Below are 144,179 nucleotides of genomic sequence, written 5' to 3' on the forward strand. Positions count from 1 at the left end.
AAAACAAAAAACGTCTTCAAAGACCTCGTCTCCTTGAACGCCACAGAACTGCTCGTTTGGACTTTGCAAGAGAGCACCAAACATGGGACATTCAAAGGTGAAAGAAAGTTTTATTCTCTGATAAGAAAAAATTTAACCTTGATGGTCCTGATAGTTTCCAACGTTACAATGACAAGCAGATCCCACCTGAGATGTTTTCTACGTGCCACAGTGGAGGGGGCGCCATAATGGTCTGGGGTGCTTTTTCCTTCAGTGGAACAATAGAGCTTCAGGAAGTGTGGGGGCGTCAAACGGCCGCTGTCTATGTCCAGATGTTACAGAGAGCATTCCTCATGACTGAGGGCCCTCGCCTGTGTGGTAACGACTGGGTTGTTCAACAGGACAACGCTACAGTACACAATGCCCGCAGGACAAGGGACTTATTCCAGGAGAATAACATCACTCTTTTGGCCCATCCTGCGTGTTCCCCTGATCTAAATCTAATTGAGAACCTTTGGGGATGGATGGCAAGGGAAGTTTACAAAAAATGGACAACAGTTCCAGACAGTAGATGGCCTACGTGCGGCCGTCTTTACCACTTGGAGAAATGCTCCTACTCACCTCATGGAAAAGCTTGCATCAAGCATGGCGAAACTAATTTTTTAAGTGATAAACAATAACGACGGAGCCACTCATTACTGAGTTCATGTTTGGAAGTTGGATTTCTGTTTTGGGGGGTTTTAGTTTTTTTTTTTGGAGGTGTGGTCCTAAACTTTTGATCAGCTGAAAAACAGCCTGTTTCAGTTTATTCGTTGTTTTCATTAAATTGAATGCTCAAAAAATGTTTTGTCTCACTTGTCTTTCTACTTGTTGCATGTTGAAGCTCTATTTGGAACCTTGTTAAGATCCAGCTATGCAAAAAAAGATTTTTTGCCATTTTTCAAGTGGTCTTAAACTTTTGATCAGGACTGTATGTATACTTTTTTTTATTTATGTTGCTTTTACACAATTATTTCATTTTTGAAATATTTGAGAGCCATAATTTTTTCAGTTTTTGGGCGATTATCTTAGGTAGGGTCTAATTTTTTGCGGGATGAGGTGACGTTTGATTGGTACTATTTTGGCATACATACGACTTTTTTTATCACTTTTATTACCTTTTTGGGGAAGTAAGGTGGGCAAAATTTCAATTTCATCATAGTTTTTTTTTTTTTTTTTATGGCGTTCACCGAGCAGGTAAAGTAACATGACCGTTTTATAGATCAGGTCATTACGAACACGGTGATAACAAACATATGTAGGGAATTTTATATTTTTTCATTTTTAATCATTGATAAATATGTTTTTTTATTTTTACTTTTTTTTCACTTTTTTGATTTTTTTTTTTACCTAGACCCACTTGGTTCTTGAAGATCCAGTGGGTCTGATGTCTGTATAATACAGTACAGTACACAATATAGTGTACTGTATTTTAACTTTACAAAGTCTGATTAGACTTCTGCTCTTAGCAGAAGTCTAATCAGCACCATGGACAGCCTCTGATCAGTACCATGGACAGCCAGACGCCTGTGAAGGCGTCCGGTTGCCATGGTAACCATCACTCACTGCCACAGCAGAGCAGTGGGTGATGGGGAGGGAGGGGGAAAAGGCACAGCAGCCCCCGATGGGAGAGGGTCCTTACTGACCGCAGCATGAAAGGGGTTAAACGCCTGACATCTGTGCCAGCACAGATGTCAGGCGTTTTAAGCAGAGTGTCAGCAATGTGCTGACACTCTGCAAACCGCTCGGCTATCCTGAGAAAGGGGGCGGGAGGATGATTGCATGCCTGCCCGTACCCCAAGCACCGCCCACACTGCCCGCCCCGCCCACCCTCCCTGCCGCACTCCCTGCACCCGGGGGGTTAAACATTCAAATAAAGGTTATTTGAAGTTTCTGATCCCCGCGGTCACAGACATTAGGCGGTCACTGGATAACAATTTTACTGTAGGCCACAAAAATTAGGCATTCACTTGACAGAAAAGGCATTTAGTGCTGCCTTATATACATAAGACAAGGACCAGTCTTTGTTTTGGGTGGTGGCGGATATGTGTGGACTGGCATGAGGCAATTCAATTACATGTGGTCGTCACAGGTGTTGAATTCCTCCAAGATCCATGCCTAATTCATTTTTAAAATTGTTAGGTAGTCCACACTGTCGTGAGCTAGGTGAGTGCACTTATCAGTCACGATCCCCCCCCTGCTGCGCTGAATGTCCTTTCGGACAAAACACTCGATGAGGGGCAAGCCAAGAGTTCCGTGGCAAATTGTGCCAGCTCTGGCCAAAGGTCCAGCCTGCACACCCAGTAGTCTAGGGGTTCCTCGCTTCTCAGTGCGTCCACATCGGCCGTTAACCTGATGTAGTCAGGCACCTGTCAGTGTAGGCGTTCCCTGAGGCTGGATCCGGAGGGCGGCTGTAGATGGGTTGGCTGCAAGAATGATCTCATATCCGAAGTGACCAACACATCTTCCAACCGCCCTCTTCTTGCAGGCACGGTAGGATTGGTACCTGCACCTGTGTCGCTGTGGGTTGAAATTTCTCTGCCAGTCCCCGGAACAGCAGAATGCTGCATTCTGCCAGTCCTCTGTGATGCCCACCATTTTGTGTTTGTACTGGGGGTCTAAGTACGTTGCCACCCAGTACTGGTCCTTGCCCTTTATGCTTTTTATACGGGGGTCCTTCTTCAAACACTGGTGCATGAAGGCACCCATTTGCACTAAAATCCTGCTCATAGCCCAAGAGAAATGTCATCCTCGGTCTCCTCCACCCAGCCACGAACAACCCAAGGGATCCCCGAAAAGTTTAAAGTCCCCCTCAAAGCCTGCTCTTCTTGCTCCTCTTCTAACTCCTCCCCCAGCCACCATCCTCCTCTGACTCTTCAGACTTCTGCTGACTTGTCTCAGATGGAGAAGCCCCCCCCCCCTGGGAATTCATTCAGCATTGTGACTTCCTCATCTTCCAGTTCCTGCTCCTCGATGGCTTGATCAATGACACAAAGCAATGTACACTCCAGAAAGAAGGTGTAAAGCATGACGTCACTGATGGCGCCTTGGCAGCGACTGACCAGTTTGGTGATCTCATCAAATGGCCGCAAAAGTCTGCATGTGTCCCGCATGAGCAGCCACTGGCACGGTGAAAAGAAGCTCCCCAGAACCTGTCCTGCTGCAGAGTTCATACAGGTAGTCGTTATCGGCACGTGTCACCGCCAGCTCTGTGAGAAGATCTGGCAGATGTTCTTCTCTACCTGTTGTATGATGTTCTTTGTTTTGGTTTCACTTTCTCATCTCCTTTCCTTCTCCCAGCTGTCACCTATTTGCACTGATTGTCTCCCTTTATATTCCCTCCCATACTGCCTCACTTTGCGGTTTATACTTCCTGGATTGTGTTCACTGCTGGAGGCTGCTTCTCCTGATTCCTCAAATAAGTCTGTTTCCTTTATTTGTGTTTCCTTGCTGGCTTGATTGTAGGTGACCCTGACTCCGTCCGTATTAAGTGCAGGGAGCCAGTGGTCATGTCCCCCCACTATTATAGGGTTTTCAGGTATCACATAGTATAAGGTACGAGGGCATGCAATCGTCTACCATAAAGACCTTTGCATGGGCATAGCAGTCAGGGAGAGCTCTAGGGATTTTATAGGGCTCACCCATATGCTCCTTAGTTTGGGATCAAGCCAGTCGGATGTTTATTTATAAGTTCCAGCTTTCTGCAACACCATCCATGACATAACCGTCTTAAGCATGGATCCGGTTTCAGCCTTGATTGACCGCATGCAAGGTCTTTCACTGGAGGTAGCAGATCTCCGTAAAACTGTGTCTCAGTTTCAGGTGACCGGTTCTGCTTGCGTTCATGGATTTTGTTCCGAGCCTAAGATCTCGCTTCCGGATACGTTCTCAGGGGGTAGTGATAATTTTGTTCACTTTAGAGAGGCTTGCAATCTCAATTTTCACCTACTTCCCCATTCCTCTGGTGATGAGGAGCAGAGGGTGGGGATCATCATCTTGCTGCCCAGTCTTGGGCCTTATCGCTGCCGTTCGGGGCACGGCCCCTCCGATCGGTGGATAAATTTTTTGTAGCCCTGGGACTGATATATGATGAATCAGATCATATTGCTCTGGCTGAATCTAAACTGCGTCTTTTATGCCAGGGTAACCAGTCCGCAGAGATATATTGTTCAGAATTTCGGAGATGGGCAGCTGATACTGGTTGGAATGATGCTGCACTCCGAAGTCAATTTTGCCATGGTCTTTCGGAAAGATTGAAATATGCATTTGCTTTTCATGAGAGACCAGCCTCGTTAGAATCTGCCATGTCTCTAGCTGTTCGTATTGACAGGCGTCTTAGAGAGAGAGAGAGAGGAGACTACTCCTTCCTGTCATATTCAGTACAAGGACAGTGGGGCTGTCTCATTCAGTGCACAGGGGTCTCAGTCTCTCTCAATCCCCTCTGAGGAGGAGGCCATGCAGCTGGGTTTGCTTGCCTCTGATAGTAGAGGATTCAGCTCTCAGAGGAGGGTTTGTTTCTGTTGTGGGGGTATAAATCATTTGGCTAATGTTTGCCCCTCTAGGAGGTTCATGGAGTTTTCTGAGGGTAATAAAAGAAAAATAAAAATAAAAAAACCCTCTAAAAACTTTCCATTTGCTACTATTAGCAAGGTTGATGCGGAAATTGAAGGTTTGCCATTTACTTGTAGTTCCCGTTTTCTCCTACCTGCCAGGGTGGCGCTAGACAGCGAGAACAATGTTTGTGAGATTTTTGTAGATAGTGGAGCAGCTGTCAATCTCATTGATAATCAATTTGCAATAACGCATGGTTTCCAGGTATGCACTTTGGAAAAGGATATACCTGTTTTTGCTATCGATTCTGCATTACTTTCTCAAAGATCGTTAAAGGGCATAGTTCACAATATCAGTCTGACTGTGGGTGTCGCTCACATTGAGAATATGTCATGTTTCGTCTTAAATGGATTACCTACTCCTCTAGTGTTGGGGCTACTCTGGCTCACTAAACATAACCCCACCATTGATTGGCAAGCAAGGCAAATAAATGGTTGGAGTGAGTTTTGCAGAGAGAATTGCCTCACGACGTCTCTTTCAGAGATTTCTACCAAGACTGTGCCATCTTTTCTCTCTGAATTTTCGGATGTGTTTTCCGAGAGTGGTGTCCAGGAGTTGCCCCCGCACCGGGAGTATGACTTCCCTATTAATCTCATCCCAGGCGCTAAACTGCCAAAATCACGTTTATACAATCTCTCCCAACCTGAAAGAGTCGCTATGCATATCTCTGAGAGCCTGAGAAAGGGACACATCCGACCCTCGAAGTCACCTGTTGCCGCTGGTTTTTTTTTTGCTAAGAAAAAAGATGGTTCTTTAAGACCTCGTCTGGACTTCAGGGAGCTGAACCGTATCACGGTTCGAGACTCATATCCGCTTCCTCTGATCCCGGACCTGTTTAACCAGATTATTGGGGCTAAAGTTTTTTCTAAGTTTGATTTAAGAGTGGCATACAACCTAGTCAGGGTTAGGGAAGTGGACGAATGGAAGACGGCCTTCAGTACCCCTGAGGGTCATTTCGAGAATTTGGTTATGCCCTTTGGTTTGATGAATGCTCCGGCCGTCTTCCAACATTTTGTGAACAGCATTTTTCATCATTTAATGGGGAAATTTGTACTGGTGTATCTGGATGACATTTTGATTTTTTCTCCTGATTTCAAGACTCATCGGGACCACCTACGTCAGGTCTTGCTGATTCTGCAGGATAATAAATTGTACATTAAACTGGAAAAATGTGTGTTTGCGGCTCTGGAGATTCAATTTCTTGGTTTTCTTCTCTCCACTTCTGGTTTTCGCATGGACCCTGAGAAGGTCCGCGCTGTGCTTGATTGGGAGCTTCCTGAGAATCAGAAGGCGCTGATGCGGTTTTTGGGTTTTGCCAATTATTGCAGAAAGTTAATTTTGAATTATTCCTCTGTTGTTAAGCCACTCACTGATATGATTAAAAAGGGGGTAGATTTTTCCTTGTGGTCGGTAGATGCACTTAAAGCCTTTTCTAGTATCAAAGAGAGTTTTGCTTCCGCTCCCATTTTGGTACAACCTGATGTCTCTCTACCTTTTATTGTTGAGGTGGACGCTTCTGAGGTGGGTGTGGGTGCGGTGATTATCTCGGGGTCCCTGTCCTGCCAAATGGCGACCGTGTGTCTTTTTATCAAGAAAACTCTCCTCTGCAGAAAGAAATTACAATGTGGGAGATAGGAAGTTGCTGGCCATCAAATTAGCTTTTGAGGAATGGCTTGGCATTGGTTAGAGGGAGCCAGACACCCTATTACCGTATTTACCGTATTTACAGACCATAAGAATCTGACCTACTTGGAATCGGCCAAGCGTCTGAACCCGAGACAGGCCAGATGGTCTTTGTTCTTTTCTAGGTTTAATTTTGTTGTTACGTTCCGCCCTGGGTTTAAAAATGTGAAGAGAGATGCCCTGTCACGTTGTTTTCCAGGAGGGGGGAACTTTGAAGACCCGGGTCCCATTTTGTCTGAAGGGGTGGTCGTCTCTGCTCTTTATCCTGATTTGGAGGCAGAGGTTCAGCAAACCAGGCAGAGGCTCCTGATCTTTGTCCCCCTGGGAGGTTGTTTGTGCCTCTCGCTTTACGACACAAGGTTTTTAAGGAGCACCATGATACTGTCCTTGCTGGGCACCCGGGGAGCAGAGCCACAGTGGATCTCCTTGCTCGGAAATTCTGGTGGCCGGCTCTTCGTAAGACGGTTGAGGGTTTTGTGGCAGCCTGCAAGACCTGTGCTTGTGCCAAGTTCCCTCATTCACGGCCATCGGGTTCTCTCCTCCCGTTACCCATTCCTTCCCGTCCTTGGACGCATCTGTCCATGGACTTCATTACGGACCTGCCTCGTCCCTCGGGGAAGACTGTGATTCTGGTAGTAGTGGACCGTTTTAGCAAAATGGCGCATTTCATTCCCTTTCCTGGGTTACCCAATGCTAAGACACTGGCGCAAGTGCTTATTGATCACATTGTTAAATTGCATGGCATTCCTTCAGACATCGTTTCTGATAGGGGCACACAATTTGTTTCCAGATTCTGGAAGGCCTTCTGTTCTCGCTTGTGGGTTCGGTTGTCGTTCTCTTCTGCTTTTCACCCGCAGTCGAATGGTCAGACCGAACGTGTCAATCAGAATCTGGAGACATATCTGCGCTGTTTTGTGGCGGAAAATCAGGAGGATTGGTGTTCTTTTTTGTCCCTTGCTGAGTTTGCGTTAAATAACCGTTGTCAGGAGTCCTCTGATAAGTCACCATTTTTTGGTGCATATGGGTTTCATCAGCAGTTTGGGACATTCTCTGGAGAGGGGTCTTCTGGTTTACCTGATGAGGAGAGATATTCCTCGTCTTTGTCATTTATTTGGCAAAAGATTCAGGGTAATCTGAAGAGGATGAGTGAGAGCTATAAGTGTGTGGCGGATAAGAGACGTGTGCCTGGTCCGGACCTGAATGTGGGGGATCTGGTGTGGTTGTCCACAAAGAATATCAAACTGAAGGTTCCCTCCTGGAAGTTGGGTCCTAGGTTTATTGGGCCTTACAAGATCTTTTCCGTCATCAATCCCGTTGCCTTCCGTCTTGATCTTCCTCAGACATGGAAGATCCATAATGTTTTTCACAGGTCCCTATTAAAACCTTATGTCCAACCCACTGTACCCTCCTCTTTGCCTCCTCCTCCGATTGTTGTTCGGTTCTCTCCAGTACTTCGTTCATTGGGAGGGTTATGGTCCTGAGGAGAGGATGTGGGTCCCAGTGGTGGACATTAAGGCCACTCGTCTCATCAGGGCTTTCCATAGGTCTCATCCTGAGAAGGTGGGCTCTAAGTGTCCGGAGTCCACCCGTAGAGGGAGGGGTACTGTCATTGCCAGCTCTGTGAGAAGATCTGGCAGACTTTCTTCTCTACCTGTTGTATGATGTTCTTTGTTTTGGTTTCACTTTCTCATCTTCTGTCTTTCTCCCAGCTGTCACCTATTTGCACTGATTGTCTCCCTTTATATTCCCTCCCATACTGCCTCACTTTGTGGTTTATACTTCTTCCTGGATTGTGTTCACTGCTGGAGGCTTCTTCTCCTGATTCCTCAAATAAGTCTGTTTCCTTTATTTGTGTTTCCTTGCTGGCTTGATTGTAGGTGACCCGGACTCCGTCCGTATTAAGTGCAGGGAGCCGGTGGTCATGTCCCCTCACTATTATAGGGTTTTCAGGTGTCACATAGTATAAGGTACGAGGGCATGCAATCGTCTACCATAAAGACCTTTGCATGGGCATAGCAGTCAGGGAGAGCTCTTAGTTTGGGATCAAGCCAGTCGGAAGTTTATTTATAAGTTCCAGCTTTCTGCAACACCATCCGTGACAGCACATTGCTGCTGGAGCAGCCTATCAAGCATATACATGGTGGTGTTTCAGCACGTCGGGTAGTTACAAATCAGACATCTGACGGGCAGGTGGTGTCGCCGCTGAACGTCAGCAATGCGAGCAATGGCCATGTAAGAACTTCTAAAATGGCCAGAGATTTTCCTGGCCTGCCGCAAGATCTCCTGGACCCCGGGGTATTTGGCAACGAATCACTGCACGACTAAGTTCAGGACGTGTGCCATGCACGGCACGTGTGTTATTTTGCCCTGTTTCAGCATGCTCAGCAGATTGGCACCGTTGTCGCACACCACTTTACCAACTGTCAAATTGACCGGGGTTAGCCGATGATCGGCCTGTGAACGCAGAGCTGAAAGCAGTGCAGGATCGGTGTGGCTCTTGGCTTCGAGCCACAGCACAGCATGGCAACGTCTCACCTGGCACGTCCAATAGGTTCTGAGGAGCTTGGGGGGTGCAGCGGAAGAGACGGTAGCAGTGGAAAAGCAGGAGTCAGCCGAGAAGGAGATGGAGGATGGAGTAGTAGGAGGAGAAGAAGAGGCAGGCCTGCATGCAATCCGTGGTGGTAACACCAAATCCACACGGGTGCCACGGGTTACATGCTTGATGGCCATCAGAAGGTTCACCCAGTGGGCAGTAAAAGTTATGTACCTTCCCTGCCCGTGTTTGCTAGACCACGTGTGTCACGGCTGAGGATGGGGAAAACCCTCAGCCGTGCGATGCCCGATGATGTTAGGCTGCTCGGCCAGGAAGACAGGATTAGGGAGCAGGTCACCTCCTAACGCGTCTCTAACCTGACCCTAACTCCTAGCTGCAAGGGCCGACCTTTAAGGTAGGAGGACCCATGCTCAGGAACCTCGGAGCCCTAACTCACCCTCCGACCGGTCCCTGGACTAGGAGTCAGGGTAAGACAACCTGTTCCTTCTGGATACGGAGGAACAGGAGTCTCACTGGCCAAGCTGCAAGGAAGGGAGCACAAATACAACCTATGGCAATGGCAGGTACTTGCCACAAGCAAAACACTCACCATAGGTGCAATAAACAAACATAAAACCAAACACATCTTCTAGACACCAAACGAGATTATATATTTGCTATGACCAGAAGGATTGCCCCCACTGGCAGTTGGTAAGTAACCAGGAGGATGTCTCCAGCAAGCAAGGCTGAAGCACCCTCTCTGGCTACTGCCTACAACTGAGGCTTTATAGGGCCAAGAGGCCACACCCAACAATCAGACACACCCCGTGACTCACACCCACAGAAAGGGAGTTAACCCTTCCAAAACCACAGAAGGGAAAAGACAACTTAAAAGGAGAAGTGTCAAACTCAGGAACACACTGTGGCTGTTGCCGCAGGCAACGACATGGGTGGCAACCATGTCCTGGGAGTCAGCCCGAAGGCCGGGACACTGCCACCACATGTACAACTACAACCAAACGTTGCCACGGGCAACCACAGTGTAGGAAAGATGTCAGTGCACACCACACATAACACAGAGTGCACCCCAGACATACAACAGTGCATCCAAACACGCACACAACTCCAAGGGGACCGCACACATAGCTGTTGTCCGCGGCAACCACACTTGAGGCAAACAGCAAAATGCCTCCAGCTGCGGTTGACACAACAACCCAAAGCCGCAGGCAACTGTATGCGGCTCCCAAGGAGTCATGGCCATAAACATGGTCGTGACAACGTGTCTGTGGTCAGATGTATCTTGGCACCGACACTGTGTGCCAGAGATATATTCACTTGCCGCTGAACGTGGCCAAATAGCTCTGGGATGCCCTTCTGGGAGAAATATTTTCTTCCGGGAACTTTCCATTGTGGTGTGCCAATGGCCACAAATTTTCGAAAGGCCTCCGATTCCACCAGTTTATATGGCAGTATTTGACAGGCTAGCAGTTCTGACAAGCCAGCGGTCAGCCGTTGGGCAAGAGGGTTATCCGGCGTTAGGGATCGACCGATATTGATTTTTTAGATCAGATACCAATAATCTGTGAACTTTCAGGCCGATAGCCGATTACTTAGGCTACTTTCACACTTGTGGCAGAGTGATCCGGCAAGCAGTTCCATTGCCGGAACTGCCTGCCGGATCCGGCAAAACGTATGCCAACTGATTACATTTGTAAGGCTACTTTCACACTTGTCGCAGTGTGATCCGGTGGGCAGTTCCATCGTCAGAACTGCCCAGCCAGATCCGCAGATTTGGATGTGACTGAAAGCATTTGTGAGACGGATCCGGATGCGGATCCGTCTCACAAATGCATTGCAAGAACGAATCCGTCTCTCCGCGTGTCATGCGGACAGACGGATCCGTCTTGTATTTTTTTTTCACATTTTTACCGTTCTGCGCATGTGTAGGCCGGAAGGACGGATCTGGCATTCCGGTATTTTTAACGGCACTAATACATTCCTATGGGGAACAATGCCGGATCAGGCATTCAGGCAAGTCTTCAGTTTTTTTGGCCGGAGATAAAACTGTAGCATGCTGCAGTTTTATCTTTTGCCTGATCAGTCAAAACAACTGAACTGAAGACATCCTGATGCATCCTGAACGGATTACTCTCCATTCAGAATGCATGGGGATAAAACTGATCAGTTCTTTTCCGGTATAGAGCCCCTAGGATGGAACTCTATGCCGGAAAAGAAAAACCCAAATGTGAAAGTACCCTTATACCGATATTCTGTGCATTTTCATTTTAGAAAAAATAATAATATCCTACACAAATCTGCTGTTAATTGAAGAGATGCCATTATATATATTAGATATTGTGAGGATTTGCTCTGGTAGGCAGGGTAAGCGGACGCAGTACGGAGGCAAAACAAGTTTGTAAATCAAAATGTCAGTGTTTATTTCACACAAAAGGCAAAAGAAAAACGACTTAATACAGTCTTGGTGTTAAATTCACACAATGCAAAGTCCATAGAACAGTCAGAATGGGCACAAACCAGCGGGTCTGGGGTGGAGAGTTACGGAATTTGACTACCCCCCTCCTTAGTCATGTGGCTCTGAGCTCCCACAAAGTCACCATATTGATGCTGAGCATAGCACAGACACCCGATCCACATAGCTCAGAATGGATCAGAACTCCCAAACTCAAATGATTGAACAGCCTAAGGCTCTCATGGTTGCTAGGATTACAGTCATGTGCCACCTTCTCGTACATCGCCAGGTAGGTTTCGACGTCATCTGATGGTGTCATCTTGGGGAATCGCCGCACGGACCGCTTTCCGGACATCATGGACACTCTGGGACGCTCCTGCCGTCTGTAAAGCCATCACTTGTTGCAACAGCAGCTGGTTTGTTTCTTGCTGGTGTTGGTTAGCCTCCATAAGAGCTTTCACTACAGCCTCCATTTTAACACGTGACACAGGTTTCACTTTAGCTGGTTTAATCCAGGACATCCAGCCATACCCGAAAACATATTTAGGCGTTTACGCCAGCCTCGCGGCTTGTTTCCAGCTCCAAGCCACCAATTGTGAGGATGTGCTCTGGTAGGCAGGGTAAACAGACGCAGTACAGAGGCAAAACAAGTTCGTAAATCAAAATGTCAGTGTTTATTTCACACAAAAGGCAAAATAATACAGTCTTGGTGTTAAATTTACACAATGCAAAGTCCATAGAACAGTCACATCACCTTTCTATCCACAGCAGGCTTTAGGGGGCATGTTTCCCAACTTGCAGCCCTCATGCGGCTCTCAACCTTCCAGCACAGCACAGCACCATGCTTTAGTTCCCAAAAAAGAGACTCAGCTACTGAGCCCAACTGCCTATTTAAAGGACAGCCAGGTGCTGCCAAAACCCGGACCGGCACTTAAACTCTGATCTGTGTAGGAGAGTACCTGGGGTGGTAGTAGACGGCAGGTACGTGCCACCGGGGGTCCTGGCACCGGTGGAGTAAGAGCCAGAAAAGTGCATATTGCAGCGGTTATGCTGTTAACACAGCGGATCCGGGCCGGCTCTTATTGGGAGCAGGCAGATATGCGGGCGGGTGCCTGTCTCCCCACAGTCCAGGCCAGGTTTTGCAGGGAAGGGTTAAAACCTGACCAGCAACAAGGGTGTGTGCGCAATGTGAAGCTTCTGCGTTCTCTGGCTGTGAGAGTGAGAACTGGAGGTGAGCTGGGCTGTGTGCTGAGGCCTGTGGAGGACTGTGCAGGACTGTGCAGGATCCTGCAGCTGAAACCAGGAGGGATCCGTGTCCTGTGGCTAGAAGCAAGACCCATGGACTTACTTCACCAAGGAGAAAAAGGTGACATTACTCCTGGCTTTAAATAGACTTTGCTTTATGTGACTGAAACAGGCCTCAAGTAGCCTGCAGCAGGGACTTGCTGTGTTTGAACTAATATTTTGCTGTTGTGTGTGACCACCCTCCCTATGAACTGCACCGTCTTTCACAAATATGCACCGTGTGAATAAACAAAGCATCGTGTTTTACACCAAGACCATTCTGTGTTGCCTCTATACTGCACTCGCTACCACTGCCTACCAGAGCAGATCCCCACAATTGGTGGCTTCAGCGGGCAAACGGCAGTGAGGCCGGAAATTGTGTTGTTTGGACTGTATGTCATATATTAAGCCGGCAAGTTTTGTGGCTCCAGATAAGATGGAGGAGGCCATTAGACACTTGGTGCAAAGTAATGAGGAGGCTACTCGGAGACATGAGGAAGCCCTGAGAGACCAGCGGCAGTTGAATAGTCTAGTGGCCCAGCAACTGGCGACTATGCAGGAGTCCATGCGTGTGTTACAACAACAAGCTGTCCCGGGGTGGACCGCAGTCCTACCTGCTGCCCGGGATAAGGTGCGCTCAGCATTAAGAAAGATGGGCCCCGAAGAGGATATTGAGGCGTTCCTGATGGTCTTCGAACGCACTGCGGAACAGGAAAGGTTACCGGCAGAACAGTGGGCCGAAGTAGTGGCGCCATTTTTAGTGGGAGACGCACAAAAGGCCTACTTCGACCTCAGTCAGGAGGAAGCCAAAAGCTATAAGAGGCTGAAGGGGGAGGTGTTGGCTCGTCTTGGGGTTAATACCTATGTGCGTGCACATCGAGTCTACCGGTGGGCCTTCTCCGAGTCCCGGCCTGCTCGGTCCCAGGCCTATGACCTGTTACACCTGGTAAGAAAATGGCTGCAGCCTGAGACATTGAGCCCCTCGCAGATGGTGGAACAGGTGGTGGTTGATCGTTTGGTGCGCACACTGCCAAGGGCCATACAGCGCTGGGTTGGTCAGGGAGACCCCGGCAACCTGGATCAGTTAGTAAGCCTTGTCGAGAGGTATGTGGCAACCCAGGACTTGGTGCGGGACTCAACGCAGGCGCAGGAATCCCGTCGGGCTCCCTCTCAGGCTAGGGATCCGGAAAAAGGGACCCAACCACAAAGGGGGGGGGGGGGGAAGGCTAGTCCTACTCCAGGGAAGAGAGACCGGGGAGGGACCACGGGGATTCAATGTTGGCACTACCACGGCCTGGGACATAGGGCAGCGAACTGTCCTCAAACACCTGAACCCATGGACTGCGGGTTCGCTCGCCGATCCTCTTTCTTTGCCCAGCCTGTATGTACCACGGATGCCAGGCCGACCACCGATATGCCACCTCTGTGCCAAGTCTTGGTCAATGGGCATCCGATTAATGCTTTGCTGGACTCTGGGAGCCTGGTGACCCTAGTGCATGAGTCCTTAGTGTCTGAGACACTCCCAGAGAAGCAAACCCTGTCCATTGTCTGTATCCATGGGGACCGCCGGGAGTACCCCACTGCCAGGGTTACCATGTCCGTGTTGGGCAAAGAGGTGCAGCATGTCGTCGGAGTGGGACGCCAAATCCCTTATGCCGCCATACTGGGAAGGGATTTTCCTTTGTTCTGGACTCTATGGAAGAGCAATATGCCTTCCCTTAGGGACAGACGACAATCGGGCCCAGTGCCTGAGGATCCCGATGCAGGGATACCAGCTGTAGGGGTCACCACATCACCCGTAGAGTGTCATCCCGATAGGTGTTTCCCCTAGAGGTGTTGGCAGGCGAATCCGTGGAAACCCCGTCCATCCCGGACCTGGAGGTATCCCGTGACACGTTCGGGACCGCCCAGCTCCAGGATCCGACATTATTACGGGCGAGGGAAGGGGTGACAGTGGTAAATGGGGTGGCTCAGCACCCAGGGGCCGACTCGGTGTTTCCCCATCTGGCTTTTAACCAGGACCTGCTGTATAGGGTGGACAAAGTGCAGCGGAGGTAGTGGAGCAGCTGGTGGTACCCCAGCCATACCGCCATGTGGTACTGGACTTGGCCCACTCCCACGTGCTGGGAGGACATTTGGGCGTAAAAAAAACCCAAGAGCGGATTCTGCAAAGGTTCTATTGGCCCAGGGTTTATGAGGAGGTCAAAAGGTTTTGCCAATCCTGTCCAGTGTGTCAGATGACGAGCCCCCAGCCCCACTATCTCAGTCCCCTAGTACCCATGCCCATCATCGAGGTCCCCTTCGAAAGAATAGGGATGGATCTGGTAGGCCCCATAAACAAGTCAGCCAGAGGGCACCAGCATATCTTGGTGGTCTTAGACTATGCCACCAGATATCCTGAAGCGATCCCACTACGTCATACTTCTGCTAAGCTCATAGCTAAAGAACTCATGGGTATGTTCGCAAGGGTGGGGATTCCAAAAGAGACCGACCAGGGGACGCCCTTCATGTCTAAGGTGACGAGAGAGCTCTGCAAGCTTTTAGGGGTTAAACGGTTGCACACGTCCGTATACCATCCTCAGACCGACGGACTAGTGGAACGCTTTAACAAAACCCTAAAAACTATATTTAAAAGAACCGTAGCCAAAGACGGAAAGGATTGGGACCTGTTGCTGCCGTACGTATTGTTCGCAGTGCGAGAAGTGCCCCAGGCATCTACGGGATTCTCGCCCTTCGAGCTATTATACGGTCGACGGCCAAGAGGGTTGCTGGACATCGCTAAAGAGGCGTGGGAGCAACAGCCCACCCCCCACAAGAGTATTATAGAGCATATAGAAAAGATGCAGGACCGTATAGAGACAGTCCTACCAATCGTCCGGGAACACATGGAAGCCGCCCAACTGGCACAGAGCCGGGTATACAACCGGAGTGCCCAGGTCCGGACATTTAACCCGGGTGACCGGGTACTGGTGCTAGTCCCCACCATTGACAGTAAGTTTTTGGCACGGTGGCAAGGTCCCTACGAGGTGAAAGAGAAGGTAGGGTCAGTGAATTACAAGATATCCCAGCCAGGCCGGCAGAAGCCAGAACAGGTATATCATGTAAATTTACTGAAATCGTGGAGAGATAGGGAGTGTCTCATTGGGGACAGCCCAAGCACTGTCTTGTCTGCGGGGAAGATCCCAGCTCCACCCGAGGTCCCGGAGGGCACCTCCGCGGTAAAGATAGCGGGTGGTCTGTCGACTAAACAAGCTCAGGAAGCCAAAGAGTTGGTGAGTCGAAATAGGGATGTATTCTCTGAGCTTCCTGGTCGAACTTCGGTAGTCCGACATGACATCGTCACCGAGCCCCACGTCAGGGTACGGTTAAAGCCGTATCGTGTACCGGAGGCCCGGCGACAGGCCATTTCAGAAGAAGTAAGGTCCATGTTGAGGTTAGGGGTGATTGAAGAGTCAAGGAGCGAGTGGGCCAGCCCCATAGTCCTCATCCCAAAACCTGACGGTACTCTGCGCTTCTGCAATGACTTTAGAAAGCTCAACGAAGTGTCGAAATTCGATGCCTACCCCATGCCCCGGGTAGACAAGCTCATAGAACGGCTAGGGAAAGCTCGCTATTTCTCGGTCCTCGACCTCACAAAAGGATATTGGCAGGTGCCTCTCACGGAGGCGGCAAAGGAGGAGACTGCCTTTGTCACCCCCGAGGGGTTATTTCAGTACCAAGTTTTGCCCTTTGGCCTACATGGCGCTCCAGCCACCTTCCAGCGATTGATGGACGTCATCCTACGGCCCCATCGTCCATATGCTTCGGCATATCTGGACGACATCATCGTGTTTAGCCAGGACTGGGAGAGTCACCTGCCCAAGGTACAGGCCGTAGTCGATTCACTTAGAAAAGCTGGACTGACGGCCAACCCAAAAAAGTGTTCGCTCGGGTTCGAAGAGGTCCGGTACCTGGGATACGTGATTGGGCGGGGAGTTGTCAAACCCCAGGTAGACAAGGTTGAGGCGATCAAGAGCTGGCCCAGACCTCTTACCACCAAGCAAGTACGTTCGTTCCTAGGGATGATAGGATATTACATGCGCTTTATCCCCAACTTTGCCACAGTAGCGGCCCCATTGACAAGACTTTTAAAGGGGAGGAAGACGGTGATGGTCCGCTGGGATGAGCAGGCGGAGGAGGCATTCTCCCGTTTGAAGTCGGCTCTGTGTGGGTCCCCGGTTTTGGTGACACCCGACTTCACACGGGAATTTGTTGTTCAGACGGACGCCTCTGGAGTGGGCCTAGGGGCAGTACTCTCTCAGGAAATCAGTGGGGAGGAACACCCTGTTGTCTTCCTGAGTCGCAAACTCACCCCAGCGGAAACCAGGTACAGTGTGGTAGAGAGAGAATGCCTGGCCATTAAGTGGGCCCTCGAGTCCCTTAGGTACTATCTGTTAGGGAGAAGTTTCCATCTGGTGACCGACCATTCCCCTCTCCAGTGGATGAGCCGGGCCAAGGAGGGGAGTGCCCGGGTCACCAGATGGTTCTTGTCCCTCCAGAATTTTAAGTTCAGTGTCGAACACAGGGCAGGCCGCTTACAGGGGAATGCCGATGCCCTGTCCCGGGTACACTGTTGTACATGTGTCCAACCCCTCAGGATTGAACAGGGTGTGCAACCCTTCAGGGTTGAACAAAGAGGGGGGATATGTAGGAGAGTACCTGGGGTGGTAGTAGACGGCAGGTACGTGCCACCGGGGGTCCTGGCACCGATGGAGTAAGAGCCAGAAAAGTGCATATTGCAGCGGTTATGCTGTTAACACAGCGGATCCGGGCCGGCTCTTATTGGGAGCAGGCAGATATGCGGGCGGGTGCCTGTCTCCCCACAGTCCAGGCCAGGTTTTGCAGGGAAGGGTTAAAACCTGACCAGCAACAAGGGTGTGTGCGCAATGTGAAGCTTCTGTGTTCTCTGGCTGTGAGAGTGAGAACTGGAGGTGAGCTGGGCTGTGTACTGAGGCCTGTGGAGGACTGTGCAGGATCCTGCAGCTGAAACCAGGAGGGATCCGTGTCCTGTGGCTAGAAGCAAGACCCATGGACTTACTTCACCAAGGAGAAAAAGGTGACATTACTCCTGGCTTTAAATAGACTCTGCTTTATGTGACTGAAACAGGCCTCAAGTAGCCTGCAGCAGGGACTTGCTGTGTTTGAACTATTATTTTGCTGTTGTGTGTGACCACCCTCCCTATGAACTGCACCGTCTTTCACAAATATGCACCGTGTGAATAAACAAAGCATCGTGTTTTACACCAAGACCATTCTGTGTTGCCTCTATACTGCACTCGCTACCACTGCCTACCAGAGCGGATCCCCACATCTGGTATTTGATCTCACCTGGCTGGAAATCAGCCCAGCCGCCCATGTTGGGAGGAAAATACCAGCCTTCCCAAACAAAACCCCTTGCTATGTCACAGTATATAGATTAGATTAAATATTTATATTTAATACTTTGGTGTTTTTATTTATTTAATAACTATTCCCCCTTAGGGACTAGAACCTGGGATCTTTTAATCCCTTGTCCTATTCACCCTAATAAAGCTCTATTAGGGTGAATAGGACTTCACACTCTCCCTGCTGCCCTGTGCATAGTACACTCAGCAGCAGAGAGCTCACCATGGTAGCCAGGGCTTCAGTAGCATCCTGGCTGTAACCAATCGGAGCCCTGCCACCAATGAGGAGGAGCGGAAGGGACCCTGTGGCCACTGCCATCAATGATTTTATTACTTAGGGAATCGGGGGGGAGCATTGCGCCATCAATATTTTTAATACTGGGGGGGGGCGCACTGCGCCACCAATGTTTTTAATACTAGGGTTGGTTGGGGGGGCGCACTGCACCACCAATGAAGATAACTCGCCCAATAATTCAAATACAGGAGCTGAAGCTCAACAGAAGATGGGTGTTGCAACAGGACAACGACCCAAAGCATAGAAGTAAATCAACAACAGAATGGCTTAAACAGAAGAAAATACGCCTTCTGGAGTGGCCCAGTCAGAGTACTGACCTCAACCCGATTGAAATGCTGTGGCATGACCTCAAGAAAGCAATTCACACCAGACATCCCAAGAATATTGCTGAACTGAAACAGTTCTGTAAAGAGGAGTGGTAAAGAATTACTCCTGACCGTTGTGCACGTCTAATCTGCAACTACAGGAAACGTTTGGTTGAAGTTATTGCTGCCAAATGAGGTTCAACCAGTTATTAAATCCAAGGGTTCACATACTTTTTCCACCTGCACTGTGAATGTTTACATGGTGTGTTCAATAAAAACATGGTAACATTTAATTCTTTGTGTGTTATTCGTTTAAGCAGACTGTGATCGTCTATTGTTGTGATCAGATCACATTTTATGACCAATTTGTGCAGAAATCCATATCATTCCAAAGGGTTCACATACTTTTTCTTGCAACTGTATATTCGTATTCGCGAATAGCGTTGATCGCAAATATTTTAATTGTGAATTTATTGTGAATATCGACACTTAGAAACATCCCTAGCAACCAATAGGAAAGTTGCCTACCCCTTAGTGTTGATATATTCAAATCGCAAATTTTTATTGCGAATATATTACATTTCCGATTTTTGCAATCAAGTAATTAATGATTGGAGGTCACGAATTCGCAAATTTGCAATTTTTTTTGAATATTTGCGATATATCTTGAATTCGAATATTGCCTATGCCACTCATCACTAATATAGAACCCCTTAATCAATATTTGGTGGAAGCAGGTATATCGCACCCCTCAATCAGTATTTTGTGGAAGAAGTTATATCGCACTCCTCAATCAGTATTTTGTGGAAGCAGGTATATTCCACCCCTCAATCAGTTTTTTTCTGGGGGCAACAGGTGTTTCACACCCATCGCAAATAGTTGTTCAATAGCGCTTGTCCCTCTATATACCTGCGATATCTCAGAAGAACCACACACAACTGCTGCGCAATACAAATGCACTATATACTTTCTATGTTAGAAAGTATTTTATAGGTATATCACACCCCTGATTCAGTTTTTTGGGGGCAACAGGTATATCACACCAGTTGCAATTAGTTATTCCAATAGCGTTTGTCCCTCCATATAGCTGCATTATCGCAGCAGAACCGCACACAACTGCTGCACAATACAAATACACTATAATATAATTTCTATGTTAGAAAGTATATTATAAGTATATCACACCCCTTAGTATATCACACCTATCGAGAACACACCTATGCCAGTCCTTAAAAGGACTTTTGTCGTCCTATTAACTAGTGTTTGGTGTCCCTAACAGTCTGTTCCTGCTCCACAAAGCATCCTCTCCCTACACTAGCAAAACAAAGAATGTAAAATGAATGGTGGGAAGACAGATCAGAAAAACAGTGGCACTGCCCCTTTAAGGATATCACTCACGTCTCCTCGAACTCCGGAACTCCTAGACCCACGGCTGCACAAGCGGACACAGACAGTGTGGTGCTCAGCGTGACGAAGATAAGAGCTTGGCATGGAAAGTAGGTGAAAGAAACGCAGCACTCACCAGGGTCGAATCTTCCCAAATTTTTTTTTGCTTACTAGCAGGTAAGCATCAGCTGCACAGGCTGGGGAGCGGGACGGCCCAGGTGTGGAAAGGCGGTGACAGCCTCTTCGCGCTGGATCGCGCTTCCTCGGACTGCTACTAACGTGCAGGCGCACAAGCGTGCATTTAAGGGCAACCATGGGTCATCACCATAACGACCATAGACGCTCCCCAGGTGCGCACTGTGAAAGAAACAGAAAGGGAACATTGCGATGTTACAATACATGCTGCAAATCGCTACAGCAAACATAAAGCTACACTTTATCAGCTAATGGAGGGGACAAGTTACAATGACGTACAGGGAGATGCTGAAAAACAAAGAAAGATACAATGAAGATGATATATATAAATGCTGTTTCCCTAAAGCTATATGGGGCTGACGGTATAGCCCCCCTCAGAAGGTAGGGGCACACAAAAGGAAATTCCCTTGATGCCCTACTGCATTAGGGAAGTGAAGCATTGGGAGGAGCGTAGGAGGCAATCACCAAGGGCAGCAGATGAGGATATTATGGCATGGACAAAGAGGGCTGGCTAAACCCTGGGTATACTGGCATGGGAGAGTGAAAGGGCCTCAAAGAAAGACGGCCATGTCATTTTTGTTGTTAAGGCCATGTGGTCCCATGGCACCTGTTCTGATGATCCATCGAGCCTCCCGCTGCAACAAAAGGCGGTGGCGGTCGCCACCCCGTGGGATGGGTCCCACCGCCTCAATCCCAGCAAAAGAGAGGCTGGATGGATCCCCATTGTGGGTCGAACGAACATGGTCCCGTCCTTATTAAACCAAGGTGCTCCCGTATTCGCTCAAACAGGGGCCTGATGGTTTTGCCAATGTAGAACCTGCTACAGGTGCATGATACGACATAGACTACATAGGAGGTGCGACACGTAATGAAATCATTGACCGTATGTATAACACCCCCTAAAGACAAAGACTTCCCCTGCGAGTTGTAGGAACAGAAAGAGCACATCCCACATTTAAAGTTGCCCTGAGGTCTCCTGCTTCGGAGCCAATTTGGCTGCTTAGTCTGCCTTAGCACACTATGAACCAATCTGTCTTTTAGGGTGTGACATTTTCTAAAAGTGACCAAGGGTCGCTGAGAAACCAGCTCCCCCAAAGCTGAATCATCTTTCAAAAGGTCCCAGTTGTTAAGCACTGCTCGTTTTACAATACCTGCGGCTGGACTAAATTTAAAGATGAAAGTGAACCTATCTTTGTTATCATTTTGAACCCTGTACGTCAATGTAACTTGTCCCCTCCATTAGCTGATAAAGTGTTGCTTTATGTTTGCTGTAGCGATTTGCAGCATGTATTGTAACATTGCAATGTTCCCTTTCTGTTTCTTTCACAGTGCGCACCTGGGGAGCGTCTATGGTCATTATGGTGATGACCCATGGTTGCCCTTAAATGCACGCTTGTGCGCCTGCACGTTAGTAGCGGTCCGAGGAAGCATGATCCAGCGCGAAACGGCCGTCACCGCCTTTCCACACCTGGGCCGTCCCGCTCCCCAGCCTGTGCAGCTGATGCTTACCTGCTAGTCAGCAATAAAGTTTTTTTGAAGATTCGACCCTGGTGAGTACCGCGTTTCTTTCACCTACCTTCCATGCCACAGAATTTAAAATGCCAGATTGGGTTCTGATATAGGGTGGGGGTGTGTTCATGTGCTGAAACGTCTCAATTAGCTGTCCTGTCCCACCCGATGTGTATGTCATAGGTCAAAGTTGGGCGCAATTGAAAAGAATATGGCACCGGTGGACAACACATGTTCGCATGTTTGGCAAACACACAAAATTCACTGCAAAATGACTGCTAGGCCATCTCTACTAGTGAAATACCTATGTTTGGTTGGAGATTTCAGGCAAGCACATATACTACAGATCAGCAGTTCCTGAGGGATTGTATGTTGAGTCTGGTTCTAGACACAATGAGGCACATTTATTAAGACCTGCGTTGTAGACATTGGTTTGAATAAGCCCCTAAGCTAGCGGGGGATCAACCGAAGTTATGTAGAGGCACTGGCCTCTAGATAACTTCGGCGGATCCTTCACCAGTGCTAAATGTAATACAGCTCCCTAGCTGCCTTACATTTAGACCTTTTTCTACGCCTGAAACACACCACCCACACCACACCCACTTTTTTAGACCTGGTGTGAGTGGGAAGAACTGTAAATAGGCATACTTCAGCTTAGTAAATTACCCCTAATGTCCAATAAAAGACTATTGTATGTCGAAAATATTGTATCCTGAGAACATCGTAAGATAAGAGACCACTGTATGTTGAAAGGCACCCTCCCAAGGGCAAAGCTATTTTAACATTATGATGGGCCATGTGCTGAGGTTTCATTAGTGGTCCCATTGACCTCCATTTAAACATTATTTTCCACGCTCTACACAGTCACTGAAACATTCTGAACACAATTCTATCTGCAGTGTGAGTCAAAAGTCACAGTACACCCTTTTAATTCAGAAACAAAAGAGAAATGAAATATCTGAATACCCCAGCAAAACACGGGTGAGGAGGGCATATATTTTAGGCTACATCTGCAACATGGCCACCATCTTGAAAGCCGCTATATTGGATAAAGGGCAAATTTTTTCAATGGGAAGTGGGTCATGTAGCATTTTCTCATAAATCAATTGCTGCAATCAGGCTTGCAATATCTCTGGTGGTTTAAAGGTTATCAACACAGAAAGGTACGTTCCCTGTGATGCACAGCTATTTGATGTGTTCAGTTTGTTGTCCCTAGTGCTGAACACAGGACTTTAAACTTGGAAGTGATGAACGTTCCTTTAAAGGGGTTGTTTACTTTGGAAGGAAGAAGGGGAAGTTGTGGCAAACCCCCTTCTTGGGCAGACCTGCAAAAGGAAGCATACTTATCTGCTCCTTCGCTCTCTTACCTTTGCTGCTCTGCTGGGCCACCTGGATCTTAACTTCCCATTTGACTCTGCTGCAGCCGTGACCTGCTCACCTTGTGCCACCTGCACAATCCCTTTAATGATGACTCTTTGAAAACCTCTTCACCAGATCAAAATTAGGACAAGGATATTCCAAATACTTGTCATTTAAAAAAAGCATCCTTCAACAGTGAAGGCCACTTTGCTGGTCTGCTGTGAGGAGTGATCCACTGTGATGTCAGATCCGGTATATGCAACAGGCAATTACAGCATCAATAAATGGTCATCTATTTTACAGGGGACCTGGGCACTGTAACATCCGCATGCACTAATAAGGCATATGCACAGTGTCTTTATGGGATAACTCCTTTAAAGGGTTTTTTCAAAAATGTACATCACTATTTATTTATGGCCCCTAACATGAATGTCCTAATTAGTGATGAGTGAAACATCCGAAGTCGATTCACATAATACTTTGTTTGAATACTGTACGGAGCGAGCGCTCCGTACAGTATTAGAACGTATTGGCTCTTATGAGCTAAAGTTATTACTTTGCGAAGTCTCGCGAGACTTCACATAATAACTTCATAAATCAATTTTCTACTGCATAAAAAACATTTTTCTAACTCAGGTTCGGTTCCAATGTACCACCTGGGACCGAACCCGAGTTCGGGAAATGTTTTTTTTACAGAAGAAATTGATTTATGAAGTTACTATACGAAGTCTAGCGAGACTTCGTGAAGTAATGACTTCGGCTCACAGGAGCTAATACATTCTAATACTGTACAGAGCGCTCGCTCCGTACAGTATTCAAACAAAGTATTATATTATACGAATCAACTTTGCATGTTTCATCCGAAGTTGTTTCGCTCATCCCTAGTCCTAATGAAAGACTAAAACTCACCTGCTCCCTGACACACCAGTCATGTGCCCAGGCTACCCTCATATTCCAGTCCCTGGATTGTTTTCTTTCAAGTAAAATATGCTCATGTTTACATGCACTTCTGCAGCCAATGAATGGCTCCAGCGGTGAGGTGTTTCTAAACTGAACATCACCACTGAAGGACCCCTTTAAGGGTAGGTCCACATGGAATGGATATGCTGCTGATAAACAACTGATCAGTGGGGTCCTGGGTGTCAGACCCAGTCCCAATGATCAGATACTGATGACCTATTCTGAGGATAGATATAAAATAGTAGACATGATGATATAGATTTAGAAGATGATATGACATCACCCAAACTGCCAGCAACAGCTCCCAACAAGACAGCATGTGAGAGGAAGCCTTTACCGCATCCCATCACAATAGACTGTAGGAGGAGCACAGGGAGCCTTCACGGATGTCAGGTAAGAGTGGCTGATGGCTCCTTGTACAGTCTGAGTGAGGAGTAAAAGGATAGACTGACTACTGATGGAAGAGCTGGTCTGGCTCCCTCTTCAGAAGTAAAGGGTAATGTGCCCTGTGCTGCTACATGGCTCCCACAACCCAGCCTTGCTTGGGTCCACCCAGCCATTAGTGATCTGCATTCCCACACAGAACTTACAATGCATTTTCAGTGATGCTCTTGTAGCCTTTTTATTTAAATAAAAAAACACTGCAGCCTGATGTTATAGCAAAATACTGATATACTGTATACTGTACACACTTTTTGCTTACACATCAGAACCGAAACGCATGTACAAAATGTCAAATAATAAAAAATGGCACCAAAAAGCAGGCAAATGCACACTGATCAGATTGTCCTTACATTCAGATTTATGGCACAAAGAAGGATTTAATCCCTTAACACTATATGAAGTTTCTGTACATCATATGCATTAAGCAATTGTAAGGAGCAGGTTCACCTGCTGAACTCGCCCAATACGTTGCAGATGCTGGCTGTATAATACAGCAGACACTCGCTGACAATGACTAGGATCAGAAATGACACGATCTCTGTCGATTAACCCCTCAGATGTCTCTGTCAATAGCAACCGTGGCATCTGTGAGGTTAGACAGAGCAAGGGGCGTTCTCTGTCCTCTGATTGGATCCCCTGCAGCAAACCTGCAGGACTCTGATCAGTTGGTATGGCAGCATGGGGCCTTGTGAAGGTTCCCACCCCTGCCATAGTGAGCTGTCTGGAAAGCTATGCCAGTGGCACTGCCTGACAGGCAGCCTGTAGAGATTTCATAGACTGCAATAGTATACTATTGAAATCTATGGTACAAGTGATCAGAAGATCGCATATTCAAGTCTCCTAAGGGGGCTAAAAAGTACAGTGTGAAAAGGGAAAAGAAAAAAGTTTTTAAATATACAAAAATATTAAATAGTCAAATTACCCCCTTTCCCAATTTCACAAAAAAAATCGAACAATTTAAAAAATAAGCATATTTGGTATCGCCACATCCGATAATATACAAAACGAATAAAATCTAAAAATCATGCGCAGTGAATGCCGTAACGGAAAAATTTTTAACTGCCAATTTGCTGGTTTCTTGGTCCTGTTGACCCCCTCCCAAAAATAAAAATAAGAAGTGATCAAAAAGCTATATGTATTTAAAAATTGTGCCAATAAAAACTGCACATAGCCCTATAGATGGTGAAATAAACAGGTTACGGCTGTCAGAATATGGGGAGGCAAAAACCTTTTTAAAGGTTTAATTTTTTTCAAGTAGTGAAACATAATAGAAACCACATAAATCTGGTATTGCCGTAATAATAGTGACCCACAAAATAAGGTTGACGTGTCATTTTTAGCACATCATGAAGGTGTTAAAACAAAAAAAAAACATAGTAGATTAGCCTTTTTTCCATTTCAAACATTAAAAAAGGCTTTTCTTGTTTTCCAATACAAGCTTTGGTAACGTAAATGGTGCCATTAAAAAATACAACTTGTGCCACAAAAAAGCAAGCTCTCATATGACTATGTAAACTAGAAACTGAAAAAGGTATGGCTCTTGGGCTCTTGGAAGGCGAGGATTAAAAAAAACAAAAAAACAAAAACAGGCAGGGTAACCCTGTGTTGGAAATTGCTATATTAGCTAATATCTGAAATATGAACAGAAACGGTACTTAGTATTTCTAGCATTACATTAGCCTCCTTTATATTTATATAGAGTTAGACACATTTATATATTACTTAGTCATTTTAAAAAGGGTCTTCCGATTTCAAATAAACTGCACAATTTAATACAAATGTTGCTGTTCATACTGTACTTCATGTGCAAAGAAGGCATTTTAGGGTAACTGCACACATTGCAGATTACATGTGTTTATTTTTCATGCAGATTTTCGTGTTGAAAAAAATGCAGCGCAACTGATTATCAGCAAAGTGAATAAGATCTGTCAAATTTCATGTATGCTTTGTATATTTTTTATAAGCGGAAATTGACCTGATGTGCAAATTTTAAAATCCACAGCATTTGAATTGTTAGCGCGATTCCGCACACCTTATATATAGTGGTTTTCCCCACAGACTTCAATAGGGTTGTTTAAACAGAAAATCCGCACCAAAATCCATAACAAAAATAGTATTAAAAAACCCACAAAAAAAATGCCAAAGCCGTATTTTGGTGTTGATTTAATGCGGCATTTCAGCATACATATTTGCAATATGAGCAGACACCCTAAGGGTACGGCCACACTGTCAGGTTTCTGCATGCAATTTTGGAAGCCAAAGCCAGAAATGAATTTAAAAGAGAGGAGACGTCGTATCTGTTCTGTATACTTTCTCTCCTTTTATGAATAAAACCTGATTTTGGATCCAAAACTGCATCAACCTGATGAAACCTGATAGTGTGGCCATACCCGTCCTTTTTTTTTTTAGAAAGTTTTTGGGACCTTTAAAAAATACCATTAAATTCATGCATTTTTACAAGTATTTTAGGGGCCTTTTTTATCACACATTTTTGACATTTTTTTCAGATGTTTTTCCCTTTGATTGATTACGAATTAATTAGTAATGAATCACTATAAATCAGGTATACCCAGGCCACTCTGCCTTAGGGCTCATGCACACGACCATATGTATTTTGCGGTCTACAAAACAAGGATCCGCAAAGAATACAGATGACGTCTGTGTGCATTCCAGATTTTGCAGAACGGAACAACTTGGCCATAATAGAACAGTCCTATCCTTGTCCGTTCTCCGGACAATAATAGAACAATTTCTATTTTTTGGCGGAATGGACATGCGGACATATGGAAACAGAATGCATACTGAGTAACTTCCGTTTTTATCCAGACCCATTGAAATGAAAGGTTCCGCATACGGAACATACACGGAAAGAAAATACATTTGTGTGCGTGCTAATTGGCTGCCCGGTTCTTGTTCACAGCGCGGCTGATCCGTATGGCCGTACCTTTAGGGCTCATGCACACGACTGGTCCGCAAATTTCAGATCCGGCCATGTGCATTCTACGTTTTGCAGAACCTCCGGGCCATAATAGAAAAGTACTATCCTTGTCCGTAATGTGGACAAAAATAGGACATTATCTATATTTTTGCGGATGCCACAGATCAGACATACGGATGCGGACAGCACACGGTGTGCTGTCTGCATTTTTTATGGCCCCACTGAAGTGAATGGGTCTGCATCCGACCCACAAAAAAAGCAGATCGGATGCGGACAAAAAGTATGTTTGTGTGCATGAGCCCTTAGTGGGAAAGAAAACCAACAGGCATTTGCAATAATCGAAGGTTCCATCCAAATCTGCGTAAAATGTTGGTGAACACATACAAAATAGAGTTTATGTACATGGCAGCAGCATAATATAATACACTAAGTGTGAGATAACACTATAGATCCTCTGCAGGAAACATATATACTTGAGCATGTGAAGAATTCTGCTCTCACTGCTAAATGACAGATTGATTTTTGCAGAGAAGAGGGATTTTTCCTCTCAGGTTTCTTAAGGATGAGTCCAGTGTGATTTGTCATCAATCATTCATCATGGTCCTTCACATGGCTCCCAATCTGCTCTGAACCTCATTCGTTCTGCACATCACAGACCTGGGATGCATCTGCTCAGAGGAATGGTGACTAAGACATGGCATGCAGGTAGATATGAAATCCGCTCTAATGCTATACTGTTCAGAGGTAGCAATCAACTCCGCAGAACCTCTTGCCAAGTACAATGGAGCTATATAGGATATATATTTATGTAGAGTATATATGCATTTTCTTCCTAGAAACTAAAGGATAACTGACAGCTCTTTGGTTGTGCCCAGCAATGAATATCTGACCAGTCTTCAGGTGTCCTACAGACAGCACTTAAGAAGATGCTCCAGGATCAGCTTGCCCCATTGATCGACTCAGTAGGTAGGGTAATGCACAGCAGCGCCCTCCCCTGGGAGTCTGCAGGAAACCACCACTCCTGTTGTGGATTTTGGATTCTGTTGAGATTGAAGACATCTGTGTCCAGCTGGGATCCCCCTCCATATGATCTATGGAGTTTCTCCAATCCCCCAGGGGTGGCACTGTGCCCACCACAGTTCTGCTAACAGATCCAACTTGAAGGAGACTTCTTAGGAGACTTCTACCATGAGAGCAGCCTTGCCCTCCTGATCCGGCGTGTGCTGCAGGCTGTGAGCTCACCAGGGTTATAAATATCCCTAGCAGTGCCAGTGCTCAGGTTAGCAGGGAACCATACCTACCTACTCCACACCAGGCTACAGACTGGCACACCGGCAGCTGCTGCAGGAGCCACTAGGGCAGCAAGATGCACTTGGGATATTCCCTATTGAAAGAATGAGATTGCCTTCACTGTGCTCTGTCACATTCTTCTTCCTCTCCACATCCCAGCTCTGGACAGCAGTGCTAGCAGCTCCCAAGCAGAAGAAAGCCAAGGGCCAGCTCCTAAAGGTCTCCAGCAACCACATCACCAGTTCCAGAGCCTCCTCTGCCTCCTTCCCACCCCTCGGAGCAGAGACCAGCGGCTCCCAGTGGAGCACAGCAGGGCGCAGGACTGGCAGTCTGTACTGCAGAGTGGGCATTGGATTCCATCTCCAGATCCACCCGGATGGCAGAGTCAATGGCTCACATGAGGCTAATCATTTAAGTAAGTGCTTTCCAGTCATTATCCTTCATATCAATGCTGCTTTCCTCCAGTAACCTGCGCTGTGCCGTGCTGTGCTTTTCATGCCCTGCTGCTCTGGCACTGCCACACTTCATCCAGGAAATCTTTCTGTACAGTCACTTTATGTATTTGGTACAATACAAATATAGATAGATGATAGATAGATAGATAGATAGTAGAATCAATGTGCGCAGTGTATGTAAAAAGTATGTTCTGTTTCTTTCTGCACTACTACTGCTCAGTAGAATTGGACTAGGCTAATAACGTTCTGCTTATTATTATACTGAATGTATCAGGTGCCATGTCCTTATTTGGTGACAGTGAGTTAAAATATTGAATATTGTAATTATAACAGGAGCACATCAATAATCTATATTTTATGGCTATGTGAGGACTGTACATAGGGCTTGTTGGGACAATCTAATACTATTTTATCTAATCTATATGTACTGTATTTGTATATCATCTACCTATCTACAGAATTTATCATCTGTCTATCTAGGACATTATCTATCTATCTATCTATTTAATATCTATGTATTATCTGTCTATTTATCTCATATATATGTATTTATCCATCTATCTTCTATCTATCTATCTATCTGTCTATCTCATATCTATATATTATCTGTCTATTTATCTCATATATATGTATTTAACTATCTATCTATCTATCTATCTCCTATCTATCTAATATCTATCTATTATCTATCTTCTATCTATCTATTTATCTATCTCATATCTATTTATCTCATATCTATCTATCTATCTATCTATCTATCTATCTATCTGTATATCTATCTAATATCTATCTAATATCTATCTATTATCTATCTCCTATCTATCTATCTATCTATCTCATATCTATCTCATATCTATCTATTTATGTATCTATCTATCTCAGATCTATCTATATATCTCACATATTTAATCTATCTATCTTATATCTATCTATTTCATATTTATCTGTCGATAAATCTATCAATCTAATATCTATATAATATCTCTCATATTATTCTATGTCATATCTATCTATCCATCTATTTAATATCTATCTCATATCTATCTGTCAATCTATATCATCTCTCGCTCTCATATCTATCTATATCATATCTATCTATTTCATATATATCTGGCTAATTTATCTATATATTTGTCTATCTATCTGCCGATCTAATATGACTATCAATCTATATCACCTCTCTCTCTATGTCATATCTATCATCCATCATCTCTCATATCTGTCTGTCTATCTATTCAATATTTATCTATCTATCCATTATCTATCTATCTACAGCACTATTTCATATCTACCTATCTATCTATCTATCTATCTATCTATCTATCTATCTATCTATCAGCTTTCTTTCTATCTATCTATTATCTATCTATCTCTGCCTAGCAATATTTCATATCTATCTATCTATCTATCTATCTCATATCTTTCTATTTATCTATCTATATTTCTATCTATCTACAGCACTATTTGATATCTATCTATCTAATCTATTATTGTTATTCATAACCATAGTTAATCAGGTTAGACCATATATAAATAATAAGAGAAAATATGCAGCATTCCATAAGATCTTTTTATAATCTATAGTAGACATAAAGTTTAAAAGCCTCCTATCAATTATTAAAGCCTGGTTTCCTTACAAACATGATCATCTAACCCAGCAGACAAGGCCCATTATATCCTCCATTGCACTTGTGAGGTCTTTAAGAGACTGACCTAAGCTATCATAATACCTATGTATAGTACAGGATAAACACAGGTTCTCTCCTTCTCCACTTCTCCTCTACATTCTGCTCCTCTTTTTATGTGACTGTGTATGAATTGGGATCTCTCAAGGGTAAACTCCATATATTTAATGCCTCTCGATGTTTACTTTGCACCCTGGACAGGCAAGCTATATATACTGTATATCAATAATGATTTTACAGCAAAACTAGAGCCTTTATCAGAGTCATATAATCTCGCCACACTTCAGTAAGTAGCTCAGCATGATGGATTCCGCCTTGTGAGACTGAAATGAAGGGTTTTTGGAATGGATGATAAGCTTTTGAAACTTATGTTTTATTCAGTCCAAATAAAAAGGAATTATCCAGTTGTCAGGACAATCTAAAATGAGTTTTACGGAAGAACTTAGAGGTAGAAAGTATCAGAGAGTATTCAAAATGCATGAGGCAAAAGCAGATACTGCAATGTATAATTCTATAATCTGTGAAGTGGTAAGGAAATATTCTTCAAATGATTAACCGGTTTATTAAGCACAGGTATGGGAAAATATTGTTTAGTATTTCTATTTATTATATTAAGGGTGAATTCATAGTATTTTGTGGCATTTCAAACACTTTTTTAATGTGTTATTTGCATCTGTCATGTTAGCTTAAATTCTATTCGATATATGAAAAGCAGTACACAAGTTTTTTTTGTCAATGGTATTTTTTTATTTATTTTTTTGCAACTTGGAGGTGTTGGTGGTGCCTCTGGCGTTTTTTGTTTCTTTTTTTAAACACGTTAAAACAATGGTGTTTTTTTTTTTTTCAGATATCATTTCATCTCTCTCTATAGAAAATAAGGTCTGATAAAAATTATATTCCAAAGCCAATAAAAATGCATGTGATATGCAAAAAAAAGTACACTATAGCATTTTTGTAACAGTAAAAAATGGCATAGCAAAGTTGAGTGTGACGGTGTCCACGTGTGTATTTAATATATATATATATTCAATTCCTATGTATAATATATATATATCTATATATATATATATTATACATAGGAATTGAATCACAATATTTCTATGAAGACCTCTTGTATATGTAACATACTAAAAGAGGTTCACAATTAAATGCAAGTTGGATGAGTATGGGTCAAATTTGAATGTAAGATTGCCCTCAAATTTGCTTAAAAAAATTATATATATATATATATATATATATATATATATATATATATACAGTAACTTCATTATTTTACCATGAAGCAGTAGTAGAACTATTAACTGTTGGGTTTATGTTACACTGACATGTTGTCAGATTTATATATCGTCAGAAAGCAGAGCGTGAGGACCTCTCTAACAACCACACACGGGTGATATGTGTCCAGAGCAGTAAAATAGATCAGTCACCCTTCTTGGAGGTTGTCCATACTAGCAGATTTTTGCTGTATATTTTAATAATAATAATAAACTGATCACAATGAATCATTTGACAGATCCTATTCATTTCTATGGTACAAAACACTGTGAAGTTGCAAGGTTATCAAAAGACATTCTGTAAAGTTTGCTAAAAGTTTTAAAAGTAGCATGTGCCCTCCAGTGTCTACCATCTTATGATTACAGAGAAGAAGCAGAAGGGAGCTGGACATGTCCTGCTGCAAAGCTACAAAAAGAAGAGTGTATATAAGATCTAAGTGATATAATAAGATTAACAGTTTGTAATCAGAAGAATATGACATGGAATCAATACACTTAGATTAAGACGTTAGGCTTTGGTTCTATTTATACACATAATGTGGTTTATCCATACAGATCCTTTAAAAAGAAAAGAAACCAAGAAAGAAAAAACTGTGTGAACAGCCAACTACTGCTGACTTTTCAAGATCCCATGAATACTGAATCTTGATTGGGCCCAAACTGAGACAAACGTGTATTTTAGCATCAGTTGTTATCCCCTTAAAGTTAGGGCTCATGCACACGACCATATGTATTTTGCGGTCCGCAAAAACTGATCCGCAAAAGATACGAATAACGTCCGTGTGCATTCCGTATTTTGCGGAATGGAACAGCTGTCCCCTAATAGAACAGTACTATCCTTGTCCATAAGGCCTCTTTCACACTACAGTATGTCCATTTCAGTGTTTTGCGGTCTGTTTTTCACGGATCCGTTGTTCCATTTTTTTGCTTCCGTTGTGGTTCCGTTTCCGTTCCGTTGTTCCGTTTTTCCGTATGGCATATACAGTATACAGTAATTACATAGAAAAATTTTGGCTTGGCATAACATTTTCAATAGATGGTTCAGAAAAAACGGAACGGATACGGAAGACATACGGATGCATTTCCGTATGTGTTCATTTTTTTTGCGGCCAAATATAGGACATGTTCTATCTTTCAACAGAACGGAAAAACGGAAATACGGAAACGGAATGCATACGGAACACATTCCGTTTTTTTTGCGGAACCATTGAAATGAATGGTTCCGTATACGGACCGTATACGGAACGCAAAAAACGGACCGCAAAACGGAAAAAAATACGGTAGTGTGAAAGAGGCCTAATGCGGACAATAATAGGACATGTTTTTGCGCAACGGAAATACCGAAACGGAATGCATGTTTTTTTTGCTGACCTGTTAAAATGAATGGTTCCGTACACGGTCCGTAAAAAAACACGGAACGGACACAGAATGAAAATACGTTCATGTGCAAGAAGCCTTAATAGGATCCATCAAAGAGCAACACAGGTTTTACAAGCAACATAAGGAACGGCGCTGGTGTGACTCCAACATTATAGGAGCAATCTGAAACAACTGCGGTAGTTTATTACTTGTTTAATGAGAGGGTTTGCGCTTTTATATTTAGTGTTACTGTGCTGCCAGTAGGATTTTAACAAAGTACCAACGTGGAGTTTGCATGTTCTACTCAAATATTCATGGCTTAAATCTGAACTGCAAACACTTGCTGGTAGGTTAGGTGGCTCAATTTTAGATATGAAATCTAGTGAACATGCTGCATGTCACAGTAGACACCATCTGAACCTCTGCGGAAGAATGAATTCTATTGATATGCAATTTCTACACATAGATTTGAATATGCTAGTTTAAATTGGCTTCACTTTCAAAAGGAAACCTAGTGCACTTGAAAGCAATTTATTGTTCCCCCGTAAGTAGCCATTTCAAGCTTCTTGTGAGGCTGAGAGGCTTATAGTCTCCTAACCCGTTCAAAAAGGATAATATTGAGAAAAACGACCCACCCGTATTCACCACTTTATCTCACGGAACTCCAAATCTAGAGATATTTGAGATGAGAAGAAGCTTGAGCTCATCCACATACGTTCCATGCATAATGGAAATTATTAAAAGCTGCACGAAGGGCACGGCCGCACCGTCAGGTTTCCTGATGCAGTTTTGGATGTCAAGACCAGGAGTGAATTAAAAAAATGAGGAGAAGTCTTATCTGTTCTTTATACTTTATCTCATTTTATGTTCCATGCCTGATTTTGGCTTCCAAAACTGCATGCAGAAACCTGACCATGTGGCCGTACCCTTAGGTTAATGCTCTTTTCAGACAAGCTATGGTCTTTTTTAACTACCAAACTGAAACTTTCCACAATCAACACTGGTTGTGTATGGAATTATTTGGGATTTCAGCTCTGACTGACTTGTTTGACAGCCCATGGAAACATGGGGACTTGTGTTTATGTCAAAGAAACAATGCTGGGAATTTAGGAGCTCGGCTTAACAGGTGCATTTCACAAAATGCTATTTACTGCCGGGATACAGGGCCACACGGTAAGCTTTGTCTTAGGAGAGAAATGTCTCCTAAAAGGAACACACAAGGAGAGGGGGGTAATCATAATATAACACAAGTGTCCAGCCGTTACAAATGCGAAACCAGGATATTTCCGATTTGCGCTCCTTATTCGTTATCTCATAGGATCAAATTACAATACAATATAAAGTCATAAGAATAGATTCTCCAGAATTGTTATTACATGGGAAATTTAAGTAGTTACTAAAATGAACATATCAGGTGAGGTTACAGGTCCTCTTTATTAGCAGGCCCTCAGCACTATTCTTGGTGTAAAATATACTACAACCTCAATGGAAACTTGACTGCTGTGATATTGTAACAATACCTGGGAAAATGCATGGCCCGTATGCTAATAAAGCCTAAAGTGTCCCCTGGGCATTTATTCTTCAGTGCAAGATGCTGGCTTATCAGCAGCCCCCTCTCCCAAAGCCCCTTGTCTCCTTCTGCACCACCCAACATCCTTCCCAGTAGACGTTAATCAAGATCAGAGGCAGAAGGGTTTGGGAGTAGTTGCTGCCAATAAGCTAGGGCCCTGCACTGAAGAATGAACACTAGGATTTATTACCATACGGTACATAAATAAAACATAAATAATTTTATCATTTTATCATTTAAATAGTGTTGATCCTGTTTATTTTAAAGTAAAGCACTATGGTTTACCTCTCCTAATGTTTATTATGCAGTGCCCCTTCCAATATGACCCTGGAGAGACACCATGTTTCTTGGGGAATAATGTGATAGGGGACCTCAAGTGTGATAACGCTAAAGGCAGTGAATTCTTCATGTAGGCCTAGTGGTCAAAGTAATAAAAGGAGAGTATGCTCAATTGTGACAAGTCTGGTTGTCAGAAAAGAAGACCATTCGGTCTTCAGCTGGTGAAATCTGGCATACAGCTGGTCAAATCTGCTGATAGACTCCGTTTAAAGGTATTATCCCACAAAAAGCATTACTATGCACAATGAATAGGGAATTTCAAATGAACTATTATTGAAATATACATGCAATAAAAATATTGTTTTATGTGCATTACATTTTCCTTTTTGGTAGCGCCCCCTGCTGTTTATTCTTCTGGTCCACCTTCTCCGCATCCAGTGGTAGACTAACATGATCAGAATCATCCCTGCTCCCTTCCCCTGGTCTTTTGATCTCACAGAGAAGCAGGTGAAATGGTCGAGACAGCATTCATTTATTCAATCATTCATTCCTTCTTCTAAATTCATAGTAGTAGATTTTTCTCTCTCTAGACATTCAATATGTAACTCTGGGGTTAAATGTGAGTTTATATGCAGGGGAGAAAGGAGTTAACAGGAGCTTCCTGGGAGATACAGGTGCTTAATTGTCTCATATAAGTTGCTGGCTGCCCATAGAAAGACAAGATAGTCCTCCAGATAGGCCTCTTAGACCTCTGGAGATTGATAGATGAATGATATTAGATAAAGATAGATGAATAACGCACTAAGAAGGAGTTGTTAGAATTGCATGAGTATAAGGATTATATATATATATATATATATATATATAAAAGGATAAGTTTATTGAGCAAAACTGTACAACTGAAAGGACGCTCTAGTGTTGTGGCCCATTAGGTCACTGCTAATGATTGGGTTTTATATGTTACATGTTCTTCACCGTTGTACTGAATCACTGGGTTAATTTCCTTCCCCTGGGCTTGCTTTTTCCTGTAAAGTCAGGCTGAATCACTGGGTTAATTTACTTCCCCTGGGCTTGCTTTTTCCTGTGAAGTGAGTCAGTTAGTGGGAGTTGGTTCAAGTATAAGCAGCTTACCAAAACTTCAGTCCTGTAGCATACATAATCAGAATTTGGGACCTATGGAGGACTCCAGAGAACCCATGAGACTGAGAGTAGAAAAGAACTATTGAGAAGGTTGAGCATTCAGGAGGGTGCATGGAAGTAGTCTGTGAATCTAATGCATGTTTATAACTTACGGACTTCACAGCCCTTGGCTGGTAAAAAAGGCTTCCGTCTCATAGTCATACCATTGGGAAAGTTTGTGTTTCTGTGTAACATCTACACCCCACAATGAGATTTGTAGACATAAATATTTGTAAGGAATTGCTAGTAAGAATCACTAGGCTGGATTGGAATACAGAAAAGTGTTACATGAGCAAGTGCATCTTAAATGGGACCTGCGGACAACCCCCATGATTCCGCCAAGCACCTATTGGAACTGATCTTCAGTAAAGACTTATGTTAACCTGCATCACCTCTATCCTTGACTCGCTTGCTGTCCTTAAATTTCACTCTGACATCTCACCTTCCACCGGGCAGGAAACCATAACCTGGGTGTGCCCTGGATGAGGACTACATCTATCATCATGTGGCCCCCACTCTTTACTGTAACTACCATGGGAGAGAGGGAGAGGGACATAGTCATTGTGTGCATTGGGACTACTACTACCTTAGTTGCCACTACCATCCTCCTCCCTGTAACACTCCTTTCCTGGCATGTTTCACTGGTACCACTTTGGGCCACCTTTAGCTTGGATACACAGTGAGATACTGTTGGGCTTAAAAGTTCTGTATGGTATCCTGACCACAGATGTTCCAGCTGAGTCTGTAGATCCAGCCAAAATTGACTTCCTAGCTGGTCCTGTAAATGCTCAATTGATAATAAATCTGGCAACTTGAAAGGCCAAATAAGTTTTGCAATGTGCAGAAAAAATTCCTTGGGTTGCTGTGTGTGGGAAAGCATTATCCAGTTGGAAGCCTTTGCATAAGAGGCAACACATGGCTGCAGGATGCCCTCTACATATCGCTGAGCTGTCAGGGAACCTCGTATCACTACCAGGGGTGAACAATAGTTGTTTTTGATGGCTCCCCAGATCATTACACCAGCTGTTGGCGCGGTGTGTCCCTCCACAGCAAAGGCAGGATTAAAGCACTCCTCATGAGACCACTGTACTGAAACCTGACCATTGCTGGGTCCCAAATTGAACCTGTCACTATAGTTCCAATCCACAGCAGCCCAGGATTTTTTTTTTTCATGACACCACTGCAAATGAAGGAGACGGTGTCTGTCTTTCAATGGCAGGACATATAATGGGCACTTATAAGACAAAGTAGACTGACTGCACTACATATAGACAGGAAGCATACAGTACCTCATCCAGCCTATGTTCATATAAAAGAAAAAAATGGGTACATTATTTATCAGACTACCTAGTATATTATTATATATGTACAGATAATGCCCGATAGGCATTGTCCTGTACAAATTACACAGGGAAAATAGGGTCTGTTTTTCATGGCCGATCCTGTACTTCTCTCATAATCTTCCAGGAGCTTCAAAAAAGAAACCTCATTCAACTTTACTCCTTTTATTGGCTCCATTAAATTGAGACTATTTATGTGTGTTTTTGTTCAGCTTAAGAATTTAATTCTATAGGATAATACTGTCACCAGCCTAGAATATAATACTCTCTGTGGAAAGACAGTAGGTATGACAATAGGAGTGCAAGTCTTCAATGAAACCTTATATCTTCAAGTCAAAGTCCAAGAAATGTCCACAGCTCCCTTGTTACTAATGGCTGATTTATACCTTTTACTGTATGTACAAAAAGTATGGATCACAGAGAAAATACATTGTGAACGTTGGAATCTTATTTTATACTTAAAATATCTACTGTATCTATCACATTTTCTATCTGTCTTTCTATACATCTATTCTATACCATAAAGCAGAATAACCGAAAACAGATCATGCAAATAAACTTGTGACCTGTAGAGAGTAAATGTAACATGGGCTTCAATGCAGATAGTTGAAGGAGTAGGCTGTTGATTGAGGACTCATACAGTATGTAAGCATATAAAACCATTATCGGTATTTATTTGCCTGTATTTGACAAGACGTGTGGCATAAGGCGATGGGGAGAACATTGCAATTTCTCTTACTCAATGGTATGAGTAAATGAGTAAAGTAATCCAGAGGACATTAGAAGTTTAGGCAAACACTACAGTAATAGATACAAGGTAATAACAAGGTAATAGATTTGGATGGGAAAACATTTGCTACCACTGCAACCAAAAGACTGCTATATTAGTGGGCAATAAAATGAACTGCAGTAACTCGTGTCAAGCAGCTGCTGGAAAGCTGCTTCAAATGACAGGATGCTTTAAATAATAATTTGTATAGATGCATCTGATGGCAACTTAGCTTCACCTCTAAATGACTCACTAGTTAGACCATGTTTTGAACATTGTGTACAGTTTTGGAGAGACACAGGCGAGCTGGAATTTAGAGGTGGGGAACCAAAGTTACTGTATAAATTAAGTAAATCACAGCTAAGGCTACTTTCACACTAGCGTTCGTCGGTCCGCTCGTGAGCTCCGTTTGAAGGAGCTCACGAGCAGACCCGAACGCAGCCGTCCAGCCCTGATGCAGTCTGAATGGAGCGGATCCGCTCAGACTGCATCAGTCTGGCGGCGTTCAGCCTCCGCTCCGCTCGCCTCCGCACGGACAGGCGGACAGCTGAACGCTGCTTGCAGCGTTCGGGTGTCCGCCTGGCCGTGCGGATCCGTGCGGATCCGCCCAGACTTACAATGTAAGTCAATGGGGACGGATCAGTTTGAAGATGCCACAATATGGCTCAATCTTCAGGCGGATCCGTCCCCCATTGACTTTACATTGAAAGTCTGGACGGATCCGTACGAGGCTATTTTCACACTTAGCTGTTATATGCTAAAAATAATGCAGACGGATCCGTTCTGAACGGAGCCTCCGTCTGCATTATTATGATCGGATCCGTTCAGAACGGATCCGATCGAACGCTAGTGTGAAAGTAGCCTAAGACGATATCCCGTCAGAAGGAGTAATATCACAGGAAGTATATATGTATATTTAAAGTAATCACAGGGAACAACCTGTTCTAAAACGTAGCCTTTAATCTAATTTACATAAAATAACGGACTCCCACGAACATACATAAACAAAGAAACAAAAAAGAAAGGAAAGATATAGCCTTGATGGCATGGGATGATACTGTAATGTCCAGATGGCAGGCTCAGTGATGGACAGGGTGGACAGTTGTAAATTCTAATCTGTCCCTATTGAGGGGCTGGCTGATTAGCCTTGCTACCTCTTATTAATGCCAAATAATAGCACTGTACTATAACATGTCCCCTGAGGAACCCGGCAATCTATTAGGGTGAAACGCGTTGGGACTCTGACACCCGACCACACGCCACCAACCTAGGAGGCAGTATTTCTGGTGCTCAGCATATATATCTATATTGATGATACATCGGCAGGTACAAATGTGTACGGCAATTTTGAGATCATTTTTTTGATGACACATAGATCCATAGGCAATAACACCTGTGGTATCTTGCGAATTTGGCATGATATTATCTTTGGGAGCAATTGCTCACCCACAGTACGTAGTTCTTATGATTGTGGGAGATCAATCGCTTAATATACTGTAATTCCTTTTTTTTTTGTTCTATATACCTAGAGTAGGCCCTGACCTAGGTTACAACCTACACTATAGGGTATACGTAGGACTCAGCAGGAGGTTCCAGAACACGGGATCGTCCTTATCAGGGCGGCCATTCCGTTCTTAGGCAGGGGTTTGAGCCTAGGGTTAGGCATAGGGACAGATTAGAATTTACAACTGTCCACCCTGTCCATCACTGAGCCTGCCATCTGGACATTACAGTATCATCCCATGCCATCAAGGCTATACCTTTCCTTTCTTTTTTGCTTCTTTGTTTATGTATGTTCGTGGGAGTCCGTTATTTTATGTAAATTAGATTAAAGGCTACGTTTTAGAACAGGTTGTTCCCTGTATAAATTAAGTAGACTGCAGTCCAGACTAGAACCCAGTGATTGGAAGTGCTCCATAAAAAATATAAAAAATCACTAACCTGTCCACAGGGGCGTTGCTAGGGTATCAAAAGACCCAGGGCCCAAGCCCCAATGAATATGGCGCAGTTCTCTAAATCGATCCTCTCCCCCCACACACCGCATTTTCCTGTATTTGCTATACAGCAACACATTCCTCTCACATCCAGTGTCTCCAGATGACGTCTCCTCCGATGTAGATCTTCTCTGTCATCTTCTCCATTCGGTCCGGACAACTTCTTTCTGCTGCACCTCGTATCTGCAGAGTGTGACACACAGACATCTTAGCTTCCTCACATTTCTATCATCATCTCCCAACCTGGAGTCCCCACAGTGTTATCCTGCTGCTCGTTGTGCTTCCCAATACCGCAAAATACTATCCTAAAAAATACTAAGAAAAATGAATGCCCCCATAGTAATAGTGCTCCTCATAGTCACACCAATAGTAATCCCCTTCTAGAATGCCCTCATTAGTAACACTGCCTACTACAGTGCCCACAACTGTGATAACGCTCTCCAAGAGTGCTCCCATTAGTATGATAGCCCTCCAGTATTAATAATACCCTTACAGAGCCACCAGAAAAAATAAGGCCCCCCTATTGTTACTCCAGTGGTAATTAAGCTCTCTGCATACCCCCATAGTGCTCTTAGTAGAAATAAGGCAGATCTATTAGTTCCTTCTTATAGAGCCCCCAGTGGTAATAAGAACGCTTATAATGTCCCCTGGATTTAAAATACCCCTACAGTGCCCTAGTATTTATACTGCCACCTACTGTTATAATGCTCACCCTGAAGTTCCCCCAGTATTTATAATGCCCCCTGAAGTTGTATTCCTCCCTCCACCATACAGTCCCATGTAAATAACATCACACCATCTCTCCAGCACCCTCCAATATACAGTCCCATGTAAATAACATCCCAACTCAATCTACAGCCCCCTCCAAAATACAGTCCAATGTAAATAACATCACCTCCTCCCCAGCTGCCTTCAATACACTGTCCCATGTAAACATCACCCCTTCAACATTCAGTTCCATGTAAACAACATCACTCCCTCTCCTAGCTGCCTTCAACATACACTCCCATGTAAATAACATTACTCCCTCCCACAGCCACCATCAACATACAGTTCCATGTAAATAACATCACTGCCTCCCCCAGCCCCCTCAGGCATACATTCCCATGTACATAACATCACCCTGTCCCACAGCCGCCTCCAATGTACAGTCACATATAAAAACATCACCCTGCCCCAGATTCCTCCAACATACAGTCCTATGTAAATAACATCACCCCCTCCCACAGCTGCCATCAAGATAGAGTCCCATGTAAATAGCATCACGTCCTCCCCCAGCCAACTCCAACATACAGTCCCATGTAAATAACATCACCCCCTCCAACATACAGTCCCATGTAAATAACATCACTCTCTACCCCTGCCACCTCCAACACACAGTTCCATGTAAATAACACCCCTCCCTTCATCCCTAACATACAGTCCCAGTTAAATGACCACAACTCCCAGCATTGCTCTGCCTCTCTCTTCACTTACCTCTCCTCATGTAGCAGACATCGCCACAGCTTCTTCACCAGGATTTCTCCTCTTCTCTGCTGTCCTCTCCTGCACTGGTCACATGACTATGACATCATCTCAGGTCCTTCTCAACCACTGCATGTGTTACTTGGTCACATGACCTGTGATGTCATCACAGGTCCTTCAGCTCTTCCAATACATTTGATTCAATTGTAGTGCCTTCCTGAGGACAGCAATACAGTTATATCTAGCTGGCAGGCAGTACATTCGGGGCCTGGGACAAAACATCAGGGGCCAATGCCACGAATGTTTTAACCTAGCAATGCCCCTGCCTGTCCAGTCTTTTCATCCAATGCTATTGCCCAGTTCCCTGCTCGTTCTGGTTTCAACTGGAGTGAAAGTGGCTTGTTCCTAGGATGACTAAGGCCAATCACTGACCTTAGTAGTCATAAGTAGTGATGTGCGGCATAGGCTATATTCAAATTTGCGATATTTCTAATTCTTAAATATTTGCCATAAATTAGCAAATTCGAGAATTCGTGATCGCCATTCATCATTTACTTGATTGCGAAAATCGGCAATTTCGTGATTAGAATATTCGCGATCAACATTAAGGGGTAGGCAACTTTCCTATTGGTTGCTAGGGATGTTGCTAAGTGCTGATATTCGTAATAAATTCGTGAAAAATGTGCGATATATTTACAATTAGCATATTTGTGTATACGAATAAATAGCACTATATTCTAAATATTTGCAAATTCTCAAAGTGGCGATATTTGCAAATAAAATTTACGATTCGAATATTTGCTCTCAACACTAGTCATAAGTGGTGCTAGCAGGACTTTTTAATATATTGTACAACCTTCCGACCACTGGTGTTGTCAGTTACTAGACTAAAGATGATCTAGCCATTACACTTTAATATATTCAAAGGTCTGGTATGTCATCATATTAGTATGTGTCTTATATTTTCTTATCCAAAAATGTAATTGTAAAAAAGGCATCCACTACATCTTGAGAAAAGAAAGGTTCACTATCATCATAGATTATTTACTGTAAGAGCAGTGAGACTATAGAAAGGAGGAGTTTCTTAAAAAACAAAATATCACAAGTTAAGGCTACTAGATTACTAGAGATAGTTGGTTGATCCAAAGATATATTTTCATAAAATTGAGTGCTGCTTAATGGAATTTTTTTTTTCTCATGATCATTACTGCAGGATGCCAGGTTGAAAAGCATAAATTTATAGATGTACAGTACAGACCAAAAGTTTGGAAATACCTGCTCATTCAAAGAGTTTTCTTTATTTTCATGACTATGAAGGCATCAAAACTATGAATTAACACATGTGGAATTATATACATAACAAAAAAGTGTGCAACAACTGAAAATATGTCATATTCTAGGTTCTTTAAAGTAGCCACCTTTTGCTTAGATTACTGCTTTGCACACTCTTGGCATTCTCTTGATGAGCTTCAAGAGGTAGTCACCTGAAATGGTCTTTTAACAGTCTTGAAGGAGTTCCCAGAGATGCTTAGCACTTGTTGGCCCTTTTGCCTTTACTCTGAGGTCCAGCTTACCCCAAACCATCTCGATTGGGTTCAGGTCCGGTGACTGTGGAGGCCAGGTCATCTGGCGCAGCACCCCATCACTCTCCTTCATGATCAAATAGCCCTTACTTTCAAAGTTTTCCCAATGTTTCGGACTGACTCACCTTCATTTCTTAAAGTAATGATGGCCACTCGTTTTTCTTTACTTAGCTGATTTTTTGATGCCATAATACAAATTCTAACAGTCTATTCAGTAGGACTATCAGCTGTGTATCCACCTGACTTCTCTTCAATGCAACTGATGGTCCCAACCCCATTTATAAGGCAAGAAATCCCACTTATTAAACCTGACAGGGCACACCTGTGAAGTGAAAACCATTTCAGGTGACTACCTCTTGAAGCTCATCAAGAGAATGCCAAGAGTGTGCAAAGCAGTAATCAAAGCAAAAGGTGGCTACTTTGAAGAACCTAGAATATGACATATTTTCAGTTGTTTCACACTTTTTTGTTATGTATATAATTCCACATGTGTTAATTCATAGTTTTGATGCCTTCAGTGTGAATCTACAATTTTCATAGTCATGAAAATAAAGAAAACTCTTTGAATGAGGTGTGTCCAAACTTTTGGTCTGTACTGTATGCCAAGCCTTACCTTAAAGAGGACCTTTCACCGATCCCGACATTGTGAACTAAGTATACAGACATGGAGAGCGGCACCCGGGGATCTCACTGCACTTACTATTATCCCTGGGCGCCGCTCCGTTCTCCCGCTATGCCCTCCGGTATCTTCGGTCACTAAGTTATGGTAGGCAGAGATTTCAGTCATTAAGTTATGGTAGGTGGAGCGGCGTCCAGGGATAATAGTAAGTGCAGTCAGATCCCCGGGCACCACTCTCCATGTCTGTATACTTAGTTCACAATGTCAGGATCGGTGAAAGGTCCTCTTTAATTTAAATTTCTCAAAATTGCAATATGCTACTACAACCCTTGGCAGGCTGCATCTCCCAAAACAACCACTGGGTGGCAAGAGAGAGAGACATAGCATAGGCATCTTGTGACAGAGTATCACAAAATCATATTTTTTAAATAGCTAGATGTCTCGCGCCGCCCATTTCAGGTTATGTTGAACAAAGAGAATATGTAAGGAAGAACACATCTATATATTATTTGTATCTTTCAAATCTGTTACTATATAATTGATCACAATAGATTTATAGTTACAGACGTGGACAAAATTGTTGGTACCCTTTGGTCAATGAAAGAAAAAGTCACAATGGTCACAGAAATAACTTTAATCTGACAAAAGTAATAATAAATTAAAATTCTATAAATGTTAACCAATGAAAGTCAGACATTGTTTTTCAACCATGCTTCAACAGAATTATGTAAAAAAATAAACTCATGAAACAGGCATGGACAAAAATGATGGTACCCCTAGAAAACACAGAACATAATGTGACCAAAGGGACATGTTAATTCAAGGTGTGTCCACTAATTAGCATCACAGGTGTCTACAACCTTGTAATCAGCCATTGGGCCTATATATATGGCTCCAGGTAATCACTGTGTTGTTTGGTGATATGGTGTGTACCACACTCGACATGGACCAGAGGAAGCAAAGGAAAGAGCTGTCTCAAGAGATCAGAAAGAAAATTATAGACAAGCATGTTAAAGGTAAAGGCTATAAGACCATCTCCAAGCAACTAGATGTTCCTGTGAGTACAGTTGCACATATTATTCATAAGTTTAAGATCCATGGGACTGTAGCCAACCTCCCTGGACGTGGCCGCAGGAGGAAAATTGATGACAAATCTAAGAGACGGATAATCCGAATGGTAACAAAAGAGCCTAGAAAGACTTCTAAAGAGATTCAAGGTGAACTTCATGCTCAAGGAACATCAGTGTCAGATCGCACCATCCGTCGTTGTTTGAGCCAAAGTGGACTACATGGGAGACGACCAAGGAGGACACCATTGTTGAAAACGAATCATAAAAAAGCAAGACTGGAATATGCCAAACTACATGTTGACAAGCCACAAAGCTTCTGGGAGAATGTCCTGTGGACAGATGAGACAAAAATCGAAGTTTTTGCCAAGGCACATCAGCTGTATGTTCACAGACGAAAAAATGAAGCATATCAAGAAAAGAACACTGTCCCTACTGTGAAACATGGAGGAGGCTCTGTTATGTTCTGGGGCTGCTTTGCTGCGTCTGGCACAGGGTGTCTTGAATCTGTGCAGGGTACAATGAAATCTCAAGACTATCAAGGAATTCTAGAGAGAAATGTACTAGCCAGTGTCAGAAAGCTTGGTCTCAGTCGCAGGTCATGGGTCTTGCAACAGGACAATGACCCAAAACACACCGCTAAAAACACCCAAGAATGGCTAAGAGGAAAAAATTGGACTATTCTAAAGTGGCCTTCTATGAGCCCTGACCTCAATCCTATTGAGCATCTTTGGAAGGAGCTGAAACATGCAGTCTGGAAAAGGCACCCTTCAAACCGGACACAACTGGAGCAGTTTGCTCATGAGGAGTGGGCCAAAATACCTGCTGAGAGGTGCAGATGTCTCATTGACAGTTACAGGAAGCGTTTGATTGCAGTGATTGCCTCAAAAGGTTGCGCAACAAAATATTAAGTTAGGGGTACCATCATTTTTGTCCATGCCTGTTTCATGAGTTTATTTTTTTACATAATTCTGTTGAAGCATGGTTGAAAAACAATGTCTGACTTTCATTGGTTAACATTTATAGAATTTTAATTTATTATTACTTTTGTCAGATTAAAGTTATTTCTGTGACCATTGGGACTTTTTCTTTCATTGACCAAAGGGTACCAACAATTTTGTCCACGTCTGTATATAACCAACTAGAGTTCTGCAATGGCTTTCTGTGAATTCAAAACAAGAGGGCAGTAATAAAATGCTAAACATTCCATACAATATTGTTTGTAATAGTGTTTGCATTTTTGGCACATGCAACAACTATATTTACTGATGAATAGTAAAAAAGTGAAATACATTTTGCAATGATGAATATCGCTTAATTGTTGTAAGGGTACAGCCACACAGTCAGGATTCCTGATGCAATTTTGGAAGACAAAATCAGAAGTGGATCATACAAGGAGAGAAAGTATAAAGGACAGATAGGACTTCTCTATCTTGAACTCACTCCTGGTTTTGGCATCAGGAAACCTGACTGTGTGGCTGAACCCTTACTCTTACAACTCACTTAAATTATGGATCTCCCCAAGATCAAGTGTGGTGATACTAAGAACCTACTGTGTGGGAGTGTAGTGTTAAGACACCCAAAATCAATGTATTGGAGATCCCAACACGTTTTCCATTTAGATATTGTGCAGATATTTACTTGGCTTTTGTGGCATGATATCAAGTTATGGTGTACATCTGTGTATTGATCACTTTGAACACATTCAAGTGGGAACACTAAGGGGGAGTTTTATCAAAACCAATGTTAAGGGCAACTGACTTAGCTGCCTATAGAAATCAATCAGATACCAACTTTCATTCCTGAACTATAGCCGGTCAAGATACAGAAACTTGGCAAGGCAGATATGACAAAAACTAGATTTAAGAATCCATTGGCAAGCAGAAGTAGGACAAAATTCAGACCACACACAGAACAGACTCAAGAGCATGGCAAACAGAACTGGGACAGAATTCAGGACATGCATGGAAAAGACTGGTGAGTGTGGCAAACGGAACTGTATAACAGATAAAGTCAGATGACCAACATAGACCAGACGCAATATAGGAAATATGTAGCAGACTTAACAAACTTATTAGTCAAGCACATGCAAACACAAGACGAGGGAAAATTACCTAAACCAATACTGAACTGAAGAGAGCTACATGGCACATTGGCACAAATTCACTCCGACAACTAACTGTGGCCAGGACGCTCAAAACAGTGGCAACATGAACCGCCATTGAACACAATGGCACAAATTCAAACCCACAATAAGCCAGAGTCTGAGTGCACGGTACAATGCCACAAATGATACGCCATAGTAACACCGACAGCTATCTCTGTATACAGACATACACAGACAATGCTATCATTCACTGATAACATCTTTCCTGTGTACAACTAACAGTGACTGACAGCTATGTTTGTATAAACACTTACACAGAGAATACTATCAATCACTGATAACACCTCCCCATTTACAGTTATCAGTGACTGCCAGCTATCTATGAATACACACTTACACAGAGAATGATATCAATCATTGATACCACCACCTCCCTGTGTATAACTATCAGTGACTGCCAGCTATCTCTGTATACACACTTACACAGAGAATGCTATCAATCACTGATAACACCTCCCCTGTGCACAACTATCAGTGACTGCTATCTCTGTATACACACTTTACACAGAGAATGATATCAATCACTGATAACACCTCCCCTGTATACAACTATCAGTGACTGCTATCTATATATACACACTTACACAGAGAATACTATCAATCAATAATAATACCTGTGTACAACTATCAATAACTGACAGATATCTATGTATACACTCTTACACAGAGAATGCTATCAATCACTGAAAACACCTGCCCTATGTACAGCAACAACATCAGCAACTGACAGCTATCTATGTATACACACTTATACAGAAAATGCTATCAATCACTGAATAAACATCCCTTGTGTACAACAATCAGTGACAGCTATCTCAGTATAAACACTTACACAGAGAATACTATCAATCACTGATAACACCTCCCCTGTGTACAACTATCAGTGACTGACAGCTATCTCTGCATACACACATCCACAGAGAATACTGTCCATCGCTGAAAAGACTGCCCCATGTACAAATAACTTCAACAAAAGTAGAGGTTAAAATGTATAAATTGCACGTTTTACTGAATCTTTTCCTATATATCAATCAGTTAAGCGTTTTCTGCTCTGTATTGTAAGATGTGTAATTTTATATATTCTACTCTCTGCTTTTTTCAGAGCCCTATATGGCCCATTCAACTATTACCAGTGATTGATAGCATTTTCTGTGTAAGTGTATATACATTTATAGCTGTCAGTCACTGATAGTTATACACGGGGTGGTGGTATTAATGAGTGATATCATTCTCTGTGTAAGTGTGTATACATAGATAGATAGCTGGCAGTCACTGAGAACTGTAAACGGAGAGGTGTTATCAGTGATTGATAGTATTCTCTGTGTGTGTATACATAGATTGCTGTCAGTCACTGATAGTTGTACATGGGGGAGGTGTTATTACTGATTGATAGCATTGTCTGTGTAAGTATGTATACATATAAAGCTGTCAGTCACTAACAGAGATGGCCTTGCGGTTCGCCCGGCGGTAGTTTCGCAGCAAATATTCTTTTACATTGTGAAGAACTTTGACCCATGACACATCCATCAGGTGGTACAGGACAGCCAATTGAATGGAGCTTAGCCCCGCCCACGCTAGGTGATAGTAGTTGTGACGTCACTGGGCCAGCGGTAAACAGTGAGAATGCCGCGCCGCTGCCTTCTCAAACAGCTGATCGGCGGGGGTCTTGGGTGTCGGACCCCTGCCGATCAGATGCTGATGATCTCTCTAGAGGATAGATCATCAGTTAAAACAAAGTGCAGAACCCCTTTAACTTTAATAATTTAATTTATTTTCATTTTGAAGGATATCTTTCCCATTCACACGTCCGCAAAATGGGTCTGCATCCGTTCCACAATTTTGCGGAACGGGTTCAGACCAATTCATGTTCAATGGGGATGGAATGTGCTGTCTGCATCCGCACATCTGCATCTGTGCCTCCGTTTCCGCAAAAAAATAGAACATGTCCTATTCTTGTCCGCAATTGCAGACAAGATTAGGCATTTTCTATTATAGTGCCGGCAATGTGCGGTCCACAAATTGCGGAATGCACATTGTGCAAAATTATTAAAGGTTAAGTTTTATCTTTATGTATATTCTAATGGATTGCCTTCCGTGAACAATGCTATAATATACTTTCTATGTTAGAAAGTATATTATAGTGCATTTGTATTGTGCGGCAGTTGTGTGCGGTTCTGCTGCGATACTGCAGGTATATAGAGGGACAAGCGTTATTGGAACAAATAATTTCTACTGGTGTGATATACCAGTTGCCCCCCCAAAAAGCTGATTGAAGCGGGGTGCGATATACCAATATACTTTCTTCATAGTGCATTTGGGTACTGTATAGTGCATTTGCGCATACGCAAAAATTATATTGCCGATATTTCGCATTGAAAAAAAATAATAAATGGAGATCGCAAATTCGAATAATACATCTAGTATGTCACTGTCCATGTTGTGGGACTATTTGTGCACTTCTAGTAATTATTTCTTAGCTGCAAATATGAGCTGAAGGTTTTTCAGGTTCGCCTGCCATTAAAATGAATGGGACCGGCCGCAAACTTGCGGTTCGCGAACATTTGATCGCGTTCGCGCGATCGCATTCGCAAACCGTCCCGGCAGATGTTCGTCCATCACTAGTCACTAATAGTTGTACACAGGGGAGGTGTTATTAGTGATGTATAGCATTTTCTGTGTAAGTGTATTCATAGTTGTCAATCACTGATAAGACACCTCCATGTACAACTAAGCTCAGAAAAAACAGCAACTTAAATGTATAAATTGTAAGTCTTGCTGAATCTATTCCTGCAAAACTCTAAAAGTTCTAAAACATTCTGCTAGCAGATCCACAGGATAGAGGATAACTACTAGATTGGTGGGGTCCTACTGCTGGGGCCACCATGGGAATAGGGGATAACTTCAAATTAAAGGCATACTCCTTTAAATCCACTTCTCTACTCGCAGTCAAAGCTACGGGTCACTTGCAACTTGTAATGTCATTATAATGGTCAGTTCAACATTTATGAAGCTGAAGTGAATTGTGATCTACAATACTGAGAAAACAGCAGCATGGATTCCTTGGAGTGTGCCATTTTAGAAGCATTACAGTTTCTGAGATTTGAATTCGGGAAGCTCTAGACATCATCCATTTGGTTTGGGCATTTCAACAAATGGCAGCGGCTTAATCAGCTACAGTTGATGCCTCTGAGAAAACTCCCAGGCATATCCCCAGACATCTAAGCAGTCTTCAGTTTCAAGTGAGCGCTAATAAAATGGGTGATGGATTTACACAGGCTTCATGAAAGATAGATACACACAGCTATTGAACATGAGAGCTGTTATTCTTCTCCCCACCTCTCTTTCCAAGAGCCATGAGCAATGCTTTATTTTGGCATTTCTGTCATTTTAGGTATTTTGGAAATATTTGCTGTGTCTCAAGGGATTGTGGGAATAAGAGGAGTTTTCAGCAACTTATTTCTGGCCATGTCAAAAAAGGGAAAACTTCATGCAACGGTAAGTGACAAATTATTGTTGTTTTAATTGCATAAAATATTGTAATTAGCATAAATCATGTAAATATTAAGGGGGTTGTCTCACTTCAGCAAATGGAATTTATCATTTAGACAAAGTTAATAAAAGGCACTTACTAATGCATTGTGAATGTCTATATTGCCTCCTTTGCTGGCTGGAATAATTTTTCCATCACATTATACACTGCTCATTTTCAGGGGTTGCGACTAGGGATGAGCGAATCGACTTCGGATGAAACAGTCGATTCGCATAATACTTTGCTTGAATAGATGTAGAATGTATTGGCTCCTATGAGCCGAATCTCGCGAGACTTTGCATAATAACTTCAACAATCAATTTCTACTGTAAAAAAGCATTTCCCGAACTCGGGTTCGGTTCCAAGGTACCACTTGAAACCGAAACCGAGTTCGGGAAATGGTTCATTTCGCAAAGTAATAACTTTGGCTCATAGGAGCCAATAAATTCTAACACTGTACAGAGCGCTCTCTCCGTACAGTATTCAAACAAAGTATTATTCGAATCGACTTCGGATGTTTCATCCGAAGTCGATTCGCTCATCTCTAGTTACGACCACCCTGCAATCCAACTGGAGTGCCGTGCTTGCAACAAAAGGCACTGGCCTCTCTGGTGGTCAGAACCATGGGATTGCTTATCGGTTGGTGGTAGTATGCAAGCATGGCCACCGGAGCTTAATTGTAGGGTGGTCATAACCATGGAAACGAGAAAGGTATAATGCAATGGAAAATGAATCTGAGAATCATACAGTATCAGCTAAGAAGAGGAAATTGTGAGGAAATGTAATTTACCTGTTGCGGAAGTTGCAGCAGATTTGCATAAAATATATTTCTAGTGTTGAGAAGAGAAGCATTCGAAGCGGAATTTGGTCCAAAGTTTAGTAAAACTTCGATCCGCAACAAATCCAAATTTTCTCGTGCTTCATGGTAGCGAATCAGGTTTTCCTAAAATGGCGGCTGCAAGTGTTATAAAGCAAAACTAAGTGTAGAGGAGACAAGCCCGGGAACGCAAGATCACCCATAATGCGATGCACCCAGCCAAACCACAAACCCTCATCCCATGCGGTCTCCGCCATTGTTCTGTGAACTGAGCATAGAGAAACACGTGGCAAGTGCTCATGTGCTAGGGACAGGGTTGCTGAAAACAATTAATAAAAAAATAGAAAAATAGAGTGCAGGTAGAATGCCGGGAGAATGCAGGGAGACTGCAGGCAGACCTATTCTGCATCAGTTTTATTTATTTATTCCTACATTTACTTATTACTACATAAGCCATAGACTAAGATATGTAATTCTATACCAATAAGATGGAAGCCTTTATTATTCTACTGTCAGCATGCCAACCAATACTATCCAGTCTGCACCCCTTAGGGGGAGGGGAAAGGTCTTAATGATGGCCATCCTCACATTTCACTGGCTTTACCTCTTCCAAATCATCCTTTACCCCTTAGTGACCACACACATTTTTTTTTTTAAATCGCATTCCAAGAGTTATAGCTTTTTTGTTTTGTCATCAATGTATGAAGTCTTTTTTTTTTTCAGGACAAGTTCTAGTTTTTAATGCACCATTTTGGGTACATGTAATGATTGATTAAAGCCAGCTGTTTAGCTAACACCCCCTATGTGTACATGAATAAAAAGGCGTATTAGTGGTCACTAAGGGGTTAAAAGTCTATCCATAGAAAAGTCAGCAAGATGCAGAGAGAGGAGGAGCTGGATGTTTCTGATGACATATTCTCATCATTATTAGATGATGTGGAAAAGGAGGAAAAGCAGATGGCAGAAAAAGGGCTCCCACCTGTAAGGCAGGAGAGCATTGGGGTTGGAGACGTGGGTACAGCCCCTGTTTTAAGGTATATTAATATGCCACGTGGCCCTTAACAATGAAGACCGACTATACAGTGTGGTTTTCACTATTAAATGAAAGGCAACTGCTAATTGGCCGTTCAGTTCTTCACCGCAGCATTGTTTCAATCCACCTGCTGCACAGTCGTTCCTTGTGTCCGGAGGCCCGGGTACACCTGATTTATATTGATTCATAACTGATCAACTTTCTTGTGGAACTTTGCCGAAGCTGCCAAATAAAAATTCATCTCCATATATTTCTGTGTGCTTGTGACCTGACCTTGCTTTAAAGTGACTGTCTGTTACCAAAACAGGACAACTATCGTGTGCATATGACTCATAAAGTCATTGGTGCCTGGTACAAATAAATACTTACCTATATACCAGGCCTTTTCAACCTGATGTTCTTCTTTGGGCTTATAGCTGCAGAGTAGAGCAGTCAGGTAGGCACTGGAGACTAATATCATCAGCTTGGGTCTCTCCACTCTGTAACAGTGGTTGCTGTGCACCGCTGTTCTCCTGCTTACCGCCGCGGTCCCGGGTGCCGGTGCTTCCCATTCACTGCTGCAGTCCTGGGCTCTGTCTGTGTGGGTGCTGTTGTTCTGGGATCAGCTCCACAGTTTGCTCTCAGCCCTGGCCACAGCATGCTTGCTGTTTGTTTCCTGCAGCACTTCCTTAAGGGCCGACACGCGTCACTTCCTAGGCTTTATGGGTTAGGTTATGTGACCTAGCTGACCTATCCTAGCACTCCTGCGCAGATATAAGTGCCTCAGCACCCCTTCCCAGATGCCTCAGTGTCAAGGTCCTTGTGTCCTGCTAAGGTTCCTGTTTTTTGCTAGTGTTCCTGACTCGCATCTGTATTCCTGGACTCTTCTACCTGTTAGATCCCTATCGGCTTGCCTTGACTGTGCTGTTGCCGACCCGGATTGCCTGACCTGTACCTGTGCCGTCTGCCCTGACCTTTTGACTGTCTGACTACGCCTCTGCCTCATCCTTCAGTCCTGCACCTCTGGTACCTTTCTCAGGTACCTCTTGATCAGCCTGGACCAGCTGCCTCGTGTGGATATCCTCCTGAAGAGGTAGCAACCTGGTGTTCCCCTTGGGAAAGTCTATCCCCACCATCAGGGGTACTATGAAGATCCAGTGGTTTACTTAGACAACGCCCTTAGAGGAGGTAGGAGATGTGGTTGTGCTTAGTGTTGGAACTACTGTGGTCCCCCTCCTGTGGGTTAAGGCTCTCATATCATATAAACATGCCTTTCGAGCCAGTCACTTGCCACTAGGATGTATTTCTTTGAATCAAAGCCTGTTATACTTTATTGATGATATGGAGATTGGGACTCGAGAATAGTTTCCTTTGGTGGACCCAAGGATCCCCAGTCTGACACTCGTTATGCTACCATCTAAGGGCATTTTTACATGGATGCCACTTATTTCCACTGTTCTGCTCCAGTAGATGAGTAGAACAATGAAAATAACAGAAGTTTCGGCACATACCTGACACACATGGAGTTGAACAGATCCCGTTGACTATAATGGAGTCTGTTTGGTTTCCTTTCAGGTGCCTTCTTTTTTGGGGGGAAAAAATAAGTCTTCTTTTTTTCGGAATCTGAAAAGTAAGCCCTGAATGGAACCCAGAGTTGCCAACCATCCAGAAATTTCTGCACTGTCCATAAAAATAGGAAACTTTCCTGTGTTCGTGAAAAATAATAGTTGTGTCCTTAGTTTTTGGGGGGCTGGTAATACTTTGACAGCTCACAGTAAATGCTGGTAATGAGGTTTTATCAGTATGTATATTGAGCTATACACATGTATCACTTATCTTTATCGTGGTTTCCCAATTTGTCCAAAACAATGTTGGCTGTAATTGATTTTGGGATAAGTTGTCCAGAAAAAAGGAAAATTCTGATTGGCAACTCTGTCGGAACCTCCAACACAGATGTAAACAAGCCCTAATAAAGTTAGCAGCATAGTATACAGGCAGTGTCTATCTAGTCCCTTATATTGCAGGATTGCTATAGTTATTGCTGGAATAGAAAAAGCCCTAAACTGTATTTTTCTGGTACATATTGTAAATCACAATACTTTATTCCAGCTGTCCTTGTATTGGCTGTATAAGCACTGCAGAGCTGTTCTTCCTGCTCTATAGAATGCAGAATGGCTGTGCTCATGTGGTCATGTGTGAACATAACCATTTCCTTGCCTATCCTTGGCCACTTCTGCTTCTCTAACAGATTCAGTGCATACACTGATACATACAGCAGTATCTTCTGTAACTGTGCATGTGCTGAATGTGTTTAGTTGCCATTCAGTACCTACAAGGGAGAGGATGCAGCTTCTCTAACTCAACAGATTCAATGCATACACGGATACATACAGCAGTATCTTCTGTACCTGTGCATGTGCTGAATGTGTTTAGTTGCGATTCAGTACCTACAAGGGAGAGGATGCAGCCAGATACATCTTCCATTCTATGGCCATGAAAACTGTGACTCTGCTGTGTTTATATAGCCCATACATAAGCAAACGGGGCCTTCTACTGTAATTTACAGATTTATGTGTTAAAAAAATGGAGGAAATTATTATAATAACATGGTCAATCCCTTCAAATACTAACGTTTGATTGGTCATGCTATTATTCTGTAACTTTTTGGACAATTATCAGGAGAGATATCCAAATATGTGCAATATATAGTCGGTATGCAATATATTTTCCTGGTTCCTGCAAAACATTGATCCCATGAATAATGTACCTCACATGGATCCAGAGAACTCCCTATTATTGCTTCAATTGCCCTGCTTGGCTAAGGCTATTTTCACACTAGCGGCAACCTTCTCCTGCAAGCTGTTCTGGCGGGTGAACAGCCTGCCGGATCTGTGCTGTCGTCTGCTCCGGACCCATTGACATGTCGTAGTTTTATTCCGGCCACCTTTTGGCATGTTTGCTGTGCTGCCGCAGGAACTCCAGCCCGCCCCCATTATAGTCAATAGGGCTGGAGCGGACCTCCAGCGGCACGTGTGCACTAGCGGCAGCACGGATCCGACAAGCTGTTCAACCGCCGAAACAGCCTGCCAGAGAAGACTGACGCTACTGTGAAAGTAGCCTTATTTCAAGCTGACAGCTCATGGTGTGTTTCTGCTGCAGCTCTCTTCAGTGGAAGGACGGAGCTGAGCATGTGCGATCACCTCAGTGAGGTGGACAGTGACATAAGGAAAAGAGCAAACAGCAGGTGGGGCTATACGGATATGTTTTATTGAATAACTCAGTGGCTATAATACATTTTTAATTACATGCAATTACAAAAGTCTTAAGATTTAGATGATGCTTTAAAAATGTAGAATATTTTTCATGTGACAACCTCTTTAACTGAAAAGATTATGGCATTAGTCTGAATCCCATAGAAAGGAATGGGATCTGTTAAATTTGCTTATGTGAATTATGGGCTGAAGCAAAATAAAGACAAACACTTGTAATAACTTAAACTAACAATGTCGCGCTCACAGGTATGTATGGACAGAGGTGGTTACATGTCCATAGTTTAAAATTCCCTATATTTTGGGTGTAGTTACAACAAAACATACATCTTCCATGGATGCTGCTGGATGGTTGAGTGGACTAATTTGGACTAGCTGACCTTCTACATTTCTTTAGTTAACAACATGGTGCCTTTGAGGGTTTGGCTACTCTGGTCGCAGCCAGGATCGCAGGGGAATCGCATTGTAACGGTAATAGCATAGAAATAAATGGGGTTGCAGCATGAGTCACACGTGTGTCACAACTGTAACCCCTTAATCGCAAAAAAATCCAGCAGAATGGGATTTTTTGTGATTCAGGGGTCACAGTCAGTGATGGTCAGTTCGCAGTGTTCGCCAGCGAACACATGCGGGCTGCCATCTTTAGTAAGGTAGACTCACCCATCCGGCGATGCACAGGTAAGCCCTTACCTGTGCCGCGAGCCGGTCTGAAATCAAATCCGGTCACCGGGAGCAGGCAGTTCCGAGAACAGCCCGATGAAGGCCCCCGGCGGCTGTTCTCGGAACTGCCTGCTCCCGGTGACTGCATTTGATTTCAGACCGGCTTGCGGCACAGGCACAGGTAAGGGCTTACCTGTGCATCGCCGGACGGGTGAGTCTACCTTACTAAAGATGGCAGCCCGCAGGTGTTCGCTAGCGAACACTGTGAACTGACCATCACTGGTCACAGTCATAGACCTTTGTGCGATATGTGTGTGTCAACGGTGTCACAGTGTAACACGTGACATGAAACATGTCACATGACAGTCACATAAAATCAAACTCTGTCGGATTTTGTGTCTCAATTCGCATGTCGCACGCAAGATTCACTCCATTGACACGACAGCAAGTTTCAGCCAAATCGCGTCACTTTTCTGCGACATGTAGCTCTAGCCTTACTATGGAATTGCCACTTCTGAAAGCTGTTTTCTTGATAGAGCATGAGTGCATATACTTTCAGAATACAGATTGTATATGTACCACCATTAAAACAGAAGCACACATCTAGATAAGACGGTTCTACAAGTCATGTGCATGGGCAATTACATATCTGAAGCAAACATGTTTAATGTATAAATCAATAATAAATTTAGGTCATTATCCTGAAATTGGAAGGCATTTGAAGGATGTAATGTGGAAAATATACCTGGCACCTTGATGATCTGCAACATCAATTGATGTTTCCTATCTAGAACTGGATCTCTTTGTAGTGATGATGTCATGCCCAATTAATTAGACATACTGTTGCAGTTTGCACTGTGATCAAAGAATAATTAAAAGGCTCATATCACATGTTGTGTCTTCCGCTGGCTTCATCGCACAACATAAGGCAGGCCGTAAATATTGCTGCTTCTCATCATTTTACTGTGAATGTGTAACCCTCATGGGTAGGATTAGTAATGGACAGGTGGCTGCAGAATCTGCAGACGGAAACTCGCTGCATGACAGTTGCCTTAAGAAAACAAATATATGATTTATAGTGACAAAAAGTGATATAGTATATATGGAGGATTTAACTGGGATGAAATCAGCAAATGCCTAAATGCTTTTCCTGCTGTTAATAGAGTACTCTGCAAAATTCTTGATCCCTTTGTAAACATTGTTTAGTTTCATCATCGGTCTACAGTTTCATATTCTGTACTGCGCAGAAAAAATATTGGTAGCGTGAATTCCAAGTTAACCTACGCATTAAGCAGAAGTATAAAAACAGTATTTGTATTTCAAAGAGCTGTGTTTTTCAGTATATTAATGAAGTACTCGAGCAAAAAAATTGTATTAGCTGATCTGCTAAAAAGGTACATGATGTAATCTGTAGTGAATGGAATGTAATCTTCTCATCATGTATTTGTGAGTTATCCCCTCCCTTCTGATTCTCAGCTTTGTCATGTGGCCAACTCTCTGATCTCCAACTGACACAGGACAGGAAGTCAGTTACTTCACTATTCATTCTTATAAGACCGACATTGAGGCTGCCATAGGAATACATGAAGAAACTGACTTCCTGTCCACACATAAGATGCTGTGTTATTTGGAAAGTCTGATTGTTGGTCACATGACACAGGTGGTAAGCATAAGGGAGGTATACAGCCACTGGTAAGAAAATTACATTCACCACAGATTACATCATGTACCTTTCTAACAGGTCAGAGAATACAAATTTTGCGGGAGTTCTTCTTTAAGCATATGTAGTCCTAATAAACTTGTCTAATGATATCATTCATATCATGACAGGGAGATCAAAGGGTTATTCCCATTGGGGACATTGATGACATATTGCTAGGTCAGTGATGGCAAACCTTTTAGAGACCGAGTGCCCAAACTGCAACTCAAAACCCACTTATTTATCGCAAAGTGCCAACACAGCAATTTAGCTACATTATCATTTAGCTATTATAGCCTGCCTACATTCAATGCACTGTCTGTGCTGTTCATAGTGCGTTCTGTGCTGATGAATGGCAGGAAAAGTCTAAGGCATATTGGTACAACATAGACTTTTTCCAGAGTACAGGCGCCCACAGAGAGGGCTCTGAGTGTCGCCTCTGAGTACCATAGGTTCGCCATCACTTTGCTAGGATGTGCCATCAATGTCAGATAGGTGCAGGTTCCACCTCTGGGACCCACTCCTATCTTCAGAAAGGGACGCCGGAAGTTCCTGTTCTCTGATCACTGCTATGGGAGTTCCCAAAATAGTTGAGCGCTGACTGGACTATTTTTGGCAGTCCCATAGAAATGAATGGTGTGCTCTTCTTTACTTCCGGGGGCCTGTTCTCTAGATAAGAATGGGGCCCATTAGTGGGACCTGCACCTATCTGCATAAAGTTTGTATGTTCTCACTGTGTTTGCATGGGTTTCCTCCTACACTAAAAAAAATATATACAAATAAGCAAATTGGCCATCTACGAAAGTGACTCTAGTGTGTGTTGAGGTTGAGCGCCTACATGGCAGCCACCAACTTCCCATAGAGTCACCCCAGTCACATATCTCTCCCTGTGCTTTGAGTTCCTGTGAGAAAAGTGCATTACAAATGTTTGTCATTGTCATCTTATGAGTAATGTTAACAATGAAAATCATATCATACCGTAAACACTGCAGTCTCTTTCTAGCACACTTAGAACCGGATCCAGAGATCTCACCATTCATTGCTGCAATTACTCTTCTAGATTTATTTCGAGCTAGCAGCTCAGGGGGCATGCACTTTCTCAGGTGGCACTATACAGATACATTTTATTGAATAACTCAATGGCTATACAAAATTTTTAATTACATACATTTACAAAAGTATTCAGATCCAAGTGCTGGTTTGAAAAATGTAGAATATTTTTTATGAGACAACCCCTTTAAGTGTTGGCATTTCAATACGATGTACCATCACATTATAATCAGCAGGTATGACTTCTTGGATCCAGAGAATGAAGTAGATGCAGCATTGATTTAGCTCTGTGTCCTCTTCAAAGTATGCCCTGCACGGTGGCACTCATGGACACCCATCTGCTCAGCTCCTCCTGCCCTATAACATACTGTGACAGGTTCCCTTCAATGACGTATTCAAGTAGACCATCCACATTTTTCTGTATAGCTGATGTTCTGGAGACCATACACATGATCATTTTACAGATCAATGTTAAAAGGATGCATAGATGCATAATACAGCAACCATATACATATAAGGAAAAATATGATGGTTGATGGACACACCATATAGCGACTCCCAGAAATTTGTAAAATTGACCCATGGGTCCACCATTTGCTGCCGTACAGGGTCTCCTTACTCTGTTTTGTCATGTGCATGGACCCCAAATAAATTAAACTATGTTTAATCTCTTTAAAAAAATTCTACAGTCTAGTTTCTATGAATCTGCTGAACTGCTTCTTGGCTCATCTGAATGTAATTTTACATCTCCGAGTGGAGACAATGTTGCTGTCAAATGGAGGCACGGAATGCAGTCCTAAACAGATTTTTCCCCGGAGCAAAAGCTTTTCCCTTTTAGAAGAAGTGAGGAGTGCATTATATTAACAAATGATACCTTGCTAATTTGCTAGTGATCTACAGCGGGTCCATTTACAGACTTAATTATTCCTTTTGCAGAATGATTTATGTCAAGGACACTAAGTAAAATTAAATTAAACCATCCACCTTCTGGTTAATTATCACAGTGAGCAGAATGCTGGACGTGGCATCCAATTAGACAGGTTACACTCCAAGGTTAAGAAGTGCAAATCCTCAGCTCATCAGAAACAACACAAATAATGGAGAAACTTGACCCAAATGTTTAACGATTGGAGAACTAAACAAGAAGATAAAACAAAAATGACATCTGCTCTTTCTTCTGGTGTGGCATTTTGTGGTCTAATTATTTGTAAAAGCTCATAGCAGGAGTTTTGTGCAGAGTTTTAATAGCAATATGTGAACTCAATTTAAGAACAAGGTTTATATCGTTCCAGTAGCAGAGGTATAATGGTCTAAACTAGTCAACATTTTTCATCGGAAAAACAGAGAGAGAGAGAGATGTTGCATTGCCTGTCATAATGTAGATGCGCAGTTCTACAATATAGATGACTTACGGTATCTTCAGGATGGGTCATCAGCACCAGATCGGTGGGGGTCTGACTCCATGCACCCCTGTCAATATCTGATATTGATGACCTGTCCTGAGAATAAGTCATCAATATTGTAACACTGCACAACCCCTTTAGGAGCAGGACAATTTTTGTTTTCACATTTTAGTTTTTTACTTCCCACCTTCCAATAGGCATAATTTTTTTAATTTTTCATTTAAATTTGCTTTATAAATGCTTATTTTTGTGGCATAAGTTTTTAATGGCACAATTTTATTTACCGTATCTTGTATTTGGGAAAAAAATTATTTATAGCATTAAACAAAAAAAAATGTTAAATTCTATCTTTTTTTTTGCTTGGTTTTTACTGCACTGCGGGTCAGTATGATTACAGCTAGTGTTGAGCGAAGCGAGCTTCGGATTCTTTAAGTTGCTTTGTTCAAAACTTCAGAATAATACTGTACGGAGGTCTGATGAGCCAACGTTAGTTATTCACAAAGTCGCACGTGACTTTGTTGAATAACTTCGGTAGTTGATTTTTAAAATGGAAAACGACTTTAAAACTTCGGGCTGAGTTAGATTCATACAGTATTATTCCGAAGTTTTGAACGAAGCGACTTCGTATGAAACTCGCTTCGCTGAACACTAATTACAGCGACACAATTTTTTATAGTTTTTATGTTTTAGCAGCATAAAAAAATTCTTGGCATCGCCATATTCTGACACCCGTAACAACACAGCTGTGTGAGGGCTTATTGAAGTTTTAAAGGCAAAATGTCATCACATTTTTGTATATGCAGCATTACTGTGTTTTTAAACTTACTGTATTTTTATTAAAATTGTCCATGCCAAACTATTTTCTAGAAATAAAATGTATAAATTGAACTGACCTAAGCTCAGTTTGGGATGTGAAGTCACTGGAATATGTAGCTGGATTTGGCAAAACAAGAGGTTACTACCATCTCTGTGATTGACATCCCAATAGCTTACTGATGTTGGCACTAGCACATCTCAAATCTAGCACCTCTGTATTACACACTCATTTACTCCTCGCTCCTGACCCATGCAGTTGTAGGGCGCCGAAGCATTGAAACTTTGAGGTCTGGACATTTGTGGACATTTGCCCCTATTTTGCCTATGCAAAGTCATCAACTCCTTACCTTTTTTCTTGCATTGACTTATACTGTGTAACTGCATTTTATATCTATGTTGCGATATATATCCTGTTCATTTGCAATGTGTTTGCACAGCACTGTGGAAAGGGTTAATGATTACTGAAAGAATGTTGATACTTTCTAGCTAAAATTGAGAAGCTGTTAATTTTCCACAGTGACCATAAGAGTTGAAGAAGAGCGTGTTTTGGAGGGGGAAAAACAGGTTTTTTTTTACCACCAAAGACAGACTGACCTTGTGAATATCTGGTTTATGCCTGAAGACCAGTTTTTGTCTGGATAAACTGCTGTGTCATTGTCATTTAGTATCATTAAAGTTCTAATGCAAGTCTATGAGAGACTGAAGTTGTAATGTTGTATTTGTTTGGCTAGTGTTTCTCCACTCCACCCCTCCCACTAGAAGGTTCAGTTAGAAACTGTATATAAGGAGAGCCACAGACTATGGGCCTCCAGGCTTTGGCCAGGATTCCAGCCTTCTGAGAGAGAGAGAGAGAGAGAGAGAGAGAGAGGGACTGCTAGCTCAGCCCTTTCCTCAGCCTCAAACCCTTCTTCTGCCAGGGAGGAGACTGGAGATGCCACCCCTATGTCTCACCTGTATTGTTTTACATGTGAATCTCTCCAGTAAAGAAGCACACTGGTTTACTGCAGACCCTGGCTCTCTGGACTTAATTACCATTGGGGTGCACCACGTCTTACCATCCCTTCTGGAGAGCAGCAACACAAGGTGACACCTCAACGGTGTCTGGGGGGTGCTGGCATAGCGTTGGGGCCACCCCAAACATAGTGAGATATCAAAAATGAGCACAGTTTGTAATTGGACTTTTAACCCTTCAGATACCATGGTCATTTTAAACTGTTATTTTTCAGGAGCGCTGTCCTCCTGGGAACCAAGCGGCTTCTACATACTAAGATCTGTAGAGCCGTTTGATTGCTATGGCAGCCTGACGCCTTTTGAAGGTTCCTAGACCTGCTATAGCGAAGGTTGTGGATCATACGATCATCTAATCACTTATATTATAGACTTTAAAAGTATACTACGGTAGTCTATTATATTTTTACAGACTTCCCATTAAAGGGAACCTGTCACCATGAAAATATGATGTATTCTGCAGGCAGCATGTTATAGAGCAGGAGGAGCTAAGCAGATTGGTATATAGTTTATAGGTATATAGGTATATAGTAAACAAATTCAGGAAAACTTGTAATTTATACATTTAAACCTCAGCTTTTTCTGAAAATAAGACCCCACCCCATCTCCGCTGTGCTATCAGTGACTGACAACTATCTCTGTATACACATACAGGGTTGCTATCAGTCAGTGATAAGACTGCCCCTGTGTACAACTGAAGTTAGAAAAAGGGGTTAAATAAATGGGATTGAAGTCATCTCTGATCCCGATAATTGAAGCTGTGTTTCATCTGTTTTACACAGCCAGCATCTTCTGCATATGAAGAAGGATCAGCTTGTGAGCTCTTACCACACTTTACTTACACAAAAATCATCTTCAGTTATATCATTGTGTGTTAAAGGGAATCTGTCACCAGCGACCTCCCTATCAGAATGTTTGCATAAACACATACAGTACAGACCAAAAGTTTGGACACACCTTCTCATTCAAAGAGTTTTCTTTATTTTCATGACTATGAAAATTGTAGATTCACACTGAAGGCATCAAAACTATGAATTAATACATGTGGAATTATATACATAACAAAAAAGTGTGAAACAACTGAAAATATGTCATATTCTATGTTCTTCAAAGTAGCCACCTTTTACTTTAATTACTGCTTTGCCCACTCTTGGCATTCTCTTGATGAGCTTCAAGAGGTAGTCACCTGAAATGGTCTTCCAACAGTCTTGAAGGAGTTCCCAGAGATGCTTAGCACTTGTTGGCCCTTTTGCCTTCACTCTGCGGTCCAGCTCACCCCAAACCATCTCGATTGGGTTTAGGTCAGGTGACTGTGGAGGCCAGGTCATCTGGCGCAGCACCCCACCACTCTCCTTCATGGTCAAATAGCCCTTACACAGCCTGGAGGTGTGTTTGGGGTCATTGTCCTGTTGAAAAATAAATGATGGTCCAACTAAGCGCAAACCGGATGGAATAGCATGCCGCTGCAAGATGCTGTGGTAGCCATGCTGGTTCAGTATGCCTTCAATTTTGAATAAATCCCCAACAGTGTCACCAGCAAAGCACCCCTCCATGTTTCACGGTGGGAACCAGGCATGTAGAGTCCATCCGTTCACCTGCGTCGCACAAAGACACTGTGGTTGGAACCAAAGACCTCAAATTTGGACTCATCAGACCAAAGCACAGATTTCCACTGGTCTAATGTCCATTCCTTGTGTTCTTTAGCCCAAACAAGTCTCTTCTGCTTGATGCCTGTCCTTGCAGTGGTTTCCTAGCAGATATTCTACCATGAAGGCCTGATTCAGACAATCTCCTCTTAACAATTGTTCTAGAGATGGGTCTGCTACTACAACTCTGTGTGGCATTGACCTGGTCTCTAATCTGAGCTGCTGTTAACCAGTGATTTCTGAGACTGGTGACTCGGATGAACTTATCCTCCGCAGCAGAGGTGACTCTTGGTCTTCCTTTCCTGGGGCGGTCCGCATGTGAGCCAGTTTCTTTGTAGCGCTTGATGGTTTTTGTGACTGCACTTGGGCACTTTTTTAAAAAGTTTTCCCAATTTTTCGGACTGACTAACCTTTATTTCTTAAAGTAATGATGGCCACTCGTTTTTCTTTACTTAGCTGATTTTTTCTTGCCATAATACAAATTCTAACAGTCTATTCAGTAGGACTATCAGCTGTGTATCCACCTGACTTCTCCACAACGCAACTGATGGTCCCAACCCCATTTATAAGGCAAAAAATCCCACTTATTAAACCTGACAGGGCACACCTGTGAAGTGAAAACCATTTCAGGTGACTACCTCTTGAAGCTCATCAAGAGAATGCCAAGAGTGTGCAAAGCAGTAATCAAAGCAAAAGGTGGCTACTTTGAAGAACCTAGAATATGACATATTTTCAGTTGTTTCACACTTTTTTGTTATGTATATATTTCCACATGTGTTAATTCATAGTTTTGATGCCTTCAGTGTGAATCTACAATTTTCATAGTCATGAAAATAAAGAAAACTCTTTGAATTAGAAGGTGTGTCCAAACTTTTGGTCTGTACTGTAGCTGTGGGTCACCTGATTAAAATGCTGTTTTTATTTTGTGGATCTGAGCAGCTTGGGTGCAACAAGTGCAATGGTGACGCCCTCATTGAAATAAACGACTTGGATATTAAGAAAACGTATAGTAATTAGGGAACAGAGCCTCAGATCAAGAAAATAAAACCACATTCTAATCAGGTGAACCACAGCTATCTGTCTATGTGAATAGTAGGATAAGTCTGTGCAAATAGTAGGATACTGAGGTCACTGGTGACAGATTCCCTTCAAGGGGTTAAAGAGGATCTGTCAGCTCTTCTGACATATCTCCTTTGTTAAATAGTTTTATTCTACATAACACAACAATTTGAGAGTATTGTTTGTTCTAATTCTGCATTATATCGTTTCTCTGTTATTTCTTCTGAAAATCTATGAATAAATAGGCAGCTTGAGGTTACCAGTTGGGGGCCTGTCTCTACACACTCTGACACTGTCCAGCCAGTGCTGCCAGCGTGAGATTGTGTGGGGACACCCCCCTTTCAAAGGAAGAATGGTAACAGCCAGGCAATCTATATTTATTCATAAACTTCTAAGAGAAATAACAGAACTCTGCAAAACAGAATTATAAGAAAAGACGTTATAAAATGATTTTATTAAGGATAGTGGTAGTTACTGATGCAGATGTTAGGAGTGATGGTAGGTCCTTTTTAAATGGTGCTGGAATGGTGACAAAGCTGTAGTTGACTTTAGAACAAATCTTATTGTAGACATTTAATCTTGACCAGTCCATGCTGCCAGCACTTTCTTTAAAAGAGCCTATAATAAGTAGTCATGGGCAGGGCCGGATTAAGAGCATCATGGGCCTGGTGCTGAGGATTTTGCTGGGCCTTTTTATGGAAATATATATACATAATATATGAAATCAAAACGCAAAGCATTTGTATTAAGACAAATGAATTTTTTTTATTACCATTAAAGTGCCATAATAGAAACGGATCTAAAAGGTTTTTTTTTGTAAACAGTAGGAAACCAGTTAAAGCCATAATAAATACAACATTCAAAACAACCATTTTTTATAAATAGAACGTAAACCATATAAACAAATTAAATATAATTGTATGATAACAGTGCAGAGAGTAAAAAAACACAAAACAGGGTTATTCACTCAATCCTAAACTCCATTTTAACCTAAAACGAATCAAACAGCCAGATTATAATTAAACTACACATTTGCTTTTCTTGCCTTCTTGCTTGCAAATTCTTCAATTGTAGTATCAAGATTCAGCTCATTCAGCAACCCATTTTCAATGCATAACAGAGAGAGTGCATTTAAACGCTCCTGACCCATTGAAGATCTCAGTTCATTTTTCACACGTTTTAATGTTGAAAACGAACGCTCACCACTGCAGTTGCTGACCATTAAACACAAATACATGCGGAGGGTCACATGTGTGTTTGGAAATGCACCGACTAGAGATTGTGTGACCAGAAACTTGTACATTTGTAGTTCTTGACTTTCATTAATGCCTTTTTTCGCAGAGGAAGACTGGTAAATTTTGAAAAGAGAGGCAAACTGTACAATTTCATCTGCAAACAAGGGGTCAAGATCTTCAGGATATTGTGTCACTAGTGTTCTGGCTTTGGAGCGTAGACCATCTGTTGCTAGAGTGCACATTTCTAACAGCAAGCCAAATCTTTCCTGAATGACGCTGTATGCCGCTTGTCTGTGCCTCAGTGATTCTGTCAGTTGGTCAATAATAAGATAAAAGGTGCTCACTTTAAACTTTTCAGATGGTGTCATATCAGCACCAGCATCTTCTGCATCACCATAGTCCCACTTCTTATTTCTTTTAATTTTCCTCCCACGTTGTAGCTGGTACTCATCACAGCAGGTAATATCTTTGCCCTGCTGTTCAAATTCAGAGAATTTAGAACGCAGAGACTGAACAAAATCCTTCAGAGAGTTCAGCATGCCTGTTGCTGTATGCAAGTCTAATTTTCCATCTTGGAGACTCTGACTGGTTCTGTGAAACCTGGGTAAAATTACAGACCATATTTCAATCATTATTCCCGTTTCCAGCTGATCCATAACACTGCTTAGGCCCTTTGCTTGTAAACAGACCTCTCCCTTTGTGTTCTCATCATTCAAAATATTAGCAAGGACGTCTTTGATAGTAGTATACCCTTTTTGTAAGGCATTCACAGCATCATGATGAGCAGACCAACGCGTATCAGCTAACCTTTTTAATGTTGGTATACCACATGTTTTGAAACGGTTTGTTAGAAGATTCCACCGATGAGTTGATGCAGAAAAAAAACAATATAATTGCTGAACAAAATTAAAGAATGAAACTGCAACTGGACAGCTGTTTACTGCATTTTGTCCTACAAGGTTTAGCGAATGTGCACAACAAGGAATGTATTCAGCCAGTGGATTTTTTTCCCGAATTAAGGCCTGCATACCATTATATTTGCCACTCATATTTGATGCATTATCATATGACTGGCCCCTGCAGTCTTTGATGGAAATACCCTTTTCTTCCAGAAATTGAAGAACCGTGTTTGCTAGTTCCATACCAGTATGTCCAGATATTGGGATAAATTTAGTAAAACGCTCCACTGGACCACTGGCAAGTACATATCGAAATATAATGGTCAGTTGATCAGAATGTGCAATGTCAGGGGTGGAATCAACAGAAATTGAATAATATTTGGCTTGTTTCATTTCATTTACAATCTGCTGTAGCAATTGCTGACCAATCAACTCAATAAACTCATCACATATTGTTGATGACAGGTACGATATGTGACCTCTTCCCTTGTTGCCATGCTTTTGAATATGTTCAGAAAGGAATGGATCATATTCTGCTAACAGCTCAAGACAGCCCAAATAATTCCCGTTGTGTACTGAGCCAATAACTTCATTACTTCCTCGAAAAGACAGACCTCGTGATGAAAGGAGCTTTATAACGCTCAGGATACGGCAAAGTAATTTGTGCCAATATTTTTTCTGATTCTCAAACTGGTTGACAAGATCTTTGTCTATGCGTTGTCCAGAAGTTTTTCTCCTGATAAGGGCTTCAATTGCTTTTCCATGAGAAGCACTATTTTCATGCCTGCTTAAATCTCTTGTGGCATGTCGCCAATCTGAATAACCAGTTGAAGTCAAATGTGTCGTTTCGTCTTTCGAAAAGAGTTTGCAAAGAGCACAAAAAACCTTGCCAGTTTTCGGAGAATAACACAGCCAGTCACGCTTAACTTTTTCGCCATTCAACTGTTCTCTGAAAAACAAAGATTTTGTACAGTGCCTTGTAAAAGTTTCACCTGGACATATCTTTTCTGAGGCACGAAAATCACTGTCCATATGTTGACAGTTGGTAACCCCATTTTCACAGAAATATTCTCTCAAGGCATCACAAATATTCCAATCTCCAATGTCATTGGAATATATTTCTTCTTGCCGTTTTGTTATATTTTCATAGTCCACCTCGGTGGATCCACTTGTTGCGCTAGATGTACTGACAGCAATTGTACTGGTTGAACTTGAAGCGGAAGCATGTATATCAGTTACACTGCTTGTTCCAGATGTTCTTTTTCCACAAAAAGCTGTAATTTTTTTAGTTTTAGACAAGATTTTTTGCATTTGTTTTTCTTCCTCTTTTCTAGCTTTCAGCTTCTCCCAACCACTACGTTGTTTTTTCATCCTTGGTTGAAAAAATAAAAATAAAAACGATGGTCAAATACAGTACTTTCTTTAGGAGTTTTTTTTTTTTTAACAGCTCGTTTATTAGTGCAGTTATCTTGAGTTCTCCTAGGCCCACGCAGAGGACACATTGATCTACTGTGGTAAGGTACAACTCCAATAATTGTATATTGATCCAGGCACCCCGACTGTGGTACGATCCATCCAGGCACCCCGACTGTGGTACGATCCATCCAGGCACCCCGACTGTGGTACGATCCATCCAGGCACCCCAACTGTGGTACGATCCATCCAGGCACCCCAACTGTGGTACGATCCATCCAGGCACCCCAACTGTGGTACGATCCATCCAGGCACCCCAACTGTGGTACGATCCATCCAGGCACCCCAACTGTGGTACGATCCATCCAGGCACCCCAACTGTGGTACGATCCATCCAGGCACCCCAACTGTGGTACGATCCATCCAGGCACCCCAACTGTGGTACGATCCATCCAGGCACCCCAACTGTGGTACGATCCATCCAGGCACCCCAACTGTGGTACGATCCATCCAGGCACCCCAACTGTGGTACGATCCATCCAGGCACCCCAACTGTGGTACGATCCATCCAGGCACCCCAACTGTGGTACGATCCATCCAGGCACCCCAACTGTGGTACGATCCATCCAGGCACCCCAACTGTGGTACGATCCATCCAGGCACCCCAACTGTGGTACGATCCATCCAGGCACCCCAACTGTGGTACGGTATGACTCCCATCATTATACAATGATCCAGTCACAGTGTCTGGGACGAAAGAGGGTGATTGAGCGGCACTCCTGGTAATGGAAGGCGGTGCTCAGTGGTAAGGTGCATATAATTAATATTGAAGAACCACGGCACTCTATAGCTATATTTTGTTTACTTCTTTTATTTACTAGTGCGCATGCGCTACTTTGCCTACGTTCTGCCAGTTCCCTTACGAGACCGGTATGCGCAACTGCGCATGCGCCGGCGCATTAGTCGCCCGCGCAGGTTACACACGTCTCTCCACATTATCATCGGGAGACGACACTGCGCATATCTATGACGCCAGTAAACTGGCGCCAGACACGCCTCCCCACGCTCCCCGCTACCTATATACAGCGCATAGAATACTAGTCTCCCCACACCATCCCAGACTTCTTACTATACAGACTAAGGTATGTGCGCTCCTATGACTTGCGATCCTGTCAATACTTATGGCTATTATCTCAATTAGGCATGCTGTCAGCTTCTTGCCATACTTGTTATATTTATGTTTGTTACTCCAGTGGTCTTAAAGAATACTACGAGTCTGGTCTCCACCTAATCTTTATATCATTTGGTTTCCACAGATACCCCATATCCCATTACCGCCATCTGGATATATATTTTCATATTTTCTTATCACAACATCTCGTTGTATATTATTATTATCAGCTTGTGACCTACCCTCCAATCTATTTGGTGGATTACTTGATTATACCTGTATTTATACATGTGTCTATATGACTTCTGTGCACTTTGTATATTTTCCCCTACATGACAATTTTCTTGCCGATATCAGCAATACTACCATCATTTTGTCAAAAGTTTATTATATGACAAATAACTATTTTTCTTGATGTATATATGATTTACAATATTTACTTGTTTATATATTAGGCCGTGAACAAGGTCTGAAAAATAGACCGAAACGTTGGCCAGTGATGTACTAATTTTGGATGGATATATGAAAATATTTACAATATTTACAAAAAAATATATACAATGAAATGAAATGAAATAAAAGAAGTAAACAAAATATAGCTATAGAGTGCCGTGGTTCTTCAATATTAACAGTGTCTGGGACAGCATAACTCCAAGGCCCCTTTCACACGGGCGAGTTTTCCGTGCGGGTGCGATGCGCGAGTTGAACACATTGCACCCGCACTGAATCCTGACCCATTCATTTCTATGGGGCTGTTCACATGAGCAGTGATTTTCACGCATCACTTGTGCGTTGAGTGAAAAATCGCAGCATGCTCTATATTGTGTGATTTTCACACGACACACGTCCCATAGAAGTGAATGAAAATCGCATAGCATCCGCAAGCAAGTGCAGATGCGGTGCGATTTTCACTCATGGTTACTAGGTGACAGTCTATTCACTGTATTATTTTCCCTTATAACATGGTTATAAGGGGAAATAATAGCATTCTGAATACAGACTGCATAGTACAATAGGACTGGAGGGGTTAAAAATAAAATAAAAAAGTTAACTCACCTTCTCCTCTTGATCGCGTAGTTCCCGGTCTCTTTACTTTTTGAATGATGAGCTGTGGGCTAAAGGATGCCAAACATGCGCGATGGGTACCAAACATGCGTGATTTTTCTCACGCGAGTGCAAAACGCATTACAATGTTTTGCACTCGCGCAGAAAAATCGCGCATTTTCCAGCAATGCACCCGCCTCTTATCCGGACCAAAAATATGACGCCCGTGTGAAAGAGGCCCAAAGGTTTTCAAAACCCTATAAAACATGTACATGGCATTGCTCAACCCAAATAGAAGTGTTCTAGAGCAGTAAAATGTAGAATGAATATGACATCATTGGTGAAAGGGCAGTTTGTGTGTGAAAAAAGCAACCAAAAATCATGAACACTAATTTTAGCAAGGGTTTGTGACTAACTGGCTACTAAAATAGACTGGACAAACTCAATTTTGAATACCCTAGGTTGTCTAATTATGCAAATGGTATGCCATCGGGGGGGGGGGGGATTCTCATTCCTGGGCTGCCATACAGTCTGAAAGACAACAAAGGCCCAGTTGGCCAATTTGGCAACTTTTAATGTGTAAAAACTGAAATGGGCAAGCCCTATATCTGAACTTGTATGTGTGGGTGCACTTCATATGACAAAATCTCCTTACTTTTCAGGGTTGTAAACCTCCATTCATAAAAAAAAAAAGCAACATTTTCACACATAGCAATATAACATTCTCCCACCATATAGCTGCCAATTAATTCATACGTCTACAACTTTCATGTAGGTAGTGCTTTTCCAAAACCCTAACCCTGGGTTCACACCTGAGCATTCTGAAAGGAGCGCTCTGTATGCGCGACTGTACCGGCATTTACAATCGCACATACAGAGACAAGCGAACGCCCATTGTTGCATGCATGTATGTATATATATATATATATATATATAACAAATGGAAAAATCGGACAGCACTCCGGACGGTTTCTTCGGTAAAGCAAGTAAATTTAATCACCCATGTGGTGGCAGCAAAAAAAGCAACGTTTCGGCTCTACATGAGCCTTTCTCAAGCAATGACAAAAAGTGCAGAGCAAACATATATCAGTGGACCAATTAAATCAATTATACAATTGTGTAATCAATATTTGATGAATAACAGTACAAAAAGTTATAAATAGTGTTACAAAATGAACATCATGGCAATCATTATTAAAGTGACAAGTGCTGGCAGTGTATAAAGTGCATGATATAGCTGGCAATCATATGTTACAGTCTAAAAACCATAGGTATTGACAGCTGTTCATGATTAATCCATAATTATTCATGTAACATTAATTGTGCACAGGGGTGTGTTAATGAACAAATACCTAGAAAAGTGATGTAGCCCACGTATACTATCACACCGTTCAGCGCGTCTCCTCTGTGTCAGTGCGCATGACCCGGTCGCATATGTTACATCAGAGCGGCACCATATCAGCTGGAGATGTCGCTCTGGAGTGGCGTCACAAGCGCATAGCAGTAACTTACATCGCGTCATGTGTTCCGCCGCTAGGGTGAGGGAGCGCATGCGCAGTGCCATCATATTGTCTCTAGCCACCATGTTGCTTCAGGGAGTGTGGCCAGTATCTCTCTTAATTGCTATATTTAATGCTGGCCATAGTAATAGTATAGTAATTAAGAGAGATACTGGCCACACTCCCTGAAGCAACATGGTGGCTAGAGACAATATGATGGCACTGCGCATGCGCTCCCTCACCCTAGCGGCGGAACACATGACGCGATGTAAGTTACTGCTATGCGCTTGTGACGCCACTCCAGAGCGACATCTCCAGCTGATATGGTGCCGCTCTGATGTAACATATGCGACCGGGTCATGCGCACTGACACAGAGGAGACGCGCTGAACGGCGTGATAGTATACGTGGGCTACATCACTTTTCTAGGTATTTGTTCATTAACACACCCCTGTGCACAATTAATGTTACATGAATAATTATGGATTAATCATGAACAGCTGTCAATACCTATGGTTTTTAGACTGTAACATATGATTGCCAGCTATATCATGCACTTTATACACTGCCAGCACTTGTCACTTTAATAATGATTGCCATGATGTTCATTTTGTAACACTATTTATAACTTTTTGTACTGTTATTCATCAAATATTGATTACACAATTGTATAATTGATTTAATTGGTCCACTGATATATGTTTGCTCTGCACTTTTTGTCATTGCTTGAGAAAGGCTCATGTAGAGCCGAAACGTTGCTTTTTTTGCTGCCACCACATGGGTGATTAAATTTACTTGCTTTACCGAAGAAACCGTCTGGAGTGCTGTCCGATTTTTCCATTTGTTTAGTAGTGGGTAAGCTCCAGTTGCCGTGCTCGGACCTTGCACCCGCTTTTGTTTCAGTTGTGGTGCTGCCGGTTGATTTTTTTCACTATAACTATATATCTATATCTATATATACACACACACACACAAGACACAGCATATACTGAATCTCCAAATAAAAGCCAACTGCACTCAGTGTCTTAATTACATATATATATTTTATCAATACCATTAAAGTATTTTGTTCCTGCAACTACCCCTTCATTTGGCGTCTATCTTGGCAACATGGAGGGGGACCCTGAGGGTGGGGGCACCCTCAGGGCACTAGTGTCAGGAAAACCGCTTTGTTTTCCTGACACTATAGTGATCATTTAACATGAAGATTACTGTTTTCTAGCTGCTGTGGACTGTGGACAACAGCAGCTAGAAACAGTAATTTTCATAGAGCTGTGTTATGATTTATGGACACAGCACTCAGCATGCTTTGCCCGTCAGATAGAAGGCCGAGAGCTGGGTCTAAACAACATAACACATTAAAGGGATACCGTCACCAGGTTTCACCCCTGTCAGCTAAAAATATGCTGATGTTCAGGGCGTCTTCACGATTCCTAATGTGGGCTTATAAATGTCATCTGTGGGCTTATTTAGCTAAAAAACAGCTTTTACTAACCTGTCAGTCAAACAAATAAGGTGCTCGAGGGGATGTTAATGGATGCAAGGTGCCGCCTGCACCTGCCGCCGTTCGTGCCCAGCGCCGTCTTTCCAGACTTCTGCGCTGCCTCCCACCCTCCCCCTCCTGCTGTAAGATCTCGCACATACAGGGGTTGAGCGAAGTGCCGGCGCATGAGCACTTCGCTGTAAGAAGCCAAATGGAGAAGTCCGCACGGCGCATCAGGCAGAGCCCTGTGCGCAAAATCTTACAGCAGAAGAAGGGGGAGGGAGGGAGGGCGAGAGGCGGCGCAGAAGTCCGGAAAGGCGGTGCTGGGCACGAATGGCGGCGGGTGCAGACTGCACCTTACATCCATTAACATCCCCTTGGGCACCTTATTTGTTTGACTGACAGGTTAGTAAAAGCAGTTTTTTTTTAGCTAAATAAGCCCACAGATTACATTTATAAGCCCACATTCATGAAGACGCCCTGAACATCAGCATATTTTTAGCTGAGGGGTGAAACCTGGTGACAGAATCCCTTTAAAGAAATTACTGTTTCTAGCTGCTGTGGACTGTGGACTAGCAGCTAGAAACAGTAATTTCTTTATGTGTTGTTATTTAGACTGAGCTCAGTCTCAGCATGCTTAGGCTCCTTTCACACTAGCGTTCGGCTGTCCGCTTGTGAGCTCCGTTTGAAGGTTCTCACAAGCGGCCCTGAACGCTTCCGTCGAGCCCTAATGCATTCTCAGTGGACGCAGATCTGCTCAGAATGCATCAGTCTGGCAGCGCTCAGCCTCCGCTCAGCAGACGGACACCTGAACGCTGCTTGCAACGTTTGGGTGTCCGCCTGGCCGTGCGGAGGCAAGCGGATCCGTCCAGACTTACAATGTAAGGCTACTTTCACACTAGCGTTCAGAGCGGATCCGTTCAGAACGAATCCACTCATATAATGCAGACGGTGGCTCCGTTCAGAACGGATCCGTCTGCATTATATTGTCAAAAAAAATGTCTGTGAAATTAGCCTGAGTGGATCCGTCCAGACTTGGATCCGTTCCCCATTGACTTTCAATGTAAAAGTCTAGGCTAATTTCACAGACATTTTTTTGACAATATAATGCAGACGGATCCGTTCTGAACGGAGCCACTGTTTGCATTATATGAGCGGATCCGTTCAGAACGGATCCGCTCTGAACGCTAGTGTGAAAGTAGCCTTTTAGCCAGTCAGTAATTTTCATAGTGCTGTTATGATTTATGGACACAGCTCTCAGCATGCTTAGCCAGCCTTCTATCTGGCTGTGCTTCTTGAGAGTCACAGTCCACAGGCTGTTTCTGAGCCTGCTGAGAGCTGTGTCCATAAATCGCTGCAGCACTATGATTGCCCTGATGCCCTCCCTTCCAACTAGATGAGTGTATGATCTCATACCTGCTGCAGCCTGCCTCCAGAAGCTCCTGCTGCTGCCTCGGACTCTCCGGTTGGTGTGTGGGCTGCCTGTGACCCAGCGCCTGTGGGCCGTCGCCGATCGAAACTGTGGTGCAGCCAGGAGGAATAATCGCGGGCACACTACTGAGTTCATATCTGGCGGGCATTATTTATAGGAACCGCACCAGCTGCTCTGACGTCTGGCCTCCGGATATCCGGCTGTGACGTATATCCGGTGGCAGTGGCAGGACGTGAGAGCAGCTGGTGCTGTTCCTGTAATGACGCGGCCCGCCGGATATGAACTCAGTGCGCCCGGCGCCCGCGATTATCCCTCCTGCACCATGTGGATGCCATGCGCATCATGCGCTGTATACAAACAAATCGGCAAAAGGCCGCTCCCGACGGCCTTTTTGCCTGGCACGGATGGGCCTATTTTATGGTAGGGGCCTGGAGCTGCAGCTCCATCAGCCCCTACGTTAATCCGGCCCTGGTCATGGGACATACTCAGGCTTGGACTGGCCTACAGGGGTACAGAGGAATCCCCCGGTGGGCCCCTGAGCAAGGTGGGCCTCTAGTCTCCCACCCCCTGCACAAGTGGCACATAACACAGTAGACTTACTGCACTACATATAGATATTCAATGCAGGGGTGTAGCTGTAGGGGGTGCAGAGGTAGCAGTCGCTACCGGGCCCAGGAGCCTGAGGGGGCCCAAAGACCCTTGTGCTGCTTAAGAAGACACCGTTATTGTAGAAAGTGCATGCTGGTCCAGTTACACCTTTGGCTGGAGGAATGGGGTTAGGTCAATAATTTGTCATGGAGGAAAGGGGGGGGGGGGGCGTTTCAATTTTTGCCTCAGACAGCACAAAGGCTATGTACTTATTTGCCCCTGGCTACAAAGCACTGAGGGAAGGGGGGGCCAAGTTGTTCTCTTGTACCAGGGCCCATGAGCCTTTAGCTACGCCCCTGATTCAATGTACAGCACCTCAACCAGCCTATGTTCATATAAAAAAAAAACTTGTTAGATTATTTATTATATTTGAAAAATAAATTTACTGGTGGGCCCTAGGTACCCTAGTCCGACACTGGACATACTAATTTATCTTTATTCAGCTTCAACTTCATGTAGTTTAGACTTTTACTATAAATTTATTGTACTTGGCTGAAAGCACATATGAGCTTTGAAAACTCTTCATAAATTTGTGCATCTTTGTCAGATGTGGATCCAGGGCCGTCTTTAATATTGATTGGACCCTGGGCAAGAATTTACTTGGGCCCCCTCGATCCCACACCCTAGCATGCAATCACGCCCTCACCACAACACACACACACACAAAAAATCCACACACCTCGTAGAGTAGTAAACTCTAATAATGACGAGTGGACACTAAAGGGGTGTTCCTTGGCCGTAATGTAAATATTGCCTTTTTTTTTTCTGAAAAGGCAGTCTTTACAGTAAAAAGCTTGCAGAGACATGCTATAGACACCAGATCTACTACGTTTAGCTGTTGTGGTTCTGGAGACTAGAGTGTCCCTTAATATAGAGGAAAAAAAAAGAATCAGCACAAAAGTATCAAATAAAATGGCTGTATCATTATTCTAAAAATTAAAAAAGCACAACTTCTGACACAAATATATAGTATTTTGCAGATTACTTTGTTTTTACAATGTGCAGATAGTACTGTACTACTAACCCCTCCATCCACCCCTACATACAGGGTAATACAGCGCCATATACCTCTTACATCTAGTGACATCTCAATTGTTGTAGATGTTCTCTTTCCTCATCTTCTCCTTTCAGACCTTCAGACCAGACCACAATTTTTCAGCCATTTCTCGTCTCTGCAGTTTGACAAACAAGATCTTAGTTTACTACTTTTCCATCATCCTCCCATCTTCTGGAAAAATCATCCTACCACCCCAATACTGTGCCGCTGTGCTCCCCAATACTATACTGCAGAAACAGATAAACCCCCTGATAATAGTAGTACAATGCAGATAGTGCCCTTCAATAATTATTGGAACACAGTGCCCTAAAATAACTGTGCCCATCAAATAGTGCCCCTGACACTAATAGTGTAAAAATAAAAACCCCCGAAAATAATTGCGGTAAGCTGATACTGTGCCGAGGTGCCCCCACAGTAATAGTGCTCCCGAAAGTCCCACCAATAGCAATAATTCTCTGCTAGAGTATACATGGTAGTAATAGTGCTCCTACAGTGCCTCCAGCTTGTCCTCACTGTGCCCCAGAAGTAATAATGCTCCCATAGTGCCCATACTAGTAATCATGTTCCCCATAGACCCCCAGTATAGTAATAAAGCCCATCATAATGCCCCCCAGTAGTAATAATTCTCCTTATTATGTGCCAGTGCAAAAAATACCTCCTTTTAATGCCCCCAGTTGAGCTAATGTCCCCATGGTGCCCTAATAATGTGCCAGTATAAAATACCCCTATATAGTGCCATCAGTAAATGCCCCACAGTGCTCTCCTCTCCCTCCTTCTTCCTAGTGCCCTCCGTAATGTAACAGTATAAAATGCCCCATATATAGTGTCCCAGTAGGTGCCCTCAGTGTCCCCCATAATTTGCAAGTATAAAATAACCCCCATGGATGAGCCTATAGTACTTCTCTCTCCCCTTCCCCATAGCACCCACCATAATGAGCCCCAGTATAAAATACCCCTATACAGAGACCCCTTCTTTGTGGCCTCAGTAGATGCGCCCATAGTGCCCCCAATTATGTGCCAGTAAGAAGTGTCCCCATAGATGCCCCCATAGTGCCACCCAATAATGTGCCAGTAAAAACTGCAACAAATTATGTGCCAGTAAGAAGTGCCTCCAGAGATGCCCCCACAGTGCCCCCCAATAATGTGCCAGTAACAAGTGCCCCCATAGATGCTCCCCAATCATGTGCCAGTAACAAGTACCCCCATAGATACCCCCCAATCATATGCCATTAACAAGTGCACCCATGGATGTCCCCCAATCATGTGCCAGTAACAAGTGCCCCCATAGATGCCCCCCAATTATGTGCCAGTAGTAGTACCATATAAAAAAACACTTATACTTTCCTCCATAAGGCTGGCAGCGATGCGATGCAGGCCTCTTCTGGCCTGTGTCCCGCACTGTACAGCTCATGAGAACACTTCTGAATCCCAAAGTGTTCTCTCCATACATGGGCCAAGATCCCTTGATAAAGGTCGCTACTCGACCAAAACTTTGGGACTTTCTTTTATGGCCCCGTATATTGCTACATACTTTGGATGGAAATTAAACACAAAATGATGTAATTGCACAAATATGAATTAAGGCATCGCTTGAAAAAGAATCTTCTGGTGTACCATAGCTCTCCCTTTTTGTAATGGATTGACTTAGAGGGAGTGCAGATCTCATTCCTTTATAACTAGATTCTGGAGAGGTATTTTGTGCTGCATTGGTATTTGGTTCTTTGAGAAGGTATTATGTGCTGTACTGTGGTATTGCTGACCCTGCAAACTTGTATTGGCCCCATATATTTGTTGCCCTGCTGTATGTCAATTTGGACCCATCTCCAACATTGGGCCCACTTAATGTTTTACTCCTGCAAAACCAGTGGAACCCAGTACTTGAGAAGAAACATTGTTATCGTCCTCAGTTGCTCATCGGCAATGTAACTTATAGGATAAGATTGAGGTTCTTATTTGTAATAAGGAATTTAAGGACCCTGTTCATTAACCCATATGGGACACATATTTCAGATGGTCATCCTGAGTACCCATGAATATCGGTGGTTGGCATGTAGGAAAAATGAAGTTACATAATCATTCACCTGGTGAAAGCAGTTGTGCCTCCAGAATCCTGGGGAAGTATAATTATAAAAACAAAATTCTCTTCTTCTGGACCACTGGATGACTTTAAACATCAGGTGGGTCAGCTGCAGTAGCAAGGATCTGGTTTCAGCTGCAGTAGCAAGGATCTGGTTGTCAGCAAAACTCTCCACCAGGGGCGTAGCTAAAGGTTCATGGGCCCTGGTGCCAGAGTTCAGCTTGGCCTACCATTCCCTCAGTGCTTTGTGGGAAGAGACAGGGGAGCAGATAGCCTTCCTACTGCCTGAGGCAAAAATTGAAACAGCTCCCCCCCATGCCAAATTATTGACCTAACCCCTTCCCTCCAGCCAAAGGACTAACTTGAACATTCTGGGTCCCAGAGAAAAATCTATAACAGAGCCCTCCCAGCATGCACTTTCTATAATTCTGATGTCTTCGTATTTTGCACAAAAGTCTTTGGGCCCCCTCAGGCTCATGGGTCTGGTAGCAGCTGCTACCTCTGCGCCCCCTATAGCTACGTCCCTGCTACCCACAGAGAAGGTAGAGAAAGATGGTTTATTAACTTTGTTGCCTTCTCATTGCTGTATACACAGCACATAATGAGTGCCATATATACAAATCACGAAGCTGCCATGGCACTTCTTTCTCCCATCCCAGTGATTACGTGATCACCAGGAGTTAGGAATCTGTAGGAACTGCTGGGTTCTAACAGACCCAGATCAACTATGCAGTAACGACCAGGAGGCTGTATTCTAAGACTAGAATGTCAGCCCAAGTACACGAGTAACCAGCAATGCCACTGGCATACCCATAGCAGTGCCACTGCATTGGGCTTACCAGTGGCTCAACTCAAAACCTTTTTTAAATGGGATGCCCATCTGGCTGATTTAATGGTGAGATGGGACTAAGCCTCCACCCGAGGTGGCTTGGCTTAAAGAAAGAGCCATGCAGGCAGGAGCTCTGCTATTTCCATAACTCGCATTGTAGAAAATGGGAACTATGCAAACAGGACTGCATTGTAACTTGTTCTGCTACACTGTTTGCATAGCTCCCATTCACTTAATTTAGAGTTACATAAACAGCAGAGGGCCACTAGACAGTTTCCGTACGCCTGGCCACAATTTCTGTTGAATAGAAGACGTGAGGTCACCAGCCAACCTCATGTATGTCAAATCAGCCTCTAATTGCCATAAGGTCTGTTTTCATAAAATTTCCAATTCATTACTACCATGTTCACTCCCTTGTCTGCAGGCTTTATGACCAACTGCTTTTGATAGTTCAACCACTACAAAGCACTTCCTTCCATATCCATGATATTACAAGAGATAAATCAATGCCTTGATATAATCAGAAAAAGAGCAGACAAGGAAGGGAACACAGGGGACTTAACACCTTCCTGAAGAAATTCTATGATATATCTACGTTAGAACGGGTCCATCAATGTGGGCCTATTTTCACATGAAATATTTTCAACCAGTGTACATGCTGGAATGTCACCCTCAAGAGTATCCATACTTTCAGGGTTAAATTTATGTTTGTCATTCTTATATACTCTCCTTTCTACTAAAATGCCAGAAGATTAATATCTGTCAGCTGTGTTTGTAAGGCCTTTGTCACACGTCCATATGGTGACATCCATCACAAGATATAAAGTGATCATCCATGATGTCTGTAAAAAATCCATGTTTGGTCCGTGAGTCCATTTTTTGCCCTAGGCTGATTTTTTTTTTCCAGAGCACATCCTAGCAATCATCTGTGAAAACCACAAACCAAGCACAGATAGCACCCGTGTTGTGTCCACGATTTTCACGGACCCATAGCCTATAATGTGCGTGAGGGATTCATAATCATTGACAAAAATAGGACATGCTTCTGTGGTATGACCAATGACCCAAGGTCTATGGAAAACCACTGATGTGTGAATACACACATTTACGTCAATAGATATGTGAGCTGTCCGTGTATACCACTGAAAGTATGAGTCTGCAAATCACTGACATGTGAAAGAGGCCTAACTCATTTTACAGGTCACACTTCGTTTGTTCTTACTCTTGTCTGGATATCAATAGGACCATCCTGACCAAATGCATAGATTGAATACACTGGGCAGGGAATTTAAGCATCACTATGCTGAATCTTATGAGACTTTAAGGAGGCATCTAACGATGCTTGGTCACACGTTGCTTGTATTCTTCCCATGTATATACCTGTTTGCACTGATATTTAAATAATGGATCGCTAATGACTGGTGATGTTCCATGGATTATTCTTCATGTGAATGTTTTAGTCTTCTTTTACCACTGAGTACTGCCCAGATCATAGACCACTGAACTCGCAGGAACCTAGAGGGCTGCTGCGCTGTAGGCAATAATGAAGATCAAGTGAGTAGTTCCAATCACCTTTCTTTGTTTTGTATGTGATCATAGATCTTTAAAGAAGATGTCTAGCCACATAATTTGAATGTGAGGGTTATTCAGTACCTTCATCTGCCCTGATGAAGGCAATGGTCCAGTGCTGAATTTCGTAGCCCCTAAGTTTTATACTTTCATGTGGTTTTTATTTCAACAAACGAGTTGGCATCACAACCACATTCTTCAGTCATTTTGTATAGAAGATGCATACAGCAGTGTTCAGAAAGAGTTTTTTCCACTGATGGTAATCTTTTGTTGAAACACCATCCCTTTGAAGGAGGAATGTGGATGTTGTCTTTTTTTTCTGGAGATTAAAGTCCTCACCCTCTTAAAGTCCAGTTGACTCGATATGCCTACTATTGAGTCATGCCAAATATCATAGCACAAACAAACCAGGTGAGCTGCATTCATTTATATGAGTTTGGCCATCATCACAGCATTATAGCAATGCTACCATAGAAAAGTACTCATGTCCTCTTCCTTCCCCTTTCTATTCCTTCATTTTAAAGAGGATGGCAAACCAGGCAATTTTTAGTGGCCCATGCTTCCTAGAGTGCCCTGGACCTCAAGGAGCAATCTGATAGGGTAGTAGAAAATGCTGCACTCAACTGTTAGCTCCAGTAGTCACACTTAGTGCTAATTTGTAATTTACCCATTTCCCTGCTAAGAACATATTTCATATATCCTTGCAAGTTGGCATTTCAGTAGTCCAGGACATATCTAATGCATCCTTGCTAAGGATGGCTGTATCTCAGGCTGTATAGCAGCTAGATATATCAGCCAGGCTTGTCTTGCACAGAGGAGGGGGGCAGTGGTGGACATGCTGACAGGCAGCAGGAGAGAGGAGAGACACAAATCATACTTGCTCTCTGACATAAGGAAGGACTTTTTTTTTCCATAAAAGGAGTAGATGAATGCTTGCTCATCTCATCACCCCTCTGGGCCTAATTAAACTGCTTATTGATGTCATGACCCAGACATTTTCCAGTGTCTAGAGCACAGCTCCAAATAAGTCTCACTAAACGCACCACAAACACAGAAACATCAATAAAGTTTACATTTTACACTGTCCCTATCCTGTTCATACTTAAACTTTAAAATATAATATGAAGATCACTGCTGTAGTGATACCCATTGCAAGCTACAGTAAGGCCTCTTTCACACGAACGTGTGCGCTCCGTGGCTGTATTGCGGACCGCATTTGCGGATCCGCTATACACGGGCACCGTTCCATGGGCATTCTGCATCATAGATGCAGACCCATTCACTTGAATGGGTCCGCAAATCCGGAGATGCACAACGGAAGCATGGAACGGAACCCTACGGAAGCACTACAGAGTGCTTCTGTGGGGTTTCGTCCCGTACTTCCGTTCCGCAAAAAGATAGAACATGTCCTATCTTTTTGCGGAACGGGCGGATCAAGGACCCATTAAAGTGAATGGGTCCGCAATCCGCTGTGGCTGCCCCACGGTGTTCTAATATATTTCTGAATGCAACACCTGGACCTGCAACACCTCTTAACTCATTTTTTGATGATCTACATGAAGTTTAGATGTTATATCTATAATACGAGAGCTATAAAGTACCTGTATTATACCCATTGGAAAGTGGCTAAGGTTTATGATAGGTTTAGGAATTTATCATTTTTAATTAGGATAACAGTTTGTACAGTATAGGGTGATTTACTATATAGTTCTTAATACTTGCATGAAAAAGGTGGATGGTGCATTCTTGCAGTTTATGCATTTCTTTAACACATGCAGCATTGAATGTAGACATGTGTGGTATGTATGTTTCAAACTCTATTTTATCACAAAAATTCTGACAGAGTATTAATTTCAATCCCAAATTTAAATTTTCATCCAATTTTTATAATCACTGTTTGCTGCAAAATTGCATGGCGGTGGTTTAGTGTAATAATTTTTTTATTCAGATTTTTGCATATGGTAATGTTGAGCATGAATATTCGAATAGTGATAATTCGTGAATATTTAGGATATAGTGATATATATTCGTTATATCGAATATTCAGCATTTTTTTCCATCTGAACACATGATTCCTCTGATTCTCTCTTGTGGGCAAATGAGAAGGAAGCAATGTCAAGTTCACAACAATGCTTAGTGCGCCAATCATTAATCTGTAGTCAGACCTGCTAAAATGTGAAGTTGCAATCGCGAATATATATTGGAGCACTTGACTCTATCTGCATATAAAGCTATTGTAATGTTCTGCCGTGCCACCCATTTTCTCCAGTGTCAGAAAACTTCTAGCAGCTTGAAAAATGTAGCCAAAGTGACCCACGCCTGTATTTCACGTTGCGAATTCACATTGCCGATTTTTCGCATTCAATAAAATATTCTCAAATATATGACGAATATTCTACAAAATATTTGTGAAATATCACAAATTCAAATATAGCCCCTGCCGCTCATCACTAATGGAATGCTGCATGCTCAAAATTTTTTTTCATTTTAGTAACATGGCAGCTGGTTGCCATCTACAGTATACATTTTTAACACATTTGTGCATGAAGACTAAATTTTGAATTGCCTATATTTTGTTGATGCATATGCTTGTGGTATGTATGAGATTTGCACACCTTAAGATAGTATTACATTTACATTGTTTTTATGTGAACCTCTGCTTGGATGGGAGTTTTAGGTAAAAATTTTTCTTTTGATGCACTTTTAAAAATGATTCTTGTTTGCGACAAAATTACATGATTGAGGACTTGGTTGTCAACAATCAGTCAAGGCAAATGCAATCATCAGGTGGTCTGCTTGTGATCCCTCTAGTTCACTTTTTAAAATCTTATTCCAGTTTTGGTGATTTAATAAAGATGCGTACATGTGTCTTTAGGCCTTAGTGGTATGTGTAAACTCACAGCTGCGGAGGTTGAACTTTTACTTTCAGGAGTTGTGGTCCATAAAGCTTTCTGCTTGGGTTACAGTTTTACCCACTAATATCAACTTTTATGCAATTTTTATGAAATATGACATTTTGACGCAAAATTGCATGAAGGTGCCTGAGTGATGAGCAGCTTCTTGACAATGTGCCAAGTGTCTGCTTTCCGAAAATACATCTGTATGGGGGAGTTATAATGATTTTTTATTTTATTATATGGATTTTACTTGTACCTTGTACATGTTAAAACTATGAAACTTGTCCTGATTACCAGAGGTGAAAAATGTCCAGACACCCCTTGCAGTGAACGGGTTAAATACAGCTTTTGAATTTTTTTAAAAAAAATAGCAAGTCAGAGGACCCTACTTTATTGCCTAGAGACCCACTTTCTAACCGGCCCAGACGTGGAGTGAGTGTAGGTCTCCCTTCACATAGTGGTCACAGAGAATAGATTACACATAGTGTAAGTTTCTGAATCTCAGCAAACGAAAATGTAAAATATATTGATGAATACTTCCCATAATTCAAATCTAATTAATATAACACATTGTTCATAATTGGCATTGATAATGCGTAAAATCTATACCAGGTTGAATATTACATTTGTGATGAGGAACAGATGTATTGTGTTACACTGACTTCTGTATACCCATGTAAAACAATTATTAAACATGAAAAACTTTTGGGAAAGTCTGATGTAATCTGTGTTCAGCACAGGGATCAGCTCAGCAATGCAATGCTAAGCCGTTCCACAAAACAGATAGGTTAATTCTTTTGATCATTGAAATCTACATCTTCTCAAACAACATCACATTTCTCTAATTCAAAGGATTTTTCCAGATTTCTATGATCGGGTTACAAAGCCTATTCCAGACAAGTATTCTGGTATTTGCTGACTATTTCGTACTGATACAACTGTATTAAGAGGAAGTTTACGGACAATAAAATAATTTCACTGCTGCAAATCCTATAATATGCGGCTGCTACAGTGGAAATTATGACTTCAGACAGGTGTGGATTTTTTTTAAGCTTTAATATGTGCTGCGTGTCCAGGAGAAGAGAGCCCAGGAGAGGATAGGAGTGATAGTAGCAAGATGGGAAGGGTGCACCTTTCTTTTCTTCTGGGCACATCCTGGTTCTGGGGATCACCTGCCTGAGAGTGGTTCAGGGTACCCTTGATGGTGATGAAGTGTAAGGTGCAAGGCAGGGTCCCCTGCAGCGGTGGAAGCAGTGATGAGGCAATTTTGCAATAGAACTGAAAACTCAAGTTCAAGCATGTCAGTTACAGTTCTCAGTATGCATGGACTGGCAGTTCAGTTCAAGTACAATTTCCACAGATCTCACAGGGTACACGACTGCAGTAACAGTTTAGCAGGCAAGGACGTATCCTTAAAGAGTACCTGACAAATAAGTTGCCAGCAGTCTGCAGTAAAGGTATTCCTGGGTGTTACTGGTAGCAGGTGTCTGACTCTATCCAATCAGTGCTGCTGGTGTCAGTCTATGCAGGGACCCCCCCCCCCCCAACTAGTAACACCCATCTGTACCATTACTGCAAGCTGCTGGCAATTGACTCAAACTTCTAGCAAAAATAATAAAGAAATGGTACAACATAGAGTCATAAAAATAAATGCTCCAGAACTGTTATTATGTGGGGAATGCATGTATTTCCTAAAACTGACACATTGGGTGAGGTATCCAGCCTTCTTTAACCACCTCCGGACCGCCTAACGCAGATGTGCGGTCCGGAGGCGGCAGCCCTGTGCTCAACGACGCATATACGCGTCATCTCGCGAGGGCCGGGATTTCCTGTGAACGCGCGCTCACAGGAACGGAAGGTAAGTGAGTGGATCTCCTGCCTGCCAGCGGCGATCGCTCGCTGGCAGGCTGGAGATCCGAATTTTTTAACCCCTAACAGGTATATTAGACGCTGTTTTGATAACAGCGTCTAATATACCTGCTACCTGGTCCTCTGGTGGTCCCTTTTGTTAGGATCGACCACCAGAGGACTCAGGTAGCTCAGTACAGTCACACCAAACACCACACTACACTACACCCCCCCCCCCCCGTCACTTATTAACCCCTTATAAACCCATGATCACCCCATATAAACTCCCTGATCACCCCCCTGTCATTGATCACCCCCCTGTCATTGATCACCCCCCTGTAAGGCTCCATTCAGACGTCCGCATGATTTTTACGGATCCATGGACACATGGATCGGATCCGCAAAACACATGCGGACGTCTGAATGGAGCCTTACAGGGGGTGATCAATGACAGGCGGGTGATCACCCATATACACTCCCTGATCACCCCCCTGTCATTGATCACCCCCCTGTAAGGCTCCATTCAGACGTCCGCATGTGTTTTGTGGATCCGATCCATGTATCCATGGATCCGTAAAAATCATGCGGACGTCTGAATGGAGCCTTACAGGGGGGGTGATCAGTGACAGGGGGGTGATCACCCTGATCACCCCCTGTCATTGATCACCCCCCTGTAAGGCTCCAGTCAGACGTCCGCATGTGTTTTGCGGATCCGATCCATGTATCCATGGATCCGTAAAAATCATACGGACGTCTGAATGGAGCCTTACAGGGGGGGTGATCAGTGACTGGGGGGTGATCACCCTGATCACCCCCTGTCATTGATAACCCCCCTGTAAGGCTCCATTCAGACGTCTGCATGTGTTTTGCGGATCCGATACATGTATCCGTAAAAATCATACGGACGTCTGAATGGAGCCTTACAGGGGGGTGATCAATGACAGAGGGGTATTCAGGGAGTCTATATGGGTGATCACCCCCCTGTCATTGATCACCCCCCTGTAAGGCTCCATTCAGACGTCCGCATGTGTTTTGCGGATCCGATCCATGGATCCGTAAAAATTATACGGACGTCTGAATGGAGCCTTACCAGGGGGGTGATCAATGACAGGGGGGTGACCAGGGAGTCTACATGGGTGATCACCCCCCTGTCATTGATCACCCCCCTGGTAAGGCTCCATTCAGACATTTTTTTTGGCACAAGTTAGCGGAAATTTTTTGTTTGTTTTTGTTTTTGTTTTTTCTTACCAAGTCTCATATTCCACTAACTTGTGTCAAAAAATAAAATCTCCCATGAACTCACCATACCCCTCACGGAATCCAAATGCGTAAACATTTTTAGACATTTATATTCCAGACTTCTTCTCACGCTTTAGGGCCCCTAAAAAGCCAGGGCAGTATAAATACCCCACATGTGACCCCATTTCGGAAAGAAGACACCCCAAGGTATTCCGTGAGGGGCATATTGAGTCCATGAAAGATTTAAATTTTTGTCCTAAGTTAGCGGAAAGTGAGACTTTGTGAGAAAAAAACAAAAAAAAATCAATATCCGCTAACTTATGCAAAAAAAAAAATTTTCTAGGAACTCGCCAGGCCCCTCATTGAATACCTTGGGGTGTCTTCTTTCCAAAGTGGGGTCACATGTGGGGTATTTATACTGCCCTGGCTTTTTAGGGGCCCGAAAGTGTGAGAAGAAGTCTGGGATCCAAATGTCTAAAAATGCCCTCCTAAAAGGAATTTGGGCACCTTTGCGCATCTAGGCTGCAAAAAAGTGTCACACATGTGGTATCGCCGTACTCAGGAGAAGTTGGGGAATGTGTTTTGGGGTGTCATTTTACATATACCCATGCTGGGTGAGAAAAATATTTTGGTCAAATGCCAACTTTGTATAAAAAAATTTGAAAAGTTATCTTTTGCCAAGATATTTCTCTCACCCAGCATGGTTATATGTAAAATGACACCCCAAAACACATTCCCCAACTTCTTCAGAGTACGGCGATACCAGATGTGTGAAATTTTTTTGCAGCCAAGGTGGGCAAAGGGGCACATATTCCAAAGAGCACCTTTCGGATTTCACAGGCCATTTTTTACAGATTTTGATTGCAAGGTACTTCTTACACATTTGGGCCCCTAAATTGCCAGGGCAGTATAACTACGCCACAAGTGACCCCATTTTGGAAAGAAGACACCCCAAGGTATTCCGTGAGGGGCACGGCGAGTTCCTCGAATTTTTTATTTTTTGTCACAAGTTAGCGGAAAATGATGATTTTTCATTTTTTTTCTTTTTTCCTTACAAAGTCTCATATTCCACTAACTTGCGACAAAAAAATAAAAAATTCTAGGAACTCGCCGTGCCCCTCACGGAATACCTTGGGGTGTCTTCTTTCCAAAATGGGGTCACTTGTGGCGTAGTTATACTGCCCTGGCAATTTAGGGGACCATATGTGTGAGAAGTACCTTGCAATCAAAATGTGTAAAAAATGGCCTGCGAAATCCGAAAGGTGCACTTTGGAATATGTGCCCCTTTGCCCACCTTGGCTGCAAAAAAGGGTCACACATGTGGTATCGCCGTACTCAGGAGAAGTTGGGGAATGTGTTTTGGGGTGTCATTTTACATATACCCATGCTGGGTGAGAAAAATATCTTGGTCAAATGCCAACTTTGTATACAAAAATTGGAAAAGTTGTCTTTTGCCAAGATATTTCTCTCACCCAGCATGGGTATATGTAAAATGACACCCCAAAACACATTCCCCAACTTCTCCTGAGTACGGCGATACCACATGTGTGACCCTTTTTTGCAGCCAAGGTGGGCAAAGGGGCACATATTCCAAAGTGCACCTTTCGGATTTCGCAGGCCATTTTTTACACATTTTGATTGCAAGGTACTTCTCACACATATGGTCCCCTAAATTGCCAGGGCAGTATAACTACGCCACAAGTGACCCCATTTTGGAAAGAAGACACCCCAAGGTATTCCGTGAGGGGCATGGCGAGTTCCTAGAATTTTTTATTTTTTGTCGCAAGTTAGTGGAATATGAGACTTTCTATGAACTCACTATGCCCATCAGCGAATACCTTAGGGTGTCTACTTTCCGAAATGGGGTCATTTGTGGGGGTTTTCTACTGTTTGGGCATTGTAGAACCTCAGGAATCATGACAGGTGCTCAGAAAGTCAGAGCTGCTTCAAAAAGCGGAAATTCACATTTTTGTACCATAGTTTGTAAACGCTATAACTTTTACCCAAACCATTTTTTTTTTGCCCAAACATTTTTTTTTTATCAAAGACATGTAGAACTATAAATTTAGCGAAAAATTTATATATGGATGTCGTTTTTTTTGCAAAATTTTACAGCTGAAAGTGAAAAATGTCATTTTTTTGCAAAAAAATCGTTACATTTCGATTAATAACAAAAAAAGTTAAAATGTCAGCAGCAATAAAATACCACCAAATGAAAGCTCCATTAGTGAGAAGAAAAGGAGGTAAAATTCATTTGGGTGGTAAGTTGCATGACCGAGCGATAAACGGTGAAAGGAGTGTAGTGCCGAAGTGTAAAAAGTGCTCTGGTCATGAAGGGGGTTTCAGCTAGCGGGGCTGAGGTGGTTAAAGCTATTCCTTTCACACTGCACTTCTCTACCTGACCTGACCTGCAGAAGCATCAAGAAATAGGGCCACAACACTTTCTCTTGAATAATGCAACCACAGAGTCCAACATCAGACTACGCTCTTTCTATAGGTTGCTGTACTTACAGTTTTTGTCACCACAGGTCTCTTCTGCAAGATATTGTATGGTAGGCATATCCAAGATCTGCCTTTAGGGTTCGTCCAGGGCTGGAAGCCTTTTTCTCTCTGGACAATGCCTGCTATGGAGTTCATAAGCTTCTGATTAAGCAGTTTATCTCCACAGTGCTTTTAATTGCACCTCCTTTCAACACAGGTATGCTTCACAGGAACATTTTTGCATATACACTCATAAATGTCCCAACATCTACTGTCTGTAGACTAAATAATTTCTTTCTGTTCTCGCTGCTATTCTCTGTCTGACTCTAGTATACAGCCCCATCTAGTGAATGGTAATTGCAGCCTTTTAACTGTTATCTGCTTTTTGCACAGAAAATGTATACTTATGCCATAAATCACATTTCCAATCTTGCAGTGTATCCCTATAAAATGCACATAAAACCTGTTTCCAGTAGAAGACTGCCTTAGCATTGGGATACTGCATATGTCTAGTGTAGTTGTCACCTAAAGGCTCTGGAACCCAATATTTAGAACCTTATTAATAGGCCCATATAACAGTGAGGGGCGTACATTATTCTAGTGTATGGACACAATGAGGTCAGAGTTGTAATAATTCAGTTGGCTTTAAGCTATAGAAATATGGGTCAGTACATCTGTAAAGGAAAAGATCATTTAGCTTGGAGTTGGAACAACTCCATTGTGCCTATTTCCCCTGACAGCGTCTCGATTTTGGGTTATATTCTCTGAACATTGGCTTTCAGAATTTCAAGTTAGCATTCTTATGACATACTGTATTATCGCCAGCTGCTACCAACTAACTCTCTCCTGTTTGTAAGTGGGACCCTTAGTGACTAGCAATAATCCTTTTTATGCCAGTCACTAAGGGGGCTTAGGCTAGGTCACCGTTTTTTTTTTCCTAGCAGCCTAATCTAAGTGTTGCACATACTGTATCGCCTGTGCAGGAAAGAGCAGGATCTCAGCTGTTTTATTACAGCCATGCTTCCATCCTAATGGCCAAAATCATCAGAGCCACACTTAATCTCTTAGATGGTAAGTAACTTCAGAGGGAGGAGCCTCCCTCTGTCACCCATTGGCACCCACGCGAATGCGATCATGGGGTCTTAATGTTTTTATATAGTAGTCTAATGAAGAACCCCAGGATTGTCGTCTGTGTATGCCTATTAGGCCATGCCAGAGGCCTAATAGATTGCCTGTCAGTTTTCTGACGTCAAGAAATTGTATGTTAAAGTCCCCTTGTGTTATAATTAAGAGTTAAATAAAGTTTTCTCCAAGTAAATCATACTGAGCCATATTACATACCTATGTTGTATCGGCATGTTTACAGTCTGTCAGGTGAGGGTACACAAACTGTTGTCACTCAGAGACAGCCCATATTTAGGGGTCCCAAGAGGGACCCTTCTGCCACAGGGATGATTTTAGACCAGTAGACCACCAGGTGACTGGCATTGGCAGCACTAACCTTTACTGGTTCATTATTTCTCACCTGGCACTTTTGGCTATTAGTGCAGCTATTACATCTGCAGCAATCCTCAGGCCAGTCCACCCTGCTGCAGCCATCTCATATCACTGAAGCCATCACCTACACCTGCAATATATCTTTGGATCTACTTTGGCACACCTAGGGGTACATTTTTTGCTACGGTACCGCTTTTATATGGGACGGTCTCCTCTGTGACTGTTCCTTTATAGCTGGAGTAGGCACTCTTCTGTTACATACAAAATGTATAAAAAAAAAATGGCTGTGGCTGTCTCCATCCTGGACGAGACACACTATGGGTAACATATATTCACTTGATATATGTTATTACCTATGTGGTCTCCTCCAGTGATGTTGCCATTTTTCCTGCATTGCTATTTTGAAACATTTCAAATTGTCTTAATTGTTCAATAAAGTATTTTTCATGATTATCATGCGAACTGGCAATTTTTGTAGGTTTACTCTTCTGCTACAGTAGCAGCCCTGGTCAGAGGCTGCATTTTCATAGGGAACCGCTCTGATCACTATGGCTGAGGGTCCATCCTACTCCTTGCGTTACACAAAGGAACTGGCATTTTCTTCTGCTCTGCTTTCCACTGGCTGGATATTGCCACTACATTCCTTTAAAGTTAATAAATTAGGCTAGCACCTCTTCCTGGCATATCAATCCAGAGCAAGAGCCTCATTCATTTGGGGGTGTGGTGCTCTTTTAAGGTGGGTGTACGCCACCTTATAATCATTTAAATATTTGAGCCCTGAAAAAATCTTGTTTGTGAAAATTAGGTTTGGCTGACAACACCATGAGGCTGTTTTGCATATGTAATTTGTATTCAATAAACCCTGTGCGAAAGAAATCCATGATTTGGCAATGTTTCACTATAGTAGCTGTGTCCCTGTTACTTTAGAGATTTAGAAGACAATGTTCCTGCAATTTGGAGATCATCACTAACAATGAAGTTGTTTGATCAGCAGTTGCCTTTATCTTAATCCTTTATTGACCACTCATAAGCCTTTTCATGGCGGTCACTAAGGGGCCTTAGGCTGGGCCCAGTCTAAGCGCTGCACGTGTCCCCAGTGCAGCGGGGAGCCGGGGCCCAGTTCTCAGATGAGAGCCGCAGCCCTGCTCTAACAGCCTGGACCGGCAGGTGTGCCAATCCTGGCTGTTTAACACTTCACAAGCCAGGGGCAATGGCGCCCACTGCATGTAAAGCGGTGACAAGGGGAGCGGACTCCCTCTGTATCCCATTGGCACCCCGCAAATGCGATCGCGGGGTGCCGATGTGTGTGAAGGCTGGCTGGGGTCTCGTGTAGGCCCCAGACCAGCCTTGAGTCGTTTCCAGCAGGCTGCGCCTCTCTGGCCAGCCTGCTAGTCAATATGAGAATAGCACTGATATTAAAATGCAATGCACTATACAGATAATGCATTGCATTTTAAAATCAATCAGAATGCTGTCTGTTATAGTCTCCTTGTGGGACTATTAAATGGTATAAAAAAAAAAAAAAAAAAAACATTTATTCAATAAAAATATTCCATTAAAATAATTAATTTATTAATTTAAAAAAATTGCTAAAAAAAATAAATCTCCCCCTTATGATTGGTATTGCCATGTCCGACCTGGACTACATAAATAATCCCCTATGGTAAAAAAAAAAAAGACAGAATTGCTAGTTTATTCTTAGTTGCCATCAAAAAATGTGATAAGCAAATCAAAAAGCTATCCCATAAAAATCAAGCTTTTACACAACTCCATAGAAAGACTCTCATTGCATTCGTTGGTAGCCATTTGGTACCAGGAGAGGTGTGGAGTGGGCTCGGCATGCATGTTGATACCTGCATTCCCTGGATTTAATGGAGGCCATTTTGGCACCAAAGAAGACAAAAATTAAGGTGGGCCCAGCATGCATGTGGAAACTCCCTGAATTGTATGGTAGCAGTCATGGTACATAACAGGTAGAATTTAGTGTTAGGTTCCTGTCTTACAGAGATCGCCTTGAAGTGTGGCAGACGGGCCCAAATAATTTTGTACAAAATGTATTTGCCAAGCATCTCTAATTTACATGATAAGCATAGCATTAGAATACTTTTTTGTACTCTATTTGCAGAGAGCTGTTGCATTGTATTTTTTTGTTTGTATTTGGTATCACTTTAATCGTAGTGACCCTGAGAATAAAGATATTGTGTTATTTATACCGAAAAATAACGCAATTTTCCATCGCCCTCCCAGAAAGAGTTAATAAAAGTTATTCAGAAAGTTATGTGTACCCCAAAATGGCGTCATTAAAAACTATAACTTGTCTCACAAAAAACAAGCTCTCATAAAACTTTTTAAAGATTTTTATGTAAAACATATTTTCTTTAGAATTTTCAAGGATTTTTTTATGTTTTTATGTTTCATGGGCCTAACTATATTTAAAAAATAATTCTAAAATCATGCAGTTTTCACAATAGGCCTAAATACATCAAGACTTCCTGTTTTTTCAAAGCCGTCACAATGGCCATAAACACAATTGATAAGAGGGAACCCCATTGACTCCTATAGGAGATTTTTCTAGGAAGGCTCTGTGACCTGTGCAGGGGTCAATAGAGAGTAGATAAACTGTGATATCACCTGTTGTGCATGGTTGATTCAATCCACTTCAGTGCTAACTCAAAACACCTGATTGGTACCATTCACATACTTGTCCCTAGCTTTGGATTTCCTCTCTGATGCCACAGACTACTCAGCAGAATTAGCAGCCAGATCTATTGTCCTCTCCACTGCTGGGTATATGACCATGTGGCTAAAACAATAGCAAGTGGATAGCTCATTCAAAAACCTGGCCTGTGCCATGGAGTTCCTGCCATGGTGGATTTTTGGTTCCCTATTAAATGATCTGGTAGAGAATTTGTCAAATTAAAAAGGCTAAACTTTGGGAATCCTATCTTGCTGTAGACGGAAAACTTTACATAGAGGATCTGTCCTTCTTAATGTTCATTCCTTCAATACAGAGAGCCAAGACCCTGGTCCTTCCAACTGAAAAAAAGATAGTCTTATTGCTGGTTATAGGGCAGTCATTGTTCTACCAAATAAGAAGACTTCTGGTGCCTTAGCTTCCCTAGTTGAGGGAGGACTTTTTTTTCTCCTTCCATCAGTGGCAATCGAGGATGAGTGGATCTTTGGTATAATACAATATGGTCTAATCATGGATTTAATAACCTGACTGATAGATAAGTTTGCTTCAGCTTCTGAAGCCGAAGTTTTATCAAGTATGCACATATCATTGAAAATGGTGTCCCCAATTTTACATTAGACAGTAGAGAGCACTGCAGGGCAGGGAAGAGGAAGACAGAGAAGTGCAAAATCCTGGGTAGACACTTCCAAAGTGCCTTGCCTCAGCCAATCCGGACGAAACAGACATGTCATAGTCCCTATGATCCCAAAGAAGAAAAGTATGTCATTCTAAGCTTCTTTACATTGATGCGGCAGGATGTCTCTGCCAAATATAAAGCAAAAAAAGACAGTTATATTTAGACACACAACTGCAAGTTCAGTGTCTTTTAGGGAAAGATAGATTGATTTAATTAATTCATAGAGAGCGAGAGGTTTTAGGACAAAAGTTGTTTAGTGTAATATGTTTTGCTTTGCTGCAGCCAACCCCTGATAATCCAGTGCTTGCATTGCTATTTAAAGCTACAGTACTACTTTTTTTCTAACGCGCAGGAGCCAGCAAGCAGTCCATTTCATATCTAAAAACATCACATGTACTGGTGCTGATGCTAATTTTTTAAGCATCATAATTTCACTGGACACAGAACAGTTGTACCAAATCTGAATGGACATGCAGTATCACGGTCAGCACATATTTTTTCAGCAAAATTTTTCCAATTGTGCATTTGTTTCTAAAACATTTTTTTGTCTGTAATTTCATTAATTACAGACAAATGCATGTACCTGACTGCAATTCTGTATCACTCAAGGCATATTTTATTTGACTCTGTCCACAAAATTCCATTTAGCACAGACTAGTGTACCTCCTCACAAGTGTTGTAACGGGGTTCCGAAGGTGCACTCGGTCTCCCATTAGCCGCAGACCTGCTGCTTAGCTTCGGGAGCAAGGATCTGTGCTTGACCTCATTCCCAGGGTGGCTTTGCTAGCTGGGAGGTTCCCTGCTCCTAAGTCTGCCTTGAGCGCCGAGCTGATCACTCAGTGCTCGACTGGTTGGTCTGTCGGTCATGTGACGCTGGCCACGTCACATGACGCTCACTCCTCACTATAAATACAGGCATCCTGCTGGCCACAGGTTGCCTGTTAATTTAGGTTCCACCTGTGATGTTGTATTTCCTGGCGTACTTACCTCCTGCTGTTTCCTGACGATCCTCTGCCTGCTCCTTGTGTACTTTTCTGCTCTCCTGGTATTCTGACCCCGGCCTCCTCCTGACGATCCTCTGCTTACTCCTTTGGTACTTCACTAGTCTCCTGGTATTTATGACCCCGGCTTCTCCTGACTATTCTTTGCTTGCTCCATTTGTACTTTGTAGCTTTCCTGGTATTGACTCGGTCCGTTCACGTTCTGTTGTTTGTCTGTCTGTCATCCCTGCGCTTAGTTAAAGCTAGGGATTGCCGTCCAGTTGTCCCCTGTCATTAGGACTCGGAAGGCAAGTAGGCAGGGCCAGGGGTAAGGGTGGAGCGCAGTGGTCACTTCTTTCCCCCCCCCCCCCCTGTGTGTGTGTGTGTACGCGACCGTTACAAGTGTAAATGCACCAAGAGGAGCCTCACAGGGAAGAAGAATCGAGTTTAGTGTGTGTAGGTGAGCTCATTTCAGTTTAAAAAATAATTTTATGAAAAAATTGTAATAAAACTTTAATTGTAGAAGTCTATTTCCATTTATTTTTAGGTATTGCCTTATTTAACATAGTTACCTAGATTATGTGGAATAACCAAAACATTTCTTGAAAAAAAAATGTTTTGCAGATCTGTTCTGACAAATTTCTGTCCAATCAGACCAATAGTTGGTGTGTATAACAAAAGATCTGTGTGTGTGTAAACAGCCATCTGACCAATGATTGGTCAGAAAATCTGCCAGGTAATCTGTTGGTGTAATACACCCCTTAGACTTTTGACCCGCTATCTCATTATTCAAAAGGGACAGTAAAATACAAGCGAAAGAAGTCTATAGAGTAGAGCCTGTATTACACAGGCCGAATGAGCAAGCGAGGGAAGCGTAAAAGAGGAGGCTGCTGCTATTACATTCCTTCCTGCTGCAGCTTGGGAAGGAGCGATTACTATGCCATCGCTCGTCCCCATGATGTCTAGCAGTTTGACAGCGGCAGATCAAATTAGACAACACCATCTGCCACCAGCAAACAATGATTTTTAAGCAAGCTTAAAAATCACAATTGCCCGATGATTGCTCATTCATCGGGCAATCGGCAGCAGTATTACACTGCAAGATAATCGCTATAAACACTAGTTAGCGATCATCTGCCAAAAAATCGGCAGGTGTAAAACGACCTTAAGAGACTACAATTTCTAGGTCTCCAGAGAAACTATTTGTAACTGTTAGGAAAAAAGATCTTTTGCAAATTTACTTTTTTTTATTTTGTTTTTGAACTGCAGATATTAGCTGTAAGTCTGTGGGAATTATTAAAAGCAGTACAAACACGCATTTTTTTAAGTGAAATTTTTCTTCACTTGGGTTAGTGCCATTTTTTAAATTACAATATGCTCTGGGTGTGGCTTTTTGGCCCATAGACATCAATATTTTCTTTTTTTTATCTTCTTGAAAAGCATGTGTCAATGTGTTTAATGGCGTTTTTAAATGACATTTTTTTAATCCATGACTTTTTTCATTTTATCTACAGCGGCCCATAGACATCTTTTTTGTAGTTCGAGCAGCAGCAGCTGCACTCTTTCCAGCATAATAATTTTCTTGTTTGAAGCTTTTCTTGCTCTTTTGTTCTCTATAAAATCACAGAGAGGAAGGCTTGTTGAAGGTTTTTTAAGTGGTTTCACCACTACCCGACCTGTGTCATAATAGTACGTCATGGCACAAATGTATTTCATGATCAGTGCTGTACTATTACACCACAATGATAGTACAGGCTTAGAGGCATCACTTGTTACACAGCTAACATCACACTCTAATTGCCAAGATTAGAGATTGGATAACTGTAAGCATTCGGTGCACAGAGGTACCTTTATCAGGCAGGTTTACAAAAGAATGATGTATCACCCCATGTGCAAATGTGTAAGGCCAAGCTCACACTTCAGTTATTTGGTCAGTTATTTCCATCAGTTATTAGGAGCCGAAACTAACTGACCAAATAACTGAAGTGTGAACTTAGCCTAACATTTATTAAATGTTGTGTTTTTTTCCTCTGTCATACATTTTTTTTATACAAAAGTCGTAAATATCACATATCATATATTTATCCCTTAGAAGAGACCATAAAAACATCCTCCTTTTGAATCCTAGAAGTAGGCCAATTATATATAAATTACCGGTATGTGCATAATATATTGTCTTATGTGTTGGCAGAATGAAATAGATATGTGCCAGGTCACTTCTATTTATGTGACTTAGGTTGCAGCTGTCTAGACCGCTTAACACTTTGTAACAGCATTATTCCTTGGTAACTAGCTGCAGACTAACTTATGTTTTGAGTGATACAGTCTCAACACCATCAGTATTTTAGCCATACATACAGTTTTTTTAAATTTTATTTCAAATGGTGTTACATAGGTATTTTTATTTTAAATAGTTCATTATATTAGTGCCACATTCTATATGAGTGTTACAATGGAGTTTCTCTTGTTACTATTGTTCTATCTGGGCATGCGCCAGCTACTTGTGTGTTTGAATTTGGGCCCTTTGTATTCAATGGCGGTTCACTGTTACTGCGTCCCAGAGTCGGTTTCTTGTGGGTGTGAATTATGGACATTGTGCTATGTATATCTCTTCAGTTTGGCACTGCTAGGGTTAACCTTTCCTGGCTCTGTGTGGACCTGTTTGTCTAATGAGTTAAATTATCCCTGCTACGTATTATCCTTATTGCATGTCCTGCCTCAGTTGTGCAACAAGTTCAGACTGCTTGTTCGGTTTCAGAATTCTGACCTAGTTCTGTTTGCCATTCCCCAGTGTCTGTTACTCTTTTCCATGGATTTGTATGTATCCTGCATCTCTGGCCATGCCTGGTTGATTTGTGTACTGTGCCAGTCTGTTCTACACCTGGTTTTGGCTGTGTGTTTTGCCTGTGCTTATGATGCATTGCACTGGAGTCTCTGACCACTGTGTGCCAGCTGCCAACTACACCAGGACCATTCCTAGAGAAAGCAGCCTGGTAGCTCACCTGAAGCAAAGACCAGATCCTTGTATAGGGGTTAAAGGGATAAAACCAGGGGATTACCAGGACACTGCCCTCATGATTAGCCCTAAGTCAAATGGGTTAGTTGGAGCTGTTTCTAACAGTGGATAAAAATGCAATGCATTCACTTTTTAAAGGGTGTCAAATATGCAGGGCTAATAGTTGCAGCATGGGCAAATGCATATAGGCAGCATGGGCAAATGCATATAATAATGTGAGAATATAACCTATGCATGTTCATAAAGCCATCTTATATGACATGTAGACAGTATGCTTTTAAAGAACCAACACTCTTTTCCCTTATAATAATGTGTACTCATTTCTACCGGGTATAACAGTCTGAGGCTGGGACTATAGAGCGACAAGACACTCTTTTCCCCTATAATAATGTGTAGTCATTTGTAATGGGTATAACAATCTGGGGCCGGGACTATAGAGCAACAAGACACTCTTTTCCCCTATAATAATATGTAGTCATTTGTAATGGGTATAACAATCTGGGGCCAGGACTACAGAGCGTCAAAACACTCCTTTCTCCTATAATAATGTGTACTCATTTATACCGGGTATAACAATCTGAGGCTGGGACTACAGAGCGTCAAAACCACTCTTTTTCCCTATAATAATGTGTACTCATTTCTACCGGGTATAACAATCCGGAGCTGGGACTATAGAGTGACAAAACACTCTTTTCCCCTATAATAATGTGTACTAATTTCTACCGGGTATAACAATCCGGGGCTGGGACTACAGAGCGTCCAGTGTCGTGCAACAGCTAGTGTCCGAAAAGACTATTTTAGAACTGTGTTTTGGCTTTAAAATCATAACCAAATCACAGAACAATTGCACTTAAGTCACAGTTGCACATAACCTGCATTGTGGTCTATGATAGTAAAGTCTTATGTGACCTGCACCAATAGTGTTGGATTTTCTGATATTGTCAGTTCGCATTCACGGCATGTCACACTGAAACATCACTGACAATAATGTGGCTACACAGTGCATTATTTTTCGGTGCTGAGCTACAAGTCAGAGACACTCCATAATCAAGAGAAGTGCTGTTGCAGAACATTATGTCGAATCTCAGTGTATAGCTCTGCCACAACTGTATACACTGGGGAGATCACATATACAACAAGATTTGGACATTCAGTCCAGCTTACCGCTCTTGTCACATGATCCAGTTCATACCACACTCCACCAACGGTGCCCATAATTGTAAACCGCCTTGGCTGTGGAGCTTGATAATGTCCAAAGATGTGTACAGCACTTTGTTCTTAAAATTTTGTTTATTTTCTTAAAGTCTTTATTGAGTCATATTAAAAACAACATCCTAAAAAAGGGTTCGATCCAGATCATCAAATGTTTCAGATGGTCTTCTGTTGTCCTTACTCTTGGTATAGGAGTTTTTTTTTTTGTTTTTTTTTTATATGACTCAATAAAGACTTCAAGATTTAATGGATAGAGTCTTGTATACATCTTTGCAAATTATACACTGGGGGAGATATATCAATGTCACCGTGCCTGGAAAGTGTTTTGGTTTGCACTAAAACTTGGTTAACTTATAACATGCTAGACACAATGGTTTTATAGAAAACTTTTGTGGCAAATTTTTGTCTCAACCAATTCTTGTTTTGTCAAATTCTTAGTTTTTGGCACTTGTGGGCAAAAGCTATACCAGCTCCAAAGAGGTATAACAATTGGTTTAACATTCTGATTCTGTAAAGCACATTATCACAAATAGGAATTTCTGTAGTGCTTTGTGTCATATTTTCTTTTCACCACTTTAAGACACATATAACTATCCAAATCATGTCTGGCACAAACTAAAAGTGGAATATTCTGATGCAAAATATATATCTGCCTTATTATTTTTATAAAATTCTACTGTTACTTACAATCTGTATTTTAACACCATACTTTACAAAAATATTACCTTGAACATTTAAAAAAGTTTTCCAGGAAATTATATACTGATGACCTATCCTCAAGATAGGTCAATAATATCTGATTGGTGGGAGTCTGAGTACCAGCTTTCCTGCTGATCAGTTGTTTAATACTGTGTATACCAAACATGGCTGAGGAAGAGACCACAACTGCCGATTGATGGGGTGCTAGGAGTTGCACCCACACCGATCAGATATATACATGACCTACAGTATCCCAAGGATACCTCATAAGCAGTTAAGTCTTTAAAGAATCCTCTTTAAAATGTAGCAAATTGCAAAACTTAGTAAATAGCTTAACTGATAGACTCCCAATGCATTGGTGTCTATGAGACTCACAATATATTCCTATGGAGACCCTGCCACAGATTGGAGGTATGAAGAAAAAAAATGTAATCTGATAGCTGTATGTACCTTATAATAATTAACCATGGCCACCAATCATAGTCTTTTTTACCCAAGCCACAACCACTTTTGTGTCTTTACTTAAAAAACAAACAAAAAAAAACACTTTTGTACTTGGAGGATGTTTTGCCGTGAAGTCCGAAAAAAATGAGGAAAAACAATTTTTTCCCTGAATAACACCTACAAAATCCATTCCAGTTTAAAATACATGAAAGTCCTATGTTTCCTTCAACAAAAGAAACAAAACACTTTGGGGTTGACTAAGAAACGATCAAAAAAAAAATTCACCTTTTAGAATGCAGCATTCTAAAACTGAAATTTGCCCAAAACACCCCTGTCATAAAAGAGTTAATAGGAATTGAAATAGAAGACCTACCCAGTTGATACTGCGCTGTTAAACTGACCTCATACATAAGTAGGTTTAGCAATTTTTAAATATTTTTATAATATATATTTAACATTATATTTGTTGCTCGGAAGGGAAGCGTTCCTTCCCGGAAAACACCTGCTCGCTAGTGGAGGAGACAGCTGCTATTACATGCAGCGATCTCCGCCGCAGAATGAGGAGGAACGATTGTTATGCCATTGCTTGTACCCATGCTGTGCACTGGTTAATTAGATAGCATAATCTGCCGCCGGCAAATCCTGATCTTTCAGCATGCTGTAAGATCTGGATTGCCCTATGAACGCGCAAACGCTGCAAGATTATTAATCCCATGTCTGCCATTTTACATATCAGAATAAAGGGATGATGAGAAGATGGAAGATCATATGACCCTGTGTCAGTGGGCTTGCGCATTATACCTTGTAGTCATCCTCAGCCAATCATGAGGGATTTAAGGGCTTATGCTCACAAACATATTTTTTGCAGGTCAAATGCGGGCCCATTTAGTTCAAAATGGCCGCAAAAGATGCAAAATGCAGAATGCACAGGGCTGGTATCCATGTTTTGCAGATCTGCAAACAGCCAACGATCGTATGCATGAGCCCTGATATCAGTGCCATGTTTTCTCGGCTTGTAGACTGGAGGACAGATATGTTAACAAAAATAATATATCTGGGCATTGAGGGGGTCATTACAGTGAAGAGAAGACAATACCTAGTCCGATACTATAACTTATTGCGGTCCGTAAACTGCGAATCACACATTGCAGGTGTCAGTGCTTTGTGGATCCGCAATTTGCGGATCCGCAAAACACTTACAGACAGGTGACTGGACCCTTACAGCACCTGTGTGTCTGCGTTTCCGTGTACGTTCCGTTTTTTTTTTGCGGACAGGATGCGGGCCCATTCATTTCAATGGGTCCACAAAAAACGCATACAGCACACCGTGTGCTGTCTCCATCAGTATGTCCGTTCCGTTGCCCCGCATTAAAAATTGTGCATGTCCTATTTTTTTCTAGTTTGCGGACATGGATAGGCATTATTACAATGGATCCGGCAAAAAAAAACGGATCCGCAAAAAAACGGATGCCATACGAAACGTCATCCGTTTTTTCACGGATCCGCAATTTGTGGACCGCAAAAAACACATACGGTCGTGTGCATGTAGCCTGAGAGCAGAAGTAGGATTAACCATTAACCTTAATGATGACAAAATATATAGTAACTTGCCCCTTGAAACAGATCCATAACGTGATGTTAGTTTGTATCAGTCACTGTGTCACCTGAAGATATGGCATACAATATTCCTTGACTTCTGTGCAAACATGGATCCTTAGTGGACCTATTTACATCAGTTCACACCTGAAGAATAAGATACTGTATATACTGTAAATGTATTTGTTATAAACAAGCAATACTAGTGAAAAGTCCTGCTTTATATTGCTCCATTTATTAACTGTGCAAAAAATGCATTTAGATATGCAACTGCATTAACATAAATAGAAAAATATGTATATAATTATTTTGATTCTTACTTCATGGTGAAAAAACACTAGAAACACTAATATACAATGCTACAATACGTTTTTAAGATATTTCTCTATGACAGAACAAACTATTTTAAGAAGAATTTCCTTAAAATGCTTTTATCATCTGGTACCTTTGACAATTTATACATTAAGATTTGCAATGGTAACTAGTGTCTGCAATGGTTAATACCGCTATACCTATGCGGCAGCTTAGTTAATAATATGAGAATCCCACATTAGCTTCCTTACAGTTCTACTATTTCTTAAACGTCGGGTGTGAAAAGATCTCTTTACATAACATGGGTTATCATGAAAAAAAAAAACTGAAGGTTGTCACTCACAAACATTATCATTTCTCAAAAACTGGAGGGCAGATGTCTTTTGGCCGCAAGCCAAACAATGCATAAAGGTGAAACCTGATACAGATGAGTCTGCAGAGCACACTATATTTTCTCATTTAATGATCACAAATGAGGGAAAGTATTCCCTTACACTTCAGAGAATGTGTAAGCCTTGGTATTTTAAATAAAAACAAGCTAATGCTAGTGTGAATTAGCACCACATAACCGTTGCATAATAAGCATGAAAATCTTATCAGATTACCTAATTGTTAATATGGCATGTTTTGGCAAATACAGTAGGTAAGAATTGATCTGCAAATGTAGGATAAATGATCTGATGGACAGTCAGGCTATTAATGCTAAGACTCTAATAAGTAGATATAAGTGGTCAAATCCAAATTACTATGAAGTACATATGAACCATACCCTATGTGATTTCTATAGGGACCATGGAGTGATGGGGTCAAGTTGTGGTTAGTCCCATTCCCTTTTGGTTGGAAAAAACTTATGCAAGAGTTGGCCTAACCGCTTTTGGACCGCTCACAGACTTTAAACGTCCAGGCGGCCTGTGCTTACCTCTGCAATTAGCAGCTGCACGCTAATCGTGTAGCTGCAGAAGCAGGGAGCCAGCCATTAGTGAAAGCTGCGCTCTCCATATAGAAAGTAGGGATGATTTTTACTGGCCCTTCTTTCTCAATTTCTGTATACACAGTGCTCAATAAGTGCACCAATGATCCGATTCTAGCAATCAGGTGATTACTTGGGTCTGGGTGTCTGCACGAGCTGCTGGGTCTCAGCAGACCCAGATCAACCCTGCAGTAAGGTTTTATAGCATTGTAAAGATCAGGCTTGGACTGCCCACAGGGGTACAGGTGAACCACCCCCTGCACAAGTGGCACATAACACAGTAGACTTACTGCACTAAATACAGTACAGACCAAAAGTTTGGACACACCTTCTCATTCAAAGAGTTTACTTTATTTTCATGACTATGAAAATTGTAGATTCACACTGAAGGCATCAAAACTATGAGTTAACACATGTGGAATTATATACATAACAAAAAAGTGTGAAACAACTGAAAATATGTCATATTCTAGGTTCTTCAAAGTAGCCACCTTTTGCTTTGATTACTGCTTTGCACACTCTTGGCATTCTCTTGATGCTTGATGAGCTTCAAGAGGTAGTCACCTGAAATGGTTTTCACGTCACAAGTGTGCCCTGTCAGGTTTAATAAGTGGGATTTCTTGCCTTATAAATGGGGTTGGGACCATCAGTTGCGTTGTGGAGAAGTCAGGTGGATACACAGCTGAAAGTCCTACTGAATAGACTGTTAAGCAGCTAAGTAAAGAAAAACAAGTGTCCATCATTAAAGAAATGAAGGTCAGTCAGTCCGAAAAATTGGGAAAACTTTGAAAGTGTCCCCAAGTGCAGTCACAAAAACCATCAAGCGCTACAAAGAAACTGGCTCACATGTGGACCGCCCCAGGAAAGTAAGACCAAGAGTCACCTCTGCTGCGGAGGATAAGTTCATCCGAGTCACCAACCTCAGAAATCGCAGATTAACAGCAGCTCAGATTAGAGTACAGGTCAATGCCACACAGAGTTCTAGCAGCAGACACATCTCTAGAACAACTGTTAAGAGGAGACTGTGTGAATCAGGTCTTCACGGTAGAATATCTGCTAGGAAACCACTGCTAAGCACAGGCAACAAGCAGAAGAGACTTGTTTGGGCTAAAGAACACAAGGAATGGACATTAGACCAGTGGAAATCTGTGCTTTGGTCTGATGAGTCCAAATTTGAGATCTTTGGTTCCAACCACCGTGTGCGACGCAGAAAAGGTGAACGGATGGACTCTACATGCCTGGTTCCCACCGTGAAGCATGGAGGAGGAGGTGTGATGGTGTGGGGGTGCTTTGCTGGTGACACTGTTTGAGATTTATTCAAAATTGAAGGCATACTGAACCAGCATGGCTGCCACAGCATCTTGCAGTGGCATGCTATTCCATCCGGTTTGCGTTTAGTTGGACCATCATTTATTTTCAACAGGACAATGATCCCAAACACACCTCCAGGCTGTGTAAGGGCTATTTGACCATGAAGGAGAGTGATGGGGTGCTGCGCCAGATGACCTGGCCTCCACAGTCACCGGACCTGAACCCAATCAAGATGGTTTGGGGTGAGCTGGACCGCAGAGTGAAGGCAAAAGGGCCAACAAGTGCTAAGCATCTCTGGGAACTCCTTCAAGACTGTTGGAAGACCATTTTAGGTGACTACCTCTTGAAGCTCATCAAGAGAATGCCAAGAGTATGCAAAGCAGTAATCAAAGCAAAAGGTGGCTACTTTGAAGAACCTAGAATATAACATATTTTCAGTTGTTTCACACTTTTTGTTATGTATATAATTACACATGTGTTATTCATAGTTTTGATGCCTTCAGTGTGAATCTACAATTTTCATAGTCATGAAAATATAGAAAACTCTTTGAATGAGAAGGTGTGTCCAAACTTTTGGTCTGTAGTGTACATATATTCAATGAACAGCACCTCAACCAGCCTATGTTCATATAAAAAACTAGATAGCTTATTAAAGAAACTCCCCAGTTTATTAATATAGACATGATCAGAGCTGAGATGACTTCTAGGTATAGAGGAAAGCTACCAGTGTCCTCTTCTCCCCAGGACCTACCTTCTCAAGGTTGCTGCAGGGACCCCCATATTCAATCATCTGGTAGCATCTTGCTGCTGTGTGAGTGGGTAATATTTGAATGTATCCGTATGGTGGGCCCCCAAAATAAATTTTACTGGTGGGCCCTAAGTACCCCAGTCCAACAATGGTAAAGACCCTGGTGGCTGTATTCCCCCTGTAACAGGTCCTAACATATTCAGCTTTAGTTACAGGAGAATTAGCAATAAAAAACTATTAAAAGAATAAAAAAAGAAATTAGGGTGAGTTCTCATCATCGCTAGTAATTTTTTCTGCTCCGTTATAAGAGTAGAACAATTAAAATAGCGGAAGTGCCAAATTTGGCACATAACTGATATGCTTGGAGCTGAACAGACTCCATTAACTACTGTGGAGTCGATTCAGGTTTTGTTTAGGAACCTATTTATTTACCAGACAATAAAGTCTGCATGCATGTTTTTTTTTTTGTTTTTTATACAGACTCTGTGAGCCTCCAACGCAGATGTGAACAAGCCCTAAAAAGTAATAATAATAAAAAAAATAATGCATTCCATTCCGGAGAGCAAACAGCAGCGGTTTGCTTTCCATCCTGGGATGCGGAGGAAGACGGATCCGTCTTGGCTATGTTAAAGATAATACAACCGGATCTGTTCATAACGGATGCAGATGGTTGTATTATCAGTAAAGGAAGCGTTTTTGCTAATCCCTGCCGGATCCAGCAAAAAGCTAGTGTGAAAGTAACCTAAGTCCAAAATCTCTAATAATTTGGACACAGAAAAATTCTATAAATTATGAGTAAAAAGAGTTAGGTCTCAGTCACACGTCCATGATAACCTCCATGACAACATAGTCAGTGTTTCGTTTGTGACAATGTTCGTGAAAGGTCCTCGTTTGGTCTGTAAGTCAATTTTTTGCCCTCAGTGTGTCATCCATTTTCCATGATGTTTCATACTGTATGTAAAGTTTTTAATGCAGTTATTTATGACCTTTTAGGCTATTGTAATTTTAATGTAAAGTAAAAGTTACATTTTTGTTTCTGTGATGTTTATTATCTCTGGACCCTGACATATTACATGTTTAAGTTGCAAAAAGCTATTTTAGACAGCTTTACTTGTAATACAGTATAAATTAAGGTTTAATTTTCTATAAAAAAAAAAAAGAAACACCTGAAAAAATAAACGTTCCTGCAGAAAACAGTCTCATACAACTATATCAAGTTAAAAAAATTAAATAAATATATGTGATGAGAATAATATTGGGTCCCTAAAGGGGTTGTGCATCTTTGCTGGGGTTTGGCAAACCCCCCTCTTGGGCAGACCTGCGAGGGAAGCCTACTTACCTGCTTCCTGTTCCTTCACTCCCCAACCTTGGCTGCTCTGCTGCTTTTCAAGGTGGCAAATTTCATTTTCATTTTCACCTATGCGTCATGTTAAATATTTATTTGATGCAAGAGGAGCAGGTAACCGCTGCTACCATCGATTGGCGGCAGCTGCTGATATCCTGGGAATGCAGTGGCGCACCCAAAGCCAGGGATAGAAGGAGCATGGAGCCAGCATTGCCGGATTCTACAGTTCACCACCGGATCCCATTGACTGTAATGAGGTCCGGCGGTGATTCAGACGGTTTCCAGCATAAATGCCAGGTTTCAGCCAGACAAAAACCATTGCATGCAACATTTTTGGGTACAGCTGAAATCCAGCATTTGTGCTGGATCAGGCAGCCATATCAGCTTGCTGCAGATGTGAATGCGGCCTAAGTAGGCTTCCCTTTGCAGGTCTGACCAAGAGGGATCGGGGGGGCGGTCTGCCAAAAAACCCCAAAGTGCACAACCCATTTAAGGTAAAACTGGTTCTCAAAGGGTTAATAGATGTAACTATCTATTTATGGATATTTTGACAATTTTAAAAGCATTTTTGTTGAATATATTCATTTTTTCTCTTCTTTACTATAAATAAAAATGTTTATTGTTTTTCTATTTTGCAGCCTAAATTTACAGATGATTGCAAATTTATGGAGAGGTATCAGGAAAACAGCTATAACACTTATGCCTCAGCTACCTACAGAACTGAAAAGACAGGCAGAAGATGGTATGTGGCTTTGAATAAAAGAGGAAAAGCCAAAAAAGGTTCCAGCCCTCGAGTGAAACCGCAACACATATCAACCCATTTCCTTCCTAGGATCAAACATGTAGAGCCACCCGAGTTCTCATTCACTGTTACAGCACCTGAAAAGAAAAAGACTCTGTCAAATCCAGTCAAACCTAAGCCTATGGTCCCCCCTCCAAAGAAGAAAACCAGCCCTGTCAGATATAGGCTGAAGTTCAGATTTGGATAATTTGGGAAACTCGTATAATGGAGAGGATATATCTTACTAAACAACACAGCACAACATGAGGGTTGTGTTTCGCACTTCATTCCTCTAACCAGTGAGAAGGTCCAGTTTCGACTGGTGATATCATAGGTGGCTTTGTTATAATGAAGCAAATAAGCATATGGAGAGGGGGTAGCACACTATGGTTTTATAAGGCTTAAGCCAGTATATATTGGATAACTTAAGAAAATATTTATCGCAAAGAACCAAAGGAGTACTTGACTGACATAAAAGAGCTACAAATAGAGTTATTGTTCTGTGTACACCTTGAGTTTATATGCAGCACACTTGAAAAAATAAAAATAAATCAATTATATGTATTTGGTTAAAAAAACATTTGCAGTTGATTTCCTGTTTTACTTACGTACAGTAGTATATGTCACAGAGCTACTATATGACAAACTCATGAGATTATCATATTGTGTCGTCTCCCACAGAGAATTATCACACCATATCATATTTCCAACTAGTCAGTGAGTAAGATATTTGGAAGGAGTATAACTAAATATTATCACAGAACCACCACCATTAAAATGTAACCTTTATTAGTATAATTATAAAATCTAAATTCATGTCCTACTCAAAAAGTTAGATATAAGGCAGGTGGGACTGGCCTAGGGAAGGATCTTACCCTACCATCTGGGTAACCCTACCTTCAAAAATGGAATGGCCGCAATTATAAGGGAGATCATCTGTCAGGAGCCTCTTGGTGGACCCTACAGTTGCCCTGACATGGGATAGAAACCACCTTCAAAATACCAGTAATCAAAACTGTAATCAAAGATGCCCAATAGCTGACGTCATCTTGCCCGTCTTTATAGTCTACAATATTCAACTTATCAAAAATACATTTTGGTGCATAATTACATGAATATAAATATACAGTTGAATCACATAGATGAACAAAGTTCCTCAGGGCATAGCAAACTTACATGTAGTTGTAAATACATGGTTCTAAACATGCACAAAGATGCATACTAGTTATAAATACACATAAACAGAGATATAGGCTTCGATAAGCCTCCCCACTAGGTCCTACGTTACATCGGTAATATGATTGAAAAAAGACATATTGTAAGTCCATCAAATTCAACCATGTTATGATGGACCCTTATAATCAAGTCATCTAACATTATCTGTATGTAGCAAATATCATAATTGTTACTGGGTATCACTTATATCAAACAGAGCCTACTGCATCCACTTAAAAGATACTAATACTTGCGGGTCCCATGAATCAAAAGGTGAAGTGGCAACATACGGTAGCTGGTCAATCTCTCGGGATGCACAACCCTCCAGTCCATAGAATACACTGATATTCAATCTGCGTTTGCACGCCATGTGAAATAGGGTCACAAGTAGGGAATTACTATTGTCATGTCACATAATGCCCTCTTTACGAACCATCTAATTGCCGGAAGCAGGAATTGCTCATCAGGGCGGGACCCGTCATACATCCTTATCCTTAGGGGTGTTAGTGGGGGAGGGTCAAAGTACTGATCACATGTAGGGGGATTGAATCCTCACTTCCCAATCCAAAATGGCTGAAACATACTTCCCAGCATGCACTCAATTTCAGCACATAGGAAATGGAGAGGGGGCCACACCAAGAGCCTTAAATCATATCACCTAAAAACCAGCAGATTATGTACATCTTCCAGAATAACTGGTGATCATATTTTAGATTAAAATAAAAATACTCAATAGCATTAAATATTATGAAACCAAATGCGTCTGAGAGAAAAAGAGAGGATGGAAAAAGTTTAAATAAATAGGGGTATGGCAATGGTTATGCATTGGCAAAATTACAAATAAATTGTATGCAGATTACAAGTCCCCTGATACTGGTCAGTTATTCAATAAAGAATGTAAAATCCTTTGTCATTCAGGCCCCTAGGGGCCAATGTGCCTAAATTATTAATTCATTTGGTTTCTTTACATTTGAGAAGTATATCAGTATCGTTCCACCTCCTATTGAAGATTTAATCATTTCCAGCATCCGGAATTTTAGGAATTCTGGGATACCTCCATGGTTTGTAAATACGTGTCTTGCTACAGGTTTATCCAGTGCAACAACTGGAAAAGCAGAGAGTGTAATATGTTATATCATCAGAGGTATTAGAAAAGGTTGAGCCAAAGGGGGTGTGGCCAGAAGCCCATGGTGAAGGACCCGTGAGTGCTAAGCTCCTCACCCTGACAGCCTTCTAGCACAGCACATTAGCTCAGACTCCTTCCTAATGGGGAAAAGACAGCTAAGAAGACCCCCAAAGACTTCATATATGCCTCCAGCTCTCACGATGGAAGCCTTCGTGAAAAAGAGATCCGCAGCTTCCCATTCAAGATGACACCAATCAATGAGCAGCGCTGCCTGCAATACCCGCATGTTCTACAGCTGCTAGCCCTCTGTGCGACACAGTTGCCCTCAGCAGCACCAGGCTCGCTCTATACTGATGGAGGAGATACAGAAACATCTCCGTTCCTGCATAAGATGAAGTGTTGTTATTGGAGACGGTAGAAGGTGATGTGATGGGGCTTCCTCTCCTGTTCACCCTGTGTGATGAGCTAGGTGCTTCAAGCCCAGCACCCCTCCACCTTGCAGGTACACTGGCTGATACCTGCCTGGAGACCCGTTACAGGCCATGACTGCACCTCAGGGCTCCCATCCTTTGATCATGCAGTCCCAGCCTCAGAGAGGTCCCAGACCATCTAAGATACCCCCCTTTAGTGATAATGTGAGGAATTCAGCCTGGGGTTCGGACAGCTAATATACTATATCTAGAATCTCTTGAGATCTCAGACCCCCTCCAAGCATTGGGCTACCTCCCCCTCACATTCTTCTGCCTCTATGGATGAGTCCTACCCTGGTTGGTGGGCCCATGTTAAACAACCCCCCCACTAAAATTGACTTTCGTGCACTAATATCTGAGGTCAAAGAAACGTGTAGCTCTGAAATTGCTCTAATAAGACAAGATGTTCACACTATTAGTCACTGTTTGGGTCAACTTGAGGTGGCCCTAAAACCATTGCTGGATTTGCTCTGCAAGTCGGGTATTCCATATTAGTGGTGATTTCCCTTCAGCTTGATCGCTCGAAAGAATGGTTGCTCAGCGATTCTCCGCACCCCTGAGGACCTGGAGACCTTTTGTGAAACTCTTCAATTGCAAACCCCTGCTCTACCTGTATGGGAATTTGTAGAGACGCCGATACCTGCTCTTCCTCCTACATGGAGAACAGTGGAATAATGCAAAAGATGCCTGAGAGCTGTGGATGCTGATTTTACTTCACCTTCATGAACAAATGCTTAGATGATACCTACCAGTAACATTTATCCTAGCTGCAGTAATAATTTATTTTTTTCTTACTAGTCTACTAAATCTTCCTTTCCTCTATATTTTTAGCTGGGAAGTAGCTAATGTTTTTTCACTTACTCTGTAAGGCCCTCGGTGACAGCTGTTGTTAACTATTTCCCTCATGGCAACTACCATGTCCCCTAGAGGGGATATTTTTGTTTGTTTGCTCTCTTGCGAGCAGTATTTTTAGATTTTTTTCTCATTACTCCCGTTCCCGTTTGGAAACTACTGGTATTTTTCATCTCAGCTGGTTACTGTTTTGTCTGTGTTTTTTTATTGTTACAACTGCTTTCTCTTTACGTCTTCTAGATTTTCTGTAATTGTGGTGAGTAGTTAGAGCAGCCTGGCTAAATATTGGCACCCAAAGACATTTATGGCGAACACATCTACTAAAACGACGGGTGTGGAAATTTTGTTGGTAAGGTCTTGCCCACTCAAGGTTGAAACTACCCTGATGGACCGTATGGGTCGCTATGTGGATGTGCACGTGGGTTTTATGACCTTTGGCAAGTGAATATTCCTACTGCCCATTAGTATACATTCTACTCATCCCCATCTTACACATACCCATATTGAGTACTACTTTGAGATAAAATTGTCGACATATGCTCTCTCTCTCTCTGCCATTGTTGGCAATGTTTTCATGTTATCAGATTAGACACTATTTTCAGACTTCCATGGGGTCTTTATCTTTACAATCCTTGACTCCTTTTGAAAGGATATGTTTACAAGGTCCCTCAACTAATGGCCTTATATCTTAAATTTACACCCTAGATTACACCCGAGATTACAAACATCATTACATGTTGCGCTGGTAGACTTTGCTGGGCAGCGAATTAACCCCTGACACCTGGAAGGTGATCTGGTAAAAAGCATTTAAAAGCTCCCTATGTACTACCTATATGGAACATCTAATAAAAATATTGACATCCTGGTACCATACCACATCTTAACAGGCTGCTAAATGTCTCATTGCATCATTCTGGAACCGTTGTATTTGGATCTCTATACCCGAATCAAAGATCTTCGAACCATGGAATATCTTACAGCAATTTCTTATAACTTGTTGGAAAAGTTCCACAAGATTTGGGAACCATGGGACTCATTTGGCGCTACTTACTGTGTAGCCATACTTGAATACTCACACACCGCATATGTTGTCCATGACGTTATGTAGAGAGAGCGGTATTCTTTTTCTTTTTAATTAGATAGATTGTTGTTTTTTCTTTCCGTTTGGTACTGCTTTATCTCTGTACGAATGTTTACTACATCAATGGCATTTTGTATGACTTTAACACAAATTCTATAAATAAATACAAAAATCAAGTTGAAAAAAAGAAAAGGTTGAGCTGACTTTAATGAAAGGGCAGGCTTTAGGTAGAAACCCTCCTTCTGTGCAGCCTCCTTTCTTTTATTGGCAATTTGAAGTGGCTATGTATTAACCAATCCTTCACACTTCATCCTCTTCTATTTTTCATTGTAGGATGTTCCAGTAGGGTCCGATTTCAACAGGTGCCAATATTGGAATAGATTATCTCTGATATGTTTAGCTCTAGAATCAAAAGTGGCTATAATCCGACGAATGATCTCATTATCTATTAGGCGTGTGGTTAACAGGGAAGACCGATCATGACTGCGGGCGATCCCATGAGTACTTTAGTCGTTGAGTAGGATAGCCCCTCCTCCAGCATTGGGTAAATAATTTTGTCACTTCTTGTCAAAGTCAGAATAGGGACAGGCGGTAGGATAAGATCCGTCCCTAGGCCTGTCGCTGCTGATTTATATCTATCTTTTAGAGTAGGGGATGGTTTTCTGGGATAATACGGTGATAAGTAAGACTAGGCCGCAGTTAAAGTTGGCACATGCCATAAAACAGAGCAGCCAAGGCATGAGCTACTACATAGGAAATATGTTGACTACTAACTGAAGATGTTGGCAATTATTATAGTTCCTATGCTGCCAAGTAACTCGTGCCAGTGCCGTTGTCAATTTTTCAAGGCTTCAACTGTGGCCTAGCAAAAGACAGTCGGGTAACTTCATAATAAAAGCATTACGGTAAGCAAAACTTTTTTGGAAATGTTGTGGTATACGGTTGTAGCCTAAAACTGAATTTTCAGCTTTTGCTTGGAGTTTTCTTTTAAATGGGTTGTCTAAGTTCCGGAGAAAACGAAACAACACATGTGATCCACCTGCAATAAAGAATTGATGATTACTTACCTGACTGCTCTTACACGTCTGTTTTAATTCTCCGGCAGGGCTTTGTTTACCTGGCTGCAGTATTGACATCACTTGACCACTGCTGCTAATCATTGGCCACAGCAATACACTGAAGAGGCCAGTAATTGGCTGCAGTGGTCACTGCTGCAGCTGGGTAAACAGAGCTCTGCTGGGAGAACCAGAAGGATGGCGCAGGAACTCTTGGGTAAGTAAAGATCCATTCTTTACTGCAGGCGGATTGAATGTGTTGTCCTCCTGAAAATGGACAACCCCTTTTAATACATTTTGATCTACAGGTTTATTCTTAAATGTTTAAAATTAGTTGTTTAGACAAATATAAAACATACATTGATGCCTATATGCCAAATCATAACAGCATATAATTTATATATTTAATCAACACCGTTTGAAAGATAAATCTTAAATAGCCTTATTCTACAAAAGTCCATCTTTTTCTCAACTGAATAAATTCTATTCAAGTATCTATTGACAACAATTAACTATATGAATTGTAAAAGTGTACTGTAAGTTAAATTGCATTAATAATTATGTTTTTTGTTTTCTTTTCTTTTTCTCCCTCTTTTCCTTTTTCAAGGAGGTGAAGGTGAGGTTGGGTGGGGATGAGAAAATAAAATGATTGTTAAATATTGTAAAATGGAAATTAAGGAATATTTTGTACTGTAAGGTATGTCCTTTGGAAAAATAAAGTATATTTAAAAAAAAATAATAATAATTGCATTAATAAAATCATAAAGGGCTATGATGAAAAACGCTCTTATGAGTGTTGCCACAGGAAGGGCATTCTAAAAGTTATCTGAGCTGCGCAAGATAACTGTACTATATAGCCTATTCGCAGTCCCTCAAATTGGGGGCCAAGTAAATGCTTCATTCAGTTTAATGGGAATCTGTCACCTAGGCACCTCCTGAGGGCAACAGCCTCAATAGTGTCACTGGGCTCGGTGCATGCCCAGTGACGTAATCAGAGCGCTGTTGCCTCAGGAGCCGTAGGATCGGACAAGTGCAGGCAGTCGACAATACTGGAGCTGCGTGAGATTTCATGGGCAAGAAAGGAGGACTCAAGGTTTGTCTGTTGAATAAATTATATGACGTAGCGGAGGGGGCGGCGCCGTTCGGTTCGGCTGTGGGAGTAAATTTATGAGGAGGCGTGCTGGGCTTGAAATAAAGGCGGGCTGAGTCCCTCTATCAGACACCACATCAGAGGGAATGCCGTGTAATTTCACAATGTTATCAACAAATGGCGAGCAAGAGTTTTGGCATTGGGTAAACCAGAAAATGGAATAAAGTGTGCCATATTACTGAAGATCCATGCTAGAATGAAGGTAGTTTAGTGAACATTGCAATGTTAACAGTTTAATATGTTCAAACTAGGTGACAGATTCCCTTTAAGCATCAGTGACATCTCAACATCAACCATGCAGTGGAGATTGCATCAATCAGACCTTCATGGTAGAAAAGTGTAACATACGTAGTGGATGTGGACACAGTAGGGGAGATTTATCATTCCCTATGTGCCTGAAAAGTGGAGTTTAAAAGTCGCAGGTGTGACTTTTTAACAGCGATTTTTTTTTAAACTTGTCTTATCTCCCCTTTTTTGCCGTCCTTGCCAGTTTTCTAAAAGTTGGAGTGGCAAACGCCAGTTTTATGTTGTGAATGAAGCCAGAAATCTACAGCAGCTCAAAAGTTTAGGCACACAGACTGCAGGAAGATGCACCTGATTCATTATGCGGCAAAATCTCTGACAAATGTGTCACTGAATGGGTTAGGCACACAGACTGCAGGAAGATGCACCTAATTCATTATGCGGCAAAATCTCTGACAAATGTGTCACTGAATGGGTTAGGCTTAGGGCTACTCCTGAGGGCATTATCTAAGTGGTGCCCTGGTTGTCACCCTGTCTCCCTCATATAAGGATTTGTTCTTGTCTGCATTTGAATCTTCAGGCCACCAGGCCACTACCTCTTGAACTAGTCTCTGTTTAGTGAAAGCCGACTCAGGTAGAATTGTACCCAGTGGACAAGCAGAGATTAGAGCAGGCAGAGTTAATCAATCTGATAAACAGGCGAAAGGTCAGCACAGGTGTCATAGAGTCAGTACAATATGCAGGCAGAGGTCGAGGTGAGCAGAACATGCTCAACATAGTCAAAACAGGAAGAGACAAGGCACAAAAGTTCATATGACACTTTAGCAGAGACTAGACAAGCTAGAAAACTTTCTGTTGAGGCACCCACCCATAGGGGAAGGCACCGTAAATACCAAAGGAAGGCTAGGCATAAGCCGGGCACTCATTAGGACACTGGTGTTAACCATTTAAAAGCAGGAAAAGATACATGTGTACACCCAATGAGGCGAGAGAAATGCAGATAAGATGCAAGGAGGCCACAAAGGCCTAGTGTGACTTAGATAAAGCTAACAGTGAAGGAGAAGGGAGATGTTGGATAGCACCACTGTTACAATACCATTCTTACACCTTATCTTCCTTGGTGCAGATTTTAGTACACATCTTCTAAGAAGAGCGTTGTCACAGGTAGTACGGGGAAGGAAGGACAACCAAAGGGAACCACAACAAAACAACACCAGACTAGGCCCCAAACCTAGGGAAAGAGGTCACCTCCTAGCAATCCCTGAATATCTCTCCCTAAGCTGCTATCAACATGTGCAAATCTCAAAGGTAGAAATGCACATGCACCGGAAACTGAGCCTGCAGAAACACTGCAACAAACCCTCGGCTTATGGATCAGGGAAAAGAGGCAACCGGCTCCTTCCAAACTGAAGGAGCCAGTGCCTCCCTGAGGCCTAGTCAGAACAGACACAAAAGAAAAGGGAAAAGTACTTATCTTGATAAGCAACTGGAACAGGTGAACCACCACACAGGCAGGAAACTCCACAGAAGAGCTATTAGCCACAGGGAAACCAGTGAAAGGCTGAACATGTAAAGGGCCAGCCCACTGATAATGAGTAATACCTGTGAAGGGGTGGAAACCTGTCAGCAACAATGAAAACAATAGAGATCTGTCAGATCGACTCCTGAGTTTTCCGTCTATCTGAACTTCTAAGATCTCTCTCAGAGCCGGCGGTGACAGTACCCCCCCCCCCTCCCCTTCTACGGGTGACCTCTGGGCACCCAGGACCAACTTTATCAGGGTGGGCTCTGTGAAAGGCCCTCAGAAGCCGACTGGCATTCACATCAGTTGCCGGGACACACATTCTCTCCTCTGGACTGTAAACCTTCCAATGAACGAGGTATTGAAGGGAACCCCGAAGGACACGAGAGTCAACAACTCTGGAAATTTGAAACTCCAGATTCCCATCAACCAAGACAGGAGGAGGTGGCAAGGAAGATGATACAGCAGGTTCCACATAACTCTTTAAAAAAGATTTATGGAAAACATTATGGAGGTTCCAAGCCTGTGGAAGTTCAAGGCGAAAAGAAACCGGATTAATAATGACAGAGATCTTCTATGGACCAATAAATCTTGGACCTAACTTCCAGGGTGGCACTTTCAACTTAATGTTCTTAGTGGACAACCACACCAAATCACCCACATTCAGGTCCGGACCAGACACACGTTTCTTGTCAGCCATATGTTTATACTTATCGCCCATCTTTTTTAAATTGATTAGAATTTTCCGCCAGATAGATGGCAAGGAAGAAGCAAATCTCTCCTCATTAAGTATAGCAGAGGAATTATTCACAGAGAACGTACCAAACTGAGGGTGAAACCCATATGCACCAAAAAATTGTGACTTATCAGTGGACTCCTGACGACCGTTATTCAAAGCAAATTCAGCCAACGACAAAAATGAAGACCACTCCTCCTGATTCTCAGCGACAAAACACCTCAAATATGTCTCCAGATTCTGGTTAGTGCGTTCAGTTTTTCTGTTCGACTGAGGGTGAAAAGCCGAAGAGAAGGACAAATGAATCCCCAGGCGAGTACAGAAAGCCTTTCAGAATCTGGAAACAAATTGAGTCCCTCTATCAGACACCACATCAGAGGGAGTGCCGTGTAATTTCACAATGTTAACAAATAGCTGAGCCAGAGTTTTGGCATTGGGTAAACCAGAAAATGGAATAAAGTGTGCCATCTTACTGAAGCAGTTGACCACCCCCAAAATCACTGTCATCCCAGAAGAACTGGGCAAATCGGTGATAAAGTCCATGGACAAGTGCGTCCAGGGACGGGATTGGATGGACAAAGGAAGAAGAGATCCTGAGGGCCGAGTATGAGTTACCTTGGCACGTGCACAGGTCTCACAAGCTGCCACATAACCCTCAACACTCTTATGTAAACCCGGCTACCAGAATCTCAGAAAAATAAGATCAGCAGTGGATCTGCTCCCAGGGTGTACAGCAAGGACAGTATCATGTTGTTCCTTAAACACCTTGTGACGAAGCTCAGAAGGAACAAACAACTTCCCTGGGGGACAATAATCAGGTGCCTCTCCCTGAACTTCTAACACCTCTGCCTCCAGTTCAGGATAGAGGGCGGATACAACCACCCCATCAGCCAAAATCAAACCAGGATCCTCAGTATCACCCCCCCCCCCCCCCCCCAGGAAAGCTACGCGACAAGGCATCCGCCTTGACATTCTTGACCCCAGGACAAAAAGTAACAATGAAATTAAATCTGGTAAAAAAACAAAGACCATCTGGCCTGCCTTGGGTTCAAATGTTTAGCCGACTCCAGGTAGGCCAGATTTTTATGTTTGGTAAATACAGTAATGGGATGAATCGCTCCTTCTAACCAACTTAATGGCCAGCAGCTCTCTATTGCCAACATCATCATTTCTCTCGGCAGAAGAGAGTTTTTTCAAAAAAAGCGCACAAGGGTGCCATTTGCCAGGAGAAGGACCCTGCGATAGATTTGGACCAACTCCCACTTCTGATGCGTCCACCTCAACAATAAATGGCTGAGACACATCAGGCTGCACCAAAATGGGAGCAGAAGAAAAACATTTATTTATAGTGGAAAAAGCATGTAACGCCTCTTCTGACCAGACAGAGAAATCAACCCCTTTCTTAGTTATGTCAGTCAGAGGTTTGACAACAGTGGAATAATTCAAGATACATTTTCTGTAGTAATTGGTAAACCCCAAAAACCTCATAAGCGCTTTCTGATTCTCCGGCAAAATCCCATTCCAAGACCGCACTGACTTTTTCGGGATCCATGGGACAGCCCGAAGCGGAAAGCAGGTAACCCAGAAAAGGAATCTCTTGAACAGCAAACACACATTTTTCTATCTTGGCATATAACTTATTCTCCCGGAGGATCAGTAAGACTTGTCTCAAATGATCCTGATGACTCTCCATGTTGGGCGAATAAATCAATATGTCATCCAGGTATACGACAACAAACCTTCCCACCAAATGATGAAAAATATAATTGATGATTAGAGTTGAGCGAACACCTGGATGTTCGGGTTCGAGAAGTTCGGCCGAACTTCCCGAAAATGTTCGGGTTCGGGATCCGAACCCGATCCGAACTTCGTCCCGAACCCGAACCCCATTGAAGTCAATGGGGACCCGAACTTTTCGGCACTAAAACGGCTGTAAAACAGCCCAGGAAAAGGCTAGAGGGCTGCAAAAGGCAGCAACATGTAGGTAAATCCCCTGCAAACAAATGTGGATAGGGAAATTAATTAAAATAAAAATTAAATAAATAAAAATTAACCAAAATCAATTGGAGAGAGGTCCCATAGCAGAGAATCTGGCTTCCCGTCACCCACCACTGGAACAGTCCATTCTCAGATATTTAGGCCCCGGCACCCAGGCAGAGGAGAGAGGTCCCGTAACAGACAATCTGGCTTTATGTCAGCAGAGAATTAGTCTGCATGTCATAGCAGAGAATCAGGCTTCACGTCAGCCACCAATGCAACAGTCCATTGTCAGATATTTAGGCCCAGCACCCAGGCAGAGGAGAGAGGTCCCGTAACAGAGGATCTGGCTTCATGTCAGCAGAGAATCAGTCTTCATATCATAGCAGAGAATCAGGCTTCACGTCACCCACCACTGCAACAGTCTATTTTCATAAATTTAGGCCCAGCACCCAGGCAGAGGAGAGAGGTCCCGTAACAGAGGATCTGGCTTCATGTCAGCAGAGAATCAGTCTTCATATCATAGCAGAGAATCAGGCTTCACGTCACCCACCACTGCAACAGTCCATTTTCATAAATTTAGGCCCAGCACCCTGGCAGAGGAGAGAGGTCCCGTAACAGACAATCTGGCTTCATGTCAGCAGAGAATTAGTCTGCATGTCATAGTAGAGAATCAGGCTTCACGTCAGCCACCAATGCAACAGTCCATTGTCAGATATTTAGGCCCAGCACCAAGGCAGAGGAGAGAGGTCCCGTAACAGACAATCTGGCTTCATGTCAGCAGAGAATCAGTCTTCATGTCATAGCAGAGAATCAGTCTTCATGTCATAGCAGAGAATCAGGCTTCACGTCACCCATCACTGTAAGAGTCCATTTTCATAAATTTAGGCCCAGCACCCAGGCAGAGGAGAGAGGTCCCGTAACAGACAATCTGGCTTCATGTCAGCAGAGAATTAGTCTGCATGTCATAGCAGAGAATGAGGCTTCATGTCAGCCACCACTGCAACAGTATATTGGCATATATTTAGGCCCAGCACACAGGCAGAGGAGAGAGGTCCCGTAACAGAAGATCTGGCTTCATGTCAGCAGAGAATCAGTCTGCATGTCATAGCAGAAAATCAGGCTTCACGTCAGCCACCACTGCAACAGTCCATTGTCAGATATTTAGGCCCAGCACCCAGGCAGAGGAGAGAGGTCCCGTAACAGAGAAACGGTCTTCATGTGAGCAGAGAATTAGTCTGCATGTCATAGCAGAGAATCAGGCTTCACGTCACCCAACATTGGAACAGTCCATTGGCATATATTTAGGCCCCGGCACCCAGACAGAGGAGAGGTTCATTCAACTTTGGGTAGCCTCGCAATATAATGGTAAAATGAAAATAAAAATAGGATTGAATGAGGAAGTGCCCTGGAGTCCAATAATATATGGTTAACCTCCCTGGCGGTGTTCCCGAGCGTGACTCGGGGTTAATTTTCGCTGCCAGGAGCGGTAACCCCGAGTCACGCTCGGGGTAACATTGCAGTCCTCCCTCACCTTCTGCTGGCGATCCGGCGATGTCCTCTGCTGTGAGCGCCGGCTGGCATATTACTTCCTGGTTCCGTTCCCTGCGAGCAGCAGCTGCGCATGGGGGCGGAACTGGGCGGGAAATTCAAAAAAATATAAACAGTAAAAGTGACACACACACATAAAATAGGTTATACATTGTAATCTGAGAGGATTACACTGTATAACCTCAGATCTGACATTTTATTACTGTACAGTGCCCCTTGCCTGCAATTTTACTGTAATTTGTGCCCATAAAATAAATTTATAACATAACACCAAATTTCATGCAAAAAATTGTACCACTTTTGGTACAAAATTCCAGACATAATCATACCGCCAGGGAGGTTAAGGGGAGGTAGTTAATGTCTACTCTGGACAAGGGACGGACAGGTCCTATGGGATCCATGCCTGGTTCATTTTTATGAACGTCAGCTTGTCCACATTGGCTGTAGACAGGCGGCTGCGTTTGTCTGTAATGACGCCCCCTGCCATGCTGAATACACGTTCAGACAAAACGCTGGCCGCCGGGCAGGCCAGCACCTCCAAGGCATAAAAGGCTAGCTCTGGCCACGTGGACAATTTAGAGACCCAGAAGTTGAATGGGGCCGAACCATCAGTCAGTACGTGGAGGGGTGTGCACACGTACTGTTCCACCATGTTAGTGAAATGTTGCCTCCTGCTAACACGTTGCGTATCAGGTGGTGGTGCAGTTAGCTGTGGCGTGTTGACAAAAGTTTTCCACATCTCTGCCATGCTAACCCTGCCCTCAGAGGAGCTGGCCGTGACACAGCTGCCTTGGCGACCTCTTGCTCCTCCTCTGCCTTGGCCTTGGGCTTCCACTTGTTCCCCTGTGACATTTGGGAATGCTCTCAGTAGCGCGTCTACAAACGTGCGCTTGTACTCGCGCATCTTCCTATCACGCTCCAGTGCAGGAAGTAGGGTGGGCACATTGTCTTTGTAGCGTGGATCCAGCAGGGTGGCAACCCAGTAGTCCGCACAGGTTAAAATGTGGGCAACTCTGCTGTCGTTGCGCAGGCACTGCAGCATGTAGTCGCTCATGTGTGCCAGGCTGCCCAGGGGTAAGGACAAGCTGTCCTCTGTGGGAGGCGTATCGTCATTGTCCTGCCTTTCCCCCCAGCCACGCACCAGTGATGGACCCGAGCTGCGTTGGGTGCCACCCCGCTGTGACCATGCTTCATCCTCATCCTCCTCCACCTCCTCGTCCTCCTCATCCTCCAGTAGTGGGCCCTGGCTGGCCACATTTGTACCTGGCCTCTGCTGTTGCCAAAAACCTCCCTCTGAGTCACTTCGAAGAGACTGGCCTGAAAGTGCTAAAAATGACCCCTCTTCCTCCTCCTCCTCCTCCTCCTCCTGGGCCACCTCCTCTTGCATCATCGCCCTAAGTGTTTTCTCAAGGAGACATAGAAGTGGTATTGTAACGCTGATAACAGCGTCATCGCCACTGGCCATGTTGGTGGAGTACTCGAAACAGCGCAACAGGGCACACAGGTCTCGCATGGAGGCCCAGTCATTGGTGGTGAAGTGGTGCTGTTCTGTAGTGCGACTGACCCGTGCGTGCTGCAGCTGAAACTCCACTATGGCCTGCTGCTGCTCGCACAGTCTGTCCAGCATGTGCAAGGTGGAGTTCCACCTGGTGGGCACGTCGCATATGAGGCGGTGAGCGGGAAGGCCGAAGTTACGCTGTAGCGCAGACAGGCGAGCAGCAGCAGGATGTGAACGCCGGAAGCGCGAACAGACGGCCCGCACTTTATGCAGCAGCTCTGACATGTCGGGGTAGTTGTGAATGAACTTCTGCACCACCAAATTCAGCACATGCGCCAAGCAAGAGATGTGCGTCAAATTGGCTAGTCCCAGAGCTGCAACGAGATTTCGCCCATTATCACACACCACCAGGCCCGGGCTTGAGGCTCACCGGCAGCAACCACTCGTCGGTCTGTTGTTCTATACCACGCCACAACTCCTGTGCGGTGTGGGGCCTGTCCCCCAAACATATGAGTTTCAGAATGGCCTGCTGACGTTTACCCCGGGCTGTGCTGAAGTTGGTGGTGAAGGTGTGTGGCTGACTGGATGAGCAGGTGGAAGAAGAGGAGGAGGAAGCCGAGAAGGAGGAGGTGGCAACAGGAGGCAAAGAATGTTGCCCTGCGATCCTTGGCGGCGGAAGGACGTGCGCTAAACAGCTCTCCGCCTGGGGCCCAGCTGCCACTACATTTACCCAGTGTGCAGTTAGGGAGATATAGCGTCCCTGGCCGTGCTTACTGGTCCACGTATCTGTGGTTAGGTGGACCTTGCTACAGATGGCGTTGCGCAGTGCACACTTGATTTTATCGGATACTTGGTTGTGCAGGGAAGGCACGGCTCTCTTGGAGAAGTAGTGGCGGCTGGGAACAACATACTGTGGGACAGCAAGCGACATGAGCTGTTTGAAGCTGTCTGTGTCCACCAGCCTAAATGACAGCATTTCATAGGCCAGTAGTTTAGAAATGCTGGCATTCAGGGCCAGGGATCGAGGGTGGCTAGGTGGGAATTTACGCTTTCTCTCAAATGTTTGTGAGATGGAGAGCTGAACGCTGCCGTGTGACATGGTTGAGACGCTTGGTGACGGAGGTGGTGGTGGTGTTGGTGGTACATCCCCTGTTTGCTGGGCGGCAGGTGCCAACGTTCCTCCAGAGGCAGAGGAAGAGGCCGAGGCGGCAGCAGCAGAAGAGGTAGCAGGGGGAGCCTGAGTGACTTCCTTGGTTTTAAGGTGTTTACTCCACTGCAGTTCATGCTTTGCATGCAGGTGCCTGGTCATGCAGGTTGTGCTCAGGTTCAGAACGTTAATGCCTCGCTTCAGGCTCTGATGGCACAGCGTGCAAACCACTCGGGTCTTGTCGTCAGCACATTGTTTGAAGAAGTGCCATGCCAGGGAACTCCTTGAAGCTGCCTTTGGGGTGCTCGGTCCCAGATGGCGGCGGTCAGTAGCAGGCGGAGTCTCTTGGCGGCGGGTGTTCTGCTTTTGCCCACTGCTCCCTCTTTTGCTACGCTGTTGGCTCGGTCTCACCAATGCCTCTTCCTCCGAACTGTGAAAGTCAGTGGCACGACCTTCATTCCATGTGGGGTCTAGGACCTCATCGCCCCCTGCATACTCTTCCACCCAGTCTTGATCCATGACCTCCTGTTCAGTCTGCACACTGCAGAAAGACGCAGCAGTTGGCACCTGTGTTTCGTCATCATCAGAGACATGCTGAGGTGGTATTCCCATGTCCTCATCATCAGGAAACATAAGTGGTTGTGCGTCAGTGCATTCTATGTCTTTCACCGCTGGGGAAGGGCTAGGTGGATGCCCTTGGGAAACCCTGCCAGAGGAAGTCTTCAAACAGCATAAGAGACTGCTGCATAACTTGAGGCTGAGACAGTTTCCCTGGTATGCATGGGGGTGATGTGACAGACTGATGGGGTTGGTTTTCAGGCGCCATCTGTGCGCTTTCTGCAGAAGACGGGGTGGGAGATAATGTGAACGTGCTGGATCCACTGTCGGCCACCCAATTGACTAATGCCTGTACCTGCTCAGGCCTTACCATCCTTAGAACGGCATTGGGCCCCACCATATATCGCTGTAAATTCTGGCGGCTACTGGGACCTGAGGTAGTTGGTACACTAGGACGTGTGGATGTGGCAGAACGGCCACGTCCTCTCCCAGCACCAGAGGGTCCACTAACACCACCACGACCATGTCCACGTCCGCGTCCCTTACTAGATGTTTTCCTCATTGTTATGGTTCACGACAACAACAAAAATATTATTTGGCCCAATGTATTGTATTAAAATTCAGCGGGATCTAAATTTGAGGCCTAGTATTTAGGCGCTGGGTGACCGGTATGGATTTAGTGACAGAATTAGACTTGGAAATGCATAGTAGCGTGTGTGTGAAGTTATTCTGAATGACCCTATGTGCACCTTGAATATTATATACCCTTTTAGGGATAGATTTCAAATAGCTCTGATATAGCAGAAACCACTAAATTATGAAATTGCTAAATTGGGAATTGTATTTCAACCCTGAACAAAAAATGTGCTTTGACGGACACTAAATAACTTGCCCAGCCACAACAGTACAGCGGTAATGACAGATGTAGCGGGATATAAATTTGAGGCCTACTATTTAGGCGCTGGGTGACCGGTATGGATTTAGTGACAGAATTAGACTTGGAAATGCACAGTAGCGTGTGTGTGAAGTTATTCTGAATGACCCTATGTGCACCTTGAATATTATATACCCTTTTAGGGATAGATTTCAAATAGCTCTGATATAGCAGAAACCACTAAATTATGAAATTGCTAAATTGGGAATTGTATTTCAACCCTGAACAAAAAATGTGCTTTGGCGGACACTAAATAACTTGCCCATCCACAACAGGACAGCGGTAACGACAGATTTAGCGGGATATAAATTTGAGGCCTACTATTTAGGCGCTGGGTGACCGGTATGGATTTAGTGACAGAATTAGACTTGGAAATGCACAGTAGCGTGTGTGTGAAGTTATTCTGAATGACCCTATGTGCACCTTGAATATTATATACCCTTTTAGGGATAGATTTCAAATAGCTCTGATATAGCAGAAACCACTAAATTATGAAATTGCTAAATTGGGAATTGTATTTCAACCCTGAACAAAAAATGTGCTTTGGCGGAAACTAAATAACTTGCCCATCCACAACAGGACAGCGGTAACGACAGATTTAGCGGGATATAAATTTGAGGCCTACTATTTAGGCACTGGGTGACCGGTATGGATTTAGTGACAGAATTAGACTTGGAAATGCACAGTAGCGTGTGTGTGAAGTTATTCTGAATGACCCTATGTGCACCTTGAATATTATATACCCTTTTAGGGATAGATTTCAAATAGCTCTGATATAGCAGAAACCACTAAATTATGAAATTGCTAAATTGGGAATTGTATTTCAACCCAGAACAAAAAATGTGCTTTGACGGACACTAAATAACTTGCCCAGCCACAACAGTACAGCGGTAACGACAGATTTAGCGGGATATAAATTTGAGGCCTAGTATTTAGGCGCTGGGTGACCGGTATGGATTTAGTGACAGAATTAGACTGGGATATGGCCAAAAAATAACCACACTATTGCTGGTTAAATGCACTTGGTGTGACAGCTTGACCAACCACACTACTGAGGGTTAAATGCACTTGGTGACGGGCGCAGCTTGCCCCTGATGTAGTATATGGCCAAAAAATGAACAGACTATTGCTGGTTAAATGCACTTGGTGTGACAGCTTCACCCTGATGTAGGCTTTAGCCAAAAAACAACCACACCATTGAGGGTTAAATGCACTTGGTGACAGGCGCAGCTTGCCCCTGATGTAGTATATGGCCAAAAAATGAACAGACTATTGCTGGTTAAATGCACTTGGTGTGACAGCTTGACCAACCACACTACTGAGGGTTAAATGCACTTGGTGACGGGCGCAGCTTGCCCCTGATGTAGTATATGGCCAAAAAATGAACAGACTATTGCTGGTTAAATGCACTTGGTGACGGGCGCAGCTTGCCCCTGATTTAGTATATGGCCAAAAAATTAACAGACTATTGCTGGTTAAATGCACTTGGTGTGACAGCTTCACCCTGATGTAGGCTTTAGCCAAAAAACAACCACACCATTGAGGGTTAAATGCACTTGGTCGCAGCTTGGATGCACTTGGTCGTAGCACCGCACAAGACACAAAATGGCCGCCGATCACCCCAGAAAAAAGTGACTGACAAACGGTCTGGGCAGCCTAAAAACAGTGAACATTTGAATTTCAGCAGCTCAATGATGCACAGCTGCAGATCGATCGATTGATCAAGTCCTTTGGAGGAGTTAATCTGCCTAATCTCGCCCTACTGTCGCAGCCGCAACCTCTCCCTACGCTAATCAGAGCAGAGCGACGGGCGGCGCTATGTGACTCCAGCTTAAATAGAGGCTGGGTCACATGGTGCTCTGGCCAATCACAGCCATGCCAATAGTAGGCATGGCTGTGACGGCCTCTTGGGGCAAGTAGTATGATGCTTGTTGATTGGCTGCTTTGCAGCCTTTCAAAAAGCGCCAAGAAAGCGTCACAAAAGCGCCAAGAAAGCAACGAACACCGAACCCGAACTTTTACGAAAATGTCCGGGTTCGGGTCCGTGTCACGGACACCCCAAAATTCGGTACGAACCCGAACTATACAGTTCGAGTTCGCTCATCCCTATTGATGATATATTGAAATACTGCCGCGGCATTGGTCAAACCAAACGGCATGGCCAAGTTCTCAACATTGGGGTATTAAACGCAGTCTTCCATTCATCCCCTTCCTTGATCCTGACCAGATGATATGCCCCTCTTAGGTTTAATTTAGAAAATACCTTAGCTCCAACAATCTGGTTGAACAAATCTGGGATCAGGGGATAAGGATCACGAATAGTGATGCAATTCAACTCTCAGAAATCTAGACACGGTCTCAATGTCCCATCTTTTTTCTTTACAAAAAAGAACCCTGCCACCATAGGTGACTTAGATGATCTGATGTGTCCCTTTGCCAAACTCTCAGTAATATACTTTCGCATAGCAACTCTTTCGGGTTCCGACAGTTTATACAACCAAGACTTTGGCAACTTAGCTCCGGGAATCAGATTGACAGGGAAATCATATTCTCTATGAGGGGTTAACTCCTGATCCACACCTTCAGCGAACACATCAGAGAAGTCAAAGAAACGGGGGCAACATCTTAGTGGATATCCCAGCAAGAGATGTGACGAGACAGTTATCCATACAGTAATCACTCAAGCCCTTAATCTGTCTCGCTTGCCAATCAATGACAGAATTATGTTTGGACAACCATGGCAACCCTAGCACCAAACCCTGAAGGAGCCAGTGTCTCCCTGAGGCCTAGTCAGAACAGACACAAAAGCAAAGGGAAAAGTACTTATCTTGAGAAGCAACTGGAACAGGAGAACCACCACTTAAGCAGAGCACTCCACAGAAGAGCTATTAGCCGCAGGGAAACCAGTGAAGGGCGGAACATATAAACGGCCAGCTTACTGATAATGAGTAGAGTTGAGCGAACACCTGGATGTTCGGGTTCGAGAAGTTCGGCCGAACATCCCGGAAATGTTCGGGTTCGGGATCCGAACCCGATCCGAACTTCGTCCCGAACCCGAACCCCATTGAAGTCAATGGGGACCCGAACTTTTCGGCACTAAAAAGGCTGTAAAACAGCCCAGGAAAGAGCTAGAGGGCTGCAAAAGGCAGCAACATGTAGGTAAATCCCCTGCAAACAAATGTGGATAGGGAAATGAATTAAAATAAAAATTAAATAAATAAAAATTAACCAAAATCAATTGGAGAGAGGTTCCATAGCAGAGAATCTGGCTTCCCGTCACCCACCACTGGAACAGTCCATTCTCAGATATTTAGGCCCCGGCACCCAGGCAGAGGAGAGAGGTCCCGTAACAGAGAATCTGTCTTCATGTCAGCAGAGAATTAGTCTGCATGTCATAGCAGAGAATGAGGCTTCACGTCAGCCACCACTGCAACAGTCCATTGGCATATATTTAGGCCCAGCACCCAGGCAGAGGAGGGAGGTCCCGTAACAGAGAATCTGTCTTCATGTCAGCAGAGAATTAGTCTGCATGTCATAGCAGAGAATGAGGCTTCACGTCAGCCACCACTGCAACAGTCCATTGGCATATATTTAGGCCCAGCACACACACAGGCAGAGGAGAGAGGTCCCGTAACAGAGAATCTGGCTTCATGTCAGCAGAGAATCAGTCTGCATGTCATAGCAGAGAATGAGGCTTCACGTCAGCCACCACTGCAACAGTCCATTGGCATATATTTAGGCCCAGCACACACACAGGCAGAGGAGAGAGGTCCCGTAACAGAGAATCTGGCTTCATGTCAGCAGACAATCAGTCTGCATGTCATAGCAGAGAATGAGGCTTCACGTCAGCCACCACTGCAACAGTCCATTGGCATATATTTAGGCCCAGCACCCAGGCAGAGGAGTGAGGTCCCGTAACAGAGAATCTGTCTTCATGTCAGCAGAGAATTAGTCTGCATGTCATAGCAGAGAATGAGGCTTCACGTCAGCCACCACTGCAACAGTCCATTGGCATATATTTAGGCCCAGCACACACACAGGCAGAGGAGAGAGGTCCCGTAACAGAGAATCTGGCTTCATGTCAGCAGAGAATCAGTCTGCATGTCATAGCAGAGAATGAGGCTTCACGTCAGCCACCACTGCAACAGTCCATTGGCATATATTTAGGCCCAGCACACACACAGGCAGAGGAGAGAGGTCCCGTAACAGAGAATCTGGCTTCATGTCAGCAGAGAATCAGTCTGCATGTCATAGCAGAGAATGAGGCTTCACGTCAGCCACCACTGCAACAGTCCATTGGCATATATTTAGGCCCAGCACCCAGGCAGAGGAGGGAGGTCCCGTAACAGAGAATCTGTCTTCATGTCAGCAGAGAATTAGTCTGCATGTCATAGCAGAGAATGAGGCTTCACGTCAGCCACCACTGCAACAGTCCATTGGCATATATTTAGGCCCAGCACCCAGGCAGAGGAGGGAGGTCCCGTAACAGAGAATCTGTCTTCATGTCAGCAGAGAATTAGTCTGCATGTCATAGCAGAGAATGAGGCTTCACGTCAGCCACCACTGGAACAGTCCATTCTCAGATATTTAGGCCCCGGCACCCAGGCAGAGGAGAGAGGTCCCGTAACAGAGAATCTGTCTTCATGTCAGCAGAGAATTAGTCTGCATGTCATAGCAGAGAATGAGGCTTCACGTCAGCCACCACTGCAACAGTCCATTGGCATATATTTAGGCCCAGCACCCAGGCAGAGGAGAGAGGTCCCGTAACAGACAATCTGGCTTCATGTCAGCAGAGAATCAGTCTGCATGTCATAGCAGAGAATCAGGCTTCACGTCACCCACCACTGCAACAGTCCATTGTCATAAATTTAGGCCCAGCACTAGTGTTGAGCGGCATGTCCCATATTCGAATTCGCGAAATTTTGTGAATATTCGAAAGAATATTCGTAAAATATTCGCGATTATTCAAATTCGTTATTATTTCGCATATGCGATAATTCGAATTATCGCATAATACATATGCTATGCAAAATTCACATGTGCGCTAATGAAATCGCCTTACGAAGATTCGCAACTCAATTCAATCACTAATGTATGAATGCAATGCCCTTTGCCTCTGTTCTGGGACAAGTGTAGATATTCGCATGTGCGCTAATAAAATCGCCTTACGAAGATTCGCACCTCAATCACTTTCTAGGGAATGTGAGACTTTTGGGAATCAATCGAGATACAGTGGGGGGTGATGACAGTAGTTGACAGAGTACAGATCAATGTAATCTGTAAGGTGGAAAGTAAAATAAAAAATACGAATATTCGTAAATCGAATTTTACGAAGTTCTACGTATTCGCGAATATGGTGCTATACTATATGAATGCACAGGCCTTTGCCTCTCTGTTCTGGGGACAAGTGTAGATATTTGCATTTGCGTTAATAAAATCGCCTTACGAAGATTCGCAGCTCAATTCAATCACTAATGTATGAATGCAAAGCCCTTTGCCTCTGTTCTGGGACAAGTGTAGATATTCGCATGTGCGCTAATAAAATCGCCTTACGAAGATTCGCAACTCAATTCACTAATGTATGAATGCAAAGCCCTTTGCCTCTGTTCTGGGACGTGCCGATATTCGCATGTGCGCTAATAAAATCGCCTTACGAAGATTCGCGCCTCAATCACTTTCTAGGCAATGTGAGTAAGATCTGAGCTGTTGGACCTTTGGGAAACAATCAATTATATGTGTACTGTAATTTTGTGGGGGGGGGGGGGGGGAAACAAAAAACGAATATTCGTTTTTACGAATATATAGCACTATATTCGAAATATTCGCGAAATCGCGAAGTTGCGATATTCGCGAAAAAAATTTGCTTTTCGAATATTCGCGCTCAACACTACCCAGCACCCAGGCAGAGGAGAGAGGTCCCGTAACAGAGAATCTGGCTTCATGTCAGCAGAGAATCAGTCTTCATATCATAGCAGAGAATCAGGCTTCACGTCACCCACCACTGTAAGAGTCAATTTTCATAAATTTAGGCCCAGAACCCAGGCAGAGGAGAAAGGTCCCGTAACAGACAATCTGGCTTCATGTCAGCAGAGAATCAGTCTTCATATCATAGCAGAGAATCAGGCTTCACGTCACCCACCACTGCAACAGTCAATTGTCATAAATTTAGGCCCAGCACCCAGGCAGAGGAGAGAGCTCCCGTAACAGAGGATCTGGCTTCATGTCAGCAGAGAATCAGTCTGCATGTCATAGCAGAGAATGAGGCTTCACGTCACCCACCACTGCAACAGTCCATTGGCATATATTTAGGCCTAGCACACAGGCAGAGCAGAGAGGTCCCGTAACAGACAATCTGGCTTCATGTCAGCAGAGAATCAGTCTGCATGTCATAGCAGAGAATGAGGCTTCACGTCACCCACCACTGCAACAGTCCATTGGCATATATTTAGGCCTAGCACACAGGCAGAGCAGAGAGGTCCCGTAACAGACAATCTGGCTTCATGTCAGCAGAGAATCAGTCTGCATGTCATAGCAGAGAATGAGGCTTCACGTCACCCACCACTGCAACAGTCCATTGGCATATATTTAGGCCTAGCACACAGGCAGAGCAGAGAGGTCCCGTAACAGACAATCTGGCTTCATGACAGCAGAGAATTAGTCTGCATGTCATAGCAGAGAATGAGGCTTCACGTCAGCCACCACTGCAACAGTCCATTGGCATATATTTAGGCCCAGCACCCAGGCAGAGGAGAGAGGTCCCGTAACAGACAATCTGGCTTCATGTCAGCAGAGAATTAGTCTGCATGTCATAGCAGAGAATCAGGCTTCACGTCAGCCACCACTGCAACAGTCCATTGTCATAAATTTAGGCCCAGCACCCAGGCAGAGGAGAGAGGTCCCGTAACAGACAATCTGGCTTCATGTCAGCAGAGAATTAGTCTGCATGTCATAGCAGAGAATGAGGCTTCACGTCAGCCACCACTGCAACAGTCCATTGGCATATATTTAGGCCTAGCACACAGGCAGAGCAGAGAGGTCCCGTAACAGACAATCTGGCTTCATGACAGCAGAGAATCAGTCTGCATGTCATAGCAGAGAATCAGGCTTCACGTCAGCCACCACTGCAACAGTCCATTGTCATAAATTTAGGCCCAGCACCCAGGCAGAGGAGAGAGGTCCCGTAACAGAGAATCTGGCTTCATGTCAGCAGAGAATCAGTCTTCATATCATAGCAGAGAATCAGGCTTCACGTCACCCACCACTGTAAGAGTCAATTTTCATAAATTTAGGCCCAGAACCCAGGCAGAGGAGAAAGGTCCCGTAACAGACAATCTGGCTTCATGTCAGCAGAGAATCAGTCTTCATATCATAGCAGAGAATCAGGCTTCACGTCACCCACCACTGCAACAGTCAATTTTCATAAATTTAGGCCCAGAACCCAGGCAGAGGAGAAAGGTCCCGTAACAGACAATCTGGCTTCATGTCAGCAGAGAATCAGTCTTCATATCATAGCAGAGAATCAGGCTTCACGTCACCCACCACTGCAACAGTCAATTGTCATAAATTTAGGCCCAGCACCCAGGCAGAGGAGAGAGCTCCCGTAACAGAGGATCTGGCTTCATGTCAGCAGAGAATCAGTCTGCATGTCATAGCAGAGAATGAGGCTTCACGTCACCCACCACTGCAACAGTCCATTGGCATATATTTAGGCCTAGCACACAGGCAGAGGAGAGGTTCATTCAACTTTGGGTAGCCTCGCAATATAATGGTAAAATGAAAATAAAAATAGGATTGAATGAGGAAGTGCCCTGGAGTCCAATAATATATGGTTATGGGGAGGTAGTTAATGTCTAATCTGGACAAGGGACGGACAGGTCCTGTGGGATCCATGCCTGGTTCATTTTTATGAACGTCAGCTTGTCCACATTGGCTGTAGACAGGCGGCTGCGTTTGTCTGTAATGACGCCCCCTGCCGTGCTGAATACACGTTCAGACAAAACGCTGGCTGCCGGGCAGGCCAGCACCTCCAAGGCATAAAAGGCTAGCTCTGGCCACGTGGACAATTTAGAGACCCAGAAGTTGAATGGGGCCGAACCATCAGTCAGTACGTGGAGGGGTGTGCACACGTACTGTTCCACCATGTTAGTGAAATGTTGCCTCCTGCTAACACGTTGCGTATCAGGTGGTGGTGCAGTTAGCTGTGGCGTGTTGACAAAAGTTTTCCACATCTCTGCCATGCTAACCCTGCCCTCAGAGGAGCTGGCCGTGACACAGCTGCCTTGGCGACCTCTTGCTCCTCCTCTGCCTTGGCCTTGGGCTTCCACTTGTTCCCCTGTGACATTTGGGAATGCTCTCAGTAGCGTGTCTACCAACGTGCGCTTGTACTCGCGCATCTTCCTATCACGCTCCAGTGCAGGAAGTAAGGTGGGCACATTGTCTTTGTAGCGTGGATCCAGCAGGGTGGCAACCCAGTAGTCCGCACAGGTTAAAATGTGGGCAACTCTGCTGTCGTTGCGCAGGCACTGCAGCATGTAGTCGCTCATGTGTGCCAGGCTGCCCAGGGATAAGGACAAGCTGTCCTCTGTGGGAGGCGTATCGTCATCGTCCTGCCTTTCCCCCCAGCCACGCACCAGTGATGGACCCGAGCTGCGTTGGGTGCCACCCCGCTGTGACCATGCTTCATCCTCATCCTCCTCCACCTCCTCCTCATCCTCGTCCTCCTCGTCCTCCAGTAGTGGGCCCTGGCTGGCCACATTTGTACCTGGCCTCTGCTGTTGCCAAAAACCTCCCTCTGAGTCACTTCGAAGAGACTGGCCTGAAAGTGCTAAAAATGACCCCTCTTCCTCCTCCTCCTCCTCCTCCTCCTGGGCCACCTCCTCTTCCATCATCGCCCTAAGTGTTTTCTCAAGGAGACATAGAAGTGGTATTGTAACGCTGATAACGGTGTCATCGCCACTGGCCATGTTGGTGGAGTACTCGAAACAGCGCAACAGGGCACACAGGTCTCGCATGGAGGCCCAGTCATTGGTGGTGAAGTGGTGCTGTTCTGTAGTGCGACTGACCCGTGCGTGCTGCAGCTGAAACTCCACTATGGCCTGCTGCTGCTCGCACAGTCTGTCCAGCATGTGCAAGGTGGAGTTCCACCTGGTGGGCACGTCGCATATGAGGCGGTGAGCGGGAAGGCCGAAGTTACGCTGTAGCGCAGACAGGCGAGCAGCAGCAGGATGTGAACGCCGGAAGCGCGAACAGACGGCCCGCACTTTATGCAGCAGCTCTGACATGTCGGGGTAGTTGTGAATGAACTTCTGCACCACCAAATTCAGCACATGCGCCAAGCAAGGGATGTGCGTCAAATTGGCTAGTCCCAGAGCTGCAACGAGATTTCGCCCATTATCACACACCACCAGGCCGGGCTTGAGGCTCACCGGCAGCAACCACTCGTCGGTCTGTTGTTCTATACCCCGCCACAACTCCTGTGCGGTGTGGGGCCTGTCCCCCAAACATATGAGTTTCAGAATGGCCTGCTGACGTTTACCCCGGGCTGTGCTGAAGTTGGTGGTGAAGGTGTGTGGCTGACTGGATGAGCAGGTGGAAGAAGAGGAGGAGGAAGCCGAGAAGGAGGAGGTGGCAACAGGAGGCAAAGAATGTTGCCCTGCGATCCTTGGCGGCGGAAGGACGTGCGCCAAACAGCTCTCCGCCTGGGGCCCAGCTGCCACTACATTTACCCAGTGTGCAGTTAGGGAGATATAGCGTCCCTGGCCGTGCTTACTGGTCCACGTATCTGTGGTTAGGTGGACCTTGCTACAGATGGCGTTGCGCAGTGCACACTTGATTTTATCGGATACTTGGTTGTGCAGGGAAGGCACGGCTCTCTTGGAGAAGTAGTGCCGGCTGGGAACAACATACTGTGGGACAGCAAGCGACATGAGCTGTTTGAAGCTGTCTGTGTCCACCAGCCTAAATGACAGCATTTCATAGGCCAGTAGTTTAGAAATGCTGGCATTCAGGGCCAGGGATCGAGGGTGGCTAGGTGGGAATTTACGCTTTCTATCAAATGTTTGTGAGATGGAGAGCTGAACGCTGGCGTGTGACATGGTTGAGACGCTTGGTGACGGAGGTGGTGGTGGTGGTGTTGGTGGTACATCCCCTGTTTGCTGGGCGGCAGGTGCCAACGTTCCTCCAGAGGCGGAGGAAGAGGCCGAGGCGGCAGCAGCAGAATAGGCCGAGGCGGCAGCAGCAGAAGAGGTAGCAGGGGGAGCCTGAGTGACTTCCTTGGTTTTAAGGTGTTTACTCCACTGCAGTTCATGCTTTGCATGCAGGTGCCTGGTCATGCAGGTTGTGCTCAGGTTCAGAACGTTAATGCCTCGCTTCAGGCTCTGATGGCACAGCGTGCAAACCACTCGGGTCTTGTCGTCAGCACATTGTTTGAAGAAGTGCCATGCCAGGGAACTCCTTGAAGCTGCCTTTGGGGTGCTCGGTCCCAGATGGCGGCGGTCAGTAGCAGGCGGAGTCTCTTGGCGGCGGGTGTTCTGCTTTTGCCCACTGCTCCCTCTTTTGCTACGCTGTTGGCTCGGTCTCACCACTGCCTCTTCCTCCGAACTGTGAAAGTCAGTGGCACGACCTTCATTCCATGTGGGGTCTAGGACCTCATCGTCCCCTGCATCGTCTTCCACCCAGTCTTGATCCCTGACCTCCTGTTCAGTCTGCACACTGCAGAAAGACGCAGCAGTTGGCACCTGTGTTTCGTCATCATCAGAGACATGCTGAGGTGGTATTCCCATGTCCTCATCATCAGGAAACATAAGTGGTTGTGCGTCAGTGCATTCTATGTCTTTCACCGCTGGGGAAGGGCTAGGTGGATGCCCTTGGGAAACCCTGCCAGCGGAGTCTTCAAACAGCATAAGAGACTGCTGCATAACTTGAGGCTGAGACAGTTTCCCTGGTATGCATGGGGGTGATGTGACAGACTGATGGGGTTGGTTTTCAGGCGCCATCTGTGCGCTTTCTGCAGAAGACTGGGTGGGAGATAATGTGAACGTGCTGGATCCACTGTCGGCCACCCAATTGACTAATGCCTGTACCTGCTCAGGCCTTACCATCCTTAGAACGGCATTGGGCCCCACCATATATCGCTGTAAATTCTGGCGGCTACTGGGACCTGAGGTAGTTGGTACACTAGGACGTGTGGATGTGGCAGAACGGCCACGTCCTCTCCCAGCACCAGAGGGTCCACTAACACCACCACGACCATGTCCACGTCCGCGTCCCTTACTAGATGTTTTTCTCATTGTTATGGTTCACCACAACAACAAATATATTATTTGGCCCAATGTATTGTATTCAAATTCAGCGGGATATAAATTTGAGGCCTAGTATTTAGGCGCTGGGTGACCGGTATGGATTTAGTGACAGAATTAGACTTGGAAATGCACAGAAGCGTGTGTGTGTGAAGTTATTCTGAATGACCCTATGTGCACCTTCAATATTATATACCCTTTTAGGGATAGATTTCAAATAGCTCTGATATAGCAGAAACCACTAAATTATGAAATTGCTAAATTGGGAATTGTACTTCAACCCAGAACAAAAAATGTGCTTTGACGGACACTAAATATCTTGCCCAGCAACAACAGTACACCGGTGGGTAACGAGAGATTTAGAGGGAATTAAATTTGAGGCCTAGTATTTAGGCGCTGGGTCACCGGTATGGATTTAGTGACAGAATTAGACTTGGAAATACACAGTAGCGGGTGTGTGTGAAGTTATTCTGAATGACCCTATGTGCACCTTCAATATTATATACCCTTTTAGGGATAGATTTCAAATAGCTCTGATATAGCAGAAACCACTAAATTATGAAATTGCTAAATTGGGAATTGTACTTCAACCCAGAACAAAAAATGTGCTTTGACGGACACTAAATATCTTGCCCAGCAACAACAGTACAGCGGTGGGTAACGAGAGATTTAGAGGGAATTAAATTTGAGGCCTAGTATTTAGGCGCTGGGTCACCGGTATGGATTTAGTGACAGAATTAGACTTGGAAATGCACAGAAGCGTGTGTGTGAAGTTATTCTGAATGACCCTATGTGCACCTTCAATATTATATACCCTTTTTGGGATAGATTTCAAATAGCTCTGATATAGCAGGAACCACTAAATTATGAAATTGCTAAATTGAGAATTGTATTTCAACCCAGAACAAGAAATGTGCTTGAACGGACACTAAATAACTCGCCCAGCTACAGCACTAGGGACAGATTTAGCTGGATATAAATTTGAGGCCTAGTATTTAGGCGCTGGGTGACAGGTATGGGTTTAGTGACAGAATTAGACTTGGAAATACACAGTAGCGGGTGTGTGTGAAGTTATTCTGAATGACCCTATGTGCACCTTCAATATTATATACCCTTTTAGGGATAGATTTCAAATAGCTCTGATATAGCAGAAACCACTAAATTATGAAATTGCTAAATTGGGAATTGTACTTCAACCCAGAACAAAAAATGTGCTTTGACGGACACTAAATATCTTGCCCAGCAACAACAGTACAGCGGTGGGTAACGAGAGATTTAGAGGGAATTAAATTTGAGGCCTAGTATTTAGGCGCTGGGTCACCGGTATGGATTTAGTGACAGAATTAGACTTGGAAATACACAGTAGCGGGTGTGTGTGAAGTTATTCTGAATGACCCTATGTGCACCTTCAATATTATATACCCTTTTTGGGATAGATTTCAAATAGCTCTGATATAGCAGGAACCACTAAATTATGAAATTGCTAAATTGGGAATTGTACTTCAACCCAGAACAAAAAATGTGCTTTGACGGGCACTAAATAACTTTCCCAGCTACAACAGGACAACGGTAACGAGAGATTTAGAGGGATTTAAATTTGAGGCCTAGTATTTAGGCGCTGGGTGACAGGTATGGGTTTAGTGACAGAATTAGACTTGGAAATACACAGTAGCGGGTGTGTGTGAAGTTATTCTGAATGACCCTATGTGCACCTTCAATATTATATACCCTTTTTGGGATAGATTTCAAATAGCTCTGATATAGCAGAAACCACTAAATTATGAAATTGCTAAATTGGGAATTGTACTTCAACCCAGAACAAAAAATGTGCTTTGACGGACACTAAATATCTTGCCCAGCAACAACAGTACAGCGGTGGGTAACGAGAGATTTAGAGGGAATTAAATTTGAGGCCTAGTATTTAGGCGCTGGGTCACCGGTATGGATTTAGTGACAGAATTAGACTTGGAAATACACAGTAGCGGGTGTGTGTGAAGTTACTCTGAATGACCCTATGTGCACCTTCAATATTATATACCCTTTTTGGGATAGATTTCAAAGAGCTCTGATATAGCAGGAACCACTAAATTATGAAATTGCTAAATTGGGAATTGTATTTCAACCCAGAACAAGAAATGTGCTTGAACGGACACTAAATAACTCGCCCAGCTACAGCACTAGGGACAGATTTAGCTGGATATAAATTTGAGGCCTAGTATTTAGGCGCTGGGTGACCGGTATGGATTTAGTGACAGAATTAGACTGGGATATGGCCAAAAAATGAACAGACTATTGCTGGTTAAATGCACTTGGTGTGACAGCTTCACCCTGATGTAGGCTTTAGCCAAAAAACAACCACACCATTGAGGGTTAAATGCACTTGGTGACAGGCGCAGCTTGCCCCTGATTTTGTATATGGCCAAAAAATGAACAGACTATTGCTGGTTAAATGCACTTGGTGTGACAGCTTCACCCTGATGTAGGCTTTAGCCAAAAAACAACCACACCATTGAGGGTTAAATGCACTTGGTGACAGGCGCAGCTTGCCCCTGATTTTGTATATGGCCAAAAAATGAACAGACTATTGCTGGTTAAATGCACTTGGTGTGACAGCTTCACCCTGATGTAGGCTTTAGCCAAAAAACAACCACACCATTGAGGGTTAAATGCACTTGGTGACAGGCGCAGCTTGCCCCTGATTTTGTATATGGCCAAAAAATGAACAGACTATTGCTGGTTAAATGCACTTGGTGTGACAGCTTCACCCTGATGTAGGCTTTAGCCAAAAAACAACCACACCATTGAGGGTTAAATGCACTTGGTCGCAGCTTGTGCTGGCGCACCACAAGACACAAAATGGCCGCCGATCACCCCAGAAAAATGAGACTGACAAACGGTCTGTGCAGCCTAAAAACAGTGAGCAATTGAGGATCAGCAGCTCAATGATCCACAGCTGCAGATCGATCAGTTAATCAAGTCCTTTGGAGGAGTTAATCTGCCTAATCTCGCCCTACTGTCGCAGCCGCAACCTCTCCCTACGCTAATCAGAGCAGAGTGACGGGCGGCGCTATGTGACTCCAGCTTAAATAGAGGCTGGGTCACATGGTGCTCTGGCCAATCACAGCCATGCCAATAGTAGGCATGGCTGTGATGGCCTCTTGGGGCAAGTAGTATGACGCTTGTTGATTGGCTGCTTTGCAGCCTTTCAAAAAGCGCCAAGAAAGCGTCACAAAAGCGCGAAGAAAGCGACGAACACCGAACCCGAACCCGGACTTTTACGAAAATGTCCGGGTTCGGGTCCGTGTCACGGACACCCCAAAATTCGGTACGAACCCGAACTATACAGTTCGAGTTCGCTCATCCCTAATAATGAGTAACACCTGCGAAGGGGTAGAAACCTGTCAGCAACAATGAAAACAATAAAGATCTGTCAGATCGACTCCTGAGTCTTCCGTCTATCTAAACTTCTAAGATCTCTCCCAGAGCCGGCGGTGACAGGCGGATGACTTTATTCTCGGCAGGTTACCAAGATCTTTCTTAAGGAACAAATGCCTTCCAATCATAGTAACATAGTTTGTAAGACTGAAAAAAAGACATCTGTCCATCTAGTTCAACCTGTTATCCTGCAAGGTGAACCAGAGGAGGTAGAAGCCAATTTTCCCAACTTTAGAAGAAAAGAAAATCCTTCCCAACTCCAATCAGGCAATCAGAATAACTCCCTGCATCAACGACCCATCTCTAGTAGCTCTAGTCTGTAAGGCTGGGTTCACACCTGAGCGTTTTACAGCGCGTTCCTACGCGCTGTAAAACGCTCAACAAGGAGAAACCAATGATTCCCTATGGGAATGGTTCACACTTGGGCGTTTTACAGCGCGTACGATCGCGCTGTAAAACGCCCGACGCTCCAAAAAGTACATGAGCGACTTTTGGGGCGTTTGTGGCCATAGGACACTGTAGTGAATCACACAAACGCGCGTCAAACGCGCGTTTACTATTACAAAAACGCGCATATAAAATGCGCGTCAAAAACGCGCGTAAAACGCGCGTTTGCGCAACGCTCAAGTGTGAACCCAGCCTAATATTATTACACTCCAGAAATACATCCAGGCCCTTCTTAAACTCTTTTAGTCTTTTAGACATTTTCCCCCAGTCCAAGCATTCTCATTTGACATACTAAACTTTTATGTGGTACAATATCAAATGCTTTGGAGAAGTCAAGATATACAGTACAGACCAAAAGTTTGGACACACCTTCTCATTCAAAAAGTTTTCTTTATTTTCATGACTATGAAAATTGTAGATTCACACTGAAGGCATAAAAACTATGAATTAACACATGTGGAATTATAACAAAAAGTGTGAAACAACTGAAAATATGTCATATTCTAGGTTCTTCAAAGTAGCCACCTTTGCTTTGATTACTGCTTTGCACACTCTTGGCATTCTCTTGATGAGCTTCAAGAGGTAGTCACCTGAAATGGTCTTCCAACAGTCTTGAAGGAGTTCCCAGACATGCTTAGCACTTGTTGGCCCTTTTGCCTTCACTCTGCGGTCCAGCTCACCCCAAACCATCTTTATTGGGTTCAGGTCCGGTGACTGTTGAGGCCAGGTCATCTGGCGCAGCACCCCATCACTCTTCATGGTCAAATAGCCCTTACACAGCCTGGAGATGTGTTTGGGGTCATTGTCCTGTTGAAAAATAAATGATGGTCCAACTAAACACAAACCGGATGGAATAGCATGCCGCTGCAAGATGCTGTGGTATTCATGCTGGTTCAGTATGCCTTTAATTTTTAAATAAATCCCCAACAGTGTCACCAGCAAAGCACCCCCACACCATCACACCTCCTCCTCCATGCTTCACGGTGGGAACCAGGCATGTAGAGTCCATCCGTTCACCTTTTCTGCGTCACACAAAGACACGGTAGTTGGAACCAGAGATCTCAAATTTGGACTCATCAGACCAAAGCACAGATTTCCACTGGTCTACTGTCCATTCCTTGTGTTCTTTAGCTCAAACAAGTCTCCTCTGCTTGTTGCCTGTCCTTAGCAATGATGTTATGCACAGTTGATGATGATAGATGCAAAGTCTTTGCAATTTTTCACTGGGTAACACCTTTCTGATATTGCTCCACTATCTTTCTGCGCAACATTGTGGGAATTGGTGATCCTCTACCCATCTTGGCTTCCGAGAGACACTGCCACTCTGAGAAGCTCTTTTTATACCCAATCATTTTGCCAATTGACCTAATTAGTGTTAATTGGTCTTCCAGCTCTTCGTTATGCTCAAATTTACTTTTTCCAGCCTCTTATTGCTACTTGTCCCAGCTTTTTGGGGATTTGTTGACACCGTGAAAATTTAAATCAACTTATTTTTCCTTTAAAATGATACATTTACTCGGATTAAACGTTTGATCTGTCATCTACGTTCTATTACAAATAAAATATTGACATTTGCCATCTCCACATCATTGCATTCAGTTTTTATTCACAATTTGTTTAGTGTCCCAACTTTTTGGGAATCCGGTTTGTACCACGAAGCCCTGATTCACACAGTCTCCTCTTAACAGTTGTTCTAGAGATGTGTCTGCTGCTAGAACTCTGTGTGGCATTGAGCTGGTCTCTAATCTGAGCTGCTGTTAGGCCGAATGCACACGGCCGTGTTTCACGGCCGTGAGCGGTCCGTGGAACCACGGGCTGGATTCCTGCTGAGAGCAGGAGCGCACGACGTCATTGGTTGCTATGACGCCGTGCTCTCCCTGCTGCCGCTACAGTACAGTAATACACTGGTATAGATCATACCAGTGTATTACTGTATTGCGGCAGCAGCAGGGAGCGCACGGCGTCATAGCAAACAAATTCCCCCATTAGACTGTCCAACAACTTAAAAGTTTTCTTAGGCAACCATATTGGGGCATTTTGTAACATACAGTATTTTTGGGAGAAAAATCTTTTTTATTAAATTCACCCGACCCTGAATTGACATTGGTAGTTTTTTCCAAATATGTATTTTAGTTCTAAGTTCTTTTATTAAAGGGAGTACATTTAATTTTTCATAATCTTGTATATTTCTAGAAATCTGTATGCCTAGATATTTAAAACTCTCATGTTGCCCAAGCACATGCACCCTTGAATAGTCAATAGTTCACCTTTTTAAACAAGCACCCTCTTAAATATGCCTTAGCAGTGTCCCACACTATACATCTATTGGCGGAACCATTATTCTCCTCCCAAAAGTTTTTTAACTCCAACACCTCTCAGCAGGAATCCAGACCGTGGTTCCACGGACCGCTCGCGGCCGTGAAACACGGCCGTGTGCATTCGGCCTTAACCTGCGATTTCTGAGGCTGGTGACTCGGATGAACTTATCCTCCGCAGCAGAGGTGACTCTTGGTCTTCCTTTCCTGGGGCGGTCCGCATGTGAGCCAGTTTCTTTGTAGCACTTGATGGCTTTTGTGACTGCACTTGGGGACACTTTTAAAGTTTTCCCAATTTTTCGGACTGACTGACCTTCATTTCTTAAAGTAATTATGGCCACTCGTTTTTCTTTACTTAGCTGCTTTTTTCTTGCCATAATACAAATTCTAACAGTCTATTCAGTAGGACTATCAGCTGTGTATCCACCTGACTTCTCCACAACACAACTGATGGTCCCAACCCCATTTATAAGGCAAGAAATCCCACTTATTAAACCTGACAGGGCACACCTGTGAAGTGAAAACCATTTCAGGTGACTACCTCTTGAAGCTCATCAAGAGAATGCCAAGAGTGTGCAAAGCAGTAATCAAAGCAAAATGTGGCTACTTTGAAGAGCCTAGAATATGACATATTTTTAGTTGTTTCACACTTTTTTGTTATGTATATAATTCCATATGTGTTAATTAATAGTTTTGATGCCTTCAGTGTGAATCTACAATTTTCATAGTCATGAAAATAAAGAAAGCTCTTTGAATGAGAAGGTGTGTCCAAACTTTTGGTCTGTACTGTATGACATCCATTGAGTTGCCATGGTCAAGTCTAGAACTTACCGCTTCATAGAAACTGATTAAATGGAAAGTTCTTCTCACACCATTCTTAACATCAAGAATACTCAAACTCATTTTCATTCAACTCAAACTAATTTTCAGGGATGACTGGATGCAGAGCAGAGAATGAAGATCAGAAGTAATGGTTGAGCACCAGCAGTTTGA

General features: G+C 43.4%; 1 protein-coding gene across 1 annotated transcript; it reads left to right on the top strand.

Annotated features, from left to right (window-relative positions):
* The first annotated feature begins 28,684 nt into the window (after positions 1 to 28,684).
* Positions 28,685 to 109,223, top strand: FGF5 (fibroblast growth factor 5). The gene is made up of 3 exons (XM_044279362.1): positions 28,685 to 29,118; positions 50,899 to 51,002; positions 108,435 to 109,223. The coding sequence occupies exons 1-3, from the start codon at positions 28,809 to 28,811 to the stop codon at positions 108,783 to 108,785; spliced, it is 765 nt and encodes a 254-aa protein (XP_044135297.1). The 5' UTR covers positions 28,685 to 28,808; the 3' UTR covers positions 108,786 to 109,223.
* The last annotated feature ends 34,956 nt before the right edge of the window (positions 109,224 to 144,179 follow it).

The sequence above is a fragment of the Bufo gargarizans genome, chromosome 1 (assembly GCF_014858855.1).
Source record: "Bufo gargarizans isolate SCDJY-AF-19 chromosome 1, ASM1485885v1, whole genome shotgun sequence".
Taxonomy (NCBI): Eukaryota; Metazoa; Chordata; class Amphibia; order Anura; family Bufonidae; genus Bufo; species Bufo gargarizans.

Bases quoted from the DNA above. Each gene is read 5' to 3' on its own strand.
- FGF5 (XM_044279362.1), top strand. From the start codon at position 28,809: ATGAGATTGCCTTCACTGTGCTCTGTCACATTCTTCTTCCTCTCCACA. The intron at 29,119-50,898 runs GTAAGTGCTTTC...CTGTCATTTTAG, and splicing joins ACATGAGGCTAATCATTTAA to GTATTTTGGAAATATTTGCT. The intron at 51,003-108,434 runs GTAAGTGACAAA...TCTATTTTGCAG, and splicing joins AGGGAAAACTTCATGCAACG to CCTAAATTTACAGATGATTG.